Source organism: Patiria miniata, unplaced genomic scaffold (assembly GCF_015706575.1).
Source record: "Patiria miniata isolate m_02_andy unplaced genomic scaffold, ASM1570657v1 HiC_scaffold_13, whole genome shotgun sequence".
Taxonomy (NCBI): Eukaryota; Metazoa; Echinodermata; class Asteroidea; order Valvatida; family Asterinidae; genus Patiria; species Patiria miniata.
Window position 1 is genome coordinate 13,060,281 of NW_024037051.1, and position 142,766 is coordinate 13,203,046.

The following is a 142,766-nucleotide window of genomic DNA, read 5'->3' on the forward strand; positions in this document are numbered from 1 at the left end:
AAAGTACTTCAGTTTCATATTTGATCGTCTGTACAATTGATCGAAATTTACTTGCATTGTGAAATAGTATCTCGTCTTTAGTCTTCAATATTGATCCATAATTTATAATCTTCTTTATGTGGGATTTTTGTGTGTTAACTATAACATCTTGTATTATGTTCAGTAAGTTAAACAATGAATCACGTGGTAAGAATGATAACACGGATGCCTTGGTGAAACTTCTAGCCAGTGAAACCGTGATTTTCTTCCCTAATGGCAGAATAGCATTAAAATATGCCTATAATACAGGAATTTATACTCCAGTGGTGTAGGATAAGAAGCTGTGTGATGGAAATCAAGCAACAGGAATCAAAATAACAACTCTGGCACTACTGAGCAATTGGGCATTTTAGGAATGCAAACCCTCGAGTTGCTTCTATAATTGTTGTCATTAATTTTAATGTAACCCAACAAATGCGTGTCTACTTCAAAAATTAATTCCAACCCAAACTTAATGTACAGTGCATTCCAGTGAAAACGTTTCTTCATTGAAATGTTAGGCCTACATGCAGACAGCAGTTTTGCTGATAATTGGGGCATTATCATTTTGTTTCATTGAACACTTAGAAAGGCTTGTGACTTGTTGGACCACTCGGCGGGAGGTAGCGGGGCGTGTTACGGCAACTACGGTCCCCGTTCTGCAACCGTCGGAGGACGATGTCCGCACTCGGCTCGCGTCGGGAGCGGTAATCCACCCAGAGGTGATACCCGGGGAAGATCGCGGAATGCCGGTCAGCCCATGACTGGCTCCCGGCGGGTGTCCCCAAGTGGATATGTCCATCGCCAGATTGATTCCGCTAAGGATGAGCGGAATCTTAAGCCACCCTTACAAGGCCCTCAAGTCAGGTGAGTCTTATTCAAAACTCTAAACTAAATCTGGAACACCCCCCCCCCCCCAAGGAACAACTCTCACCACCAGAACAAAATTACAGAACAATTTTTAAATCGCAAGATACTTTAAAATAGGATAGGAATCAAGCGAGACCAAAGTTTGGCAGAGAATGGCAACATTACTGTGATTTTTATTTACCCCAAACAGGAGGCTTTTCCCCCTTCGGCGTCAACTTCAACGCAACAAGGTTCGACCTCTCAACACCGACGGTCCCTCGTTGACACCAGAAGCACGCCCGCCCCGCCCTAGTGCCCGAGTCGACTCGGCCCGCTACGCCATGTTTAATGCCTCATCGCAAATCTCAAATACCAACCGGGGATCAGGCAACTTGGTCGTAGTCGGGCAGTCCTGTAAGCTGACAAACATCAACAGCGACAGGACGAGCTCGTGTCCCCCAGTAGACGATGATGACAGGCCGTCATTTGTCGTCTCAGGCCAGGCACGTGTCCCACCAAGATCAAGGCGAGTGCAGTTATTTCTAAAAAAAAAAATGTATAAACAATTGTTTTTATACAACAGAGACGTTCGTATGCCTTGTTATAATTATGTCTGATGTCTTTAGATTTTAATACTTAAGGGGGGGGGGGCATGGCTATTTCGTAAGCTTAACAATTTCTAAGTGTTAGCTGATGCTAATGAAATCTTCCGTTTCTTAAAACAAAAATGAAAAAAAATTCCGAAACCAGTTTCTTTTCCGCTATAGTAGATTTATTCTGAAAGAGCCACTTGACAAATTGGTCTTGGTTGCAAGCAAATGTATTATGGTATCATCATTTGTCACAGTGAGGAAAAATCAAAGACAGTGCCTCCTAGGCCTAAGGAGAACTACCTCAAACCATGTATATACACAAAATTGAGAACCCCGCCATATCACCTTTACTCCCCTTAGGCCCAAGCGACCGTGGACATCGAGACTTCGATCCCTCTTTGCTCCTCGGAATTGCGAGCGCATGACCACCGTTCAGCCCTTCGTTACACCACAAGGGCAATCGGAAGGTCAAGTTAGTCGACCTTGGTCACTGAAAGAAGACCACAGTGACCCAGGTCAAGTCAGCCGACCTAGGTCACTGAAAGAAGACCACGGTGACCCAGGTAAAGTCAGTCGACCTAAGTCACTGAAAGAAGACCACAGTGACCCAGGTCAAGTCAGTCGACCTAGGTCACTGAAAGAAGACCACAGTGACCCAGGTCAAGTCAGTCGACCTAGGTCACTGAAAGAAGACCACAGTGACCCAGGTCACCAGAGCCGGTACACCAGCGCTCTGATGAAGAATCGAGAAGTGAAGGGATTTGGAGGAAATGGTGAGTTTCAAAAATCTACTGGCAGGCCAAATTTGCGATTTGTCCTTTGGAACAATCATTTCGTCTGCATCGCTGTATCCAGGTGATTAATGAAAGTACATTATATTTGCACACTGAAAACAACTTAAGAACGTGGCTACACCCTAAACAGTTCTTTGAAATTGCCACATTTGCCAAATTGAAATCTTTCTTCTCGGACATTTGTTTTGTCCTCATGGTTACGTATTTTTATTATTCTTTCCAGCATCAACTGGAACAATGCATCGTCGGCAAGGCAGTGCTGCCATGGCTTCAAGACCAGCCTCTTGCACCGACCAGCCACTCCCGATCCCAGGAGTACCCCAATTAGACTGGGACCATCTGCAGTCAAGCTCTCTCTCTGCCCTGATGACTGATAATCCCATCTTATCGCAGGAGCAAGAGGAGGTTACGAGCCTCATCGTCAACTACGATGATGGGTCACTCCTTACTTTAACTCCCAGGGATGATTCCTTATGCAATTCGTCTGTCTCCATCTTGCCTTCGTTTCCATCTCAGAGGCAAGAACCAGCGATGGAGGATGGAAAACCAGCACCAGATGAGGAAGTAGAAATCCCTAACCCGGATCCTCTGACGTCGATCTCAAGAGGTGATGACAAGTCTTCTGAAATCAAGTTGACACCGCAACCATCCCCAATGCAAGACAGAGAAGGTGAAGACATGACACCAGATGACAACTCAGTGTCGAAGCCAGTCTTGCAGTCTCTATCTACCGAGGGGGATTGTGGGTCCTCTGATTTCACGCCGTGCTTATGTCTACAGGTTCAGGAACAAGTACAAGAAGATCAAGATGTAGCACACAAGAATGCAGAATCCACCTTGAAGTCTGTAGCACCTTGCTCTATCGCAACAAGTGAGGAATCTCCTACCACCATCCTCATTTGTCACCTGGATAGGCTTCAAGCCGAAGTCGTTGAAGATGGCAACAGAGCATCAGATCTTGAAGGTGCAAATTCAAGACACGAACCTACATCCCCTTCAAGACATGATGCACCATCTTCCCCAACAACATCAACCTCTTCCGAAACGTCATCGGATGAAAACAGAACCCCTGATGACGGGAAACCATGCACTTTTAACGAAGTCCTCATCTCTGCCTTGCCCAGTCTTACATCTGCAATCTATGAGAAGGAGGCTTTGGAGAGGAATGGAGACGAAAGATCTGATGATGAAGAATCACCTAAACAACAACCGTCTGCATCTTCATCGACGAGAAGTGGTCTCTCCAACCCAGTGAAAACTTTTTCAATGTCACCATTATCAGAAAGCACAGAATCAACAATCAAGCAGGATGAAGACATGGTATCTGAGAATGAAGGAATCATCTTGGAGCCTCTTCTTTCTTCAGAAAATGATACCACATCCTCTATCCCAATGGCAACCTCGTCTTTGGCAACATCACAACATCACAACGAGGTGGGAGAAGGTGGAGATGATATTGATGGATTGGAATCGATCTCGAAGCCAATGTCTCCATCTGAGCTCAGTGTATCCACTGCATCTACAAGCTTCTCTTCGTCTCAGAGTCTCGGACCAGGAACGGAGGATGAAGACTTCATCTACGATGATGATAGAGAGGGTTCCTCATTATCATCCATGAGAGCTGCAGGCACTGCTAGTGAGGTAAAATAAGCTTGTTATGAGTTTTTGCAATATCGAATTTATAATACAACTTTAAGGAAATCTGAATAAGAAGTTTAGCCCATTTACTCATTAGCGATGTAAAGGGTTTCGAAACCTTATGATTTCTTCAAATAGTACGGGGCGCCAGGGTCTCAGTCAATTCATTTATGATAAAAATGAACTGAGTCGAAATCATGAGAATTATTCAGTTTTGAATTTTTTTTCAATTTCTGTATGTTTTCATCAACAGGAATTTCAAACCAAAGAAGCCAAAGATATAATTCACGAATTGAACCAAATGACCTCAGCGACGGAGGACGTAAAGTCACGTATTGAGTGTTTGAAATCAGCCTCTCCAGCAAATCCTGCCAAGAAACCCTCAAATACCGAGGAGGCTAGGGGAACATCAAGTACACCATCACAGACCCTGGAGGACGCCTTGAGTCCTAGACAGGTGGCATCTTCAAAAGATTCGGAATCGTCATCATCCATAATTGCAAGGAAGGATTCCAATGAATGTTTGGAGGATCTTGAAGGAAACGCTCAGAAGAGTGACGCAACATTAAGTACAACAGCACAAGCTCGAATGGACATCTTAAGTCGTCAAGAGACTGCATCTGCAAGAGATTCTGAATCTCCTTCATCTGTAATTGCAAGAACAGATTCCACAAACCTTTTGAATGATCTTGAAGGAAAAGCTCAGAGGAGTGACTCAACATCTAGTACAGCAGCACAGGTTCAAACAGATAGCTCAAGTCTTCAAGAGGCTGCATCCGCCAGAGATTCAGTGTCTCCTTCATCCATAGTTGCAAAAGAAGCTTCTAACAAGAATTTGGTGGAAACTGCAGGAAAAGAACAGAAGAGCGACTCAGATCGGCAAGAGTCAACACCAGCTGGAAATCATGCCTCTTCAGTTTCAAAACTCTCTGAGAAGAATTCAACTTCAACTTCAACGAGAACAATTGTGCCTTTGTTAGAAGAAAATCAGCTTTCACAACAACCGAACATCTCGAAGACATCACCTTCGAAGGATGCATCAGCAAATGACAAGAAATCAAGCATAGCCAATACATCTCCTGCTAAGACCTCCCAAGCAACACAAGGTCCTGAAAACGGAATACCAGAACTCACAGCTGTTACTTACCCGTCTATCCATCCTAGCGAGTTAGAGTTCATTCTGTCTGACAGAGGAGGACGGGTGATGCTTGGGTGTGGTAACTATGGTGAAGTCTTACTGATGCGTCGTCAAGGAGACACCACCCTGCTTGCCGTCAAGGTACTGACAAGGAGCTTCTCACTCTTACAGCAAGAGGTGGCAGCCATGCATGCGGTGATGAACTGCCCGTACTTCCCCAAGTTTGTAGGAGTCATTGACTACTGTTCGTACGCCCAGGAGCTAGTGGGTGGAGTCGGGAGGAACACGGCTTACAACTTCAGCAAGGCGCGGTACGATTACAATCTCTTGAACGCGTTAGAGTGGCTACACGTCTGCCGTGATGTCACGGAGGGACTCAAGGCTTTACACGCTGCTGGCTGGCTTCATAACGACCTACACTGCGGTAATGCCATGGTGTGTCCCAATCCACCAGGCTCGGAGGTGGCTTGGTGTGGCAAAATCATCGACCTAGGTAACGCCCAGCGGACTTCGAATCCAGGCCCACTGGTGATCCTGGAATATGAGGAACAGAATATGTTCTACAAAGTTGCCAAGCAGGTACAAAAAAGCAAGAATGTAAATAATATCATATGCCATCATCTTCGTCCTTGGTATATTCGTCATCACATCAAATTCTAATCTTATCTATAATCTTGTACACTTGTGCATCTTTTCTTTTCCCTTCGTTCCATTCCATGCAGCTTTTAAGTTTGATATTTAAATTCAACTTTGCTTTTGTGATAAAAACGTAATCACAGATGTACATTACTTTGGAAAGTCGAGAATCAAGCCCAGAATACCAACCACTTAATTTGAGTGCAGTCAATACGTTACTTATATGCTCTCTACTAAAGTTAAACATGAACCATTGCTGAATGTAAATTGTTCCCACTTCATTTCTCAAGTAAGTTTGTTTGCTCAACCATTCACTTCAAGTGTGCTCCCGAGGTGCTGGAAGGCAGAGGCACGTTCACCGAGAAGTCTGACATCTACAGTCTTGGCAAGCTCTTCGTGGATGTAGCCGGTGATGCAAACATCCTCCACGGTCTTCGTCTGCTGGGCGAGTTCTCCTGCATGAGACGCAGCCCCGGTGCTCGCCCGACACTGGAAGCCATCTCGCTGAAACTTGACCATCTCATTGCGCAGCTGTTGGAGGCTCACCGGCAATCTTCCAGTCCTACTCCTGCTCTTCCTTCCTCATCCTCTCCTTCTTCTAATCATCGTCGCCATCTTTCTTAGTTTATCAAAACCAAAATCGCACAGAAAAAAAAAAACAGGTCGGTCGCGTCCGAATTTGATGTTGTTTGCTGTGGTTACACAATAGCCCATCAGTAGGCCCTATAGCAAGCCTCAGCAAACCGTAGCCAAACAACAGCTGATTCAGACGTGGCCTTGCAAACTATTGACCAATCCGAACACGTTATCACTTCTATCGCCCTTATCTGGCGAAAGTATAGTGCAACTATTCTTCATATAATGTGTCATCGCGGGGCAGTTAATTTAGCGTGCTCAATGGTTTCTAAATTGAAGGGGTCATTGTGAGTGTGCAAGTGATTACGTGCCCGGATTTGGCTATAGAACTCGATCACGGTGCAGCCATTTTGTCTAGTTTCCAGAAGCATGACATTATGAAATCACTGAGTCCAGTCGTATGGGAAATAGTCACCAGACATGGATATTTCTTCTGAAATATCACGTTTCAAGTGTCATTAAGACCTAGTTATACAAAATTAACAAAGAGATAGCTGGCATTTCTTAACGGTCTGGTATACAGTCCTTTGGTAAAATAAACACGTTTTATGATAATAAAATCGGATTATTGAGCCACTGGGAGAAACCTGTTGTTCAACCGAAACGCAAAAATAAATACCAGGCCTTTTTTTCTGTGCGATTTCGGCAACTATATTTATATTTTGTTTACTGATATCTATTAAAGATGGCTTTATTCACAAAAATGGTCTAATAACGTCAATGGTAACTTAAACTAAACGATGAATTCAAATAATTTATTTTGTTAAGTGACTATTGAAAACTGAAGATATAATTCCAGTTACTCTATTTAAGAGAATTTGGCAAACGTTAACAAATTTCTGTTTATAAAATCTGTTGTCACTTCCAGGAAAACAATAAAATGAGAAAAGCATTAATAGCAAACCAAAACGATCCGAATACAGGAACAAACAAACAAACTTGATTCAAGACCAGAACTCTGTATGTTCCATAAGTGTCAGTTTTTGTGGGTGTCCCAACAACCTCGTTAAACTTAGCTTTCTAGCTCAGAAACGAGGTTGACCCATGACATCCCCAATGACGTCACTTCCACCACGTCCGGAGTTCTGGTCTAAATTTCAGTTTGAACATTTGTTGAATTATTGCCCAGTTTTGTTTAACCGTGCAACATGAAAAAAGCAGATCTTTTTTTCAGTAAAAGAGTCTGAAATGTTATTTGATGAACTTGATGATTGTGAAATGTCACTCACGTCATTAAACCTCAGTCATGTTGTAATAGTTAAAATGCAGGTCATGGACAAGTCAAATTTTATTAAGTCTAGCTGACGGGCATTGTAACATTTACAGAAAAGAAAATACTTTGTATTTTTTTCCCGATCATGATGTTGGTCATTATACGTTTGCCTAGATCATGGAGCCATACAAAAATCGTGTAGAGCGAGAGCTATTCTTCTTATTTACGACTTTAAAACAATGTACAACGGTAATAACTGTAGTACTACATAAAACAATACTATTATAACATCAACCTGTTAGATAACACGACAAATAAAGTGACAAATAAAAATTATTTGCGAAAAAGAAAACTTGTGTTTTTTGACCTTTTTTCAGTTGATGCATTTTTCTTCAAATAATACTGTAGGCTGCTATGCCATCCCCACATCCTTCACAAGATTCCGTGAGGCTCATCAGCCCATCACTGCCCAGCGCCCTAGGCCTATTTGCAAGGAGGGAGGGGGGGGGGTTACATGGTACGAACGATGCACTGTACATAAAATAAAGATTGACATCATGAACAGCACCCCCTAGTGTAATGTGGTGTCCTGGTTAATGTTGTTTTCATCTACGTTTTAATGTTTTTTTCCCCTCAACATTAAGGAGGAGAACGTACTGTTCACAATATTTTTCAGGAAAATAATGTCAGTGATTACAGGCTGAGGAAAAACTGTTGGGAACAATTGGGAACAACAAACGCTGGGAACAACAAACGCTGATTGCCGATGGTGGACCGCTGGCGGTTTTGGAGCGGTGGACCGCCGGTGGTATGCCGCTGATTGCCGCTGATGGTCCGCCGGTTTTGGAGCGCCACTGGCGGACCGTTGATGATGGTTTGGGTCGGCGTGCCGATGCCGGCATGCCGCTCCCCAGCCAACGGTGGTCCGACGTTGGCTTGCGGATTGGGGACTACCACGGTTTTCACCCATTCCTGGATTCGCACCCGATTCCTTTAAAAAAAATAGCCTAAGGTGTTTCGATTGTTGCGTAACGATGAGTATGTTTAGCACACGTATACGCCTACGATTAACGAGGTAGCCGTATGTAATTTTACAAACAAATGACAACAGTTTGCTCTTTGTTGCCCAAAACTGTCAACTTATTTTCGTACATAGAGCCAAAACAGATAGATGCACACAGCAATGTTCCACGTTTCTCTGCCTATTAAGATAAATAGTTTTTGACAAGAATTCTAAGGAAGCTTAATGGCATAGTGGTTAGATTCGTCGTCCACGAATCGGGGAGCCCGGGTTCGAATCCCGTGTGTGTCTTTTTGATTTTCAAACCACGCATTCTGTCTTTATAAGATGTTTTAATTCCCGTCGTAAAATACCAACAGTACCTTAGCTTAATCGGTAAGCACTGCTGCTGGTACTGTCCGCGAGTTCCAGGTTGGCGCCTTCGTACAGGTTCAGGGCATGTGGTCCACTCGGAGGATCAGGGCTTAGGGGCCGCCCTGTTCCTCCCTTAGCTCTTTGCTTTTACATGGTGCCTGGCCCTCCGGGGTTATATGGATGGATAGGGAAGGAAGTGTGTATTGGTCGGGGACGCCGAGACCCCGGAAGAGAACTAAGGGATCGGCTGGGGCATTGTTATGGCTCAGACCGATCCCTGAAAGCTTGACTAGCACATAACTTTTTGATTTTTTTGACCCTCTATCTTTTATACTTTGGTTTAGTTTGATATCTAGAGCTGCTTGGCAGGTCTACGGGTATTATCAAAATTGAAACAAAGGTGTATGTCATAAATCAATGAATATTTAATAATTGACTATAATCAAAACGGAGTTTCGTTTGATCAATTTGACTATCATTATATAATGACGCGATTGCCAATTGACGTAAGAAACACCATAAATTATACCAGGAAAGAATAAAGATGTACATTGTAATATAAATATTATTTATACATCTTTCAAATAACGTGTCTTTAATTGTGAGCATTCCAAACAATACAGTAATTCGCAATAGTAATAGAATGGTATATGATAGCACGATCAATGCGTCTCTATTAAATATAATCTAGGCCCCTATGTGTGAAATATTCTTTGATTGACTATGAGCATTCCAAAATATTCTTTGATTGACTATGAGCATTCCAAACGAATGAGTTCATTCGCAAAATATAGCAACAACAAAACAGAAAGGAAAAAGAGAAAATTTCTTTACCCTAAAAACTGGAAAAATAATTTGTTTTAAAAAGTCAAATGAGACACTTCATGTATTGATTTAACAGTTTTCAAGGGGTTTACCTTACATTTGAGCAAAATTGGGAAAAATCAGATGTTTCTGGAAAATTGCAGCATGTAAAGGGTTAACCTTGCATTTTTAGTAAAATTTAGATGTTTATGAAACATTTCAAATTGTTAAGGGGTGAACCCTGCATTTTTTAGCGAAATTGGGCAAAATCAGATCTTTCTGAAAAATTTCAGATTGTAAGGGGTTAACCTTGCTTTTGTAGTAAAATTTGGCAAAAAAAGATGTATATGAAAAATTTCAAATAGTAAGGTGTTAACCTTGCTTTTATGGTAAAATTGGGAAAATTTAGATGTTTATGAAAAATCTCAAATTGTAAGTGGTGAACCTTGCATTTTTTAACAAAATAGGGCAAAATCAGATTTGCATGAAAAATCAAAAATTGTAAGGGGTTAACCTTTGCCAAATTAGGGCAAAATCAGATGTTTCTGGAAAATTGCAGATTGAAAGGGGTTAACCTTGCATTTTAGCAAAATTGGGCAAAATCAGATGTTTCTGGAAAATTTCAGATGTAAGGGATTATCCTTGCTCTTTTAGTGAAATTTGGCAAAGTTAGATGTTTATGAGAAAATTCAAATTGTAAAGGGTTAAGATTGCATTTTTATAAGCAAAATAGGGCAAAATCAGATGTTTATGAAAAATTGCAAATTGTAAGGGGTTAACCTTGCATTTTAGCAAAATTGGGCAAAATCAGATGTTTCTGGAAAATTTCAGATGTAAGGGATTATCCTTGCTTTCTTATTGATATTTGGCAAAGTTAGATGTTAATGAAAAATCTCAAATTGTAAGGGGTGACCCTTGTATTTTTAGCGAAATTGGGCAAAATCAGATCTTTCTGGAAAATTTCAGATAGTAAGGGTTAACCTTGTTTTTTTAGTGATATTTGGCAAAATAAGATGTGAATGAAAATTTTCAAATTGTAAGGGGTTAACCTTGCTTTTTTAGTAAAATTGGGCAAATTTAAATGTTTATGAAAAATCTCAAATTGTAAGGGGTGAAGCTTGTATTTTTAGCGAAATTGGGCAAAATCAAATCTTTCTGGAACATTTCAGATTGTAAGGGGTTAGGCCTAACCTTGCTTTTTTAGTGATATTTGGCAAAATAAGATGTGAATGAAAAATGTCAGATTGTAAGGGGTTCACCTTGCATTTTTAGCAAAATTGGGAAAAATCAGATATTTATGAAAAATCAAAAATTGTAAGAGGTTAACCTTTGCCTAATTAGGGCAAAATCAGATGTTTCAGGAAAATTGCAGATTGAAAGGGGTTAACCTGGCATTTTTAGCAAAACTGGGCAATTTCATATTTTTATGAAAAATCTTAAATTGTAAGGGGTGAACCTTGCATTTTTTAGCAAAATAGGGCAAAATCAGGTGTTTATGAAAAATGTCAGATTGTAAAGCGGTTCACCTTGCATTTTTAGCAAAATTGGGAAAAATCAGATTTGTATGAAAAATCAAAAATTGTAAGAGGTTAACTTTGCCCAATTAGGGCAAAATCAGATGTTTCTGGAAAATTGCACATTGAAAGGGGTTAACCTGGCATTTTTAGCAAAATTAGGCAACATCAGATTTTTATGAAAAATCTCAAATTGTAAGGGGTGAACCTTGCATTTTTAGCAAAATTGGGCAAAATCAGATGTTTCTGAAAATTTTTAGATGTAAGGGGGTTAACCTTGCTTTTTTAAAGTAAAATTTGGCAAATTTTAATGTGCATGAAACATTTCAAATTGTTAGGGGTTAACCTTGCACTTTCTAGCAAAATACGGCAAAACCAGGTGTTCATGAAAAATTTAAGATTGTTAAGGGTTCACTTTGCATTTTTAGCAAAATTGGGATAAATCAGATTTGTATGAAAAATCAAAACATTGTAAGGGGTTAACCTTTGACAAATTAGGGCAAAATCAGCAATTTTCCAGAATCATCTGATTGTGTCCTATTTTGCTTTAACAAAATGCAAGGTTAACCACTTACAGTTTGAATTTTTTTCATGAACATCTAATTTTTCCCAATCTTATTCAAAAAGCAAAGTTCACCCCTACAATCTTCAATTTTCCAGAAACATTTGATTTTTCCCATTTTCGCTTTAAAAAAATTGCGAGGTTAGCCCCTTTCAATTTGAAATATTTAGTAACATCTAACTTAGCAAAAATTTCACTAAAAAAACAAGGTTAATTCCTTATATCTGAAATTTTTGGAAACATCTGATTTTGCCCAATTTCGCTAAAATATGCAATGTTCGCCCCTTACAAATTGAAATGTTTCATAAACATCTAACCCCATACAATCTGCAATTTTCGAGAAACATCTGATTTTTCCCGATTTTGCTAATGAAGCAAGGATAATCCCTTACAATTTGATATTTTTCATAAACATCTAATTTTGCCCAATTTTACATCTGGAATTTTTCAGAAGAATCTGATTTTGCCTAATTTTAGTAAAATATGCACCAAATTTTGCTACAAAAGCAAGGTTAATCCCTTACAATTTTAGATTTTTCATGAACATCTAATTTTTCCCAATCTTATTAAAAAAGAAAATTAACCCCTTACAAATTTTGCAAAATAGAGAAGGTTCACCCTCACAATCTGCAAGGAAAATGCAAGGTTAACCCCTTACAATGTGAATTTTTTCATGAACATCTAATTTTTCCCAATCTTATTAAAAAAGAAAATTAACCCCTTACAGTCTGCAATTTTCCAGAAACATCTGATTTTGCCCAATTTTGCTAAAATGCAAGGTTAACCCCTTACAATTTGAAATTTTCCATAAACATCTGATTTTGCCCTATTTTGCTAAAAAAAATGCAATCTTAACCCCTTACAATTTGAAATTTTTCATAAACATCTAATTATTACCAAATTTCACTAAAAAATTTAATTAAGGTTAATTCCTTACATCGGAATTTTTTTCAGAAACATCTGATTTGGCCCAACTTTGCTAATATATGCAAGGTTTATCCCTTACAATTTGAGATTTTCATAAAAATCTCATTTTGCCCAATTTTGCTTAAAATGCAAGGTTAACCCCTTTCATTCTGCAATTTTCCAGAAACATCTGATTTTGCCCTAATTTGGCAAAGGTTAACCCCTTACAATGTTTGATTTTCATACAAATCTGATTTTTCCCAATTTTGCTAAAAATGCAAGGTGAACCCTTTACAATCTGAAATTTTTCATGAACACCTGGTTTTGCCGTATTTTGCTAAAAAATGCAAGGTTAACCCCTAACAATTTGAAATTTTTCATGCACATTAAAATTTGCCCAATTTTACTTAAAAAGCAAGGTTCACCCCCTTACATGTGCAATTTTTCAGAAACATCTGATTTTGCCCAATTTTGCTAAAAATGCAAGGTTCACCCCTTTCAATCTGCAATTTTCCAGAAACATCTGATTTTGCCCTTGTTGGGCAAAGGTTAACTTCATACAATTTTTGATTTTTCATACAAATCTGATTTTTCCCAATTTTGCTAAAAACCCAAGGTGAACCCCTTACAATCTGACATTTTTCATGAACACCTGATTTTGCCCAATTTTACTAAAAAATGCAAGGTTAACCCCTTACAATTCGAAATTTTTCATAAACATCTAATTATTACCAAATTTCACTAAAAAAATTAATTAAGGTTAATTCCTTACATCGGAATTTTTTTCAGAAACATCTGATTTGGCCCAATTTTGCTAATATATGCAAGGTTTATCCCTTACAATTTGAGATTTTCATAAAAATCTCATTTTGCCCAATTTTGCTTAAAATGCAAGGTTAACCCCTTTCGTTCTGCAATTTTCCAGAAACATCTGATTTTGCCCTAATTTGGCAAAGGTTAACCCCTTACACTGTTTGATTTTCATACAAATCTGATTTTTCCCAATTTTGCTAAAAATGCAAGGTGAACCCTTTACAATCTGAAATTTTTCATGAACACCTGGTTTTGCCGTATTTTGCTAAAAAATGCAAGGTTAACCCCTAACAATTTGAAATTTTTCATGCACATTAAAATTTGCCCAATTTTACTTAAAAAGCAAGGTTCACCCACTTACATGTGAAATTTTTCAGAAACATCTGATTTTGCCCAATTTTGCTAAAAATGCAAGGTTCACCCCTTTCAATCTGCAATTTTCCAGAAACATCTGATTTTGCCCTTGTTGGGCAAAGGTTAACTTCGTACAATTTTTGATTTTTCATACAAATCTGATTTTTCCCAATTTTGCTAAAAACCCAAGGTGAACCCCTGACAATCTGACATTTTTCATGAACACCTGATTTTGCCCAATTTTACTAAAAAATGCAAGGTTAACCCCTTACAATTCGAAATTTTTCATTCACATTTTATTTTGCCAAATTTCACTTAAAAAGCAAGGTTAACCCCTTACAATCTGAAATTTTCCAGAAAGATCTGATTTTGCCCAATTTTGCTAAAAATGCAAGGTTCACCCCTTTCAATCTGCAATTTTCCAGAAACATCTGATTTTGCCCTTGTTGGGCAAAGGTTAACTTCTTACAATTTTTGATTTTTCATACAAATCTGATTTTTCCCAATTTTGCTAAAAACCCAAGGTGAACCCCTGACAATCTGACATTTTTCATGAACACCTGATTTTGCCCAATTTTACTAAAAAATGCAAGGTTAACCCCTTACAATTCGAAATTTTTCATTCACATCTTATTTTGCCAAATTTCACTTAAAAAGCAAGGTTAACCCCTTACAATCTGAAATTTTCCAGAAAGATCTGATTTTGCCTAATTTTGCAAAAAATACAAGGTTCACCCTTTACAATTTGAGATTTTTCATATCAATCTGATATTGCCCAATTTTACTAAAAAAGCAAGGTTAACCCCTTACAATTTGCAATTTTCAAGAAACATCTGATTTTTCCCAATTTCGCTTTAAAAAGCAAGGTTAACACCTTTCAATCTGCAATTTCCCAGAAACATCTGATTTTGCCCTAATTTGGCAAGGTTAACCCCTTACAATTTTTTATTTTCATACAAATCTGATTTTGCCCAATTTTGCTAAAAATGCAAAGTTAACCGCTTACAATCTGAAATTTTCCATAAACACCTGATTTTGCCCTATTTTGCTAAAAAATGCAAGGTTAACCACCGACAATTAAAATTTTAATAAACATTTATTTAAATGTTCCCAATTTTACTAAAAAAGAAAGGTTAACCCCTTACAATTTGAATTTTTTCATACACCTCTTATTTTTGCCAAATTTTACTAAAAAAGCAAGGTTAACCCCTTACAATCTGAAATTTTCCAGAAAGATCTGATTTTGCCCAATTTCGCTAAAAAATGCAAGTTTCACCCCTTACTATTTGAAATGTTTCATGAACATCTAAATTTTACTAAAAATGCAAGGTTAACCCCTTTCAAGCTGAAATTTTCCAGAAACATCTGATTTTTCCCAATTTTGCTAATAATGCAAGGTGAACCCTTTACAATCTGAAATTTTTAATGAACACCTGGTTTTGCCGTATTTTGCTAAAAAATGCAAGGTTAACCCCTAACAATTTGAAATTTTTCATGCACATTAAAATTTGCCCAATTTTACTAAAAAAGCAAGGTTAACCCCTTACAATCTGAAATTTTCCAGAAAGATCTGATTTTGCCCAATTTCGCAAAAAAATGCAAGTTTCACCCTTTACTATTTGAAATGTTTCATGAACATCTAAATTTTACTCAAAATGCAAGGTTAACCCCTTACAAGCTGCAATTTTCCAGAAACATCTGATTTTTCCCAATTTTGCTAAAAATGCAAGGTGAACCCTTTACAATCTGAAATTTTTCATGAACACCTGGTTTTGCCGTATTTTGCTAAAAAATGCAAGGTTAACCCCTAACAATTTGAAATTTTTCATGCACATTAAACCCCCTTACATGTGATATTTTTCAGAAACATCTGATTTTGCCCAATTTTGCTAAAAATGCAAGGTTCACCCCTTTTCAATCTGCAATTTTCCAGAAACATCTGATTTTGCCCTTGTTGGGCAAAGGTTAATATCTTACAATTTTTGATTTTTCATACAAATCTGATTTTTCCCAATTTTGCTAAAAATCCAAGGTGAACCCCTTACAATCTGACATTTTTCTTGAGCACCTGATTTTGCCCTATTTTGCTTAAAAACATGCAAGGTTCACCCCTAACAATTTGAGATTTTTCATAAACATTTAAATTTGCCCAATTTTACTAAAAAAGCAAGGTTAACCCCTTACATTTTGCAATTTTCAAGAAACATCTGATTTTTCCCAATTTCGCTTTAAAAAGCAAGGTTAACCCCTTTCAATCTGCAATTATACTTGGACGCAAAAGAGATAAAGGGGAAACAAATATTCTTGGTTCTTTGCTGCAGCCAAAAGCAGCTATTTATTAGACCAAAACTTCTTGAGATAACCAAACGATGGACCATCACTATGGTCCCTTAAACTTGTTAGTGGGCACACCTGACCCAAACCAATTGGACCTTTACCTTGGTCATCTTTTTGTGGGCACACCTGACCCGAACCAGTTGGACCTTTACCTTGGTCATCTTTTTGTGGGCACACCTGACCCGAACCAGTTGGACCTTTACCTTGGTCATCTTTTAGTGGGCACACCTGACCCAAACCAGTTGGACCTTAACCTTGGTCATCTTTTGCGGGCACACCTGACCCAAACCAATGGACCTTAACCTTGGTCATCTTTTAGCGGGCACACCTGACCCAAATATGGACCTTACTTTTGGTCCTAATTTTATTGTGTTTTTAATTCCATGTGATATTAACACAGATGTGCTGTTCAATCGTCGTACGGCTGGATCGAACAATAATCTCTCGTGGAACAGCAGGAGAGTTTGCAAGTCTGTGTAATTCATAAATCTCTAATTAACATAAAACGTTATTAAACACTACATTCTACAAAAACAGTTTTTCAAAACAAAATACCATGGCTGTCTGACTCCCGCAAATAAGGCCGAATCATTCATTAAGGCGGAAAGAAGGGGAGGAGGCGGGATGACGAAAAATAGAAGTTTTGGTCAAGTTTCTTGCTGAAAAGCTGCAACGCAATGATGGCCGCCAAGCCTCGTGGTCTTGGCTAAATACCTAGGCCATTGGACAGACCTTTCATCTGATTGGTCAGGGTAAGATATCATGAATCTTCATTGGTCAATCTAAACCTCACAATCTGCATATCAGCAAAACAAGACCATATTTGGTAAGGAATTTGTTTCCTTCGGTTTCTTGCGCAATTGGTCAACGGAACATCTTCAGATTTCGCAACCAACTCGAGACAAAGGCTGAACGTTGTTTGTTGCGCAACTCAAAAACGACATAAAAACTTAAAGTGCACCAAGTATAAAGCATTTTATCTTTCAGAGATAAAATCAATTATACTTGGACGCAAAAGAGATAAAGGGGAAACAAATATTCTTGGTTCTTTGCTGCAGCCAAAAGCAGCTATTTATTAGACCAAAACTTCTTGAGATAACCAAACGATGGACCATCACTATGGTCCCTTAAACTTGTTAGTGGGCACACCTGACCCAAACCAATTGGACCTTTACCTTGGTCATCTTTTTGTGGGCACACCTGACCCGAACCAGTTGGACCTTTACCTTGGTCATCTTTTTGTGGGCACACCTGACCCGAACCAGTTGGACCTTTACCTTGGTCATCTTTTAGTGGGCACACCTGACCCAAACCAGTTGGACCTTAACCTTGGTCATCTTTTGCGGGCACACCTGACCCAAACCAATGGACCTTAACCTTGGTCATCTTTTAGCGGGCACACCTGACCCAAATATGGACCTTACTTTTGGTCCTAATTTTATTGTGTTTTTAATTCCATGTGATATTAACACAGATGTGCTGTTCAATCGTCGTACGGCTGGATCGAACAATAATCTCTCGTGGAACAGCAGGAGAGTTTGCAAGTCTGTGTAATTCATAAATCTCTAATTAACATAAAACGTTATTAAACACTACATTCTACAAAAACAGTTTTTCAAAACAAAATACCATGGCTGTCTGACTCCCGCAAATAAGGCCAAACGCACAGCGTCCCAAGGGAAAGACAGACCAACAAGCATGACCAAATTACACTATGAAACAACAGTCATGCGAAAAAAGCTAAACTATAATTACGTAGGCCACATTACAAAAAGGCAGAAATGGCTTGGCACAGATTATCACGAAAAACGCGATTGCCTAGCGGAGACAGATGTACTGCATCAAATGTATAGAGGGCAGACTCAGTCCACTTGAATTGTGGATGATGTAAATTACTAACCCCCATCCAACTACCCTGAGACCGCGCCCAGCGGTTCAAGGTACGCCGTTTTTTTTTCATCCCTTTCTGCGACCGAGCCCCGAAATAGTACAGACGCGGTAATAAATCGGACCAAATCACTGTGGCATGCGGGAATTGCTCGGCACAAGTACGCATTGATAAAACTAATCTTTGTCTGAAGGAAAATTCATCGACCGCCATCAAATCGTTAGTTCCCAGATGAATAAGCAAAATTGACGGGGGAGGGCCAGGTATATCTGTCAACAGCTGATGTACATTACCTAGTTGTGCACCACTCTGTCCTTGCCACATCACTGTGAGTGGAAGACTTAAAGGGGCTTCCGCCCAACGCACTATCGAATCTCCCACTATCCATACCGGACCTAGGAACAATGCAAAGGACATTATGGCCGTGAATAATCACCGATTTGCTTGTCTGAAAGTATACTGGTCTACACCCCTGGCCAGGGAGAACTTGGCACAGGACGTATGTATGTGGCAACCGCGTTTGAGCGCCATCGACCCATGGATTGTATGCTTTCTCGAGGGACCCCCATTTGAAATGCCACAGAGGCTGCTCCTATCCGCAAAGAATGACCTCTAATGCGGTCGGCAGGTATGTTGTTAAATGCGAGTGCTTTCTTAAGTACTGCGTTGAACTGATAACGAGTAAGGGGGCTACAATCAAAATGGCAGAAGTATGGACCTGCGTGGTGTGGACGTACCTGAGCATATGTGCGCAGCGCTGAAACTGGACAAATAGAAACATTATCAGATGGCTGTAAACATACAAGTTGTGGAGGACCACGTTGATTATTTTTACTCTGTTTGAATGATATGTTAACAGAACATCCGGAATTGTTGTGCAAAAATTCAACGTCAGAATCAGTAATCAAAGATGGTTGGGTTTGACTAGACCGTGAGTTAGCCGTGAATTCTCCAATACGCATGAAACCAAAAAACGCACTTAAAATTGCGGCTGAAAACATTTGGGACTCATACAGAGATGAACAAACATGGGGAAGAGACTGCACGATCTGAGTTAGCATGGGTATAGAAATGGGCAGGCGAGAATCTCGTGAGGGGCGTGCGCGGCGGCAACCCTCAAGTAGTTTGGAAACTAAATAATCTTTAGTTGGGTCAGGCCAACCTTGTAACCTGTGTTTGTATCCAACTGCCGATACGTAGGTAGCAATGGTAGATGGGGAAATAGATTGCAATGATAGCCAGGCTATAAACTGCCTGATCTCATATGTATTCGACGGGTTTACCCCTGATAGTCGCTGTTGACGAAACCGACAAAATGAAGCCCAACCCGTTTCATATGTTTTATGAGTACCTGGTGCTAATGAAGCGTCTAACAGCCGGCGCATTTCATTCTCTACCAGACCGCAGGAAGATGAGGTAACGGAGTTGGGATCGGGTCTGCTTGTGGGGCCAGTTCGCGGAAACGGGACATCTGGAAACGGGATAGAGAGTCAGCAATTTCATTGTGTACCCCGGGCACATGCACGGCTTTGAAAACAATATTATACTTCAGGCATTCTAGAACAAGTAGACGCACCAGATGCATAATCCGTGGGCAGGGAGATGATTGCTTGTTAATAATATGGACAACGGCCATATTGTCAGTGTTAAACCGCAGTTTGCGGTTCCGAAAACTAGACGCCCAACCAAGGATAGCGACCACTATGGGAAAGAGTTCGAGGAATGCAATGGATGGCGGGTGGGTTAATATATCAGAGGACCACTGACCTTGCATCCATTTCCCATCAAAATATGCACCAAAACCTATGCTAGCGGCCGCGTCAGTGTACAAAGCAAGTGTTTCGTTATCCTCCCATTGCCGTCCAGAAAATGCTGATACGCCATTAAAACACCCTAAGAATTCTAACCACATGAGTAAATCAAGTCGCGCTCCCTGAGAAATACGAACTTTGTAGTGGGGCCGGTTCAAGCCTTTAGTGAGGTTGGTTAATCGTCGCAAAAAAGCCCGCCCTGGGGCGATCGCCCTGCACAAGAAATTGAGTGAGCCTAATAGCGACTGCAGTGACACAAGCGTGGCCTTTGTCTTACTCAAAAATGCATGAATTTGATTACAAGTTGCACAAACTTTCTCCTGAGGTACTTTAACTAGGGCATGAACAGTATCTATTTCTAAACCCAGATACTTAATAGTTTGTACCGGTCCTTCGGTTTTCTCATGGGCTAAGGGGACATTTAGCTGGGCACACATCGATTGGAAAACATCTAGTAATCGTGAACATGAGGCAGATGAGTTGCCCACAAACAAAAAGTCATCAAGATAGTGCGTGACTAAAGATGTGTGACCCATGTGCTTAACTTGAAATTCCAGAAATGAACTAAACTTCTCAAAAAGCGAGCAGGAAATGGCACATCCCATTGGCATACATTTATCGAAGTAAAATTGACTTTCAAAGGAAAACCCAAGCAATTCATAATCGGTAGGTGAAACTGGCAACAAACGAAATGCAGACTTAATATCGGCTTTAGCTAACCAAGCCGATTCCCCCACGTTCATGATCAAATCAACGGCCTCATCGAATGAGGCATAGTGAACTGCACATCGTTCCCTGTCGATAAACTCATTGATGGAGTCACCGGCGGGGTACGAAAGGTGATGAATTAGTCGAAAAGTGTTAGGCGTACTCTTGGGAACCAATCCTATGGGGGAACACTGTAGATTAGAAAATGGCCGATTGTTATAGGGGCCCGCTATCCTGCCTAAACTGATCTCTTTCTGAAGTTTTTCTTTAACGACCAAGGGGCGTTCCGATGCTGAAGCTAAACATTTGGAATCACGCGGCCTACGTGGACCGTCATACCCTAATGAAAACCCATGTTTAAAGCCATTACTCAAAATATGACCGTCATCTGGGAGCGGGTAATGTGTGAGCCATTGATCTAAAACGGTCTGATTAATTGGCGTTGGGACCACGAAAAGAATTCCCTTTTGAAGGAAGTTGAGTTATGGAAGGGGGTGGTGCAGTATGGCCTGAGGAAGTGGCAGTAGAAAATGGTTTATTGTAATGTCCGCCCTTGATGGAATTGGTGAATGGAGCTCTGGGCTGACGGGGACCGGGTTGTGACTGCGTACGCTGCGTGAACACATTGCGGGGCGAACCCACTGAGCAACGTGATGCTCCGTGGTTAGGGCGCAGGCACTTGCTACAGGTATGAGCATATTTACAACCAGGAAATGCACAACCGTGATAACTATTGAAAGCAAAGCAGTGCCCAGGCCTTATGTTCTTAGAGGTCGTTGGCCCCATTTGGCTGTTAACAGCACGACTGACAGATACGTTAGTCACCGGAACCGCGGCAACCGTCACCCAGAGTTCCATGTCTATTTCTCCCCATGAACGAGACGGTTCAATTTCCATCTTTAAACGAAACTGCTCGTCATATGTACGCCACCCGAACCCTGTGAACTGGGTGGACGCCATGCGAACGATTTCACAGTATTTTAGCAGTTGTGCAAATCTATGGGTGTGTTTCTCTAAATAAATTGTCATAAACGTATGAAAGGCGGATTGCCATACCAGGAAAGACTCGATCCGCTTTCGGGATGGGCCAGGTTTTTTGAGTACCAGGTTGTCTCCTTCCATTGCAAAGGTTAAATTGGAAGGCTCAGATCGTGAAAATACCGCATGTGCGGTATCGTTAAACAGTGGCGCCAAATCTACATATTGCCCGGACCAAATCTTGTCCTTTGTACTCTGGGCCACATGAAAACCCAACGATGCACACTTACTGATTTGAAACAATGGGACAGGGCGGTCATCCTCTACATGAACTCCACTAAATGGAATAGTCTGCTTAGTGTAAGAAGTACATTGAATACCATACTCACCACCCCCAGGACTACTAGAAGTGATCACACTAGGCCTTGGCACAGAGTCATTGTTCATATTGGCATGAGGCAGTTCATCTTGTAGTTGAACTCGGGGAGGATGCACATCCAGGATTGCCGGCTCATCCGCATGAATCTCCTCTGGGGCCGGGTTGGGGTGCGTTCGGGGTCGCCCTCGTCCACGGCCTCGTCCACGGCGAGCTGGTGGCTCCGGTCCACGACGAGCTGGTGGCTCCGATCGGTGTGTAACAGGTTGGCGCGATCTCTTTGGCTGAGGCGCTCCATCAGCATCTTCTCCGGCTGGTCGAACTGCTGTCTTCTTTTTGTAAGGCATGTCTACAGCGTCAACGATGGAATACGTCGGTGTTCTGTCGTCCTTTCGTCCGTCCAACAGGAGCTGACAAGTGAGCGATTTCTCAATATCTTGGAAAATCGAGATGAAACGTGAAGACAAGGAACAGAATGACGAAAAATAGAAGTTTTGGTCAAGTTTCTTGCTGAAAAGCTGCAACGCAATGATGGCCGCCAAGCCTCGTGGTCTTGGCTAAATACCTAGGCCATTGGACAGACCTTTCATCTGATTGGTCAGGGTAAGATATCATGAATCTTCATTGGTCAATCTAAACCTCACAATCTGCATATCAGCAAAACAAGACCATATTTGGTAAGGAATTTGTTTCCTTCGGTTTCTTGCGCAATTGGTCAACGGAACATCTTCAGATTTCGCAACCAACTCGAGACAAAGGCTGAACGTTGTTTGTTGCGCAACTCAAAAACGACATAAAAACTTAAAGTGCACCAAGTATAAAGCATTTTATCTTTCAGAGATAAAATCAATTTTCCAGAAACATCTGATTTTGCCCTAATTTGGCAAGGTTAACCCCTTACAATTTTTTATTTTCATACAAATCTGATTTTGCCCAATTTTGCTTAAAATGCAAAGTTAACCCCTTACAATCTGAAATTTTCCATAAACACCTGATTTTGCCCTATTTTGCTAAAAAATGCAAGGTTAACCACTGACAATTTGAAATTTTCCAGAAAGATCTGATTTTGCCCAATTCCGCTAAAAAATGCAAGTTTCACCCCTTACTATTTGAAATGTTTCATGAACATCTAAATTTTACTAAAAATGCAAGGTTAACCCCTTACAAGCTGCAATTTTCCAGAAACATCTGATTTTTCCCAATTTTGCTAAAAATGCAAGGTGAACCCTTTACAATCTGAAATTTTTCATGAACACCTGGTTTTGCCGTATTTTGCTAAAAAATGCAAGGTTAACCCCTAACAATTTGAAATTTTTCATGCACATTAAAATTTGCCCAATTTTACTTAAAAAGCAAGGTTAACCCCTTACAATCTGAAATTTTCCAGAAAGATCTGATTTTGCCCAATTTCGCTGAAAAATGCAAGTTTCACCCCTTACTATTTGAAATGTTTCATGAACATCTAAATTTTACTAAAAATGCAAGGTTAACCCCTTACAAGCTGCAATTTTCCAGAAATATCTGATTTTTCCCAATGTTGCTAAAATGTAAGGTTAACCCCTTGCAAACTGTTAAATCAATACATGTACATGAAGTGTCTCATTTGAATTTTTTAAAACAAATTATTTTTCCAGTTTGTAGGGTAAAGAAATTTTCTCTTTTTCCTTTCTCTTTTTCTTGTTGCTATATTTTGCGAATGAACTCATTCGTACGGAATGCTCATATTCAATCAAAGAATATTTCACACATAGGGGCCTAGATTATATTTTTTTAAATTTAATAGAGACGCATTGATCGTGCTATCATATACCATTCTATTACTATTGCGAATTACTGTATTGTTTGGAATGCTCACAATTAAAGACACGTTATTTGAAAGATGTATAAATAATATTTATATTACAATGTACATCTTTATTCTTTCCTGGTATAATTTATGGCGTTTCTTACGTCAATTGGCAATCGCGTCATTATATAATGTTAGTCAAATTGATCAAACGAAACTCCGTTTTGATTATAGTCAATTATTAAATATTCATTGATTTATGACATACACCTTTGTTTCAATTTTGATACTACCCGTAGACCTGCCGAGCATCTGTAGATATCAAAAATAAACAAAGTATAAAAGATAGAGGGTCAAAAAAATCAAAAAGTTATGTGCTAGTCAAGCTTTCAGGGATCGGTCTGAGCCATAACAATGCCCCAGCCGATCCCTTAGTTCTCTTCCGGGGTCTCGGCGTCCCCGACCAATACACACTTCCTTCCCTATCCATCCATATAACCCCGGAGGGCCAGGCACCATGTAAAAGCAAAGAGCTAAGGGAGGAACAGGGCGGCCCCTAAGCCCTGATCCTCCGAGTGGACCACATGCCCTGAACCTGTACGAAGGCGCCAACCTGGAACTCGCGGACAGTACCAGCAGCAGTGCTTACCGATTAAGCTAAGGTACTGTTGGTATTTTACGACGGGAAATTAAATCTCTAATAGCAAATGATTGAACTCATACGTTAAAAACCAAAAAGACACCAGCGGGATTCGAACCCGGGACCCCGCTGTCGTGGACGACGAATCGTAACCACTGGGCCATTTCGTTACCTTAGAATTGTCCTTAAACTGAGAAAAGTTGTCTTTATAGGTGAGCAAACGCGCCAGAAAGATTACTGGGTCCATTTGCTTTACCTTAATAGGTAAAAACAAGTCGATATAATGAGCCCAGTGTGTTTGGTTTGTTAGGAAGCTGCATAACACAGCCTAATGTGCAAAACAGTCGTGTGCTAGGCAGATCATTACGCAACAATGAACACCGCAATTGTGTATTTTCAAAAGGCAGACGCGTAGATTTCTACTCTTTGTATCTGGGCACATATAGATTCTCACCTCCCTCTTCAGCTATTTCGACTTTCTTAAAAAGAAAAATAGAGACTGTCAGCGAATCTCCGGGAGTTGAAATAAGGATCGTCCCTTCGATAGACCTCAGACTCAGTAAAGTTCAAGATTGGGCTCTTTTTCAACAGCTGTTTTTGCGGTAACTTTACATCTGGATTTTTAAAAAACATCTGATTTTGCCCAATTTTAGTAAAATATGCTCCAAATTTTGCTAAAAAAGCAAGGTTAACCCCTTACCATTTTAGATTTTTCGTGCGAATCTGATTTTGCCAAATTTTACTAAATATACAAGGTACACCTCTTACAATTTAAATTTTTTTATAAACATTTCTTTTTGCCCAATTTTGATAGAAATACAAGGTTAAGCCCTAACAATCTGCAATTTTCCAGAATGATCTGATTGTGTCCTATTTTGCTAAAAAAATGCAAGGTAAACCCCTTACAATTTGAATTTTTTTCATGAACATCTAATTTTTCCCAATCTTATTCAAAAAGCAAGGTTAACCCCTTACAATCTGCAATTTTCCAGAAACAATTGATTTTTTTCCCCCATTTTCGCTTTAAAAAAATGCGAGGTTAACCCCTTTCAATTTGAAATTTTTCGTAACATCTAACTTTGCAAAATTTTACTAAAAAAGTAAGGTTAATCCCTTACATATGAAATTTTTCGGAAACATCTGATTTTGCCCAACTTCGCTAAAATATGCAATGTTCACCCCTTACAATTTGAAATGTTTCATAAACATCTAACCCCCATACAATCTGCAATTTTCAAGAATCATCTGATTGTGTCCTATTTTGCTAGAAAAATGCAAGGTTAACCCCTTACTATTTGAATTTTTTCCATGAACATCTAATTTTTCCCAATCTTATTCAAAAAACAAGGTTAACCCCTTAATATACAATCTGCAATTTTCCAGAAACATTTGATTTTTTCCCATTTTCGCTCTTAAAAAAATTCGAGGTTAACCCCTTTCGGCCTTGTAGCTCAGACCATGTGTCATGCACTCCTCAATGCATAGATGATGCACATAACACTATGGGTAGTACAGGCACAGATGGGGGTACTGCCCAAACAATGATGAACGCATTGCGTATATGCTTAAAGAATTACCCACAATTCCGGTTTTTACCGTTTAGGTCTGACTCTAATCACTTTACGCGATCCCCTGTCGTCTCATACACTGACTTTAGGCAAAATAGTCAGACTTTCGCGGTCTAGTAACCAGACTTTGACTCTTAACGAAACATCAAATGAAAAGGGAAACATCAAATGCGGATATTGCAAAAGATCGAATGCAAAAAATATACCGATGAAACATCGAATACAAATAGCTCGAAATGTCAAACATATGTGTAAAACATTGCTCACATATTTGAGAATATCGCAAATATATTGTAAAACAACACACACAATTGTATCGAAAAACATCGCACATTTAATGCAAAAAATCGAACATAATATTGAAAACATCGCACATATATATCGTCAAAAACTTCGCACATATAAATTGAAAATCGCATATGAATGTAAAATATCGCACACATATATTGAACATCGCACATATATTGTAAAACATCGCACAAATATATTAAACATCGCGCAAATTATGAAAAACATCACACACTTATATTGAACATCGCACATAAATGTAAAAGATAACAAACACATATTGAACATCCAACATATATATATTGCAAAATATTGAATATTGCAACGTTTGACACGCCATATGCGCATGCTGTACACAATATGTTCATGGGATGCAATGCGGGGCCTGGCGCGGGGCGCGACCGGCTCGGCAAGTGCTCGATCGGCATCGGTTGCGGCTGTCGGCTGTGGCGATGGGCGAGAAAACATTCCAAAAAAAAAAAAAAAGGGTTAGGCGGGCATTAACGGACGAGAAAACATATCGACATTTAAAAAAAAAGAGCGTACAACGGCCATGAACCCCCTCCCCCCAGCGTACGGTTTGTACGCTCGTGAAAATGTTGATAATTGCGAACGGCCCCTAACAAATCACATTTTTCAAATCAAATATAGGTCAACTTTGGCAAAAAAAAAATCCAAATTCAAAAACATTGAAAATTTTGAATGGCCCCTTACAGGATGTTATAGTCCTTATAACCCCCAAGTATTTGGGGGGTTAGTATAATAGATCCAAATATTGTTACACTGACATGTTTGAAGTACGGTGTTCTAAAATGCTGGAAAAACCAAGAAAAACACAAATGTTCAAGTAGTCTGGTTCATTGACTCCACTAACGATGAAATAGATAAAAAAATGCCGGAAAATTGTAAGGTACCCAGTCTAGCTGGCCTGCACCCGTTCATGAACATGGAACCAAAAGCAAACAAAATTTGGACTGAAAAAAAAACCTCAAAAAACAAATGGTAAATTTGAAGCAGTAGTTGAAAAATAGTTTTTGTATACAAAAGTAATTTTTTTTCTTAAAAATGACTTCACACCATCAGGTGCCATAATTTGACAGGATGCTTTAGACTGCCAGTTACCAACATCCTAGTAAGGTATTTCGTAACAACTTGGTTGTTTTATTTTTCGATGTTTGCCAATGTTGTATTTTCCCTTTAAATTTCGTCCGGAAAAGATAATCTCAATTTTTGAAAAAGCATATATAGGCCCTACACACCAACTTGAGTTGAGTTATTGATATGTTTATGTAAGAACAAAGGATCACGAAATTAAATCCTTTCAAGTACAATCAATTATTTTGTTTAAAAAAATGCATCTTTAAACGGTGTGATAAATTTTAGTAAACATTCTATGTACTCATGCAAGTTATTTCTGGCTTGATGACGTCATGATCCAAAACGGGAAGTGGATACTGATTTAGTTCCGACTGGATAAATGCTCGTTGTGAAGTTAAATAACGTATGAAAATATGGAAAATATACCTGTATGTATTCATCACACCTAACTTCCAGTTTGATGACTTTACAATATTTGGAGGCAAAACGTGGTGAACATTGTAAAGGATATCGTTATTTGGGCTACGAAGATATACGACATGAATCAAATGATAGAATTAAATTTAAAATGATATCGTTTTCAAATTCTGATAGAAGTAACTTCCGGTCCGATGACGTCATGAATTTGAAACCTTGCCAAATTATCTGTGGTTAATCAAAGAATATCAAGGGGCGATTTGGTTGAATTGTAACGGATGGTTTTTAAAAACAAAGAAATCAAACACTATTTAATATGCCGCTAGGGGTGCCCTTTCCAAAGATGACGTCATCACACTGTTTTGTGTCTGGGATTCCTTAATAAACCCTTTCATAATTTATATATGTGTAGTAAAATGCTTCCACTTTTGAGTTATACTCGGTTTTTATTACACTTCCGGTAACACCGGAAGTAAAGGTCAAGCGGTTTTGTGTCTGGGAACAAGAAATGTTTCCCACAGCATAGTCTACAACCTCACGGAAAAAACGAACACGATACTATATTTAATTCAAAAGATATAGCGCAAACTATTTCGTCAAAATTTGCCCTTAAATCACTTGTAATTTGATACATGATACGTCATGATGACGTTACAAAATAAATGGTATTTTCGTAACGTGGTACAAATTCACACTAAGTTTTATGATCATACCGTAAACCGTATGGAAGAATTTTGCTTTGTTTTGATTTCAGGCTAAACTCTTCATTTTGAATTCACCTAACTTTGACCTTCCGGTTGACCTGTAATAAAGGGTCAAGCGAGTTCAAGTACACAAAGGAAATGTTTATCGATTCATGGTCTATCCGACTACAGAATATAAACATCACTGATTAATTTGTTCAAGAGTTATGGGTGAATGTATTTGGACCCCTTTTCAGCTAAAATCGCTTGTAATTTGACACCTGATGACGTCATCATGACGTCAGAGTAATATGCACCACTTCGGATGAGCGTTGATATATATTGAAAGTTACAAGTTCATATCGTTAACCGTTTAGGAGAAACCAGCGGAGAAGTATTGTCCGGAAAGAAGAAGAAGAAAGAACCAAACAAAGAAGATTTATGAGAACAATTCTAGACACTGAAACAACGAATCACCAAAAAAAAAAAGAAGAAATTACGACGGCAAAAATGTCACATATTCCAGATGCTTTTGGAGCTGAATTAGATTTAAAAGGAAAAGCATCAAAATGAAACGAAAAGTGAAATGGGAACAAAGGTGCATTCTGAAGGATTGCATTAAAAAGAATTGTATTGCTTGGCCCTTAACTCACATTTTGATTGTAAGTGTTATTTAGTACACGGTCATTATCTGCAATAAATTAATATGATGAACGCATGCAGAGCGGTAACACCATACCTGTTTTAGTAGTGTGGTCTTGAGAAAAACAGTTCGAATATTTCGAACATAATTATCATTCGTCGTCAGCAGACTATCGGACTCTTGCTGGTTAGGAAGAAAGATGCTTAGTTCGGTACGTTGAGGCTGCAGATTCTGGAACAGTTTCACAGTAACCGCCACGAGACACAAATGATAGCTGCCATTTTCCAGAACGCTTTATTAAGTCACGATCACGTCATCGCATGACTGACCAAACCTCAACACAAGCGAGCTCACTTCCAACATTAGTACAGTTATCTGTATACTAAATTCCTCCCCCCCCCCTTAAAAAATATTGTCCCCTGTGAGCAATGATAACAAGCATCCATGTACTCAGAAATGGATTTTTTTCACAGGATCATATCTCCGGTTATCCAACAACAATATCAAACAATCAATGGGATTCTATTTTAACACTGAAATTTTTAAGTATGTTAAATTGTTCCTTTTTTGACTTAACAACAAACTTAAACATTAATACACAATAAGTATAAACCTTTGAACATTGATAAGTTTCTTCAATGCTGACTCTACTTACAAATTTAGTTAATTTTTAGGGAGGTTTCGCAAGCGAACGGATACGCTTACACTTACGTTTAGCTATCCGTATCCGTTTTTTACTTACGTGTAGCGAGCGAGATATGCGTGTCGTCTGCACGTATGACGTCATACGCCACTCACTATCCGCTAAACGTGCAGACGACACGCATATCTCGCTCGCTACACGTAAGTAAAAAACGGATACGGATAGCTAAGTGTAAGTGTAAGCGTATCCGTTCGCTTGCGAAACCTCCCTAGTATCTGGTGCCTTACGCACTCGCACGGGATACGTCTCTCCTAAGAGATTTGTGGACTTGGTACAGATGCACTTTGCTCTAGTTCACCTTTGCACTGTGAATCAGAAGTTGCTTGAATCTGATTTTTTCATGAATTCCTTCCTGGAGTTTCTTTGCTTTTGTTCACCAGTCTCGTTTTGACTATCTTGATCAAAACCAGTTCTCCCCGTATTGTACTTGTCAAGGGTCCATATACATTATGTTTACAAAGCGAGTTTTACCATTATGTACATGTGGACCAAATACTTTCTTGATCCACATACCATAATTTATAGTCACTTTCCCCGGCAACCATTTTACTAGTCCACCCACGTACAATTAATACTTTTTACTCGGACTCTTTGGTCAACTTGCAATTCTCGTTCCTGGACACGAACTTTATCGCGGTACAATTTCTGTTTTTCCTGTTTCCTGTCGACTGTCTGAGCCAAATTCGGCTTCAGTAAATTTAAGATAATCCAGTGCTAGGTTGTCTTTTCAAAAATACCTCAGCAGGTGTTCTACCAGTTGGGATATGCGGGGTATTACGATAATCAAGAAATTGGCCAACCTGTGATTTATTGACAACTCACGCTTTCGTAGATCAGGATCAGCTCCATTCGAAACTTGTGCTACACAATTGTGCTTAATATCGTTTTTGGTCATGAACTCTGCAAACTCACTAGAAGTAAATTGCGGACCATCTTCAGACAACCCATAACAACTTCCTAAAAAATATCAAGGATTTTACTTGTTGTAGTGGTAGCCATGGGATATACCTTTACCATTTAGAATGATCGTCTGTGACAATGAACACATGCTGGCCCTTTAACTTGGCATAGTCAATAATGTAACATCTGCTACACACGACTTGGCCACTCCCATGTTTGGAGGGTGCCAAAGATTGTGTGTTATGAACAGATTGACACGTTTAAACTGACTTACAAGATTTTGCATATCTTGGTCTAATCCAGGCCACCATAGGTAATTTCGAGCCATTGCTTTTATTCTACAAATGCCCAGGTGCTGCTCGTGAAGGTCATTCAACAATGTGGACCTTAACTTAACTGGAATCACTACTCGCAAACCCCACAAATTACATCCCTTGTCCATTGACAATTCATTTTTGCGTGAGAAGTAAATAAGGTGTTACAAAATACATAATTTTCTCCAGTCACTGTCGTCCAAGGAGTGCTAGTTTATCTCCAGACACCACATACAGCAGCAGCTGGTGATCTTGGTCCTGGTATATCACTGGAACCGTTGTCTTGCCTAACACCTTGATGGACTCTGCTACGTACGTACGAAGTTTCACAGGTGAATCCTATAGCTGCAGCCACGCTACAGGAACTTAATTGGATCAAGATGGCAAATTTTGTAGGTTTTATCACTAGTGCAACTTTCATAGGAGTTTTACACATAAAGTATCATTAACATTAATACATTTCCTATTTAATTATAAAACAAAAAAGACACATTTTCCTGTTCGACCCCTAATTTATAGAGTGACCCATATACAATTCAGTGTCGCCTTATTTTGGGGGCCTGTTGTGGGATCAACGAAGTATGCGGATGCATTGCTTCAAATATTGCGATCTTTGAACTATTTTTGGTTGCAATAACGAAGAGAAGTACCGTAGTGGTTAAGTCTGTCACGAGCCAATGTGGCCCATCAGGCCGGCGTTTATCTCCGGTTTTAGTATCATGAAACGACTCAGAATATTTCTATTCCCCCTGGATGGGATGCTAGTCCATCGCAGGTTACTCCCCAGCTAACACCGGTGCCCATTTATACTCCTGGGTAGAAAGAGGCAAGTGGGGGTGAACTTGGCTTGCCCAAGGACACAACATATAGCCAACAGCTGGATTCGAACCCCTGACCCTCTGAAAATGAGTCACGAACCCTAACTAATACTTTCCTATTTTCTATCTTTTCAATTTCTATAACTGCAGTGTCTTCTCAACTAAATCCCTCATACATTACTCCCCAAACTTTTAACCCCAACACAAAATCGCCTTACACGATCTTGATCGGGTAAATCAGCTTGTCTATAAACTATAATTCCAGGAATCTCTGTGTGTCTGTTTATCGGTTTGTCTGTACTTCGATGAGTAGAGTTGTGCGTTGTGCCACGAGGGTTTTTCTCCGGGCCCTTCGGTTTTCCTCCCTCCGGAAAAATCAAACACTTTCGATCTCAGGCTGTGCTCCGTGGTCATCGATGTGGCCGGCAGCCATAGGCGCCTTTACGTGCCAGCGGCCCGACCACGTTGTAGCCGCGTCCTTCGCAATTCAGCATACCAGCTGCGAGTAAGGATGATTAGCCTCCCAAATTATTATTATATTATTATTATTATATCTAGAACAAGGCACTGTATTAAGTTGAAAATCGGCAGGTGTATTGTTCGGGACCCCAGAATAGGCGAATGGGACTGTTTGAACCCTAGCGTGAATGGGAGCACTAATGATGCTTTTTAGTGTACCCTCAGCGTCGACTATTAACTGCGTTTATGATGATCGTGCGTCAGTTTTTAACGCCTATTTTCATTTTCATAAAAAAATACCTTCGCTTCAAATTGTATGTATTGTTCTTGATAATAATTATGAAAATCAATATACATACTTTTATTTAATATAACAATCAATATACAGCGGCGGAGCTGGTTCCCCCATACTAATGTTGCGCTCCTCAGTCCCCCCTTGAACAGCACCCCATCGAGAGATTGTGTACAGCCCCCCCCCCCTTTCAGCACAGATAAATTTTTGGGCGCCCCCAGTAGTAGTATCGGTTGGGCCAAAAAAAAAATATTCGGTCTCTGGTCAGCCCAAAGTTCCGCCACGCGGCTTTTTTTTTTTTTTTTTTTTTTTTCTTCAAGCTTGGATTGTACAGACAAGGTGGGGTACTATTTTGCTTTTTTGGTGTCCTCATGAACATATGTGTCCTCCATAATTTGCCTTGGTGCTTTCGATCATTTGCTTTTGTGCAATTTCCCATTCCTTGGTGCTCTTTGTTAAAATAAAATTGAGGAGGTGCGGAAATAGAGGGCGCTGTTGGAGCTACCGCGGAACATTTTGGAAAAAAAAAACGACGCGCATGATTAAAATCGATGCGCGCGCTGACCAGAGACCGACTTATTTTGTTTTTTGGCCTTACCATAATTTATTACCTCTTTAATTGGTATTTTATTTAGCCATCGAGGTATTGATTCACTTTTAATTAACAATGGGAAAAAAGAAAAGGGTTTGAAACATTACGAATCATGCTTCCATCACAACAACACAATCTCTCATATCCCATGGATTTTCAGGTTCCATGAACGCCATGAAAATAAAAGAAAACAAAGCGATAATTTGAGTACCAAACATTCCAAGCACGATAAGCTAAACTGCATGGTTTTAGTGACAATCATATATTGAGCTATTATCTACGTGATAAAAAGATGCTGCAATTGATTTGTATAACATAACGCATCAGGCAACGATGATAATAGAGCAATGAAGAAGCACGGTAAAGCTTTACACATGCGCATTAAGCTCAACTGAAAATAAACACAAACAGAATTGTTGGGAAAATATCGATTCAATTAACGCAGTTGGTTGGGGTATATTTATTAAAGTGGTAGATTATTGAGCGCCATTGACCCTGGCCATTGTTTCACTTTAGACCTCCAGGTGTGCCCCCCCCCCCGGAGCCGGGCCTTCAATAAAATCGAACAGCACAGGTATCTTTCATTACATGGATAATTACTTTGTGGTAAACACCATGAAAATCCCCCGGACAATGCCTTGTTTAAGTTCACCTACCTGATATCTCAAGTATATATTCAACAGAAACTTTAGTGGAGTGTTCTGCTTGTTTACTTTTCAGTTACGTCGACACAAACGAGGAAGCGGCGATAATGACAAGGTAAGCAAAATTCATTCTGAAGTTCGTATTAGGCCCCCCAAAAAAATCTCCGGTTTCTGGTATGGAACTTGCCCAAAAAGTGGTGCGGCGACGCAGCTTTTTTTTTTTTTACCTGTTTTTTTTTTGCTTCAAATGTCGGCTGATGACTGCAAATGGTGCCCGGCTAAACTTTGTGCAAATATATGGGAGTCCAGAGAGGCCACATAAAGCCTCTCGATCATAACCCCATCTAAAAACACGTTAAAATTGTGCAGCAGCAGGATTCCATTCAAACCAGTGAGTTTGGCGGTTAGACATCATCTTTCATTGAAAAAAAAAACTTTTTCATTTTGCCGACGCGCATGGCTACGGCGACGCGCGCGCATACCAGAAACCGGAGACTTTTTTTTTTGCCTAATCAATTTAACATCCTCTTATTTCCTCACCAAAGTTTCAAGTGCAGTTAGAAACTGATAAACTTGAAGAGCACTGTTAATTCATCATACTGCTTATTTCTTTGTTTTATATTACTGATAATACAATAAACCTGTTATGACATGGTAATTTGTAAAGTCCCAACGACCTAGGTTAAAGGTGTTCGTATCTCTATCGAGTAAGCTTTACAGAGTGGCCGCCCACCTCCAGTCCCTCGCCCCAGGCCAGTCACGAGACTAAATACCAATGCATGGGGATTTCTGTTAAAACGTTTATCCCCCCCCCCTGGTTGTAAGCCGTAGGGGGATATTGCGACAGCGTATTCTTTCTGTTTGTAAGTACACAGTACAGCTGCAGTTTAGCGGGCGACGGTTACCATGCGATCAATTAACGGCTGAAGATGAACGCCTTGACGCCAGACACATTCCCGATGCCACAACACTATTGCTTGATGGGATTTCGAACGACGTTTTTCGCAAAGTACATTTCGTGATAATGTATTTTTAAGTCTGCTTTTGTGGTGTTATTTCATTGTTTATCTTTTATTTTGCTACTTGTTAGCTTGCCAAGAACCCATGTGCTTCCAGCATGTCCAAGCATACATCTTGAAAAGGTAAGTGACAGTAAACTTTAATCCATTTGAAGATAATATTCTAAATGGCTTTCTCAAAACATCAGTTGTTCCATTTATGTAATTGTATTAAGTCTTCTTAGAAATTGTTTTCGAAGTGCATCCGACAACTTCGACAAGACTCACGACAGTCTAAGTTTCCAAACGGAAATAAGAGAAATTTCCAGTTAAACTTTCCCCCCAATTCCCAACGAAAAAAAATTATTGGCTGTCTCACATTATTAGATTTGCTAAATTACAAATGAGCCGGGTCTATATTTAAAAATGTTCTAATTAACAGTTGCCATTTGCAATGTCAAACTGAAATCCCCATTTTTGTTAGAGTCTATGTGAGCTTCTTCATAAAAAATAAGAATGTGTACACGTGCATCGTGTATGTATGTATGTACTAGTAGATGTACATGTACGTGTACCATCCGTGTACCCACAACCACTGAGATCCCTGAAAAAAAATGTGTAAAAAAACGAGCACGCGCCCCTGGAGTCGAGGATGATAAAGACTGGATAGCGGATAAAGAGCCGCACAATGAATGAATTTGACGCCATATTGGTGAGACCGGTGAGACCGCGGCTGGTGATCTACAAAGGACAAGTTGCCGTCTTAATGGGCATCATGATTACTTTTGTAACATGGCGGTTCACTTGATTTTTATTTTGAGCACCACCACTGACCACGGTTTACAACTTTTCTAACGTCGTTGTTTACTTTTTTTAATGCCGCAGTTCACTTTTTCGGCGTTTTGGAAACAATAATCACTGCGGAAATGTGTCCTTTTTTAGAACATCATAATACGTGTACGTGACCAAAATGCGCGTCAACTCTTGATACAGCGCGCGCTGTATACGCGTAGAACGTTCGTAATCATTGATCTCCATCTGTGTATAGACCGCTTGCAGACGCGTTCGATAATTGACGCGCGAAGGTGCGCGACGCCATGTTGTGGGACAAAATGTGCATGGATAGATATGCGCTTGTCCCACAACATGGCGTCGCGCGCCTTCGCGCGTCGATTATGGAACGCATCTGCAAGCGGTCTATATGGAGATCAATGTTCGTAATATACGCGGCCATCTTCGTGAGACCGGGGGCGAATTGGTCAATATGCAAAGTCTACTGTGTGAATGGTGTATGGATATCCGCTATCCAGTCTTTACATAGAGATCAGTGGCCGTGTGCTTTCGAAAGTACTACATGTAGTTTCTAACTTGTGATCAGGTGATTGTACGGAAGCCCGTTCGTGCCAGGTTTAAAAAGGGAAACAATGTTTTTTATTGCGATATCGAATTAGTTTTGCGAACTAACCAAACAATTTATTTTCAGTTTCTCAAACACGCTTTAAAAACCCACTCGTTCCAAGTTATATTAATGTAGGGTTTCAAAGGATGATTCTTATTTATTTATTTGTTACTTTTTGTTACTTTTTTACCCAAGGTATGCCTAAATTGATATGCATAATTATTGTTAAGCAACTATTATTACATTGCGAAACTATTAAATCTACATGTACAGTGTGAAGCAAGACATTAATGTCAAGTCACCAGCATACATAAACAAATTACACTTTTGAGAGATACAAAGTTGTAGTTCAATAAATATAAATATAACAACAGGGGACCTACAATAATTTATCTCGCTGGTACGTCACTGTTTAGTGGTAGAACCTCAGACACATTTTTTATGTTGCCCTCAATATTCACAAACTGACTATGTTCACTTATATAGATATGACTTACAGAGGTTGACATCATAACTCTTTCAAGTTTATCCAGGAGATTTACGTGATTCACAGAGTCAAATGCTTTTCTCAAATTTATAAACACAGTGCCTGTCATTTCCTCACCCTCCATAGCCTGAAAGCATGTGTTCGATAAATCATGTAAGATGTGTCTCCTGAACAAAATGATACCACTCATGGAGGTTTTCGGGGTGACTGAGGTTTTCGGGCTGACCCATGGACTATTTGTGCCAAAAACTTTGATCACTGACAGGTTTTCCCACCGTCACTGAGACAATCGACCCATGGCAAATTAAATTATTCTGAAGCAATCACGTTTGACACTTGACCATGGACATTTACATGAGCACAAAACAGGCCTTGAAATTGGGTTTTAAAGTGGGTCCTTTGGCGGTGGCGACCGATGGTCATTAAACCACGGATCCGTGATTAAACTCAATCCTCCACTGTACATAGGCGTAGCCAGGGAGGGGGGTATTTACCCCCCCCCCCCCCAAATATTTTGTAAAGACTGCCTTTTTCATTCAAATGCTCTTTTCAACGGGCTTAACCCCTCAATAATTTGTAAAGAGTGCCTTTTTTTACGAAGTGCCTCTTTTTCTGAACAAGTGCCCTTTTAAAAAGAAGAAGTGGTGCCCTTTTTTTTTTGTGGCATCTGCCGTTTTGGGTGCCTTTTTCTGAATTTCGCACATGAATCGCCCTGAAAAGCACGATATATTGGCCCTTTATGTGCATAATCGTCGGTTTTGAACAGCGCCCCCATCGACAGATGGTACCCGACCCCCCCCCCCACCCGCTTTTTTATTTTACGGAGGCCAAGTGTCCGGAGAAAAAAAATCCTGTCTACATTTTACCACGGATGTGCAAGTGCCCTTTTCAAAAAAATTTACCCCCCAATAAAAATGACCGTGCTACGCCACTGCTGTAACCGTGAAATCCCGATTTATGTAATGGTCGCAATTATCTGATCTGTGATCGTTATTCCACAATTGGACCACGGGCACGCCGATGATGCCTCAAGATGTAACTCTGCGCAGGCTTGACACATCACCATGTGACGGCACGGAATGAAGACCACGTTGGCAGTGCTGCCTGGAATGTGGCACATCTTGCACGATTTCTCGTAGATCAGTTGATTGAGTTCCAAATATAACCATGGAGGAATAAGAAACTCATCATCTATAAACAAACAAAAGAGAAACAATAGGCCTTTAAAGATGAAAGCTGTTGGGTGAAACTGACCAGAATACAGTGTGTGCTGCACATTTTCTGAGCCGCCGTCCCTTTAATGGCTTCTTTATGCTAGGAAGAATTTTTCCGGTTGTCTTTTTCCTGTTTTTAATACACATAGGCCAAACAAAGGATCAAGTATATACCCTATGTACTATGTAGGGATTGTAATTTTGCGAAAATGTTTTTATGGATGACTTATTGTCAACTAAGGTGCCATGGTTGCAAATGAACGCCAAGACATAATGATACAAAACAAAACGTGTGCGGGGCACGTGTTAACCATTCTACCTCCATGGTTTAAACCATGATTGCTTGACCCTCGCGTGCGTACCGTTCGTCTGAATGTGACTGCGGTTCGTTTCGATGGCGCCCTTTTTCGGCGGGTGATTGCGTATCCAATAAATAAAACAACGACTTGTCCAAGTCTAGCGATTGAGCAGGCGGCATAGCGCTAATGATAGCCAGTAGGATTTGTCTCGAAGGGGGCGCCATATCAAAAAGGTTAACGGGCGTCTCGGTATAAAGGTGAAATTTTGTTGTGAGCTGATGATTGCATCTAATTTTGCTTGATATAAAGGTGTAGGCCGTAATATTTGAGCAAGCATCCAACCATTCTATTTATTGTGGAGCAGTTTGTGAAAATCTTATGCCTGCCTAATCCCAACCCTGTCTAGATCTGACCATTACATCATAATTCCTCTGCGGAATACATTCTGTAAACTGTGGTACAAAATATGCTCGAAATACGCCTAATGGATTAATTTCAACGATACTACAAAGATAATGATTGTAGTTATGGGATTGTTATAATAAAGGATTAATCTTGTAAACCAAATAACAAGTCATGTCACAAGTGCACTATGCATATTTGTTGTATTGTTTATATCATCATCATCATCATCATCATCATCATCAGGCTGTGGTTATCCATTGTTGGATGAAGCCCTCCTCAAGCAGCCTCCACTCTCTTCTGACACTTGTCATTCTACTCCATGATGTGAAGTTGTCGTGTTCATCTCTCCATCTCCTCAAGTTTGTGTTTACCTCTTCGTCTTCTACCTGTCCGTGGTTGCCATTCTGTGAGTTTCTTGGTCCATCTGTTGTCTTGTCTTCTTGCTAAGTGCCCTGCCCATCTCTATTTCATTTCCTTGATCTTCTCTATGATATATTTGACCTTTGTTTTTGTCTTTTGAAGGCATATGTCTGATTTTGTCTGGTAATGATAGGTTGAGAATTCTCCTTTCCATAGGTCTCTGTGTTGTTATCAATTTTTGTTCCATCTCTTTGGTTGTTTCCCATGCCTCTGCCTAATAAGTCGTTGTCGTTTTGACACACTGGTTGTAAATCCTTCTTCAAAATGATATTGGAATTTCCTTGTCAGTTAGTACTTCTGTGCACCTTTCAAAACATCTCCATGCTCCCTTGATCCTAACTTGTACTTCTTCTTTCGAGGTGTCTTCCATTTTCAGTGTTTGGCCATGATAATTATTCCTGTCCACTTTCTCTATCACATGACCCTCTTTTACTATTTCTTCTGTTGTCTCACAGTTTGTCATGAACTTAGTCTTTCCCTGTGCATTTGTAATCCAACCTGTTTGCTTTCGTCATCAGACTGTGTAGTTGATGTTCCATGTGTTTATTCCGATGATGTGACCAGAACTACAGCGTTTTCTACTGGTGTTATATCCTCAATTTCTCTAAGCGCCTTCGTTCTTTTGTCTAGATCCTCTATTTCTTTGTCCTCATCTGAACTGTGGTCTGTTGTCTTCTTTGATGTCGCAAGACTTGATGCTTGTTCCATCAGTGCACTTGGAAGATGGCTACATCTTGTGTCGATATCCATGTCCTGCATCTCCAACGCTGCGAACGTTTTTTTTTTTCAGTTCAAGTTGGAACTGTCTTTTTTCCCTTTCCGATTTCAAGACGCTAATTCTTTTCTTCTTTTTGTTACGGATGAGCTTTATTCCGGCAAACTTTTTGTTGATACATATTGTTGCTCTCGCCATTCGATTATCACTTGCAATATCTACTAATATCGTTTCACAGTTGTTTACAATTCCTTTCTGGCTAGTCAGAATGAAATCTATTTGGTTTTTGGTGATTCCATTTGGACTTTTCAACATCCATTATCTCTTTTTGTCTTTTTTGGAGAAGTTGTTGGCCACTATAGGTTTATGTTCCATCGCAGATTAGTCTCCTACCTCTTTTGTTTCTTTGTCCTATATCAAACTTTTCCAAGATTGATTCTTCACCTGCCTTTTACTTTCCTAGTTTTGCAATAAAATCTCCCATCAGTATTGTATATTTTCCTGTTTTCTTTGATGGCTCTTTCAATGTCTTCATAGAACTCTTCTATAGCTGGGTTCTCGTAGCTAGTCACTTGTAGGTGCATATATTATGCACATCTGTTCTCTGTCTGTAAGTTGGATGTTCAGGGTTACTGCTCTGTTAGAGTAGCTTTTGACTTCTTTAACACACTCTTTGAGTTTTGAGTGTATGAGAAATCCCACTCCTCAAATCTTGATCGTCTTCTCATTTTTTCTCGATTGAAGAGACAAGAGGATCTTTTTAGTTCTAACAATCCTTCACCTTCTCTCTTTGTCTCAGACAATCCAATTATATCCCACTTGAAGCCTTCAAATTCTTCCAGTTAGTGTCAAGTGCATCGTCTGACTTCAATGTCCGTATATTATATGTAAGCATAGGCCTATGTGAATGTTGGTTAGTTGACCAGTTTTCCTACTCTCTTTCTCGATTTTTCTTCTGAGTGGTCACTGGTCCCATTTCAACTAAACATGTACTTGCGCCCATATGGCCATGGGGTCTACGACCTCTCTTTGTAACTTCTTATACATGTATATGTGCTTGAGTGTTTACTGTCATATACTGACGCGCTGTCAAGGCGGGGTGTTAGTTGGTGTTTTCTGTAGGGGTTTCCTCACCCTATAGTCTCTAGTCGAACCTGTCCTGGAGACACATGAGGTTGTTTATGGCGTTGGATATTCCTTGAACAGCTCTTCTTCCTTTATTTGACATTTCATTCATCAGGGGTTTTATACCTCTTATACTATTTTACCGTATAGTTACGGAACTCGTAACCCTGAGTTGGGGTAGTGGAGAGGAAATAGCCAGGTTTGGCGAAGGAAGGATTGAAGTAAAAGTCAGAATCGCCAAGCCAGAACCAAAACCCAGTATGGGGATACACCTTTCCTGTCACCAGGGGATCTGTGTATATGTACCCCTGGTGACATCGATGATGTTTCAGCCCGCTTTCCAGCGGGAAGGCGCCTCTATCCCTAAGCTAATGATAACTTTTAAAACTAATCTGACAAGGTGTAAGGGGGGGGGGGGACGGGAGGAAGGGAGGAGGCGGTGAAGAACAGTTAAGACGAAAGGTGAGATGAAAGAAAGAAAGGCAGCTGAGGAGGTAAATAACGCTTATACTCTCACTCTGTGTAGACCAGCCTCTCAGGCAACATTTATTTATGTTTATATCATGTTACTTCAAACCTTGTGGTATACCTTCCGATTTCATTTGTGATTTGTCTTGTTTTGGTCTGGACTACAGTCCTGAGATGATACCCAGTTTCGACGCAGGACGATTCTCTCTCAACCAAGGCATCCCTTTTGGATGCTGAAAAGTTTTAATACACTAAGTCGATGTCGGAAGTTTTTAGAAACTTTTATAGTGTGGACTCCTTGGAAATTTCTGACGTGCCTACAGTAGCCTAGATAGGATTAGGTCTATGTTTTTTCCCAATCAGTTGTGCATGCAGTGGACACATTTTGTGCCGTGAAAGCGATTCTAATGACTAGAAAAATAGAGGTGATGTTTACTATACATACGTGCATCTTGTGGAACAGGATCCCAGAATGGTATTGCCATTTCGGGTGGAATTTGAATGGTTGGAAGGTTACCTGTAGCATGATGCAAAATACACATCGGCATTAAAAACAATATAATTCTCAAGACTCTCGGACAGTACTAAGTTGACATAAAGGCCTACAGTGCTTAGACAACTATTTCATGTGAAGAGCAAACCTAGTAATTTACATGATTCAACTAACATGAATAACCCACATGCAAATTGTCACTGGTTGCCATTTGTCACATGAAAATGCTTTCGTTTTTGTTACAATTTTGCAATATCCCCGCGCAGGTTAATGTCACTCCGCCACGTAGTATTAATTTTTGTATGGAAGATGACATAACAAAATAATTGAAATGACTTGAAAATGCGCGTTTAGTGTTGACCCAAAATCCCACATTTGCACAAATTAATGGAACAGAAGTGTGGAAATAATCGAAGGTTGAGTGTTCATCATTCGTATACTTACGGTAATTGTTTTGAAATTATTCCTCTAAGGGATGAAATCTGCCTGGGCAACCCGGTAATTTTGCAGAAAAAAAGCACCTCGTCCACAGTTGTCCTTATTCGCTCGCATGCAGCTGGGTGCAGACCAGTAAATCGGTCCGAAATTGCCTGCGCCGGCCAAATCACGATTTGCATCTTCGGTATTTGGGCATGCTGTGGGCCATGAACTTGAGGGTTTGTAAGAAATATGGGTGGAAGCCGTGCACTTGACTGGGAGCTTGCAGTTCTGTGTAATTTTGATGTAATTTGGACACTAAAAGCGCTCTATTTTGCAATGGAGTGTAGGCATCGTTTTTCAAAATGGCGATGGGCTTCAGGACTATTTTCAGGGGTGGTCATCTTCAGATGGAAATTTCTCCTAAAAGTCATCAGTTGACCCCCAAAAAATTGAAAAGAAAATGAAAGATGATGAAATAAGCTTTAATTTGATGTGCGTCTCGAACGCCTTGGAGAGTTGTGAGTATTTTTCCCGAATTTTTGAAGTGGGAGCATTTACCATTGGGGTCTATGGAAGTTTATTTACTGGTCTGTACGAGCGAATTGACCTTGATGCAGTGGCAGCTTAGACTGCACATGACTAGTGTGTATGTGCGGGGGGGGGGGGGAAATAACATGAACATTTGGCATGCTATTTTAGACTCATTTGGGAGAATCTGCAATGTTAGTGTGCAACAGACAATTTTAAATTAAAGTTTGCGGAAAACGTATCTTAAATATGAGCATGTCAGAGCAGGGAATGCCAACCAAAAACATATCGTCACCGACACCACGAAGTAACACCCATCTATATACCAGTAAAAACTAGCAATCGGAGAAAACGGCAACTAAAGTTGAACGCCTTCTAAAACAACACTTTGCGTCAAAACGACAGAGTATGTTCAGTTGGGTTTCTCGTTGTGGACACTTGATGAATTGAATTAATTAAATCTGCTGTTTTTCACTCGTTTGTGTATTAAATAAACAAGAAATAAGAGAAAAAAGATGAGTGTTAGTTCGTGAAACCAAAAAAGCTGCGAAACTGTAAATTTTCGTTTAAAGTTAAAAGTAACACTCTTCAATGTATTTAACACGAGGAAAGTTCAACTTCGGGTCAGCGCGCGCGCGCTCATACAACTTGTTACTAGAAGAGTGTTACTTCGTGAAAACGTTTTTGCTCACTTACGAGCAGAGTGCGCGCCATGCATTGCAATGGAAAATGGAACTTGAGTGTTACTTCGTGAAAACGAAAATTGTCACTTTTGCGCAAAAGTTGCCATGGATACTTAGCGTAATTATTAAAGTAAAGCTCTTGAAGCTTTGAAACTTCGTGCAATGGTAGGCCTTGATGAATAATGTTTAAAAATCAAAAAAACTGAAAATCGAAAAAAATATGCTTTAACACTGTAGAGTGTTACTTCGTGGTATCGGTGACGATATTGTACTAGGTAGGTATTTAGGATAAACATTGGAATCGCTTAGACTAATTGAGTCACTTTTAATTTATGTCAGGATCTGGAGATTGACACTGTAAACTCAATTAAATTTGGTCTTGTATAACCAAAAGTTTTGATTGAATTTAACAGAAATTCTACCCCCCCCCAAAAAAAATGGGTATTGCACAACCCAATTTTGGGTAGGCCTAGTTGCAGTTTTTACCCTTACTTGGGTAAAATTAACCCAGGCACTTTTTTCAGTGCTGTTGTGCACTCTATGTTACTGAATTAAAAAGGCAAACAATACAAAATGACTATCTTTAGAGTGTCTTTTCGTTGACATACTAATTGTACAATTTCAGCCGCGGCTATTTGCTTGTTACAATTCACAGCCTTTTAGTAGTGTTAGTTATATGGCCGTTATTTTAAGCAAAGCAAGCAATGTTACAGCCCCCACATGATTTGGATGGAAAAATATTTGTTAATCAGTTCTAACTTACGCCAGTTCTCATCCACACACCTTGTCTCTGGTGATGAATGTTAAGAAATCTTGTGTTAGGCCAAAAAAAAAAAAAGTCTCCGGTTTCTGGTATGCGCGCGCGTCGCCGTAGCCATGCGCGTCGGCAAAATGAAAAAGTTTTTTTTTTTTCAATGAAAGATGATGTCTCAAAACCGCCAAATTCACTGGTTTGACTGGAATTCTGCTAGTGCACAATTTTAACGTGTTTTTAGGTGGGGTTATGGTCGAGAATAAGCTTTATGTGGCCTCTCTCGACTCCCAATGCCATATCGGCCTATTTGTACTAAGTTTAGTTGGGCACCATTTGCAGTCATCAGCCGACATTTGAAGCAAAAAAAATCAGGTAAAAAAAAAAAAAAGCCGCGTCGCCGCACCACTTTTGGGGCAAGCTCCATACCAGAAACCGGAGACTTTTTTTTGGCCTTAGTGTTAGGCAAACGTGAAAATGATAGCTTTGTCCGCCGGAATTTTTAGACATCAAATTGTACGAAATTATCATCTGCGTTAGCCTTTCTGCTATATAAGCAGCTTGCTCTTCGCAGAATTATGTTTCAGCAAAGTGAGCTCAGTATGTTCGCACCAACGACAAAAATGCAGACTTCCACACGTCAGTGAAGGTTATACCGAACCATGTTTACATGTGTCAATAGAAACAAAAATTTTGAGTCGAAAGTTCCAAACAAATGTCTTTTTTTCGCTCCCAGTTTGTTCGGTATTCACTGAAGCCAAGTTACCACGCACCTTCAAATTCCTGCTGGAACCCTTCAGCATGCCTTTCCGGTTGGACTTCGATGTGAAGATCAAGCAGGGTGCTAGCATAGCCCTGGCTGAGCATAATACTGACGAGTCCGTCTTTGCCGAAATAAGTGAGTATATGCCTGTGTATTATTATTTCCTAAAAAAGCCGTGCTTTAATGACAGTTCTGTAACGACTTGTATAAGGACGCCACAAACAAGTGTCTACAGGGTGTGTAAAAAAAACCCCAAACCCCATGTTGGGACCATTGTTTTAGGGAAGTTCTGCATGTAGCACTTTCAAAATCGAGGATAATATGAAAGTCCGATTCATAAGCTTCATAAGGTTCATGCCCGTAATAAAATCACGGTTTTGCTCATGAATGCAGCAATTCGCATTATAAAAAAAACCAGAAAGGCACCTAATTACCCTTCAAACTGGCACAATAAAAAAAAAACATTTAATATAGGTAAGATTTGAGGCTTTGGTGAAGATACTAAATAATGAAAGGTTTGCGGAAACACCATGTGCGAATAATTTCTCAACTAAGAGAATGGTTCTGAAAAGAACCAGAGGTATAAACTCGACGTTCCGGTCAGTATGCTCTGACCGTCTTCAGGAGAGACTGATGGGTCTCCTGTACCCTAGGTCCTCAGCTACTACATGTACCTTAGACTGATGGGTCTCCTATACCCTAGGTCCTCCCTCTACTGACACTGCAACCCTACTGTTCCACTTCAGTGGGCACCAAGCTTACTCTAGGATCCTGTCTACTTGGCATCCTCACAGGATGCAATTTCACAATTCATTGATTTTGCCTTTTGCTACTTAAGTATTCACTTTCTTAGAGTTTAGGCACTCTCTTGAAGACGGTCAGAGCATACTGACCGGAACGTCGAGTTTATACCTCTGGTTCTTTTCAGAACCATTCTCTTAGTTGAGAAATTATTCGCACATGGTGTTTCCGCAAACCTTTCATTATTTATATAGTATAAGGTTAAATAGGACACAAATGTGCATTTTCAAGGATAGCATTTAAAACAATTACAAGACACGGGCCCTTTCGGCGTTTTGCCGATCGAGTGCTGAAATAACCTAAAATTGAATGGGTCAGGTTTTACTATTTTTCATCTCTAGACATCGGTGGGAGAGTGAATACCTTGGCGAACGTGAGACCATGCTACTGGATCTGTCTGAATATAGTGGCTACACATGAGGAACAAGGGTTGGTCAACGCCAGTGAGTACCGCCCTTTCTGGATCGACTACAAAGGGGGCGTGGTCAGGATCGGTAAAGGAGGACAGGAGGCGGCTTTCGTGGAATGGGACGCCGGAGCATACCACCAGCGAGTACCGACTCTCGTGCACTTTGGTGTCGCTGATAGGTTCTGAACATGTTTTTGGGGGATTTTGTTTGGTGTTATTATTGGAAACGAACAAAATGCATGAAAAGCAAATGATCCTAAAAAATATGCCTTTAAAATAACAAGGTATGTATATATGGTTTCTATAACATAGCAATTTAACTAGTGTTAGAATTTGTGAAAATAATTCTGCATCAACAAAACGATGTGGGTATATAAAGGTTTTTAACATTGTGGAGTATTACATTGTAGGTTGTCCTAGCTATTTTAAAAGATTAAAATTCACCAACTCTATATAACATTCAATTTCGTCCACGAAAAAGGTCACACACTTTTACCAAAACCATTTAGTCATATACCATTCAATTTCAAAGTTTGGTCACCCTCTTTAGTCACCGGGTCGAGAATATTCGTCATGACAGATAAAATATGTCTAAGCTGTTGCCGAATGGCAGCATTCAAAGATCGAATTCGTCTTATTATATCAATCAATTATAGACGAATTTGATTTCTGAATAACAAGGTTTAGCGAAGACGAGCCGAAGTTGAATACACCGGGACGAAAACGTGTGCTCATTGTGTGAATTTACTTGAACTGAATTTGAAATTGCCTAACAAAAGACGAAAAATTTTACATTGGAAGTGCACTAAATCGATGTTAGTGGCCGAATTGGACTATCAGAAACGGTGAATTCGAATGATAAACTTTTGGAAATAGCCGGGGAAACCTATATTAAAATTGCAAGTAACTTTAAATTTAAGCAAATCAAGCAAAGCGAATGCACTTATTTTGTACAGAAAGTGTCAGTGCAGTACTGTAGTTCCACATCTACCATTTAGTGTCAATGTTTCCCTGTCCTGTGAAATTTCCTGTAATATCGCACTTTCCAGTTATTGTAAGGCGAGCTCCTTCATTAAGAAAACAAAAACTATTCGATTTTCAGAACAGCAATCAATGTATATGCGCTTGATTCCCAAGAGCGGATCCAGAACACAAAAAAGTGGGTCCCAAAAATTAGGGCGTGGGGTTCGGGGCCCACTTAAAGGCCCCGGAATTTTTATTAGATTCTAGATGCTCTGTGGTGCCATCTGAGGCTATTTCTGACCACTTGAACCAATATTTCTTTTGGAGGAAAAGATGGTGGTGTACGCAGTGCCTGCCTCTATTATTATTATTGCGACGCCACTTAGAACCAAAAATGACGGTTTGGGGGGGGGGGGGGGGTTTGGAGGGGGCATAGCCCCCAATGCCCCCCCCCCCCATCCGCCCTTGTTGACTCCAATAGAATATATCGCGCTTTCGAGTGCGCCACAAAAGGTGAAATATTAGGCCTATTCAGGTCATAAAATTTTAATTAAAAAGGCATATAACCGCATTTAACTGCTTTTGTTTCATTTTCATGTTAAGAAAGACACGGCAATGAAATTGTGAATAAATATCTGAAAGACGAGTTATTATTTTCTTTGGGTACATTTTTCTCGTCATTATCATGTGAGCACCTATGTGTTTCCGAGGAACATGTCGTACTACTCGGGGAATAATAACCATAATGCGCATGCATCTGTTGATAACGGAAGGGTTCTTGAACCAAGGGCGGATCCAGAACACAATTTTTTTTGGGGGGGGGCCAAAAAAAATTGTGTCTCCCAAAAAGTGGGACAAAAAATTACGGCGTGGGGCTCGGGGCCCGCTTAAGGGCCCCGAAACTTTTTTGGATTCTCGATGCTCTGTGGTGCGATCTGAGGCAATTTCTGACCACTTTAGCCAATGTTTTTTGAGGAAAAGATGGTGGTGTACTCATGCCTGCCTTTATTTCGACGTCACATAAAAAAACAATTGGTTATGTTTTTTTTTTTGGGGGGGGGGCATGGCCCCCTTTGCCCCCCCCCCCCCCCCCCCCTGTATCCGCCCTTGTCTTGGACTGAAGTTCTTTTTTTAAACCTCCAGAACCATGAATGAGAAGAAGAAGGGGCAATATATTTTATTAATCATCGGGACTTGATTAAACCCAATTTAGGGAAGAAAATTATGTTTTGCAGAAAAAATGAAAATGTCAAATTCCTCCACGAATTGAACCCGAACCTACCGCATTCAGGCCGCCGCTTTAGCGCGCAGCGTGCTTATAGGCAACCAACATAAAAAAATAGAATATAAGGCCAAAAAAAAAAATTACGGTCTCTGGTCAGACCTAAGTTCCAAAATTGACGCGGCCACGCGGCTTTTTTTTTTTTTTTTTGCTTTTTTTTACTCTTAAAGCTTGGATTGTACAGACAAGGTGGGGTACTATTTTGCTTTTTTGGTGTCCTCATGTACATTGGTGTCCTCCATAATTTGCCTTGGTGCTTTTGATCATTTGCCTTGGTGCAATTTCCCATGCCTTTGTGCTCTTTGGTAAAAAAAAAAAAAAAATGAGGAAGTGCGGAAATAGAGGGCGCTGTTGGAGCTACCGCGGAACATTTTGAGAAAAAAAAGATCGACGCGCATGCTTAAATTCGACGCGCGCGCTGACCAGAGACCGACTTATTTTTTTTTTGGCCTAATACTAACATGTCTCAATATTCCGAATCAGGTGACATATTCATTAGTTCACGTGATATGTTTCACGCATGCGTATTACGGTCAATGACAGACTGACTTTACCGAGATGCCAACAGGGGCGGATCCAGGAATTTTCGCAGGGGGGGGGGGGGGTTTCATCAGCAAAAAAAATCTGAAAATGCCTCCGTAAAATCAAAAACTTTGGGGGGGGGGGGAGTACCATATTTCAATAGGGGGCGCTGTTCAAATTCGACGATTACTAGATTAGGCCAAACAAAAAAGTCTCCGGTTTCTGGTATGCGCACGTGTCGCTGTCCGTGCGCGTCGGCAAAATGGAAAAGTTTTTTTTTCAATAAAAGATGATGTCTCAAAACCGCCAAACTCACTGGTTTGACTGGAATCCTGCTGCTGCACAATTTAAACGTGTTTTTAGATGGGGTTATGGTCGAGAATAAGCTTTATGTGGCCTCTCCGCACTCCCATATATTTGCACTAAGTTTAGTCAGGCACCATTTGCAGTCATCAGCCGACATTTGAAGCAAAAAAGACAGGTAAAAAAAAAAGCCGCGTCGCCGCACCACTTTTTGGGCAAGCTCCATACCAGAAACCGGAGACTTTTTTTTGGCCTTAGTTGGTTACATGACTAATCGATTCTTGGTTTACCCCAGGCACCACATACAAAAACAAACGCTAATGTATGTAACCCCGACCTCAATTAGGTCTGAGGTTACTAAAGATATATTTGACTATATGTACATTTACTATTTCAGTTTTCATTGTGTTCCATTTAATAGCCTAGTTTAATTTTTCCTGCTCCTTTCTTTTAATTTCCTTTTCTTTTCTTTTATAATTATTCGTGTAAACATTCTCAATTTTTATTGTTAGTATTGTAACGGACAGTCTATGCACACTGTTGTTGTCGTTGCTTTCTAGCACTAGTGCTCCGGCGGAGAGGCTCCGGCGGCGCGCATTTGACCTGGTTTTGGGTCTGGCTGGCAGCGCGCTCCGGAAATAGGCTCTACAAATAGGTTTGCTAAGTGGGGTTCTTTTGTTCACTTTCGCGGGTAGGGCTGGGCTTGATTCCAGGGTTGGGTAAAGTTGCTACAATTGTATACATTTGTTCAGACTGTGTGAATGTCTATGCTGGGAATTGATCAGTTGCAGTTCTGGTAGCGGTGCGGCAAGTTGTCCGCAGACTCCGCTTGGCGAAATAAATGAGATCTTCCTTCAGAGTTAGAAATCCTTTCTGTGTGTCCCCTTTTCTTGCGTTTGGCCGGATTTGGCGGACAAGAGCCCAGTAGGATCCTGCTACAAATGGTGGCAGCGGTGGGCGATATTGACGGGATTTTGGACCGACTGGAAATGACGGAAAGCACAGCCGCAGATGAGATCGTGGACGCCATCAACGATGTCATCATTGACGTTCGGAAGGTGGGAGACTCCTTGGAGCGGCAGATTTGTGGATCAGCCCATTCCTTGGACAGAAGTAATCCACAGGCCACTGGAGCAGCAGTAGGTGTGCTGCAGAGGATCAAAAAAATGATCGCTGAATTGGAAGCGATGTACAGCTCCGATGATTCTACCAGTGCGGATTAGGATGAAGATGAACGACGAGCAAGCCTGTTCAGCGGTCCGGGGGCAGAAGTTGATGTTAGGCCGGGTTGTCGCGTGAATCGGGAGACCACGAGTAGGGAGGCCGCTGCGAGCGATGATAGCCCTGCTGTTGACGTGGAGCCCCGTCCCGTGATACTGGCGAGCATGGCGGCTGTCCATCGGATCGAGGTTCATGGATGCATCGACTTTTCCTGTCCTGATCCAACTGCTGCGGAGGACTTAAGCTGCACATCGATAGCTCCATCGTTGCTGACATCTCCATCGATGCACACTGATCCACCGATGTGGACGGCTCCGCTGGTGCATGCCGATCAGCCGGAGTACGCTGAACTCATCGACCGCCGTACTGCCTGGACAGCAACTCAGACCACGGACAATCGACCACAAGACACTGACCTTCATGTTCAGATGACGGCAACCGAGCCGGAGCGGCACTATCCCCCGGCGAAAGCAGCCCCGCTGGAGCAAGCAACGACATTGACTTTCAGACCGCAGGTGCACGTGACAGGGACAAGAACGGTATAAAGCCAACAGACTGCAGATCCGGCGATGCAGGACGCATCAAAGAAGACGAGGCCAAAGGTACAGGGAGTACCACAGAAGACAGGATACCCGTTGATGCAGGGAGCATCAAAGGCTGGGAATCTGCCGGTGCAGGGTGCACCACAGAAGACGAGGCCGCCGGAGACGACAACAGTGCGTGGACAGACACCACGGAAGACAACGGGGCCAAAGCAAGGTTGGGGAGTCAACGACCAGATGGCAGGAGTACAGCGATGTGACCTGTGTACTCGGCTGAAGACACTGAAGCTTGTGAAGTGCACCAAGGACAGAGACTGGAGAGAAGTTCTCTCTTGGATGGATATTGTTTTGTGAAATAATGAGGACATAAAGGACAGTTTCCAAGTAAAGTGAACAAGAAAAAAACTGTAAAAGCATGTGTTGAAATTGTTGTAAGGTAGGCTAGTCGTCACGGTTTGTTGTATCATTGTTTGATTCTGTGCACCAGTCTGGGGACTATCATCAACGCTGATCAACTTCCATTGAGGACACCCATTGATAAACAAAGTAAAGTGTTTGATTTTTCATGTTGTTTCTAAAATGTTCCCATGTTGAAGAGGTTGTCATCATGGATTGCTAGATTAATGTTTGATCTGAGTAACCATTTTGTGGACCAGATCAACGTTGCTCCACATCCTTTGAGGACACCCAATGTTGGGTTAAAGAAAAAAAGTTCATGTAAAATGTGTTGTTTATGTGCCCCTATTCAGGAGAATAGACCCAATTTAAGGAGGGGGTAGTGTAACGGACAGTCTATGCACACTGTTGTTGTCGTTGCTTTCTAGCACTAGTGCTCCGGCGGAGGGGCTCCGGCGGCGCGCACCTGACCTGGTTTTGGGTCTGGCTGGCAGCACGCTCTGGAAATAGGCTCTACAAATAGGTTTGCTAAGTGGGGTTCTTTTGTTCACTTTCGCGGGTAGGGCTTGGCTTGATTTCAGGGTTGGGTAAAGTTGCTACAATTGTATACATTTGTTCAGACTGTGTGAATGTCTATGCTGGGAATTGATCAGTTGCAGTTCTGGTAGCGGTGCGGCAAGTTGTCCGCAGACTCCGCTTGGCGAAATAAATGAGATCTTCCTTCAAGAATAGAAATCCCGTCTGTGTGTCCCCTTTTCTTGCGTTTGGCCGGATTTGGCGGACAAGAGCCCAGTAGGATCCCGCTACAGTATATACTCAATTTATATCGATAGTTTATTTTCCTGTTGTTGGATGTGTTCTGAGGGGCAATTGACTGCCTCAGCAGAAAATCCCCTCGAACACCATTTGTGACCTTGCCATGAGCTTGCTGGCCTGGTTTTCTCTTGGTAGTGCCACGCTGGACCAAACAAAACTTGGATGGTCAGAGTGACTGCATGTACATGCATATTGGCCATTTCTCTCCTTGCCACATCACCATTTTAACAAGCCAGTGCCGAGCAGGCGAGACTGTGCCTCTCCATCTCCTCCCATGATCTTGTTGGAAGCCGAGATATAATTTTGACATCTCGTTGAAAGCCGAGATATATATTTAACATCCCGCAATTGGAGAATTTTGCTTTGTTTCATCGATCGATACGAATGTTGGCTCTCTGTTATAGGTGAGTTCACATTTTGTTTCCTTTTAATTTTTCTGAGTGCTGTGAAGTTTTATTGATTTGTCTCATTAATTTGAAAGTTCGGTATAATTTGGATTGATCAGAAATAAGCAGATTTTCATGAAACCAATGATCCAATGAATCAATATTTTATGATTTTCTGAGAATTTCTGAATGGGACAATACACGAGGGGAGACAAACAGTACACGATAATTATATTTTGAGTTTTCTTTTAAGTCTAAAATTGTTTTATTAAGATGAACTCCCAAAGATTGATTGAGGTCATACATGATTTAATGATATCTTCCAGGACTTTGAGGAAGACATGATAACTTTAAGTTAGTTGTTCCGATATTTACGACTGCTTTACTTTTTCAGCCATGATATAAAACATTGGATATGTTTCGCTTCGAATTTTGGTGTGTATGATAATTGACGATTGATTAGTTCTTTATAATTATATTATTGTAGAAGTAGGGTGCATTTTTTTTCTTGTTGATTATTCTGTTTGCATCAGTATAATATGCCCAAGAATAAGAAAATTACCGTCCTTGGGTAATAAGTGAGAATCTTGAAAATTCTTCATAAGAATTAATTTCTTTACTGAAAAGTTTATGATCAACTTTGATGCTTCAGTTAATTACATGTATGTCCATTGTTTGGATATGATCAACACTTGCAAGTATAAGCTTTGGGTTGCGATAAAGATTGAGAGTACATTTACTGTAATTTTATTAAAGATTTTGTTCCATGCTTTATCGGAGAAACAAAAACAATTTTCCTCCACCTGTAAAGTTGTGGGCAGCTTGTACGTCTCAAGACCAAATCAATTGAAAATGGCCTTGTGCAGTGGGACAGTGGCTGAGCCTGGTTTATTAGTCTGCAAGGGCAGATTGTTTCTGCTTATTGACAACTGATTTATTGTAAGAAAGGAGTTTTCCTGTCACCCTAGTTTATGGTAGTACTGAGGATGTTAAAACTCCATAATTTGATTATAAGGTCCGCCAGCATGTTGGTGAATATCAATTTTGATTATGGCGTGGACCTATGGAACGCCAAAGAGGCATTTAATGTGATCATCGAATCGGTGATGGACTTTTGCAATCGGTGATGGATATTCACGATCGGTGATGGACTTTCGCGATCGGTGATGGACTTTTACTGGTGATGCATATATTCACGATCGGTGATGGACTTTCGCAATCGGTGATGGACTTTTACTGGTGATGCATATATTCACGATCGGTGATGAACTTTCGCGATCGGTGATGGACTTTTACTGGTGATGCATATATTCACGATCGGTGATGGACTTTCGCGATCGGTGATGGACTTTTACTGGTGATGCATATTCACGATCGGTGATGGACTTTCGCGATCGGTGATGGACTTTTACTGGTGATGCATATTCACGATCGGTGATGGACTTTCCCAATCGGTGATGGACTTTTACTGGTGATGCTTATTCACGATCGGTGATGGACTTTCGCAATCGGTGATGGACTTTTACTGGTGATGCATATTCACGATCGGTGATGGACTTTCCCAATCGGTGATGGACTTTTACTGGTGATGCTTATTCACGATCGGTGATGGACTTTCGCAATCGGTGATGGACTTTTACTGGTGATGCATATTCACGATCGGTGATGGACTTTCGCAATCGGTGATGGACTTTTACTGGTGATGCTTATTCACGATCGGTGATGGACTTTCGCAATCGGTGATGGACTTTTACTCAACGACTGGTCATCGCAGCTTTGATCACCGATCGCGAAAGATCATTACCGATCGCGAAAGTCCATCACCGATTAAATGCCGCTTTTGGCGAAACAGGAACGCCAAAGAGGCATTTAATGTGATCACCGAAACGGCGATGGACTTTCGCGACCGTCGCATCTGTGTGTTGCGTCGTAATCATTTGCATGTATTATACTTATCTATGTTCCTTGCTCTTGAGCAAGTTAAATTTAATTGCAAATGCGCAGAGCCTTTATTTTGCTCTTCTGTTTTTTTAATACCTGTCGCGAAAATCTGATAAATTTTACTTCCACGTAACCGATGTAATTTTCGAACCATGGTGTGTGTGTTTGATAAGAGTTAAATTTAGATTAATCATTTTTAAGATTAGAAAATATTATCATTGTTTTTCCAAAGAGCAAGAAATGATTCGATGTGTACATTTTTGTAATGCAGCATGGTACTCAATCTGCTAAGACCACTGTGGGAAATAGAGCTAGCTCTATGGTTTGTGCCAGCCATGTCTTCTTTGGCAATCAATCACCTTGTCCCTTTAGCCCACGCAACAACACGTGCTTCAGGTCTCCACTTACCAGCTACCATTTTTTTTTTTACAGTCGTGGAATTGGGGCACGATCGAGGTCAATCATTTTTACATGGGGGCTCACAAATTGGGTGTTCCACATGCAAACGCGTTCCATGCACCAACTGACGTTCAGCAAAATAATGGAATCCTTTTCAATTTTAAGAACATACCTTTACATCATGTACATGATGTATAGGCTACAACGGTCTACAATCGAGCCGCAACTTCCGAGATCTTTTCGAGCTTGTCTTAAGCGGCCTTGTCAATTGTATAGTGTACAAACAGAACAGACATTCGCTATTTAACCCAATTGGTTACATTATTCTTTAACTAATGAATAATAAATTATTCACCGGTGTGCACAGTCTTTTTAAACATCGGAGTTATCAAAGGAAAATATTGAATAATGTATAAATAAAAACACACTAAAATTTTCCAATAGGAGTAAAACCGCAACAGTTACCTATGTACCGACAACCTAAACAAAGCTTAGTCTGCCCATGACGCCGGCAGCCTCCGTCGCCCAGAAATCACAGCATATTTAAGTTGAAGAAAGTGTTTTTTTTTGGGGGGGGGGGGGGGGTTTGGCTGGGATATTTTCACCCACTTACTTTGATAATATAAAAAAAAACCTCTGCACCGATAGCAAAAGTCCATGCAAGGTTGGTCACCGATCGTGAAAGATGATCACCCATGGGCGTCACAAGGGGGGGGGGAGCACGGAGGCGCTCCCCCCCCCCGGAAAAGCCCCCCCCCCCCAAAAAAAAAAAAAAAGATGGGGGAAGAAGACAGAAAAAGGGGCGCGAAGTAATATTGTTTGAAAAATGCCCACCCTCGAAAAATGATAATCGTGAATATGCTGGAAAAATCCAGGTATTTCGGGGAGAAAAATGTTTTGCCCCTCTGCAAAAAATTTCGGCACAAATCACGGTGTTTTATAGCCACATTACCAATGATAGGGAAAACCGGTCGACTTATCAATTGTTATGGTTATATTAATAACGGCAACACCAAACCGTAGTGGGCAACAGCGGAGACTCAAAGCCACGACATACACAATATGCTTGACAATAAATGAAATATATGAACATGAGATATGTGGCAATAATAACAACAAATGAAAATCATACTTGAATTACAAAAAAATAACTTCCCACATCATATAGCCTCGTGACACTTGAGAGCGCTACGGCAAGTATCAAATTAGCCTAACAAAATAGAAAAACAAGGATTGAATGGTTTCATTTGCCCCATAAATATGAGGAGCAGGCTGTCTGTATCCTAAAAATTGCGAACATTTTAATCCTTGTAATTGATATAGTCTCTTGAAACCTTGGAGCACTATAACTGGCGGATGTAAGGGGTGGTGGTGGAAAAACATTTGCAAGAAAAGTTCCTCTGTGTACTGTCCATCATGTGCTCGCTTAAGTGTGCTTAAGTGACCAGAGGGCCCCACATATCTAAACCAACATTGGCTATTAGATGAATTTATGATGATGATGATGATGATGATGTGATTGCATTCCTGTGCCCCCTGGATGCCTGCTCAGACCCCTCAATAACCCCGCCATATATGCTGTCTCCAATGACCCACACATCAATCATCATATTATGCAAAAACCTTTTATCACGTATTGGTAAAAAAATACTCGGACTCAAATTTAAGGACATGAGAAACACATTGCTGAGATGATTTTTTAAAGCTAATAGAAAATTATTCATGTTCAGGAAACTGAAAGAAACAGGTTTTACTCAAAGAACTTGTTACCCTATGTTAGACCAGTCCTAGCAAACGCATCGCCGGTTTGGCACTCAAGCATTACACTCAAACAGACCAATCTAATTTAGTCGATCCAAAAGAGTTTGCCGTATTACTCTATCTCTGGATCACCTTTATGATAGAGAACCACTATGTGTACAAACTTTGCTCTAGGTGCTTTTAAATCAGGCAAATTTAATGAGTGGTTTCCTCAATCAAAAGGTTGGCACACTATGAATCTTAGATCGAGTAGAACACTCAAGGAGTATCCCAGTTCATCCAAGAGATTTCGAAATAGCCCAGACTCATCAATAGTTCAACATAGGATTTTCAAATGTATACAATTTTAATTGCTATTATCCGAGTGTATATGTTTTTGAGAATAATGGATTGTTGTGCATTTTGTATGTGTTTCGATTTCTCGTGAAATGTGTTTATTTTTAATTCATTTTAATTTTTACTGTAAATCACTGTGCAATTTAGCTTCTGAGCTGCTTGATGGTGATAATCAACCCAAATAATAATAATGTTAATAATAATGATAAAAAATAATAACTTATAATAACCCATAATTGGCTATTTGGGGAACATTCCCATAAACTAGTGCACACATTTTTCCCCCAACTTTAATGACCCGTAACTCCAATTTTACCTTAATTCGCCGGGTAATTTTTACTAATTCGACCACGAGCAATCGAGTCTATTTGCGACGATAATATTTGGACGCTAAAGTGTCTCTCGAAGGGTATAGGCCTATTATAAAACAAATCATTCTGTTCATGCCACATTCACAGAGGAGTGTTTTATTCCGGATACCTGTGATATGACATATACCGTTTGAATTGTTAATTGTTATGGTTATGTTAATATGGGCAACACCAAAGGCCCAAATCCACAGCGGCATACACTAACTGCAAACATTTCACGGACATTACAAAAAATGGAGTTCGCAAGTGAGAACGGACATATTATAAAACATATAACCGTATTAACACAATTTAGGGGCAACACCAGGCCCGACCAGTAGTGGGCAACACAAGAAACTCGAAGCCACGGCATACACAATATGCTTGACAATAAATGAAATACATGTAGGCCTATATGAAAATGAGATATATGTGGCAATAAATCATAACAAATGCAAATTTAACTTGAATAACAAAAAAATAGCTTCCCACAGATGTACATTCAATCAGGAAAACATCGTAGCCTCGTGACACAGTGAGATCGCTACGTTTGCCCCATCAATATGAGGAGCAGGCTGTCTGTATCCTAAAAATTGCGAACATTTTAATCCTTGTAATTTGTATAGTCTCTTGAAACCTTGGAGCCTATAACTGGCGGATGTAAGGGGTGGTGGTGGAAACACATTTGCAAGGAAAGTTCCTCTGTGTACTGTCCATCATGTGCTCGCTTAAGTGTGCTTAAGTGACCAGAGGGCCCCACATATCTATACCAAGATTGGCTATTAGATGGATTTATGATGATGATGATGATGATGTGATTGCATGCCTGTGCCCCCTGGATGCCTGGTCAGGCCCCCAATAACCCCACCATATGCTGTCTCCGATGGCCCACCCATCAATCATCAGGTGCAAAAAACTTTTTACCATTTATTGGATAAAAACAAATCATTGTGTTTATGCCACATCCACAGAGGAGTGTTTTTGTATTCCGGATACCATCGATTGGGCATTTACCGGTTGCAATATGGGCAGCACCAAAGCCCAAAGCCACAGCGGCATACACCAACAACAAACATTTTACGCACATTAATTTAAAAAAAATGCAGTTCACATATGAGAAAGACACTTTCAAACACAAAAACACCGTAAACAAATATCACCGTCAGGGGCAACACGAGAAACCCTAAGCCACAGCGGCATGCACGTTCAATAACTGATGCACTTTGGCGATCGATGATGGATTTTGCAATCGGTGATGGGACGTTGATCATTGGTCGCAAAAGTCCATCACCGATTGCAAAAGTCCATCACCGATTGCAAAGTTGATCACCGGTCGCGAAAGTCCATCACCGATCGTTTATATGCATCACCAGTAAAAGTCCATCACCGATTGCAAAAGTCCATCACCGATTGCAAAGTCCATCACCGATCGCGAAAGTCCATCACCGATCGAGAATATGCATCACCAGTAAAAGTCCATCACCGATTGCGAAAGTCCATCACCGATTGCAAAAGTCCATCACCGATTGCAAAGTCCATCACCGATCGCGAAAGTCCATCACCGATCGAGAATATGCATCACCAGTAAAAGTCCATCACCGATTGCGAAAGTCCATCACCGATCGTGAATATGCATCACCAGTAAAAGTCCATCACCGATCGCGAAAGTCAATCACCGATCGTGAATATGCATCACCGATTGCAAAAGTGTATCACCGATTCGATGATCACATTAAATGCCTCTTTGGCGTTCCATATGGACCACTCTCTGTTATAGAATTTGGCAAAGTGCTAGACCGTCCTTCATCAGCCGTCTGCTAGACTGGCCTAGTCCACTAAGTGCTGCAGGAACACCGCTGTGTCCCATGGTCCTACTGTGCTACCAGTAAACAAGAGGAGTACAGCCTGGATGATCAGCCAATGGAGCTGAGGACCGTGAGGGTTTTCTACCATCATCATCGTCTTCCCGAGCCTTGGAGCTTCTGTGAAGAACTTTGATATTAGATTTGGCGCCTTTTCATTTTTTTTCTGAGCTTAGTTTGTTTTAATCTTTTACTCACATTACTTAATTTTGCCTTTGATTCTTGCTTGTGTTTATCTTATTGTTTCGTGTGCATATTTGAAGTTTTACCATTTATAATCTTGTGATATTTTCTTTGCCTACTATTAATTAATAAACTAAGTTCTGTGCATGCAAAATCTTTAAATGTAAATCAGTGTATTCTTTCAGAGGGGGTCGATACTCGAAATTGGTTCCTGCTTGATGAAGGTGAACCACGGGTTACATGTAGAACACAGGACGGCACCAGACTATTCCTCATTTACAAGTAACCCTAAAGGGGTCCCTCAACTTTTTCCGCAGTTTCTTGGGTATGTTCATGATAACTTGTTCTATATGCATGTACCGAGTTTCAAAATGTTTCGTCACTCGATGACCAGGATCTTGGGGGACCCTCCCCGGCTGAGAGATGGTCAAAATAGCCCGGCCCTTTTAAGGTTAAAGGGCTCATGAAGTGAATATTTCTTAGGAAAATATTTTATGTTACTTTCTAATCATCTTAAAGTGTATGAAAATTAATTGACATTCGTTTTGGTTAATTTTGTTGAAAAGTGCACTCCTTTCAACATTTTAAATTGTCCATGCTTTTTCGAACAACTGAGGGCGCTGTTGTCGTGATGTCATTTCAGGGAGACACTGTTCATTGTCAGAACCAGTTAACCTTCCTCTTAAAATGTTCAAAGACATTAAAACAATGTCTACAAATTCTTCTGTTCTCTGAATTAATTTATTAATTCAAAAATCACTTCTACCTACAAAGATACCTCAAGCTTGAGTTAATTATTCTCAAATGCACCACTAAAATGTAATCAAATATTTGCTTATTGGCTTACTGCCATGAACTGACACAACAACGAATCACTAATGAAAAGAAAGTTAACGACAGCGAAATATCAACATTTTGGCAACTTTTTGTAAATCAACTAATTGCAACATTGAGGTTTCTGACTGATATGACATCACACCTATTGGGCTCATCGGTGATTTCCCAATTTTGAATTTGGCATTAGGCGAAGTAAAAAACAAACATGTTTCTCGTCCCCACCCGCTTCCTTTTTGGAGGCCGCCTGAATTTTGTTATTATATATTTTTTATTTTTGAAAAATGCAGTACAAATACACCAATAAAGTCCAGAAATTCATCGGAAGATAAATACGTGAAATATGTGACCAATACAACTCTAAATGACACTGTAGATGTTCAGTTTTCTTGTCCAACTTTTCTTTCATTTTAAAAGTGTCTTTGAACAGTGGAAACACCAACGGCTGCAGGAAATTTTAAAATGGCGGCCATCTTGAAAAAAATTAAAACATAAAAAACAAAAAGCCCCGCTTCCTCCTTTTTTCAAAAACCCGGACGAGAAACATGTGTTTTTTTTATTCGGCCTTATGAATTATTTATAAATAATGAGATGTAAATTTTTACATATGAATTTGTTATAGACCGTAATGTCACATAAATAGCGGTTTCAATATTCCATGCATAAAGTGCAGTCTCCGGTTCTATCATTAGGGCACATTTGGGGAAATGGGGGTGTTGCAAGTGCGAGTGCAGTACGCACCTTGTGTTTGAATACGAATTTCACCTGAATATCCTGTTGTTAATTTTATTTTCTTCATTGTCCAGAGGCCCATTGTTCCCATTGTGTTGATAGCAAGAGGCCTATTCTGAACATTGTGCTGGCAGTGTTTTCGGATAGTCACAAAGAAAGGCATGCACCTTAATTATGCATGGCTGAATATCAGTGAAAATTTCACTGAACGTGGTCAATACCCTGACCAATTTACCCTGGTAACTTTCCCCGTTTTTTTTTTGGGAGACAAGAACTAATCCAAAGGGACATTTTTTTTCTCACCCTGTATAGATAAACTAACAACTTTTACATGTATGTTCATTTATACTGGCAATTGGCAAAGTTGCGAATGTGACCGACGATATAAACCAAAGCCTATAAAGGCGTCGTATTCTAGATTTAAGGGAATTTACAAAGACAGCCGATGAAATAGACACTGTACATTTGAAGAGGCTGTTCTCAAACCCATCCATCTCATGGGTCGGAAGTAATATTTTTGGGGTATTATCTAGTGGGTTTACATGAACATGTTACGACTACTTCAATTAAACTGTTTACTTTATGCAAAGTCATTTTTACAATTAACGGTTTCACTCACTTGAGACATTTTCTTTTTGTAGTTCTCTCAATCAAACACAGGCAATACATCTTTAATGTGAGGGCTACTTTTTTCTTATTCTCTAATAAAGCACATTAACATATACTGTACGCAAGCCAACTAAACATAAATTTAAGTTAGGTTTTTCTCATTTGCACACAATTACTACGAAGGACATGTGCGCTTGTTATGTTCTTTTTGTTCACACTGACTACAGGTTACCCTGAACATTTTGTCTCTTTTGCAAAGTTGGATGCGAGTATTCCACTCGATTAGATTGTTGCATTATTTGTAAAGCCTGCAAGCTTTTGTGGCATGGAGCCATAAAATCCATTTTTTCAGGATCGAGATAATTTTTTTTTCTCAAATGTTTGCATAAGTGAGGTTTGAAAGAGCCATGAAAAGTCACGGCTTCTTCCACATGCTTTGCCAAGATATACGTAACTTCACGAGCCAAAGTACGTTTCTTTGTACAAAGTAATCCGAGATTTTGCAGTGTTTTTGAAATATTGCAGTTGCATTTCATCCATGCTAGTCTTCATCATAGCCATGAGCTGTGGTAATTCATCCCACAAACGGTGAAACTGTGAAGTTTATTATGCTAGAGGACAAGGCCTTTATGTTGATAAAGATTTAATGTTGATATTCTGCTTGTTTGTTTTAGGTGTTCCTATTTTTAAATTGAAAACAGCTTTTGTTTAAACTTCTTTCCCTTTTTCCTATAGGTTTTGTACACGTTTTTATTCTACAAGCGACTTTGGGAATTATTTTAAATCCCATCAACTTTAAACTTTTCATATTCTTTAATCATCAACTGAAGATGTATGCCGAAACTTTTCGTGGTCGTGACGTCATCAGGGGTCACGTGGCCTCTAATTTAAATTTAAATTTTTACAGTCTTATAACTATTAAACTATTGGACGGATTGGTCTCAAACTTGGTATGTCTATAGTCAGGGAAGTGTTATAGATAAGAATTGATATGTCGAGATCATGTGACCCCCTACTTCCGGTTTTACCGGAAGTGTTAACGTTAGACCCTGATTATCATATCTAATGAATTATACATTTTATGGGGTTGATACCTTATATTAGCATTAAGCAACATTAAAGGATACATATGTTGCATTATAATTAATGGGCAGTTTATTGTTTTCATGTTATGACGTCATAAATATTTAATGAGGCAATGTTTACAGTCTTATAACTAATGAACTATTTGACCGTTTGACTCAAACTTGGTAAATATATAGACAGGGAAGTGTTATACTCCAACAAAATTGTATGCAAAGGTCATGTGACCCTTACTTCCGGTTTTACCGGAAGTGCAATAATGTAAGAATACAATTTCAATTAAAAAGGTCAGAGATTTTGAGAAAAAAAATCATGAATTTTTTTTACTGTCCAATAGTCAATCAAAAACATTATGTTTGGAACAGAACTGTGGTTGTTCAGTTACAACCATATATCTAGTTTTTTCCCCTTATTTTTCACGTTTTCATGGGTTTTGTACACGTTTTCATTCTACAAGCCACCTTGGGAATTATTTTAAATCCTATCAACTTTAAACCGTGCATAGTCATTAACTATCATCTAAAGATGTATGCAGAACAATTCGTCATCGTGACGTTATCAGAGGTCACGTGATATCAATTTAAGCATTTAGTTTTTACAGTCTTATAACGATAGAACTACTGGACCGATTGATCATAAGTTCAGTAGGTATATAGACAGGGAACTGTTATAGACGAAAATTGGTTGTCAAGGTCATGTTACTTCCACTGTTACCGGAAGTGGTAAATTTAGACCACATTATCATATCTCATGATTTATATAACTGTTGGGGTTGATACTTTAAAATATGAAACCATATTGACAGATTATTATAATGCATTATTATTACTGTGCAGTTTATTATTGTTCTTAAGTTATGGCATATTTTTGATGAGGCAATGTTGTGGACACCATATCTCAACAATACGATAAGGTATGATTTCAATTCAATGTATATTTCATTATATTGGACTGAAAATGCACCTCCTGATATCACTTCCGTGCAATTATTAAAGATTATAATTTTAATTGTAATGCAATTTTGGAAAAATCATTAAATAATTTTGGACTGTCCAAAAGACAATTAAAACATTTTTAGAACAGCTATGTGGTTGTTCAGTCTAGTTACAACTACAATCTCTAGTTTTTAAATGTTGGTTCCACAACAATAACGATAAGTCAGTTACATTGCCACTACTTTTATCTGTGGTAAATGTCCACTGAATACCTAGATTGGAAATGAACTGTTTAAAATTTGTTATGTTCTTCCACTTGGTTTTCATTACGGACACACTCTCGCAAAATGTGGTCCAGCAGCTTTCTATACAAAAACCTCGTTGTCTTGGGGTTTTGTACGTAAACCTTATCAGTCAGCCGATCACGCTCAATTGACTTCGGCCAAACCGCAGTCCCATCATAAGAAATAAGTTAACAATGTTATCCGAACCATTTTTTCCGAGAGTGTGTCTGTAATGGTTGATGGGCTTTTAAAAAGAACTTTTGCAAATGGGAAAGACACTTTGGAAACATCCAATCAGTTTGAATATGCTTCATGAATTTCTGAATAAACGAGCACATTTTTAACAGTATTTAATTACCATTATTTTTCGGTGTGGTGGTGGTGAGGGGGGGGGGGTGGCTGTGGGGGGGGTGGACTAAACAGAAGATATATTAGAATGGCGCAATAAGACCAACAGCGGGCGAAATAAATTTGATTAGGTTTTCAAAATTTCTACGCGTCCGCGTCGTTAATTTGCATAAAAAGTGCCCCCACAATTTTTTGCAAAAAACGAGACCGTCTAGTTTAAAAATCGGTGGAATCGTGCGAATATAGCCGAGGATCATCTCCCTAGCTTTTGGGCTATTATCTAAGAGCAGATTTGATAAAATTAGGGTCCAAAATGGGTCCTATTTGCACATGGTCAAAACAATTTTGAAAAAAAAATCCACATTTAAAAACATTGAGAATTTTGAATGGCCCCTTACAGGATGTTATAGTCCTTTAAAGGGAATGTACATGTACACCATTGGCTTTTGCTGTAATTTTCAAAAATGAAGTATTTGGGGGGTTAGTCTAATAGATCCAAATTTTGTTACACTGACATGTTTGAAGTACGGTGTTCTAAAATGCTGGAAAAACCAAGAAAAACACAAATGTTCAAGTAGTCTGGTTCCTTGACTCCACTAAAGATGAAATAGATCAAAAATGCCGGAAAATTGTAAGGTACCCAGTCTAGCTGGCCTGCGCCCGTTCATTAACATGGAACCAAAAGCAAACAAAATTTGGACTGAAAAAAAAAACCCAAAAACCAAATGGTAAATTTGGAGCAGTAGTTGAAAAATAGTTCGGTTTTTCCAACGGTGGTCGGCCGACCACCGTTGGAAATGTATACCGTAGGCAAAAGTACCATTTTTTCTTCAAGTTTAAAATGACTTCACACCAGGCGCCATAATTTTACAGGATGCTTTAGACTGCCAGTTACCAACATCCTAGTATAAGGTATTTCGTAACAACTTGGTAGTTTTATTTTTCGATGTGTGCCAATGTTGTATTTTCCCTTTAAATATCGACCGGAAAAGATAATCTCAATTTTTGAAAAAGCAGGTATAAGGCCCTACACACCAACTTTAAAAAATGTCATACTTTATGAAATGTGTGCGTGACGATGCAGTATTTCGATTATCGCTCAAAAATAGTTGCTGGGGGAGGCCGCTCAAAAATAGTTGCTGGGGAGGGGGCGGGTGTTGGGTGTGTTGCAGAGTGGCAAATTGCAACCGGCTAGAGATATTAAGAGCGAGCCAGGCGGGGACGCGTGACTGAGCAAAATCGGCCCGGCGACATCGGCCTGTCGCCGGGAAAAAGCGTGTCACGTCAGTCGGGAGGGATGAAGAGCGCCACCTACTGTCCGAGAGTGTCCATGAGTGTCCGCTTTTAAAAGTGAACTCACCCATGATGAGTGCCCCAACTTCAGAAAGTCAGGAAAAACATTCACAAGTTGCTCTTCAAGGTGTTCGAGACACCATCAAAATTAAAGCTCATTTGATCATCTTTCCTTTTCTTTTCAGTTTTTGGGGGTAAGTAGATGATTTGGGGAGAAATTTCCATCCGAATTATGATCACCCCTTAAAAATAGTCCTGAAGCCTATCGCCATTTTTGAAAAACGGTGCCTACACTCCATTAAAAAATAGAGCGCTTCGGGGTCCCAATTTCATCCAAATTGCACAGAAATACAAGCTCACGTTCCTGTGCACGGCTTCCACCCTTATCGTTTACGAACCCTCAAGTGCATGGCCCTCAATATGCTCAAGTACTAAGGAGTTTGAGGGCATCACGGCTGTTCCAGCGCAAAATAATGGCGCCCTCTGTCGTTCTAATCGCGCCAATCGAAAATCTCCGTAAAATGACGTCACCGACACTCTTCGTGGGTCGGGCCAAGCGAGTTTCGTTTCATGAATATTTATATCTGGGAATATTTGGAATGTCATTGGTAGATTAATCGGTCAAAGTTCAAAATGTTTCTTATTCAAAAGATTGTTATTTTCCCCTTATTTCCATATATGAATATCAGCTCATGAATATTAAATTACTGAAAACGGCGTCCGTCAAAACTGGTGTTCGACCGAACTGATTATCGCGGTGTGTGGTCATGTGACAAATTTGTCACATTAAAAGGTGTTTTTCTCCAAACAAGAGGTTTTCCCCGATGTAAGGCCCACATCAACTTTGTTTTGGAGATACGTGCTGCATATGTGTCCGGTTTGAAGGTAAGGCCAGCGGTAGATTTGTTGAAATTTAGGTGCAAAAAGTGACATATTTTCGTGTGTGCGCGGAATGCCAACCGGTCGAGTTGGTTGTAAAGCGTACATGGTACGCGCGTGTGTATCACGCATAGCCCTAGACCCGTGAAGCGTGGCTATGTATATAGCCACGTTCACGGGTCTAGCATAGCCCAAGCGCTTGATGGTTTAGAGACAACTCGACCGTTTGCGTGTTCATGTATTTGTACGGGCACGCGTGCGGATCTAACCCGTACCTAGGTTTGTGCATGTGTGGACGAAGTTCCTCCATTGGCGTGATGCATATGTACATGACATGACATGTCGTGTATTGTGCTACAACTTTGTTATACATGGGAAAGATTTCCATACATAAATTACATCAACATGATCAACTAGGCCTTAATTGGAAGGTAAAAAAAATGCTATTTGCACGATTCAGTATAAAATCAATAAAAACAATACGAACAGGTCATGACAACAGAGAGAGAAAAATGCCCCCCCCCCCCAAAAAATGAACATTTCATAACAATTTGATTCTGACATTAGGCCTACTGACATGAACAGGATGAAAGTAGTTAACATGTCGGACTAAATCTTTTTTAATTGTACATGCCACCTTTCGTGTTCGCAGAACGTATTCTGGCATGTCTGACGTTGAATTTATTTCAGGCTTTGCATATTTATTCAGTAATGCTTAGCCAAATGCCAAATCCATTTTCATGTAAACACATTAGTGCCTCAGCTTCATGGGGACATGAAAAAAATTGGCAATTCTAAATTGAGGTGTTTTGTTTCTGTGTGATCATGTACCCTACAAATGGATCTTTTTTTTTCTAGATCACCAACCTTCCCAAATTTTCAAGCCACTTGAGACTTTGCACAGGCCTTATTGTGCAGTGTGCACCCCCCCTGATAAAGTAATGGTGTCATGATACATCATGTACATGTGACATGCACCACTGTTTTAGTGTTGGCGGTACATGTAGAACTTTGAATGTATGGCTACATTTCTCCCATGCCCCACCCCCACCCCACCCCCTAATAAAAGCAATTGTACATGTGATCCTGTTTTCTGAAAAAAACATTTTGTTATGATTTTTCAGGAAGTTTGCAGTATCATTCACCTGACAAGAGGGTTTCTCGTATCTTCTGGAGCTCTGGTGAGATGGTGGTGTGATGAGCCGTTGACTCCTAGTAATGAGCCGTAGCGTACAGTGGAAGTGAATCTTTCATCCCACGTTTGTGCATGGAGGATCAGGATTTCACAGACATGAGCATGTGTTGGGTGTATTTTTGGTAACTGAATGTGTGCAAAACTGTGTGATGCCATGTGCACTGCTAGATTTGAACAAACCCTGCACCGCCTTGATCCGACACATTAAGAACTTCTATTGTCTACTTGCCAAGGAATCACTCTGGAATTTAAGCTCAGGATTCACACGTCACACATGATCACTCGCGATGGATTGGTTCTCGCTCCCATAATATCGGACATGTTTACATTTTAATGCCCATTTATGGCCATTGACTGGATCACCTCTGCACATGTGCAGTACAATTTTGTTTTTTGGAAAATGATATTTACATTCTGATTTCTCGTGCATGGCCATCGCAAAACTGACTCGTACATGAACCATAAACAGTAGGCAAAATGGTCATGTCTCTACTGAAACTGCATTAATGACAACATTGTTGCCACTTTGAATGGGCTGGATCCATGCTTACATTATCATTGTGATTTTGTACATAAGGGCAGAATTGTGACCTAGGCTAATTTGTATACATTGGTAGGAATTCCTCCAGGACTACTGCGAACGACACTCCCAAGTGCCAAAATTATGAATTGAAATACAACTGGATATTAACTTTCATTGAAAATCAACTAATTGTTGACACTACTAAAATGCTATTATTACATTACATATTTTTATCAGCGCTTTTTTTAAAGTAAGTCAATAGGCTACTAATAACAAGTTTTAAGTTGGCCTTCTTTTCCATACTTTAAAACAGATGAGACTTTTACGTGTACATTGTATGTGGATTGCTTTTTTAGGTGTACTGTGACCAATGGGAGACCAAAGGATTTCACTAAATTGGCCGCCAACTTAAATAATGAAATAAAGTAAAAAATAAATATTACCCTGCCAGTTTTTAAATCTAATATTCAATTGGAGTCTGCCTTTGCTTGTGCCACATGCAATGATTGGCTGCAGCCTCTACTATCTCTGGGGGAATGCGGCAATCTCTATATATGCTGTGTGATGTCATGTGGCCATAGATTTCAGCAACCTTGCTGGTTACTTTTGCTTCTTGGAAGGGTTCTGGACAGAACTGTTGTGCTGACCTGACTCGAAACTGTAACCGACCCAACCAAAAACCAACTTTGTGTTTGGTCGGGTCGGTTTGTCCGTCATTTCAATTGGGTTGGTCAGTTTTGTGTTTGAAAATTTGCGGATCAGGTCGGATTGGGTCAATTCAAAACCCGAAATAAACGGGGAAAAAAGATGGAAACAGTTTGGAAATTAACACAGCGCAGGATTTGGATTATATCTATAATGTTTCGCATCGGTTTGGCCTGTAGTGGACCCGACCCGAAGCAAAACACTACTGGACAGGGAGGTTTACGAAGTTTTCGAGGTTTGGATGAAGCTAATCTGGGGCACTTGTGGACATATGCAGGACTGCATTTGCTCGAGTTTTCCTAATAGCCCGAACAGTCCTGAATCCTGGAATTTTAATACGATCCCCCCCCCCCCCCCCCCCCACCCAGGGAGTTAGGGTTAATGAAAAATGTTTGAAGTGATAAGTGTTGCACCCGTAGTGGTTTTACTTCATGAATATTGCTGTGCAAATAGGGGCAGGATATTGTTTCTTTTATGAAATTTTTAAACAATTTCAAGCAAACTTGGAGCATTACATTTGTTCATATAATCATAAGGCCGTCTGACCTACAGGAGTCTGATGTAGAAAGCTAATCCTGCCTAATATTATTGGTGTTCGTACAAAATTATTTGTATTCTTAACATGCATGATCTGGCCGGAGTTCTGCTCTCAGCGCACGGTTTCGCTGTGCTGCAGTTCAGCGGGTAGGGCAGTGCGACAACGCCGTGTTAACGCCGCGCGTGCCCCGGTGGTGTGTGCATGCGTTCACGCCCTACAGCTATTGTGCCGTGTGATGTGCGTGTATACCGCACAGTGTTCGTGAAAAGTGGCTGTATTTTAACGGTTCTAAAAAAAAATCTACCAATTTCCAAAATTGCATGACGTCATCACTTTGATACACTGGAGTAAACAAACGCTGTGCGGACAAAATTGCTCAAGTTAATTACGTTATGTCTATGGGATTGAAACGGCCGTGGCATGCAAATCGTGATTTGGCCGGCGTATGCAATTTCGGACCGCTGTACTGGTCTGCACCCTTTAAACATTTGCGTCATGAATAACAATAGAACCTTGGGTGTCAAGTAAGCCTGTTACAACTGTTAATGTAGTTACCAACGGATAAGGTATCACCAACCGATAATGTAACAACAATTGACCGATACTGCAAATGATCACTAACCGATAATGTAACAAAAGTTGAATGATGCATGTACCAAATATTACTACACTATCGGTCAATTTTTTTTACATTATCGGTTATAACCCATTCACCTTAACATTCTAAAGGTCTAACCTTAAAAGCTTACATCTTGTAGAGTTAACAGCGGTTGGGACTTATTTGGGCATGACGTCTCTGACAAGTCCGGTTAGGCACTTGCGATCTAGTGGGTGTGTACTCGGGGGGGGGGTGTTACTGCTGGCTGATATTAAGATGGGATGACAATGAAGACTGAGACACCAGATGGTATTCACTGAACAGTACACCTTCTGAATTTATTATAAACTCTTCCAGATGCACACAAGAGAATAGCTGATAACAACAGACAGTTGTTGATGGTGGTGCCTACAGTTCACCGTATCACTTACTTGCTTGCTTATGCTGTTGATGAAGTAAACAATAAACAACAGTTATAATTCAAACCTGTAACTTCTTATGATTAAAATGGAGACATGTGACCCAGTTAAGTTATAAAATGCCCTCTTGACTGTAATATTAGGAACCCCTATTAAACTGAGGAATATAACCCAGATCGATGGTTCTCTGATTGAATTATCATTTAACCCCTTATAATCCCCCTGATACTTTAACATGATTAAACACGTGACAAATCCACCATATCGCCCCCAATACCTGAACCATATAGTGAAGAGTAAAGTAGCCCATCGGTAAAATAAACATGCAATTAAAGTCCCTAAAATACGAGTTTCATGGATCTGTTCTGTTCCCCAAAGTGACTATGATTTGCTATAACTATTACAATAAGTATCTTACCCAGTCAGGCAACGATGGCCCCGTTTAGGACATACAAATATTGGATGATTTTGAGGACGAATTGGGAATTCCTCAACATGGCAGCGGGGAAAGCTGGCGCGAAAGCAGCTGCATGCTGAACAGCGCCCTCTCGCTGGCGGCACGAGCGCCCTCTCGCATTGCTGAGCGTAAGTTCCAACACATCTTTTACTTGATCCAGAGTTAGATTGTTTCTTTCTTCTCCGCAACCGCGAGGCACGTGGTTTCCCCACTAAAAATAGTCCGGCGGAGGTACAACAGAGCAGTTGCGAACAGCTAACTGATCCCCAGCTGTATCCAAAATTAACCAACATAATTATCAAAAGTGAATTTTTTTTTTTAATCTAATAAAAAGGGAACATCCTATTACACTTTAACCTTCAAATTCTAGAAGAGTAAATTAAACCAATTCTGTTTAAATATAGATTTTCTCCTTCACAATGACAGTTTACTTGGAAACGTTATGCTCACCTGCTTCTGCTGCAAGTATTCGCCTCCAAACTATTATATTATTATTATTAGCTTCACAATTAATTGTTATGCTCACCTTTTGATGTCATGAGCGGGCATCTCTCGAACGATTCTGCTGTTGTGCCTCTTCTTGTTGCAAGCCATATCAACCGGCCATGAAGATCATCATTCGTGGTGCTGGCTGGACAAAAACCTTAAGAGACAAAAACACCAACTTGAAATATGCATGTAATATTTCTATCAAAGCAAATGACATACTGAACAAAGCAACAAAAGATCACTGAGCCTATATCTCTTTCTACTCCTAAAAGGCAAAAATGCACTAAAAGACAGCAAATTATACAAACTTGAAATATTCATTTAGTATTGTAAAATAATATTTATATTACATACGGAACAAAGCAACTAAAGATCGTTTTTTAATTGTGTCTTTCGAGTCTTTTTCTATTTCCTTTCTGTGGACTCATCTGGCAACCGCAAGAATATAGGTCATTATTGAGGTCACACGCAAATTGCAAATAGTGTGACTTGTGCGTGGTATTTTTTAGTCATATATAAGTCCTTCATTTTCAACTTACATATGGGTAAAAAAACAAACAAACAAAACTAAACGAACAAATCTCACTCACCGATAACCTGAACCGAAAACGAGCAGTCGGGAATCAGGCCGAACTCAAACCACTGCCGGTAGCTCACACCATTGCTACCTATCTGGAGTTCAACGCCGGGACTGAAGCTTGAGGTGAAGTTGGTTGGTCCGTCCCATCCAGTTACAACCGGTTCCATCCAGTCAACACTGGTACTCGTGAAACCTGGCTGCGCATCGACTGTGAGATTTGCTGGGCACGTTAAATCCACCACTAAATATTCAAAATATGAAGGGACATTTGTTACCATACTAATGTCTTACATATATACAGAGCTGTATAGATTAAAATGGTGCCCATGAATTGGTCGTGGACCCCCTTCCAAAGAACGAAGAAGAAAAACACAAACTAATGATGTCTTTAAAGATAAGTGGAAAAGTGAACAAGCTAACTGTGGACAAACCTGTGACGTTGACTTTGAAAAGACACGTGGCATGGTTGCCAAATGTATCCGTAGCGTTGTAGATCACTGTAGTAACACCAACTGTGAAGACCCCACTGCCGGTTCGGTTACATTTCAAAACTGTGGTTGCTTGGTAACTGAACGTGACATTCACAGGACCAGCATTGTCCGAGATGACAGGTGGAGGCCAGCTGTAAACCACCTGATTGGACGATGGCTTGGCAGGGATGATGACGTCACCAGGGTAACCACTGAACATCGGAGGTTCATTATCTAAAACTGTCATTCAATAATTTCAGGGGGAAAAGAGTTGACTTGTTCCTCATAACACAAAATCTGACACTAAAAATAATGGTTCAGTCCGATTTCAATTATTTAAATCTCATTTGTATTTGAATGCTTGTTGTGTAATCTGTAATTGTCAATACTCAATAGCTTCAAATGGCATTCAATAGACAGCAATAAAACTGGGCTCTTTTAGTAAAACATGGATGGCAAAGATCAATTTTAGTAATTATTTGTTTCAGATGAGTGGAAGAACACGCTTTTTAAAGACATACGTCATTGGCGTATCAAATTTGATTGCTTTTTAATCCTGGTCACTTTCTTTTGACTCACCCTGTACAAGGGAAGGCAATTTATAGGCATAAGTTTACGACAAAAGTGCTAATGAATTAATTACATTTAGATATGTGAATTCCATAAGGACTACCAAAACCATCCGAGCCGTGATGCCCCACAAGCCTTCCCGAAGCTTCAACACGCTGAATGCTGCGTGATGTCGAGTCAGCCCAGTAGATGAAGTCATAGTAGACAAAGATATCATACGGATTAATGCTGGTAGCTGAGTTGACAAGAACAGTTCGATTCTGACCCAAAAGATCCGAGGATTCGATGCGGTCGAAAAAAGCCTCACACCAGTACAGCCTTCCCCCTGAAGAACAAGGAGTCATTTCAAAGTAATATCACTAATCTTTATTTTGTATTATTATTATTATTTAAAAAATGGGGGTTTGGGTTGGGAAAGAGGGGAAACGCCGTTGCTTCTACATGTATGCAACTCACACAGAACCGTTTAATAATTTTTGCTATAGTACTTTCCTTCGATAATCATCCTATAAAATCAACCACTCTGCAGGAAACCATGCACTGTCACATTCGTTCAACTTTAAGTGACTATGGGTAGTCACAATGACTGTTTGTATAATTGGGGAAATTGTTATGCACAGAGTCTATTAAGTCCAACAAGGGATTTGTTTCTGATATGGCATTTAAAAAAACCACACAAATGAAGGAAAACGCAGGCAAAGTGTACCTTCCAGGTCAAGGGCTATACCATTCGGCCACTGTAGCGAAGTATCGATGAGTACGTGACGACCTGAGCCGTCTGTGCCAGATCGTTCAATCTTTGGTGCGGTACCAGTGGCGTCACCAGACTTTTCAGTCTGGGGGGCACAGGGGGGCACCAGTATTTGATGGGGGGGGGGGGGGGGCACTTAGGTGGATACGGATCGCCGTCCTGGGGGAAGGGTCTAAGGGGAGGGGGTGCCCCCCCCTTTGGAAAATTTTCGCATACGGAGGATGGGCTAGATGCAAAATGGTGCCACATTTGATGCTAAATTCGATCTGAAAAACCAACTCAGATGATGGGAGTTGAATATAACAAAATATATATATATTTTTTTACCAACCCAAATCTCAGATGGGGGGGGGGGGGGCACTTGGGGGGCACTAGGTTTTCCAGGGGGGGGGGGGGGCACGTGCCCCCCCTGCCCCCCCCCCCCCCCCCCCCCCTTGGCGACGCCACTGTGCGGTACCCGAGTACCCGGTACCCAATACATCACACGGTTCTCAACGTCAAGAGTCAAACCTTCTGGAACTAAAAATAAGTGGCAAGAAAACTCTCTAATTTGCTGGTAACAAAAATAAGATTTGGTTGATCTTCACAATTGGCAGGACAGGGTTAATCCTAAACGATAGCACTGCCCAGGTCACAAGTTATAGTCAGTCGGGGAGTCAGCCAGCCAGCCACTCAGTCAGATAGGCACAACGAGGGCCAGCACAAACACACAAAATGCCAAATCGGCTTACCCTGCAGATCCATAAAGAGAACTTCCACTCCACTCCCGTCCAAAAAGGCCCGATTTAAAGTCGAGAAGGTGCCATCATAATCAGTCCAAACCATGCGCTCTAATGGGTCGTAGTCAATGGCGCGTGGTTGACGTATGCTGACATGGCTACCGTCTAAACCCGGGATGAGAGTGAAGTTGAAGGTGTCTGTGGGTGCGACATAAATCCCTGGAGGAATCAGATCCGTCACAAAGACCAAGTCATGAGGATCTAAAGGAAATCAAGGAAAAACAAAAAAAAATGTTATTATTATCCCTGATCGTATTAAGGCCAATTAAAAATGTTCCAAGGACCATCTAAGCTCGATGCTGCAATATATAACACCACTGACTAAATCAAACACACAAACTCTGCCCACTTACTCCTGGACGGACAAAGCAATGAGCTGCAACGTGTCTTGCCCTAATTATCATGAAGTCCATATTAAACGTCGTGCAACTCATCACATTTACAGAGCAGAGGGGGGGGGGGGGAGGGGTAATTCGAAACACCGCTCTGAACCCCCACCCCATCCCAAACTTAAAGTCCTGTACTTACGGCTCTGCGATTCACAGAATAATCCGATGAATCCAGGGGCACAAATACAACTAAAATCGGTTGAAGAATTAACACAACTTCCTCCATGCCAGCAGGGGTTACTTTCGCAGGAATCATCTGAGGCAAAAAGTATATAATTATTCATAAATCTTCATGAATATTAAGTCAAAAACGAGAATTACATCAAAACCGCACCCAAAATGGAAGCAAGGGAATTAATGTGTTTGACCTACAACCCATTCACTGGTTCGGCTCTTATTGGGGAAATGATGTACGCTTGAGAGGTTGAAAGGAGATTAACGCCATGAGGGCGCACTATAACCGGCGTACAAGCTGCCCATGTTCAGGCCGAGTTGTTTTTTATTTGCAGCACACATCGTCAATGATCACAATTATTCAGCTAGTCGATGTTTATTCATAAGAAAATAACAATGTCGTCACACCATTATATCACTCAGTCATGCATGTACATTTTAGCATTTCAAAGAACGGCTTTCGTCGAGCTGCCACAGTGGCCAAGTGGATAGTGGAACGACCCATGGATCGCAAGATCTGTGGTTCGAAGCCGTGTCCATTTTCATCATAAGCTTTTTTTTTTGGCGGGGGGTGGGGGTGGGGGAAGTTTAACTGAAGAGAAAGCACCATGAGTAGGGTTATTACGGTGCCTGGAAGCAGTGGAGTGTGAGAGGGTGCAAACCGAGGGTACCCGAGGCCGTGGGATGCAAGCGGTGAAGCGTGAGGATGTTCAGGCAATAAAAGGATGTTCAGGCAATATTTAAGACCAACCAAATTGAAAACAAAAACCCAAAAATCTTTGCCCAACCTAGAAACGGATTGAAATTTTTATCAAAAAGAACTGAGTTATGATTAATCAACATTTGGTTGTTTTTCATTCTTCTGTTCTAGTTTTCTTCCCTGCTATGTTTTCTCTGGTTTTCCTTTTTTTCGATACAAAGTAACTGTGGGCAGTATTCTGAACAAGTTCCACTAATGAATGTAGTTAACTTAATGTTTTAATTACCTTGAATTAAAGAAAATAATGCTAGAGCATTAACTTATCTCTTTTCCTTATAATGCACAAATAGGTACAAAGTGCACGGGTACGGTGCGATACTTTTTTTATGCGGAAACATATTAATTATTTTCCATGAAATCAATGAAATGAATGCTTCAAACAATACTTCAAACAATGATATGTTCATACTTCAAACGATGAAATGTTTCTGGAAGCCGACAGTTAAAATAATGTACAAATACCGGTACTTTGGTTATCAATTGGGAAATTCCCCCGTATGTAGCGATTAGAAATGAAATATCAAGCCCAGACCCCACCTGCTAAAGCTTGTTGGGCTCAAGTTCCTCGCATATACTCACCCTTTTCCTGCACGTCTATAGGCCTAATAAATTCATCCCTTCTAAAAAAAAAGTCGCCTTTGTTCTCTTGTGTTATTGAACAAAATCCCTTAACACTCCCGGTTAACACGTCCGGACAGACGGTTACTCGAAGAGAAAACGTCTGGACAGACTTCGACCCGAACAGGAAATAGAACAGTCTGCACCCTGGCTGTTTGTACTTGTACAAACTTACCAGTTGAAAATACATGGCCTGTCACATGAAATTGAAGTGTGCGGGTCCTTTCATCAAGTGAAAAAAAGCCACCGTGGGACTGGTTTTGCCAACATTCAAACGGGTCCCGGAAATTCACGCTTCAATTACCGATAAAAATGACGTATTTTTACAGCTCCTTATTTAAACACGTCTCATCGCCCCGACGGAAACAAAAATGTTTTTTTATGCTCCAGCAAAAATTGAGCGCCAAAGATGTGGCAGTGAACTTTGTCAACTCTAAAGATTTTCTTTGTTGTATTTCCAAACCAGTTCAAGCTGATAACGTGATATTGGACTTGCTTTCAGGGCCAGCCCTGACAGGGTTGTAAATGGTTACTACACAGACTTTAGTGGCTAATAGTCACATTTAACTGGAGTGCTTTCATAGTGTATATCGCGCTAGTTCCTGGTGCAAGACTTAACAACTATTCTGTGTGTCTCTGACTCACTGTCGATTGTAAGCCGGGCAGTGCTATTGTGTAGGATTACCCGTTCACAGCGCCATTGAATGGGCCACATCCGGCCATGGCATACACCACATGCATGACAATATTATAGGAAAACTGGGGAGACGATTGGGAATGCGGAAATCAAAGGACATTTTGTAGAAGTTTCATACTTTGTCAAACAGTATGAAGCGAGGCACGTACGGGCCCCTGGACTTTCTTTATTGACATTGCGCCATAATGCAAATATAAGCCCTTTTGTACTGAGCAAACCAACATGTTTCCTTTTTGACTCTTTTTCGTTTATTATGTCTCGCAGTTTGTGGTTGACGGTTGAGCGGTATGCGGAAGGAACTCGCAATCAAGGACTTTTAGGGGAAAAAAATGAATAGTCGCGGAGGCTTGAGGTGAAAAAAACCCAACATCAACAACATACACACACACGCAGGCTGTTGACTGAGAGTTATTTCAATAACATCGAGTACAAGGGAATTCCCCTTTGTATGCCCAAACTAGTTGCCTTGAACCTACTATGTTTTATCCATGGAAACCTTTGGTCAAAATTCATGAACTGTAATGATGTTTCACGCAGTATTTAAGGAACGACAACAAAAAATGAGATGCATCGAAAGATGCAGCTGGTCGTTGCACACATTTGAACACTATGAAATGGACTCCCAGGTAGCACACCGACGTTGGCCCGACGTCGGTTTTGGTCGACGATCAGTCGGCAAAGTCGGTAAATGGTCGGGTCGGTCCAAGTTAGTCTCACGTCGGAAATGGACTAGTCATAGTGTTCAAAATGACTATTGACTATTCATCCCCCCCCCCCCCCTTAAAGTTCTTGATCGAGTTCCTTCCGCATACTGCTCATCCGTCAACCACAAACTGCGAGACATAATAAACGAAAAAGAGTCAAAAAGGAAACATGTTGGTTTGCTCAGTACAAAAGGGCTTATATTTGCATTATGGCGCAATGTCAATAAAGAAAGTCCAGGGGCCCGTTCGTGCCTCGCTTCATACTGTTTGACAAAGTATGAAACTTCTACAAAATGTCCTTTGATTTCCGCATTCCCAATCGTCTCCCCAGTTTTCCTATAATATTGTCATGCATGTGGTGTATGCCATGGCCGGATGTGGCCCATTCAATGGCGCTGTGAACGGGTAATCCTACACAATAGCACTGCCCGGCTTACAATCGACAGTGAGTCAGAGACACACAGAATAGTTGTTAAGTCTTGCACCAGGAACTAGCGCGATGTACACTATGAAAGCACTCCAGTTATATTTGACTAAACCACTAAAGTCTATGTAGTAACCATTTACAACTCTGTCAGGACTGGCCCTGGAAAGCAAGTCCAATATCACGTTATCAGATTGAACTGGTTTAGCCTTTAGTCAAGTCCCACGCACTTACCGGGCGCGATATTTTTTTTTACACAACTATCTGGGGTACTTTGTGCGCTTTCCTATGGGGCTTGGTTTAAATAACCAGGCTTGAGTGGAGGCTACTATTTTTCAACTTGGTACGGATTTCGGACTTTATTTCCCTTTTAAAAAAAATCCTCCAGAGCCTCAGATCAGGAAAAGAAAAAGGAAATTGCTGCTATACAAGTAGTATCCAACTGAAAAATAACGTTTTTAAGATTCAACTTAAAATTGTTGAAAAAAAGAGCAGAATCTTCGTAGGCAGAGCGAGGAATCGAACTCGAGACCTCCGATCATTAGCCAGCATGCCTAACCACTAGGCCACGGCGGTGCTCAAAATATCCGTGCAATTCATAAATTATATACTTTCACACATGTGGAGAGAGTATACGCGCGCGCGCGTAGGTTACAGGATTGTAGAGCGCCGCTACGCGGCGCTCTACAATCCTATAACCGTGATTCAAGTCGCCTGAAAAATGGATACCCCCAGATAGTTGTGTAAATAAAATAATCGCTACCCGGACACGTGACGCACAACGGATGCTGGCACGTAAAAAGACTAGCACGAGCGGCAAAGCCGTGAGGGCCTTTACCATCTCGTGGAGAACGCTTATGTTTTTCTTTACATTTGTCTACCGATTTGGTAGACATGCATAATGCATTACCCGTTGTGAATTGACCAATGAAAATGCAGAATTACTAACGTAAATCAGCCGTCGTCTGGCGCCAGACAGCACGCGCCATGGCGCGCTTGCTGTTGCTGGTAACCGCAAACCACCGTTAGATGATTGGCTTATATTGCTTGATGTATATTATGTGAATAAATGAATAAGTGATTAGTTCCACGAGATAGTAAAGGCCCTCGCGGCTCCGCCGCTCGTGCTAGTCTTTTTACGTGCCAGCATCCGGGATGCGTAATTACGTGTCCGGATGATCCGGGTATAGGCGCGTGGGACTTGACTAAAGGCTAGAACTGGTTTGGAAATACATCAAAGAAAATCGTTAGAGTTGACAAAGTTCGCTGCCACATCTTCGGCGCTCACTTGGTTGCTGGAGCATAAAAAATGTAATGATGGGATGAATTTTCTTTCCATCGAGGTATTGACGTGTCCAATGATGGAGCTGTAAAACAAATTGTCATTTTTATTGGTATTGAAGCGTGAAATTCCAGGACCCGTTTGAATGTTGGCAAAACCAGTCCCATGGTGGCTTTTGTTCACTTGATGAAAGGACCCACACACTTATTATTGTTTCGATTTGACGTGACAGGCCATTTATCTTATCTTATTATTGTTTCGATTTGACGTATCTTTAACTGCCAAGTACATACAAACAGCCAGGGCGCAAGCTGTTCTATTTCCTGTTCGCGACGAAGACTGTCCAGACGTTTTCTTGTCGAGTATATAGCCGTCTGTCCGAACTGCGCACGAACCATATCGTAGATTGGGAGTGAGAAAGTAACATTCTGATAAACGTGACTGAAGAAAGGTCCGTTAGATTGTTCGACGTCAGGTTTAGCTTGTTCGACATCTAGAATGGATACCGGAAAAGGAGTGAACACATACCTGTTGATGGTGTTCGCTTTTCTGTTGGTTTTGATCGCCAAGTTTCCAGTCAAAGCTCAAACTGAAGGTAAGCCTCTTTTCGTAAAATAGGGTAAAACACACAGCATTATTATCGTCGAACACGATGAATTGGCCAGCGCCAGCCTCTTTAATGGGGATCTCAGTATGGATAACTGTTGCCGTGCCACATTTTGAGACTGTAGCTTTATCGACAGTTGGGATTTTCGACTGAAATATTTTGGCGGGAACTGTATTGAAGAGTTGTGTGGTTCTGAGAAGAACCAGTTGATTGTTTAACTCGACTTTTCGAACAGTATGCTCTGTTCACCATCAGCAGGCTGCCGGACTCTTGCTGGTGGAGTAAGTGGACGCTACGTTTAGTAGTCCGTTGAGGCGGGAGGTTCTGAAACACGATGCTAAGTTCGGTGGACCGTTAATTAAGGGACTTAAGGCGGGAGAACATATTGAATAGGAGATAACATAACTAAGAAGTTTTGGAGCATTTTAATCGATAAGAAAGTTTTATGGGATTTTGATAACTTTGATAACACAAGAGAACAGATGCGACTTGTTTTGAGAAGGGATGGATTTATTAGGCCTATAGACGTGCAGAAAAAGGGGCGAAAATTGGCGTGGAACTTGAGCACTGCACATATAAGAGGGAATTTCCCAATTGATAACCAAAGGTACCGGTATTTGTACATTATTGTAACTGTCGGCTTCCATTGAAGGATTGTTTGAAGTGTTCAATTCATTGGTTTCATTGAAAAAATTTAATATGTTTCCGCATAAAAAGTATCGCACCGTACCGGTGCACTTTGTACCTATTTGTGCATTATAAGGAAAAGAGATAAGTTAATGGTCTAGCATTAGTTTCTTTAATTCAAGGTAATTAAAACATTAAATTAACTACATTCATCAGTGAAACTTGTTAAGAATACTGCCCACAGTTACTTTGTATCGACAAAAAAAGAAGGAAAACCAGAGAAAGCATCGCAGGGAAGAAACCTAGAACAGAATGAAAACCAACCAAATGTTCCTTCATCATAATAATAACTCAGCTCTTTTTAATAAAAATTTCAATCTTTTTCAAGGTTGGCCAAAGATTTTTTTGACTTTGTTCAATTTGGTTGGTTTGAAATATTGCCTTATCGTCCTTTTAGCCTTTTCAGATCTTAAAGTTCTTTTTTTTTAAAAATCAATACACCCTAGTAAACAGGAAAAAAAGACTGCAACTTTTTTTTTTCTAAGTAGAGCACTAATGCCGCAAAAAGTAAGTCTTTTTTGCTCAGTAGTCTTGCTCTCGGGGTGCAGCTCAGTTAAAAACAACAAATTCCTTTAGACACCAATGATCCATCCCCCCTACTTCAAAAATCTTTGAAAAATACTCGGAACTTCCACAGGTGTTCAGGCTGCACAGAAAAATGATGATCAACATGTCATCTTTCATTTTCAAATTCCTATACCGGTACCCAAAGAAGACCACCCCTAAAACGAATGATATTTCCCAAACTGGAAAAGTACACTCGAAAAAAAAAACCAGTTTGACTAGAAACCAGTTAAATTTGTCTAGCCATTCAGGGTCAGCTGGGTGCAACTGAAAATCAGTCAATCAGACTAGATTGTTCCAGTCAGTATTATTGATTATAAGAAAAATAGTTAAGCAAATACCTGAAATTGGAGTCAAATCAATCAACTTTTTCCAGTCATAGTATGAAACTCTGCATGTTTAACTATATTCCTATTCAATTTTCAGTAACTAACCAGTCAATGCTTTGACCAAGTTGTTTTTAGAGTGTATGGCCACTTTGAAAAAGTATCCCTCCAGAACATGGCTAAAACAGTAGCGCTAATTTCGGACCCAATTGCACCCAAAATGCTTAGAATTGGTAGCTCCAAGTGTAGGCCAGAGGTGCAGTGCCATAGGTCCTCAATTCCCCAATTTAATGGCGCTCAGAACTCTCTAATAATTATAGAATAATTTGAACGTATAACTTTCATTCATTAGCTCAGCGGACGGATTTTTTGGCTTGTTTACTGTGTTGCATCCTTTAATATACCCGAAATTTCGATATTTTCCATTAACCACTTTTACGGCAAGATAAAGAGCGATAACTCATATATTTAATTGATAAACATGGGGATAACATTCTCTGAGGTCGATATCAGGCCTGAACATGGGCAGCTTGTATGCCCATTCCCCAGTTATAGAGCTCCTCTCAGCCCCCAAGTGGACTTTTTCGAAAACACCATAATTTTTCGAAGATACATGTACATCATTTCTCCAACAAGAGCCGAACCACCGAAGGGTGATTGGTCAAACACATTTATTCCCTTGTTCACATTTAATTGGAAGGGTGTGGTTATGATGTGGTACATGTTTCTGATTTTAAATATTCATGAAGATATATAAATATTGATCAACTCTTTGCCACAGATGATCCCTGCACAAGTAACCCGTGCTGGAATGGAGGAAGTTGTTTGAATTCTTCAGCCGATTTTACTTGTATGTGTGCCCCTGAATTCATTGGATCATTCTGTGAATCGAAGAGCCGTAAGTGCATAGGACGTATGTGTGGGGGTGGGAGGTGTTTCAGAGCGGTTTTTCGAATGACGCCCCCCCCCCTCCGGTCTGTAAATGTGATGAGTTAATTCAGCTCGGTGCATTCTTTTAAGATAATAATGCACAAAACCGTGTCGGCGGTGTTGAATTAAGGGCAAGAATACCGCATTTTCACTCACTGCATCGTTTACAAAACAGCCAGGGCGATGTACGTCTTTTATATATATTTGCATTCCTGCTTTGTATTCCATTGCCGTCAGCTTTCGTCGTGTCACTTTTGTCTTGTCTGTCTCGTCTGTGTTTCGTTATAGTGTCGTTTTTCTGTGGTTATTGTTGTCTGTAAGGGCTGTTTCTTACAAACCTCGGCTTACTTTAACAACTCCATACTTCTTATTTTTATTCTCTTATAAACCAAACATATTTATCGAAGTTATCTTGCTATGTACCAGATTTCTTTTATTGATGTATTTCTCTAAAGGAGTATGAAATAAATGTCTTCTTGAATTGAATTGAATACATCGTATGCAAACCACAGATCCTTCAGTAACGATAATTAGCATGCAACGTACGTATTGCAGGACGCTGTTAAATGCACTTCATGATCGGGTACTGTGTGTTCACAATGTTGCGTACGTGTACCTACAATGTATACGCAAGTTCTGTAGTGAGCCTTGGCCTAATGCGCGTGCTAATGGCTTGCCCTTGGGCAAGCCATTTTCTGAGCTGTGGGCAGAGGTTGTGTGTTTGATTCAGCCAGTGGTGTATATATGATAGCATCGAGCTTAGATGGTCTGTGGATCATTTTTATTGGCCGTACGAGTTGGGATAATAATAAATATGTTCTTTGTTTTCCTTGATTTCCTTTAGACCCTCGTGACTTGGTGTTTGTGACCAATAGGTCTCCTCCCGGCATTTATGTCGCACCCACAGACACCTTTAACTTCACTCTCATCCCGGGTTTAGACGGTAGCCATGTCAACATAAGTCGACCCTACGCCATTGACTACGACCCAGTAGAGCGCATGGTGTATTGGACTGATGTCACCTTGTTGACTTTAAATCGTGCCTTTTTGGACGGGAGTGGAGTGGAAGTTCTCTTTAGGGATCTACAGCGTAAGCCAGTTTTGCGTCATTGTGTGTTTGTGCTGGTCCCAGTGGGCCAAACTATTGCTCTCTTTTGTGCCTAGTGGCTGGCTGGCTGGCTGGCTGGTTGGCTCGCGGCCTTTAACTTTTGACCTGGGCAGTGCTATCGTATAGGATTAACCCTGTCCTGCCAATTGTGTAGATCAATTAAATATAATTGTGTGTACTCTGGAACCAGCTTTAATGTGCTTGCCTAGTCTTGTTTCCTATGGATTTAGAGGGTTTCCTATCGAGTTGAGAGAACTCTTGATGGCCGGCCGCCTGGCCGGCCAGCCAGCTGTACGTTGTGACCTGGGCAGTGCTATCGTATAGGGTTAACCCTGCCCGGCATATTGTGTAGATTAATTAAATTTAATTTTGTGTACTCTGGAACCATACAGCTTTAATGTACTTTCCTGGTCTTGTTTCCTCTCGATTTAGAAGGTTTTCTTGCCATTTCTTTTTAGATCCTCCTGGTTTGACTCTTGACGTTGAGAATCGTGTGATGTATTGGACGGATTCTGGCAGTGATCTGATCGAGAGAGCTACTTTGGACGGTCGAGAACGATCAGTGGTTCTCAACTTGACAAATGCTTCCCTCGCATATGTAAATCCAATGGGGATCGTAGTCGACCCTGCTAACAGGTACATTCACGAGGTTCACCATACCATTGGAGCATTTCAGATTTTGCTCTGGCCGCCATATAACCTTTGTGATAAGGGGCGACAGATTCCCTAACTACTGCTTCATTCTACTGTGTTTGTCTTGCAGTCATTTATACTGGACAGACTGGGGTACCGTACCAAAGATTGAACGATCTGGCACAGACGGATCTGGTCGTCGCGTACTTATCGATACTTCGCTACAGAACGCATATGGTGTAGCCCTTGATCTGGAGGGTAAACTTTGCCTGCGTTTTCCTTCATTTGTGTTTTTGTTAATTGCCATATCAGAAACAAATCCCTTGTTGGACTTGATAGACTATGTGCATAACGATTTCCAAAGTTATAAAAAAGGCATAACGATTTCTCCAGTTATAAAAAAGTTGAACGAATGTGACATTGCATGGTTTCCTGGTTGAGTTTATAGGATGATTATTGAAGGAAGGCACTAGCAAAAGTGCAAACAGTTTGGATCTGTGTGAATTGCATATATACATGTACATGTAGAAGCAACCTCGTCCCCAGTGCTTACTTTATTTCCAACCTCGTTTCCAATAGTAAGCCCTGGATAAGAAACTTTCTTTCTGTATCCTGATTCGATACCACAATACGGGCGATTCCCAATAGTGCGCCTCCAAGAGTTTGCAACGCGTTGGCCAATCACAATGCACGAAATCAGTCGACCTTTTCCAAACGCGCATTGGGTCGACAGATTTTGCGCATTGTGATTGGCCAACGCGTTGCAAACTCTTGGAGGCGCACTATTGGGAATCGCCCGTATTGGTTAGTAATGGATTTATATCGTGTACTTAATGTTGGTATTTCCAACGTGCATTACGTGTTTTCACAATATTATTGTTATTATAACGTCCCCGCCTTCTCAAAAATAATCTTTTCCTTTCCAATTTGCTCATATTAATATGAAATGTGATAAAATATGAAATGTTGCATATTGGCGGGATAAGATTGTAACATTTTAACTTCGAAAACAATCGTGTTTTCGTAACTCATGGCGCGACGAATTTTTGTTTTAACCTAGACACCGCATACAAAAACAAACGCTATTGTAACGTACAGACAGGCACCAGACTATTCCTCATTTGCATACGTGTGCACAAATTTAGCACATGCAAATGATCCAGTACCAGGGTAAGAGAGCAGGTAGTGGTGGGTGCGTACTGCTCGACACACTGGGGACGAGGTTGATATAGAAGCAATGCCCCTCTTCCCCTCCTCCCCCCCCCCCAAAAAAATAATAATAATAATAAATGATAATAATAATTACGGGAAATGGTTCATTATTTTGGGAGACGTTCCCATAGACTTGTGAAAAAAAATTGTCAAACTTTAATGTGCCCTAACCTAATATTGCCTTGTCCTTTTCCACGAATTTCGGTATGTTTACTAATTAGACCACGAGCAACAAATATAACCTAATTGCGACGGTAAAATTGTGACATTAGGGAGACATGTCTCCCTAATGACCGATGTCTCCCATCGTGCGAAGAAATTACGATAATGGTGTCTCCTTAATGTTACCATTACACTAATAATAATAATAATAAAAATAGTAGATGAAGATTAATGATATTACTTTGATACGACTCCTTGTTCTTCAGGGGGAAGGCTGTACTGGTGTGATTGTTGGACCGACCGCATTGAATACTCGGATCTTTTAGGCCAGGGTCGGACTGTTCTTGTCAACGGCACAAGTTCCTACCTTCCTTTATTTGATCTCTTCGTCTACTATAACTTTATCTACTGGACCGAAGGGTCATCATCCACCATTATGCGTGTTGAGGCTTCGGGAAGGCTTTTGGGGAATCATGGCTCAGAAAGTTTTACCTATTCTCATGGAATTCACATATTTAAATGTAATTAATCCATTAGCACTCGTATTACATTGTCGTAAACTGTATGCTTATATAGCTCTTTCTATTGTGCAGGGTGAGTCGAAAAGAAAGTTGATCCAGATTAAATATTTTGTTTCCTAAAAAGCAATCAAATTTGATACACCAACGAAGTATGTCTTAAAAAAGCATGTTCTTCCACTCATTTAAAAAAAAAACTACTAAAATTGATCATTGCCATTTGAAGGTATACATGTTTTACTGAAAGAACCAATTTATAGCTGTCCATGGAATGCCATAGGAAGCTATTGAGCTGAGTAACGATTATAAAAACACACACACACAAACATTCAAGTACAAATGAGATTTTAATGATTGAAATCGGACTGAACCATTATTTTTACTGTCAGATTTTGTGTTATGAGGAACAATTCCACTCTTTTTTCCCCTGAACTTATTGAATGACAGTCTTAGATAACGAACCTCCGATGTTCAGTGGTTGCCCTGGTGACGTCATCATCCCTGCCAAGCCATCGTCCAATGAAGTGGCTTACAGCTGGCCTCCACCTCTCATCTCGGACAATGCTGGTCCTGTGGATGTCACGTTCAGTTGCCAAGCAACCAAAGTTTTGAAATGTAACCGAACCGGCAGTGGGGTCTTCACAGTTGGTGTTACTTCAGTGATCTACAACGCTACTGATACATCTGGCAACCATGCCACGTGTCTTTTTAAAGTCACCGTCACAGGTTTGTACACAATTAGCTTGTTCGCTTTTCCACGTATCTTTGAAGGCATCATTAGTTTGTGTTTTCTTCTTCTTCTTCTTCTTTTGGAAGGGGGGGGGGGTCCATGAGCAATGGGCACCATTTTAAACCCAGTTGCTCTGTATATGCAAGAAATTATTATGGTATATAACAATATCTCTTCATATATTTTTTTATTGAATATTTAGTGGTGGATCTAGTATGCCCAGCAAATTTCACAGTCGATGCGGAGCCAGGTTTCACCTGCATATTTCGAGTTGGTGTTTTTGTCTCTTAAGGTTTTTGTCCAGCCGGCACCACGAATGATGATCTTCATGGCCGGTTGATGTGGCTTGCAACAAGAAGAGGCACAACAGCAGAATCGTTCGAGAGATGCTCGCTTATGACATCAAAAGGTGAGATGATAATTAATGGACCGATCCAGTAAGCACCACCCCATGGTGTTCTGACCAATCAGACGTGCGTGTACTAACATGCGTGCATGCGCGTATGATGCGCGCGGCAGGAAAATGCAGCGTGGCATTGGAGAGAAGCACGTGTTAATTTGCCCACGTGCGCACTGGGCGGAGCTTGCTGGATCGGCCCACTGTGAAGCTAATAATAAAAATATAATAGTTTGGAGGCTAATACATGTACTTGCAGCAGAAGCTGAATTGCGAAGGACGCGGCTACACGTGGCCGAACCAAAGGCATGTGAAATTAATGTGCCTTTGGCTGCCGCCATAATTATGACCCGTGTCTGACCACGGAGCACAGCCAGAGATCGAAAGTGTTGATATTTTTGGAGGGAGGAAAAGCGGAGAGCTCGGAGAAAAACCCTGGCACAGAGAGAATCAACCAACTCTACTCACACAATGGTCTAAGCTGGGAACCAAACCGGGCCAAATTGGTGAGAGGCGAGCGTTTTATGGCACTGGCTACCCATGCCACCCTAGTGCCAACTGCCAAGCTAGTATGATTGAGATGACACGACCTTACTAAGGCATCATATGTGAAGGGTTCTCTTAGAACCAGATATACTTTTGGGCCGATCTTGAAATTAAATACATAACAACTGGAAAGCACTCAAAGAGCGCAAACCTCCGCCAAGGCTCAACAATTCCCCGCCATATTGTCAGTATACCTAAAAGAAATACTCGCATCAATGGTGAAGAATCCTTAAAAACAAATCCTGGATCCAGACCCAGATCCGGATTACTTCCAAAATCTACTCGATTTGTACTTTGGACCAACAACTCAAAAGCAAATCCGTCCATAACTTTTGGAGTTATTTGTAAACAGGCAAACCAACCAACAAACCAACGCCGCTGAAAATTTAAACTCCTTGGCGGCAGTAATAAATGAGATTTGATGAACGGTTGCTCAGTACAAAGTATGCCGTTTTCATTGCCTCATGATGAATGATGAATGCTTGTTGCCCAGAAAAACAAATGTACCTTCTTCCTTTGGTACACTTAGATAATGACTTTACCCATAACTTTCACATGATTCTCTGTTTTCGTTTGTGATATCACTAACCTCAGGTCAGCATATCGTTTCCAAGTAATCTGTCATTGTGAAGGAGACAAATCTATATTTAAACAGAATTGGTTTAATTTACTCTTCTAGAATTTGAAGGTTAAAGTCTAATAGATAGGATGTTCCTTTTTCATTAGATTAAAAAATACCACACTTTTGATAATATGTTGGTTAATTTTGCATACAGCTGGGGACCCGTTAGCTGTTCGCAACTGCTCCATTGTAGCTCCGCCGTTATATTTCCAGTGGGGAAACCACGTACCTCGCAGTTGTGGGGAAGAAAGAAACAATCTAACTCTGGATCAAGTCAAAGATGTAAGCTTTGAAGTTCAGACCTTTAGAATAGTTATAAAGTTGAATCGGTTATAACCGATAATGTAACAAAAGTTGACTGATAGTGAAGTAATATTTGCTACATGCATCATTCAACTTTTACATCATCGGTGATACAGTATCGGTCAATTGTGACATTATCGGTTGGTGATACCTTATCCGTTGGTTACTACATTATCAGTTTAACAGGCTTCCTTCAAGAGTTCTAAAGTTATATCGTTATTCATGACGCAATGTTTGAGATTCATTGTGTATTGTTGTTCAATTTATATGTCGTAATTCTATTTAATGTTTAATTCTTTTTATTGACTGGAAGGCTTCATTAAGAAACTGAATCAGTGTATCCATATTGCATTTGGCAGGTTAACGTCAGTAAAGGGAACGTGAATGAAGTGGCTGAGTTTTTGGCCAATCAGACCTCAGAGTCAAGTGAAAGTGCAGAAAATGTGCAAGCGGTCTCCACCATTTTGATGAACATTGTCGGGGCAGGATCAGGAGATCGTGAGGTAGCTTAATTATAAAAAGCAAATGTGTTAAACTAAAAAGTTGCAATTTGTGGAAACCGAGGAGCGAATAGATCTTCACAATAGTGACATTTCACCGATTTCAAGGTTGTGGCTTTATAGTAGATGGCAAACTTCTCAATACTCCAATTGATTTTGTCCCAGCTTTTTAGGGTTTCTAGTTGGGACATAACACAGGCAACTGTGTAAGATTGACTTGCAAAGGACACTCATGCACATCTGATTGAAATGCATTTTCACAACAGGCATGGGGGTCAAGGAAAGTAGAGTATTCGTAGCATTACTCCAAAGTTCCATAGATGCTTTAGATAATAAGCGACTGTCTGACTGATGTAGCCGGACACTGGTGTGGAAATGTTGAGTTTGTGCTATATGCAAATTTCACGTACCATCTTGTGTTATTGATGAGCACCATGTGATCATGGTTTAGCCAATCAGAATAAAGAATCAGCAAAGAGTCTGTTATAAGGAAATTATTGACAAAGCATTTACAATTTCCAAAGATACTTACCTGTTACCTCACTGATGGCACACACTGCCTGCACATACTTGAACAAACATCCAAAGTAAACTGTGTACACTAGAAAATGCACAAAATGTTGCACTGAACCTAATCCTGACGTCATCATGATAGGAATTAAGTTCAAATAGTAACCTAACTGTTAAGCTGTTTGAAATGAGATGGTTGCCAGTGAACATGGTGAACAGCGCCTTCTAAGGCCAACTAAAATGTCTTATTGTGGAATTCGAGTTTTTATCAATTTTCTTGAAGGTAACTGAGTTGGTGATACAGACGGTAAGCAATGTCATCATGAGTACCAGCCAGACTCCTGACTCCCAGACTCCTGAGGTCTATGCTGGCAGCTCCTCAGCCATCGTTCAGTCTGTTGAGGCTCAGGTTTCCTTGACTCTGAGACAAGAGGGTCCGGTCAGTATACAGCAGGACACCATCCACGTTGAGGCGGTCAGTCTGGACCCAATGCTGGTTAGCAACGGACTCACTTTCGTGTCTGCTCCGGAGCAGGAGTCCGGACAGTCTTCACCACAAGAGGGCAGCCTTGTCGGAACTAAGGTCACGACCTTGCTGAATGCCAGTGATGACGTGCCTCAAGATGTGATAGCTTCAATCCGGTTACCGGCTAACATTTTCAGCAGTGGTAAGACTGATTTTCAGTAGAGGCGTTGTAATAACCTTGAAGAAAAATTGTAAATAAGAAGGGCTGTAAAAAGTTTTGCTTATTAAAAAATATTGGGTTTACTTTGTTTTCTACTTGATACCTTTTTGTGTCATCTGCATCCCCTGCTAGGCTTGACTTGTGAATTTCTCCAATATAAGTTTGCTAGCTGATGCCTTTAAGACAAGGTGGGCATGTCTTTAGTCTTTTTCTGACATCACTGATACCTTTTAGAAAACAGTTCCCAGCCGCTGCGGGCGAGTTTCATTGTCTACGCTGATGACACCTTGTTCAAGTCAGCGCTTATCAATGGCTCCCAAGGAAAGAACGGTTCGAGCCTCCGGGTTGCGGGGACTGTCGTCTCACTGACTGTGGAAGACATTGAGTTGGTAAACCTCACCGAACCAGTGGTCATCCAATTCAAGGTATACTTGTCTTCATAAAGCAATTGTGGAGTTCCCTATCTGGGAATCCAGTCCATCATAGACCTAAGCGTTCTAGATAATAACATTCTAATTTCGTAGTTGTGTAGGTTGCAGTATATAATGCTGAGTACTCACAGTTATAGTACAGGCTTATTTTCTTTTTTATTGTTGTTGAGTTTACAGTCCAACGTTGTATCTTATGGTCAAACAGGCACCATCCATTGAAACGGAGCGAAATAGAACCATCCAGTGTGTCTTCTGGGATTTCGATCTGAACGACAAAGTCGGCGATTGGTCGATGGCTGGTTGCTTGCTGGCAACAGAGACCAATTATACAGTGTCCTGTAACTGCTGTCATGCGACCAACTTTGCCATTCTTGTGGTATGCCATTACTTGCCATTCTTTGCCATTACTTGCCATTCTCGTGGTATGCCATTACTTGCCATTCTTTGCCATTCTTGTTGTGTGGCAACTGAAATGCTGTATTTTCCTATGCTTGTCTTAGAGGTCCTTTGAGGTTCACTACATAAAGTAAGTTGGAGAAAATAAAAATTGCATGTATTTGAGCCAAACCCCATATCCTCACAGAGAACTGAAAGTTCCCATATGTTTAAAATCTTTGGAAAAAAACACAATGTGCAGTTTCCTGCAGAGTAGAGTACTTTCAGAATTCAGTTTGGTTCTTCCAAAATAAATTTGGAGAGTTAGGGTTAAAGTGACAAATCATGGGATAAATGTTTTCAGAAGAAAATGAAAGAGATTCAACTTTGTTTACTTCAGATAATACGTTTACTCTTTCAACTTTCAAGCGCTGAGGGAAACGCTAAATGGTATGTTGATTCAAGATTTCTCTTCATTTACTGTTCTTCCTTTATCAAGGATGTCCAAGGACAGAAGGACGAACCAGATGATCCATTCCAGAAGGCGCTGGAAATCATTAGCCAAGTTGGTTGTGTCCTCTCCATCATTGCTCTGGGTATCACCTTGACTGTGTATCTTGCTATCAAGTAAGATCCTCTGTCAATCTATCTTAGAGCTGAAGGATAAGACAGCCGAGTTGTTAGAGCACCAGGTTCTTTTCATGATTGCATGTTCAAATCCCACCTTCGTCTATTTCGTAGTTAAACTGTGTATTAATTGATTAATGTTCTTACAATCAGGTCAGACTATTGTCCATGTGTACGTAGCATGGGTGGCTAGAGCTTAAAGCGCTTGCCTCTCACCACTAAGGCCTGGGTTTGATTCCCGGCCCTGATCATACGTAAATAGAGTTGTTCGTTGATTCTCTCTTGTGCCACGAGTTTTTCTCCGGATTCTCCAGTTTTCTTGCCTCTCACAGAGAAAAACAACATTTTCGATCTCTGGTTGTGCTCCGTGGTCAGACATGGGTTGTAAGGTGGCTGCCTTAGGCACCTTTTATGCATGCTGTCGGTTCGACCAACACGTTGAAGCCGCGTCCTTTGCAATTCAGCTTCTTATCGTCTTAAATCCGTTCATCCTTGCACCTTAATTCGGGCATAACATTTTGTAGTTCGTAGCAAAAATGCCACATGTGCACAGAGCCTTTTACATGATTTCCATGCCTAGATTTTGTTCCACACTAGTTATCCAACAATGTAAGCGTTTTCTGTAACCATAGGAAACTGCGAAATGGCAAATCTCGTCAGATCTTCATCCATTTCTGCTTCTCCTTGCTGATGTTGTACATCGTGTTCCTTGCCGGCGTCGACAACGCAAGGGTAAGTGTGAATTTGGCACTAGAGGCATGGTCATTCAATCAGTTTGCTGATTGTTATATTTGTATTCACCTGCTGTACACTTTTGAAAGATTAAATAGTTAACTGATAACTGAAATGCAAAAGGAATGGGTTTACAATATACTTGGGGGGGGGGGGGGGTAAAGTGATGTTCCATATTTGTTATGGTGTATAATTGTAAAGTAATTTTCTGGTTGCTGAGAAAACAAAATCACTTATTGAAGGTTTTAATTACAGGGTACTGGAGATGGCTGTGTGTTTGTGGCTGCTTTACTCCACTACTTGACTCTAGCCTCTATGATGTGGATGGCCGTTGAAGCCAGGAACATGTACGTCAGTACGGTGAAGGTGTTCCCAGAAGACGCGCCTCGATACATGCTCAAGGCTTGCCTCATCGCTTGGGGTGAGTTTATTACAATTTCTTCGGCATAATTTAATACTAGCCTATTTGAAAAGGCTAATACATGACTCACCACGAATGACGTACCTTGGCAGATGTTAACATTATCTCAATATACTGTTTTCCAGGATCTCCACTGATTGTTCTAACGATCACCTTGGCTGCAGCAACTGATCACTACAGAAACGAGCATTAGTAAGTAAAACAAATCACCAAAATAGACATCTTCTCTCCATTCTTAAAGAAGATGTTTTATCTCTAACTGTTTTCCATATATCTCCTTTCAGCTGCTTCCTCGAGCCTGATCTTGTGCTGTACCTCGGCCTCCTTGCTCCCATTGGTCTCATCGTTCTCCACAACATCATCACCTTCATCCTGGTCATGCGGAGTCTCCTGAAGGTCAAGGAGGAATCTCGCTCCCAGCAGATCTCCAAACGCCTCCAGAATGCCGTGGCAATCTCCGCCCTCATGGGCGTGACCTGGAGTTTTGGTTTCCTGGCCATCGAGGGAGCAACTTTTACCTTCCAGCTCCTCTTCTGTCTGGCCAACTCCTTGCAGGTAAATCAGGGGGAGGAAGGCAAGCCTATAATAAATCTAGTCCCAGACTCTAGTAAATCTAGTCCCAGACTTGATTTAACTGATTCAGAATGGTTATTACTACAATACCCAATGGGTCGGAGTTGGCCCATTTATGAGCCTAAAGGGATAGTCCTATACGACAGCACTGCCCAGTACACAAGCTACAGTCAGTCAATGAGTTAGTCAGTGAGTCAGTTAGTGATTGAGAATACTTGTTGTACATATATGACACTATGATAGTCTAGTCATCTCGATCTTGCAAAAATTGCCTGATTGTGAAGTCTACGGTTAAGCTTGTTGAGTTTTACAGAGCACAAACTGGAGAATCCTATCTCAGGCATTGTTAAATCTCTGCTTGTTTTCTTTGCAGGGTGTGCTTGTGTTCCTCATGTTCTGCGCTCGACGTGAGGAGGTCCGCGACGCCCTTGCACCGTTCACGAAGCGCATCTGCTGCGGCAGGGAGTTGCACATGCCAAAGCGGTCATACGACGTGGCCTTGGTTTCAAGCACTGCATCTCCATCCATCACTTCCCCTTCTAGCAGTGTCGTTACCAAATTTGACGTGTCTGCTTCTGACTTCCAGGAGGGCGTGGTAGTCCTCAAGTATAAGACATATGACCAAGACAATTGAATGTTTTCCTTGGGAAAGTGAGGGGACTAAATACACTTACATTAAATTTCATTGTTGACAAAATGCAGGATTGAAGAACGCCATATCAACTATCCGGTTCGTTAGTAAAAACGTCACGCACGCGCGTGCGCCATTACTAGCGCCCATTGGATAAACACTCAAGTTGCGTTAGCTTCCGGTTCCAATGGTTCCAATGCTACTTAATGGCAAGTGGGCGTGGTTTAAACTGAACTGACGAACGAATCGGATACATTTGACAATGGCATACAGTTGGTAAAGAATGACAAACCTTCGGATAAATAAAGAACGACCAAGTAGAAATTCAATTTAAGTTGTAACTTCGAGTCTCGACTGACTGATGAGCAAGGCATTTATCAGAGATATGAATGCGGCACACAATAATAGTTTCGCTTGATGAAATTTAATCAAGATCAGAACTGAAGGGAGTTTATCCTCTATGCAAGAATTTCTTTGAGTGAAAATGAAAAAGGTTACAAAACGCACCAGTTCTTAGAAAGGGATGGCAGGGAAAGTTACAACAAATTTTGGTATAATAACAATGTGCATGCTTCGATACAGTTCAACAAAAACATATATCTTATTCAATTACATGTATATATATGTATACTTTTAACGTTGCTGAGTGTACCTGTTAAAGACTACCTGCTAACATGAAATGCTAACATGGAATGCTTGTACATAAACTGTGAACAGTTGGGCATGCTTGCTCTGTCAGGAATGTTGTCACTCCGAGGCCTCCTTGCAAATTCGCAAGTAACCGCAATCGAATACTACGTATAAGTTAAAAAGCACGTACAAAATTCGCTGAATTAATCTTTCATTATCATGTGATTACGACTTCTCTTGGGAGCCGGGGGATGCATGATCAAAACTCCTCCGATGAAATTTTTTTCTGCGGTACAATTGGGGAACCCATATGCTTTTGTGCGGGTCGCTAATTATATACTGACTTAAATAAGGATATATGTATGTTTAGGGCTAATTGCTATGCACACGCAGATTATTGTTGATTTTAGCATATACATGTATATATTATATATATATTAGGCATACCCAAACTTCTTGTTTAACCATGCGAACAAAATAAAGATAAAATAGAATGAAATACATAGTAAAAACGTAAAACATATGTTTCCGTAAATATACATGTACTCTAAATGATATGCAGAAAATACTTAACTGTATTAAAGATTTGATATACGTAGCCTATTTGCATTGAAATTTTAAATCCGATGTACTCAGAATGATCGAATGACATCTTAATACGTGAGGTTTTAATCCACTGTACGCAGATGATTTCATCAATTTCATTGTTCATTTAATGATTATGCAGATAATTATTAATTGTAAAGATTTGTTATACGAAGCCTGTTTTTGTTAAAATTTTTAAAAGGACCCATGTAATGTGATTTGTTAATGCAGTCCTTGTAAATGCAACTTCGTGACCCATTTAACCTTATTCTCAATTTTCATTTTGCCATGTATAAGTGCATTTTGGTGTCTTTTTGGTTTTTATGCTAATCCGAATTTGCAGAAATTCAGCTGGATCAGTGTGCAAATTTATAACACTGAATGTTCAATTCGCCATGAAAAATAAAACAATGACGCAATTCAAGCATATTAAAACAAGTTCACTCTTCATTATGTATCATTTCTTCAAAGCCTACGATGGGCTATATTGAAACTAAAATGAGAAATTTCAGAAGACAAACGTAACGTGCTGTATTGCTGAAGTTCATACACAATTCTTGATTTCGTTACAAACACAGAAAAGTGTACGCACAAAAAAGCTCATGCTTGCGATATCCACAGGCCAAGGTCACGAGTTGACCATGACATTTTTGGATATAAAACACAATCTTAAATGCAGTGGTCTGCCACAAACATGTGTCAAAAACAGTTGCTAAGAATCACAGCCTTATGTAATGCTGTCGAAGAATTTCATAACATGGCAACTGTATGCATGAACTAGCAGGAGGAATTTTAAGAGAACTCCTGGGCTATATTCTGATGACAATGACTTTGATATATCCACAGCATACAAGTGTTCAATGTAAATGTCAAATATGGCCAATGACCAAAGCAAAAATGCACACTGAAAGCTCATTATATGAGCAAAATGCTCATAAAGAGCACAATACAAATGTTCATAAGAGCAAGATACAAAAAGCTCATAAGAGCACAATATAAAAGGGACGCAACATAAGTACCGACAAATGCAGTACTGTAATATGGCAAGATGTTACAAACCATGCAAGCCACCAGGATACCTGATGGGAAAAACGCCCAAAAAGCTCACCATGGAGCAAAAGACTGACCAAAATCAGTCAAGAGTGTGCGTAAAAGCTCCACCGGAGCACAAAGCCACAACGGGCTGTAATGGCAAGGAGTTTCGCATATCAACCTGGAACCAGTTTATAAAAAACTGTAAGGGCTCCCCGGGCTCCGCAGTATGTTTTGTTTTTGTTTGAGAAACCAACGCACAACATTATGATTTAGCTGGTGAATATATTGCGGAGTGACCAGAAAAGGTTTATTGCTTTACTCCTACAAATGAAAGAACTGAAAAGGGCTCACTGTAGGCCTCAAATGAATAAACATAAAAGAACGCTGAACAAGTTGCTGTGAAAAACATGACCACAGAAATGTGGAACCGCACCTCTCGCCATTATATTTACAGTCGAACAAAGCGACACGCCCAGGAGTCTCATTTGTGAAATATTTGTGAATGCAGTGCAAAAACGTAGGCCTTCAGTTGTCGCCCTTCATGTACAAAACCATGCATGTCAAGTATGATTCGGAGTAGGCTGCTGCGCTACTCAGTCGGCATATTCGATTGTAATTTTGCTTGCGGTTTCGTACAGGCTAGGCCTACATGCCTATCGCCTTTGAATGAATGATAAATAAAACACTGAACATAGACCAATAATGATATTAGGCCTATAACTGTATAAGAGCAATGTTTAAAAGGCCTACAGCCATGGGCAGAGTTTCATGTCAGCACGTACATGTAGTTCAAAACGAGTCTTGTGCCGTGCCGTGTTTCAACTGGCAAGCCGGTCGGCGGCGCGGCCCGGCCGAAGCAAAACGTAAATTCAATACGAAAACAGCACGTTGGCACTGAACAAAAAATTGCCCCAAAATACGGGCTGTTATTGGAAATTCCTCACCTCGAATTCCACCAATCTTGGTGCTATCCAAGCCACGATGAACCACAGGGGAGAAAAACATCACAGAATACAGCAAGACGGTTGTAGATTTGTGTAAAAACACCTTAAGTTTCATGGGCAAAACATTCGCCTTTTCTCCGGTCAGAGGTGGAATCGAGAATGACGCGACGCCAAACTATTGCGTGCTATTTACATGTACACGAAAGAACTTTACACCAATTACCGCCAGTTATTCACGCATTCAGCAACTTTTAAAACTGTGTAAAGGCCTGTAAAAGCAAACCAGCAAATTTATTTGTTAGGGACCATTCAAAAGACTGTCAATGTTTTTGAATTTGAATTTCTTTTCCAAATTGTGGGTGGGTGGGTCAAGGTTAATAATTGAAAATCCAAATTCACTTTTCATTAAAAAAGCAAGAAAAAAACAAAAAAATCTAGATATTTTGACTTGCCCATGCACCGGCGTTCCTTGCGTGCATTTGTTTTCCAACTTTGTCCCCAATACAAACCGACAGTACAGACGGGCCTGTTGTACATGTACTGTGTGTACATGAGTATTTACACACCGGAAATCGTGGATCAAGGACAAAAAGGTAAGGACACAAACAATACGTCCACAATATTGACCGATAGTCCTCGATTGAAATGTGTGTACAAAACCAAGGGAGTCCACGACTGCCGGTGTTTACAAATGTGTGCGCTTGCAAGCGCATGTATTTGGATTTTCGATACTGCATGACAAATCACATTTTTCAAATCGAACATAGGGATGGGTAGGTGGGTCAAAACAATTTGGAAAAGAAAAATCCAAATTTAAAAAAAAATTGAGAATTTTGAATGGCCCCTTACAGGATGTTATAGTCCTTTAAAGGGAATGTACATGTACACCATTGGCTTTTGCTGTAATTTTCAGAAATGAAGTATTTGGGGGGTTAGTCTAATAGATCCAAATTTTGTTACACTGACATGTTTGAAGTACGGTGTTCTAAAATGCTGGAAAAACCAAGAAAAACACAAATGTTCAAGTAGTCTGGTTCCTTGACTCAACTAAAGATGAAATAGATCAAAAATGCCGGAAAATTGTAAGGTACCCAGTCTAGCTGGCGTGCACCCGTTCATGAACATGGAACCAAAAGCAAACAAAATTTGGACTGAAAAAACCCACAAAACCAAAGGTAAATTAGGAGCAGTAGTTGAAGAATAGTTCGGTTTTTCCAACGGTGGTCGGCCGAACACCGTTGGAAATGTATACAAAAGTACCATTTCTTTCTTGAAAATGACTTCACACCAGGAGCCATAATTTTACAGGATGCTTTGGACTGCCAGTTACCAACATCCTAGTACGGTATTTCGTAACAACTTAATAGTTTTATTTTTCGATGTGAGCCAATGTTGTATTTTCCCTTTAAATTTCGTTCGGAAAAGATAATCTCAATTTTTGAAAAAGCAGGTATAGGCCGTCTACACACCAACTTTAAAAAATGTCATACTTTATGAAATGTGTGCGTGACGATGCAGTATTTCGATTATCGCTCAAAAATAGTTGCTGGGGGAGGGGGCGGGTGTTGGGTGTGTTGCAGAGTGGCAAATTGCAACCGGCTAGAGATTTTAAGAGCGAGCCAGGCGGGGACGCGTGACTGAGCAAAATCGGCCCGGCGACATCGGCTGTCGGAAAAAGCGTGTCACGTCAGTCGGCAGGGATGAAGAGCGCCACCTACTGTCCGAGTGTCCATGAGTGTCCGCTTTTAAAAGTGACCAAATTGGTGCAGTAAACTTACCCATGATGAGTGCCCCAACTCCAGAAAGTCAGGAAAAACAATCACAAGTTGCTCTCCAAGGTGTTCGAGACACCATCAAAATTAAAGCTCATTTGATCATCTTTCCTTTTCTTTTCAGTTTTTGGGGGTAAGTAGATGATTTGGGGAGAAATTTCCATCTGAATTATGATCACCCCTTAAAAAATAGTCCTGAAGCCCATCGCCATTTTGAAAAACGGTGCCTACACTCCATTAAAAAATAGAGCGCTTCGGGGTCCCAATTTCATCCGAATTGCACAGAAATACAAGCTCACGTTCCAGTGCACGGCTTCCAACCTTATCGTTTACGAACCCTCAAGTGCATGGCCCACAATATGCTCAAGTACTGAAGAATTTGAGGGCATGCAAATCGTGATTTGGCCGGCTTATGCAATTTCGGACCTCTGTACTGGTCTGCATCCTTTAAACAGCTGCAGCCTTATAACAAGGTCATCATAAGTTACCCACTATACCATCCCCACTTCCTTCACAAGATTCCGTGAAGCTCATCAGCCCATCCCTGCCCAGCGCCCTTGGGCCTGCTTGCATGGAAGGGTAGGGGGGGGGGGGGGGGAGGGGGTACCGGGTACGAGCGAAGCGCTATACATAATTAAAGATGGGCATGTATCATAAACAACGCCCCTAGTGTATTGGGCTGATGTGCTGGTTAATTTTGGTTTCGTCTACGTTTTTATGTTTTTTGTTTAATTAAGGATGAGAACGTACTGTTGACATTAATTTCTCATAAAAATACAGGTAGAAGATGGATCGACTGTTGGGGACAGCGACGAACGTTGATTGCCGCTGGTAGTCGGCTGGCGGTTTTGGAGCGGCAGACCGCCGGTGGTATACCGCTGACTGCCGCTGACCGTCCGCAGGCGATTTTGGAGCGGTGGACCGCCGGTGGTATGCTGCTGATTGCCGCTGATGGTCCGCCGGCGGTTTTGGTGCGCCGCTGGCGGACGCTGATGATGGTTTGGGTCGGCGTGCCGATGCCGGCATGCCGCTCCCCAGCCACCGGTGGTCCGACGTTGGCTTGCGGATTGGGGACTTCCACGGTTTTCACCCATAATATATTTATAATTATTATAAAAATAACACGGTCCTCCTGTCTGCATCGATCAGATACAGACATCTGATCTGACGGGCCTGGTCCCCCCCCCCCCGCAGAAATTCCTGGATCCTCCCCTGAACGCGCCCGATTCCTTTAAAAAAAAAAAGCCTAATGGTGTTTCGATTGTTGCGTAACGATGAGTATGTTTAGCACACGTATACTCCTACGAATAACGATGTATCCGTGTGTAATTTTCCAAACAAATGACAACAGTTTGCTCTTTGTTGCCCGAAACTGTCAACTTATTTTCGTACATAGAGCCAAAACAGATAGATGCACACAGCAATGTTCCACGTTTCTCTGCCTATTAAGACAAATAGTTTTTGACAAGAATTCTAAGGAAGCCTAATGGCCTAGTGGTTAGATTCGTCGTCCACGAATCGCGGAGCCCGGGTTCGAATCCCGTGTGTGTCTTTTTGATTTTCAAACCACGCATTCTGTCTTATAAGATGTTTTATTTCCCGTCGTAAAATACCAACAGTATACCTTAGCTTAATCGGTAAGCACTGCTGCTGGTACTGTCCGCGAGTTCCAGGTTGGCGCCTTCGTACAGGTTCAGGGCATGTGGTCCACTCGGAGGATCAGGGCTTAGGGGCCGCCCTGTTCCTCCCTTAGCTCTTTGCTTTTACATGGTGCCTGGCCCTCCGGGGTTATATGGATGGATAGGGAAGGAAGTGTGTATTTGTCGGGGACGCCGAGACCCCGGAAGAGAACTAAGGGATCGGCTGGGGCATTGTTATGGCTCAGACCGATCCCTGAAAGCTTGACTAGCACATAACTTTTTGATTTTTTTGACCCTCTATCTTTTATACTTTGGTTTAGTTTGATATCTAGAGCTGCTCGGCAGGTCTACGGGTAGTATCAAAATTGAAACAAAGGTGTATGTCATAAATCAATGAATATTTCATAATTGACTATGATCAAAACGGAGTTTCGTTTGATCAATTTGACTATCATTATATAATGACGCGATTGCCAATTGACGTAAGAAACGCCATAAATTATACCAGGAAAGAATAAAGATGTACATTGTAATATAAATATTATTTATACATCTTTCAAATAATGTGTCTTTAATTGTGAGCATTCCAAACAATACAGTAATTCGGAACAGTAATAGAATGGTATATGATAGCACGATCAATGCGTCTCTATTAAATTTAAAAAAATATAATATAGGCCCCTATGTGTGAAATATTCTTTGATTGACTATGAGCATTCCAAACGAATGAGTTCATTCGCAAAATATAGCAACAACAAAAGAGAAAGGAAAAAGAGAAAATTCCTTTACCCTTAAAACTGGAAAAATAATTTGTTTTAAAAATAGTCAAATGGGACACTTCATGTATTGATTTAACAGTTTGCAAGGGGTTAACCTTACATTTTAGCAAAATTGGGAAAAATCAGATGTTTCTGGAAAATTGCAGCATGTAAGGGGTTAACCTTGCATTTTTAGTAAAATTTAGATGTTTATGAAACATTTCAAATTGTAAGGGGTGAACCCGGCATTTTTTTGCGAAGTTGGGCAAAATCAGATCTTTCTGGAAAATTTCAGATTGTAAGGGGTTAACATTGCTTTTGTAGTAAAATTTGGCAAAAAAAGATGTCTATGAAAAATTTCAAATTGTAAGGTGTTAACCTTGCTTTTATAGTAAAATTGGGAAAATTTAGATGTTTATGAAAAATCTCAAATTGTAAGGGGTGAACCTTGCATTTTTTAACAGAATAGGGCAAAATCAGATTTGTATGAAAAATCAAAAATTGTAAGAGGTTAACCTTTGCCAAATTAGGGCAAAATCAGATGTTTCTGGAAAATTGCAGATTGAAAGGGGTTAACCTTGCATTTTAGCAAAATTGGGCAAAATCAGATTTTTCTGGAAAATTTCAGATTGTAAGGGGTTAGGCCTAACCTTGCTTTTTTAGTGATATTTGGCAAAATAAGATGTGAATGAAAAATGTCAGATTGTAAGGGGTGCACCTTGCATTTTTAGCAAAATTGGGAAAAATCAGATTTTTATGAAACATCAGATTTTTATGAAAAATCTCAAATTGTAAGGGGTGAACCTTGCAGTTTTAGTAAAATTTAGATGTTTATGAAACATTTCAAATTGTAAGGGGTGAACCCGGCATTTTTTAGCGAAATTGGGCAAAATCAGATCCTTCTGGAAAATTTCAGATTGTAAGGGGTTAACCTTGCTTTTGTAGTAAAATTTGGCAAAAAAAGATGTGTATGAAAAATTTCAAATTGTAAGGTGTTAACCTTGCTTTTATAGTAAAATTGGGAAAATTTAGATGTTTATGAAAAATCTCAAATTGTAAGGGGTTAACCTTTGCCAAATTAGGGCAAAACCAGATGTTTCTGGAAAATTGCAGATTGAAAGGGGTTAACCTTGCATTTTAGCAAAATTGGGCAAAATCAGATTTTTCTGGAAAATTTCAGATGTAAGGGATTATCCTTGCTTTTTTAGTGAAATTTGGCAAAGTTAGATGTTAATGAAAAATCTCAAATTGTAAGGGGTGAACCTTGTATTTTTAGCGAAATTGGGCAAAATCAGATCTTTCTGGAAAATTTCAGATTGTAAGGGTTAACCTTGCTTTTTTAGTGATATTTGGCAAAATAAGATGTGAATGAAAAATTTCAAATTGTAAGGGGTTAACCTTGCGTTTTTAGTAAAATTGGGCAAATTGAAATGTTTATGAAAAATCTCCAATTGTAAGGGGTGAACCTTGTATTTTTAGCGAAATTGGGCAAAATCAGATGTTTCTGGAAAATTTCAGATTGTAAGGGGTTAGGCCTAACCTTGCTTTTTTAGTGATATTTGGCAAAATAAGATGTGAATGAAAAATGTCAGATTGTAAGGGGTTCACCTTGCATTTTTAGCAAAATTGGGAAAAATCAGATTTTTATGAAAAATCATATATTGTAAGAGGTTAACCTTTGCCCAATTAGGGCAAAATCAGATGTTTCAGGAAAATTGCAGATTGAAAGGGGTTAACCTGGCATTTTTAGCAAAACTGGGCAATATCATATTTTTATGAAAAATCTCAAATTGTAAGGGGTGAACCTTGCATTTTTTAGCAAAATAGGGCAAAATCAGGTGTTTATGAAAAATGTCAGATTGAAAGGGGTTCACCTTGCATTTTTAGCAAAATTGGGAAAAATCCGATTTGTATGAAAAATCAAAAATTGTAAGAGGTTAACTTTGCCCAATTAGGGCAAAATCAGATGTTTCTGGAAAATTGCAGATTGAAAGGGGTTAACCTGGCATTTTTAGCCAAATTGGGCAACATCAGATTTTTATGAAAAATCTCAAATTTTAAGGGGTGAACCTTGCAGTTTTAGCAAAATTGGGCAAAATCAGATGTTTCTGAAAAATTTTAGATGTAAGGGGGTAAACCTTGCTTTTTTAGTAAAATTTGGCAAATTTTAATGTGCATGAAAAATTTCAAATTGTTAGGGGTTAACCTTGCACTTTTTAGCAAAATACGGCAAAACCAGGTGTTCATGAAACATTTAAGATTGTAAAGGGTTCACTTTGCATTTTTAGCAAAATTAGGATAAATCAGATTTGTATGAAAAATCAAAACATTGTAAGGGGTTAACCTTTGCCAAATTAGGGCAAAATCAGCAATTTTCCAGAATCATCTGATCGTGTCCTATTTTGCTTTAACAAAATGCAAGGTTAACCACTTACAGTTTGAATTTTTTTCATGAACATCTAATTTTTCCCAATCTTATTCAAAAAGCAAAGTTAACCCCTACAATCTGCAATTTCCCAGAAACATTTGATTTTTTCCCATTTTCGCTTTAAAAAAATTGCGAGGTTAGCCCCTTTCAATTTGAAATTTTTCGTAACATCTAACTTTGCAAAATTTCACTAAAAAAGCAAGGTTAATTCCTTACATCTGAAATTTTTCGGAAACATCTGATTTTGCCCTAATTTGGCAAAGGTTAACCCCTTACAATGTTTGATTTTCATAGTACAAATTTGATTTTTCCCAATTTTGCTAAAAATGCAAGGTGAACCCTTTACAATCTGAAATTTTTCATGAACACCTGGTTTTGCCGTATTTTGCTAAAAAATGCAAGGTTAACCCCTAACAATTTGAAATTGTTCATGCACATTAAAATGTGCCCAATTTTACTTAAAAAGCAAGGTTCACCCCCTTACATGTGAAATTTTTCAGAAACATCTGATTTTGCCCAATTTTGCTAAAAATGCAAGGTGCACCCCTTTCAATCTGCAATTTTCCAGAAACATTTGATTTTGCCCTTATTGGGCAAAGGTTAACATCTTACATTTTTTGATTTTTCATACAAATCTGATTTTTCCCAATTTTGCTAAAAACCCAAGGTGAACCCCTTACAATCTGACATTTTTCATGAACACCTGATTTTGCCCAATTTTACTAAAAAAGCAAGGTTAACCCCTTACAATCTGAAATTTTCCAGAAAGATCTGATTTTGCCTAATTTTGCTAAAAATACAAGGTTCACCCTTTACAATTTGAGATTTTTCATATCAATCTGATATTGCCCAGTTATGCTAAAAATGCCAAGTTAACCCCTTACAATCTGCAATTTTCAAGAAACATCTGATTTTTCCCAATTTCGCTTTGAAAAGCAAGGTTAACTCCTTTCAATCTGAAATTTTCCATAAACACCTGATTTTGCCCTATTTTGCTAAAAAATGCAAGGTTAACCACTGACAATTTGAAATTTTTCCCAATTTTACTAAAAAAGAAAGGTTAACCCCTTACAATCTGCAATTTTCAAGAAACATCTGATTTTTCCCAATTTCGCTTTGAAAAGCAAGGTTAACTCCTTTCAATCTGAAATTTTCCATAAACACCTGATTTTGCCCAATTTCGCTAAAAAGTGCAAGTTTCACCCCTTACTATTTGAAATGTTTCATGAACATCTAAATTTTACTAAAAATGCAAGGTTAACCCCTTACAAGCTGCAATTTTCCAGAAACATCTGATTTTTCCCAATGTTGCTAAAATGTAAGGTTAACCCCTTGCAAACTGTTAAATCAATACATGAAGTGTCTCATTTGAATTTTTTAAAACAAATTATTTTTCCAGTTTTTAGGGTAAAGAAATTTTCTCTTTTTCCTTTCTCTTGTGTTGTTGCTATATTTTGCGAATGAACTCATTCGTACGGAATGCTCATAGTCAATCAAAGAATATTTCACACATAGGGGCCTAGATTTTTTTTTTTTTTTAATTTAATAGAGACGCATTGATCGTGCTATCATATACCATTCTATTACTGTTGCGAATTACTGTATTGTTTGGAATGCTCACAATTAAAGACACGTTATTTGAAAGATGTATAAATAATATTTATATTACAATGTACATCTTTATTCTTTCCTGGTATAATTTATGGCGTTTCTTACGTCAATTGGCAATCGCGTCATTATATAATGTTAGTCAAATTGATCAAACGAAACTCCGTTTTGATTATAGTCAATTATGAAATATTCATTGATTTATGACATACACCTTTGTTTCAATTTCGATACTACCCGTAGACCTGCCGAGCATCTGTAGATATCAAAAATAATCAAAGTATAAAAGATAGAGGGTCAAAAAAATCAAAAAGTTATGTGCTAGTCAAGCTTTCAGGGATCGGTCTGAGCCATAACAATGCCCCAGCCGATCCCTTAGTTCTCTTCCGGGGTCTCGGCGTCCCCGACCAATACACACTTCCTTCCCTATCCATCCATATAACCCCGGAGGGCCAGGCACCATGTAAAAGCAAAGAGCTAAGGGAGGAACAGGGCGGCCCCTAAGCCCTGATCCTCCGAGTGGACCACATGCCCTGAACCTGTACGAAGGCGCCAACCTGGAACTCGCGGACAGTACCAGCAGCAGTGCTTACCGATTAAGCTAAGGTACTGTTGGTATTTTACGACGGGAAATTAAATCTCTTATAGTAAATGATTGAACTCATACGTAAAAACCAAAAAGACACAAGCGGGATTCGAACCCGGGACCCCGCTAACCGTGGACGACGAATCGTAACCACTGGGCCATTTCGTTACCTTAGAATTGTCCTTAAACTGAGAAAAGTTGTCTTTATAGGTGAGCAAACGCGCCAGGAAGATTACTGGGTCCATTTGCTTTACCTTAATGGGTAAAAACAAGTCGATATAATGAGCCCGGTGTGTTTGGTTTGTTAGGAAGCTGCATAACACAGCCTAATGTGCAAAACAGTCGTGTGCTAGGCGGATCATTACGCAACAATGAACACCGCAATTGTGTATTTTCAAAAGGCAGACGCGTAGATTTCTACTCTTTGTATCTGGGCAAATATAGATTCTCACCTCCCTCTTCAGCTATTTCGACTTTCTTAAAAAGAAAAATAGAGACTGTCAGCGAATCTCCGGGAGTTGAAATAAGGATCGTCCCTTCGATAGACCTCAGACTCAGTAAAGTTCAAGATTGGGCTCTTTTTCAACAGCTGTTTTTGCGGAAACTTTACATCTGGATTTTTTAGAAGCATCTGATTTTGCCCAATTTTAATAAAATATGCTCCAAATTTTGCTAAAAAAGCAAGGTAAACCCCTTTACCATTTTAGATTTTTCGTATAAATCTGATTTTGCCAAATTTTACTAAATATACAAGGTACACCTCTTACAATTTTAATTTTTTTTATAAACATTTCTTTTTGCCCAATTTTGATAGAAATACAAGGTTAAGCCCTAACAATCTGCAATTTTCCAGAATCATATGATTGTGTCCTATTTTGCTAAAAAAAATGCAAGGTTAACCCCTTACAATTTGAATTTTTTTCATGAACATCTAATTTTTCCCAATCTTATTCAAAAAGCAAGGTTAACCCCTTACAATCTGCAATTTTCCAGAAACATTTGATTTTTTTCCCATTTTTTTCCCAAATGCGAGGTTAATTCCTTTCAATTTGAAATTTTTCGTAACATCTGATTTTGCCCAACTTCGCTAAAATATGCAATGTTCACCCCTTACAATTTGAAATGTTTCATAAACATCTATCCCCATACAATCTGCAATTTTCAAGAATCATCTGATTGTGTCCTATTTTGCTAGAAAAATGCAAGGTTAACCCCTTACTATTTGTAATACGGTTTGTACGCTCGTGAAAATGTTGATAATTGCGAACGGCCCCTAACAAATCACATTTTTCAAATCAAATATAGGTCAACTTTGGCAAAAAAAATCCAAATTTAAAAACATTGAAAATTTTGAATGGCCCCTTACAGGATGTTATAGTCTTTTAAAGGGAATGTACATGTACACCATTGGCTTTTGCTGTAATTTTCAGGAATGAAGTATTTGGGGGGGTTAGTCTAATAGATCCAAATATTGTTACACTGACATGTTTGAAGTACGGTGTTCTAAAATGCTGGAAAAACCAAGAAAAACACAAATGTTCAAGTAGTCTGGTTCCTTGACTCCACTAAAGATGAAATAGATAAAAAATGCCGGAAAATTGTAAGGTACCCAGTCTAGCTGGCGTGCACCCGTTCATGAACATGGAACCAAAAGCAAACCAAATTTGGACTGAAAAAAAAAACCCCAAAAAACCAAATGGTAAATTTGGAGCAGTAGTTGAAAAATAGTTCGGTTATTGTATACAAAAGTACAATTTTTTCTTGAAAATGACTTCACACCATCAGGTGCCATAATTTGACAGGATGCTTTAGACTGCCAGTTACCAACATCCTAGTGAGGTATTTCGTAACAACTTGGTAGTTTTATTTTTCGATGTGTGCCAATGTTGTATTTTCCCTTTAAATTTCGTCCGGAAAAGACAATCTCAATTTTTGAAAAAGCAGGTATAGGCCCTACACACCAACTTTAAAAAATGTCATACTTTATGAAATGTGTGCGTGACGATGCAGTATTTCGATTATCGCTCAAAAATAGTTGCTGGGGGAGGGGGCGGGTGTTGGGTGTGTTGCAGAGTGGCAAATTGCAACCGGCTAGAGATTTTACGAGCCAGCCAGGCGGCCGGGACGCGTGACTGAGCAAAATCGGCCCGGCGACATCGGCGGTTTTGGAGCGCCACCGGCGGACCGCTGATGATGGTTTGGGTCGGCGTGCCGATGCCGGCATGCCGCTCCCCAGCCACCGGTGGGACGACGTTGGCTTGCTTGCGGACTGGGACTCCCCACGTGCACGGTTCACCACCGTGACAGTGGCCGTGGGTTGAGGTTTCTTTTAAAAAGTACAGATGTCGAAGAAATCAAAAGAAAATTCCTTTCAGAAATCGATCCTCATTTATTAAAAACAGGGTGTGCAGATAGCAGTTGTTTTCTGAATAGCTAATAAAACTCCAGATCCCAGTTTTCATCCATGTCTTCTAACATACTGCCGTCCCGCACAGCTAGCTAGGCGAGGCATGCTGCGCCTCACTCGCCGGCCGGTGTGGACGGTAATTCTGTCCCCCGGTAAAAGTGTCCGGGGGGACAGAATTACCTAGGTAAAAGTGTCCCCCCTGTCCCGTTAATTCTGTCCCCCTCCAGGTAATTCTGTCCCCTCCAGTTAATTCTGTCCCCCCTGGTTTTGCACGAATAAGTTGTTATATTGATGTTATTATAATGAATTCAGCGCACAGGGTATACATTTTTAGATTTTTCCACCCTTCATCAATGATTATCAAAATGAAATTAACGTTTAGATGTTAATCAACCGATCTATGTTTCTGCAAGAAAGCAGAAAAGGCACGCGTAGTAATACTCAACCTATACGGCTAGCGCGCACGCCCTCCGTAAGATTCGGCGGACAGTTGAGCACGTTACAGTGCACGTTACATGAGCACGATACATGGAGCTTACTTTTCCTCGGGCTGTATTACCAAGCCTATTAATAACGCAGTGAGGGACATCCAAGAATGTGTTATATTTAACACTATTCTGATTTGTGTTCCCAGCGTCATGCATGTGTGTGTGTGTGTTCATGGAGGAATAATAAAGAACGAACTCCTTGGTCCGTGCATGGAGGAATTGCTCGTTCGAGTTCCATTTTGTCTTTATTTTTGCAACCATGCGGCTTAAAATAAATGTGCATTTCAAGTCTTTTTTGCCCACCATGCAAATCGCTCGCTCCCGAAGTCGTCATCAAAACGGGAGTTGTGCTTTGACGTAAGCACCATTCCCGAATTTAGCAAGGCGCCGCGCAAAAACAGTTAATAACTTTACTAATATACAGTCTGGGTGCTAGACTTGTGACGTTGCACGGGGACACATTTACCAGGGGGGACACATTTAACGTCGTGCAGGGGGACATATTTACCTAGAGGGGGACAGGTTTACCTAGGTAAAAGTGTCCCCCCGGACAGATTTACCGGGTCACGACCCGGTAAATCTGTCCGGGGGGACACATTTACCAGGGGGGACAGAATTACCTGCCACACCGGCCCTATTATGATATGACGAACAGCTCAGGCAAGATAGAGGGCGGTACACAAAACGAGCAACGAATAGTCTGGTTTCGCTGTTAACCAGAATAGGAACAGCGCGCCAATTTCGGGGCGGGAACAAGGTCATATAATTTCTGCACATGGCTGTGTAAAGGTTTTCGAGCAGCTGTGACAACATTTTGCGAAAGAATTCGCCCCAAAATGTCGGCACATTTCGTCGCTCCTGTCATCCAGGAGAATCCTACTGGTTGGGGGCCGTGTGCGGTACCGGAGAAGTTCAAAGATATTCCGTATCAGCCGTTTTCAAAAGGAGATCGACTTGGCAAGGTACGATAGGCGTCCGGCTTTGGTCGCCGCGTCTTTGCCTTTGTCACTTCGCCCCATTACCATTTTGCCCCATCATGCCCATGCTGAATTACATGTAGGATGGAACGCCGTATTATCGCGGTACTTATCACGTTTCTCGTTCGGAATAGAGATTGCCCACTAACCTTCCAGAATTGTCCTGTCTTATGTATGGTGGCCCTGAAGGGACATCGCATATCGCAAACGTGTGCGCATACGTATGCGATGTCGCGAAATTTATCGCGAATGTGTGCGCACACGTATGCAATATCGTGAAACAATTCGCGAATATGTGCGCACACGTATGCGATGTCGCGAAATTTATCGCGAATATGTGCGCACACGTATGCAATGTCGTAAAACAATTCGCTAATATGTGCGCACACGTATGCGATGTTGCAAAATTTATCGCGAATATGTGCGCACACGTATGCGATGTCGCGAAATTTATCGCGAATATGTGCGCAAACGTATGCGATGTCGCGAAATTTATCGCGAATATATGCGCACACGTATGCGATGTCGTGAAATTTATCGCGAATATGTGCGCACACGTATGCGAATTTGTTTGCAATGTCGTGAATTTTATTGCATACCTTGTCGCATACCTTTCAGTAAAATTCCTAATGAACTGGGGAGTTGTAGCAGCTAGTCTGGAATCTAGACGTACTGTTAGATATAAATAGGGTCTGACTAATAAACCTGTCGAGCGCAAACTTGCTACTTGCGCAACTTTGAAATTTGCGCGCGCAAGTTTGAAACTCACGTGGTGTCATATTTCAGCCAATAAATATGCGCACGCAAATTTAAATTGCCGTGATTTGCAGGTGTTGCGATCAATTTGTACATGAACTGCACGTTCTATTAATGATAAATGAACTGCTGCGAACTGCTAATAATACCACCTAGATAAAATTACTTGATCTTCCCAGTAGATGGATGAAATGGATTATGCAATAAAAATTCAAATTTATAAAACTATGTTGGGTACATTTTGTTTTAAAGGGGTGTTATAGGTCAGCAGCACTCCCTTTTGTGCACTTGAGTGGAAAATGGAGACTCCTGATTAGGGCCTTAATTAACAGCTAATTAGTGGACCGAATTGGCCCCCTCCAAAATTTGATCTTCCCAGTAGATGGATGAAATGGATTATGCAATAAAAATTCAAATTTATAAAACTATGTGGGGTACATTTTGTTTTAAAGGGGTGTTATAGGTCATCAGCATTCAATTTTGTGCACTTTTAGAGTGGAAAATGGAGACTCCTCGATAGGGCCTTAAATAACAGCTAATTAGTGGACCGAATTGGCCCCCTCCAAAATTTGATCTTCCCAGTAGATGGATGAAATGGATTATGCTATAAAAATTCAAATTTATAAAACTATGTGGGGTACATTTTGTTTTAAAGGGGTGTTATAGGTCAGCAGCATTCCCTTTTGTGCACTTTTAGAGTGGAAAATGGAGACTCCTCGATAGGGCCTTAATTAACAGCTAATTAGTGGACCAAATTGGCCCCCTCCAAAATATGATGTGCCCAATAGAAGGTTCGGTTAGATGAAAGCATAAAAAATAGTACATTTATTGTATAACTTTAACATTTCGTTGGGAAAGTCCAAGAAATCCTTTCACTACAAACAGAGAGGCAACCACCTTTTACTCTATGTGTTTGAGATTTTGATACCGCGGTTGAGAACGCGGCTAAGAACGCGGCTAAGAACGCGGCTAGGTTTTGGGCCCATAACGCGGCTAAGTTTAGTTTGGTATGACCTTGGCCACGCTGAAATGTAACTGCCTGGTACCCAAGCTCCTGCCTTGAAGTATCTTGGGTATACAAAATGGGACCAGGGCCACTTGCGTACTCCCTAGGTCACTAACAAATTGCCCGCAAAAATGACATCACCCCAAAGGTATGCGACAAAGGTATGCAATAAAATTCACGACATTGCAAACAAAATCGCATACGTGAGCGCACATATTCGCGAATTGTTTCACGACATCGCATACGTGTGCGCATATATTCACGATAAATTTCACGACATCGCATACGTGTGCGCACATATTCGCGATAAATTTCGCGACATCGCATACGTGTGCGCACATATTCGCGAATTGTTTCACGACATTGCAAACGTGTGCGCACATATTCGCGATAAATTTCACGACATCGCATACGTATGCGCACATATTTGCGATAAATTTCACGACATCGCATACGTGTGCGCACATATTCGCGATAAATTTCACGACATCGCATACGTGTGCGCACATATTCGCAATAAATTTCACGACATTGCATACGTGTGCGCACATATTCGCGATAAATTTCGCGACATCGCATACGTGTGCGCACATATTCGCGAATTGTTTCACGACATTGCATACGTGTGCGCACACATTCGCGATAAATTTTGCGACATCGCACACGTGTGCGCACACGTTTGCGATATGCGATGTCCCTTCAGGGCCACCATACTTATGTGTAGTTAGCCCCATAAATGTGGCCTATTTACTGGACTGCCTCCGTAAACATAGGCCACACATCCACATGTACAAAAATCGTGTCGACTTTGCCAAATTTTGATTTTCACATTTAGGCTTAGTTTGTAGGGTTTTTTTTGCTTTAGAAGCATACTCACCCTCTTTATAGGCTAATCAGAAAGTGCTGCCTTTTTCAGATGTATATTTTTCAAGAAATTTCCAGATTAATTTTTACACGTTTGCGTATCAAAATTTCAACATGAAATTTCACAAAAATTAGACATCTGAAAAAGGCAGCACTTTCTGACCAGCCTATAAAGAGGGTGAGTATGCTTCTAAAGCAAAAAATCCTACAAACTAAGCCTAAATGTGAAAATCAAAATTTGGCAAAGTCGGAAAGTGCTGCCTTTTTCAGATGTATATTTTCACGATTTATTTCACGATTTTTGTACATGTGGATGTGTGGCCTATGTTTACGGAGGCAGTCCAGTAAATAGGCCACATTTATGGGGCTAATGTGTAGTATAACTCTTCCTTTTTAAATTAATATAAAAAAATCTGACGGGTGGTGTGGTTTATTCCGTGTACGATGCCTGTGAAAATAGACATGCGCGGCGTGTGCGAACGGAGGTGGACTCCCTATTATCGCGGTATGCGGGAAGTGGTTTTTATAATGATCCCAACTTTTTTGTTCATAGTTTATGTTTGACCAAAACACCCCCTGAATAAAGTCTGATATTTTCCCTGTAACGTTCAAGTTGATTAAAGAAAAAATGTCTGCAGGATGATTTCTTAAGACCCTGCCCTTCCCCCGAAAGGAGAATACAAATCCCTGAGGCAAGTCTACTGATCGGCGATTGAGGGCGCCATTCACTTTACACGGTGTGCCGTTTTATTTTCGCTAATGCGCGGTGCTTATTTTGATCCCGTAAAAGTTGTTACGATTTCGCGCTGCAAATATCGTCGTTCGACTTCATTTTACATTTGCAGCTGAAGAATGGGAAGCAGACAATGGAAGTTTCATGGACAGAGCGCAATTAAAGATTTATGTTAAAATATAAACGGTACCTTTTAGCAGACACGGTGAGGGAAAATTTTGCAAGTTTTGGAAAACGTTAATATTTATTAAAATCGTTAAAAGTCCCGAAAGACACAACATTTTTTAATCGTCCTTTTTATACAACTCGGTAGAAAATCCTTGATGACTGGTGAACTGGATAAAAATCGCCACTTGAAGGAGTTTTGACACTGTAAAAAGAGAAATTTCCCATGCCGCGATAATAGGGATGCCGCGATAATAGGGAGTCCGACTATACACGTAATACCAATGTGCTCTGTCATTGAAAAAACTAAATATACTTTTCTTTAAAGGTGTCTGACTGGACTGGTGCGACATACCAAGACAAGAGATACTTAGGTAAGATGAGTTCAGATATGATTATGAATGAAATAATTAAATAAGGTGTTTCAGTTTCACAGCGTCGGTATGTGCCATCATGGTCGTCTTTCCCATGGCCCTGTATGGTGATTTTTTACACCCTTTGCTTTGTAGGCATGCATCGTTGTCAATGGAAAACTTTGACGCTTCCAAAAGTCATTATGCGGTTTTTCCAAAATGCGCCCGCGTCTTGCAACGCGTGTTTTTTGTGCCCCGTCATGCCCGTGAGCAAGATGGTGCATATTAGTACCGTGAAACACCTTATTGATTATTTTTGGTCCTGTTGAAGCCACAATCTTCTAAAACACCAGCAGGGCCCATTTCATCTTCATGAAACTTTAAGCTATTGCGTTGGACTTGCGCCACAATTTATTGCCCAACATTTAACGCTGCACAACATTTCAGTTAGGCCTTCTAGAAAAGCCCCATAGAAAAGCGCACACGTAAGCAATGTGTGACGTCTTCAGTACAGAGGCTTATTGAGAAGCATCTGAGAGGGTTTCAAATTGGCTTTCATACCAGATGTCCATCGTCGATGACTACAGCATGGCTTGTATTATTTCAATCCCATATCACAGGGAAGTACTCATCTCAGTTTGGGTCTGGTAACCAGTACACCTACTACCATGAGCAGGATGAATCCTCATTCCAGCTGGTAGATACGGCGCGGACCCAGAAACCCATCTACTTGCGCAACCGGATGCGCTTTACTCAGGTAAAACAGAATATGTGTCTGTGTGAATTATGGTATGGATTCCATGTATTCCAGTGGAAAAGGTAACTCCCTCCTCCTTCCCCCCCCCCCCCAAAAAAAAATACGGACACTTCTATGAATACATAAGGTTACCTTGGCTTTGCATCAGGTAGCCTTTAACCAAAATTTCATTTGGAATTTTGATTTTGCTGTTAGGCCCAAAAAAAGCAAACAATAAAAGTCAGTCTCTGGTCAGACCAAAGTTCCGGAATTCATGCAGCGATGTATTTTTCTTTTTCAAGCTTGGATTGTACAAACAAGATGGGTACCATTTTGCTTGTTGGTGTCCTCATATGCCTTGGTGCCCTCCATCATTTGCCTTGGTGCCCTCCATCATTTGCCTTGGTGCCCTTCCCCATTCCTTGGTGCTCCTTGGGTACGAAAATTTGAGGCAGTGTGACAGTGGAGGGGGCTGTTGAAGCTACCGCTAAAAAATTGAAAACAAAAGAAAAAAAGATTGAGGCTCATGATCAAAATCGACGCACGCACTGACCAGAGACTATTGTTTTTTTGCCTTATAGGTAAAACTATGCGAATTTAATTTCCATGGCCCAAGGTGTCACTACATTGGGATACAGTTCTGCGCAAATTTGTGTCAAAAAAAAATGGTATTCGATGGCCTGTTGTTGAGTATCCTATATTTTCTGTGATTATTGAACCTGTAGATTTAGATGAAAGGAAACTAACCTTTACCATTCTCGAGACCAGATGAAAAAGCCTGGTTGTTTACATTGGGAGCAGCGGACATTTTGTGGCATACTCATTCGTATTTTCGTTGCGTGTGACACAATATTCACAGCACCAAATGTTGTTTCTTGCACGGCCGCAAAATACAACTCACTCGGGTGGAACATGTGCAGCTTGATTTTTGAGAGTGAAAAGTTGTTCTCGCTAGAACAACACAAAAATTTCCAGGTCTTTAAAGGATGGTTGTATGGATGTTTATATCCTTCTTTAAAATTCACGTCATTTGGCTTAAAATGCGTTTTGCAGCCCAATCAGACACATTCCAGGATGAAATGTCCGTTTAATTCAACAGTAAAGCTTTCTCTTTACTGTTGCACTCACTAAGTGACATCCTTTGTTTTGTGCATCCTTGCAGCAACGCACGATGCGACGCGATCGTGATCGGCGGGAGCAGCGTCAGCAGCAGGTCAACATGCAGACGCTGACCAAGGCCCAGAAGGAGAGACAACGACAAGTGCGCCGGCTGCAGAAGCAGTACGGCAAAGGACGCCAGAAGTGGTCGGACAAGGGCAACAACCGATTCTGGAAGGCTTCGGTGAGTGCAGACTCAGGACACTCTTTGTATGCATTTCAGTGATTTGGCTTTTTAGAAAAGGGCAACTTGTCTTTTCTGTAACTGGTAGGGTTTGACACACATGCAGATTAACCCTAACCCTCCAGGGTATTTTGGCTAGAAACCCTGCCAAACGCAGCAACATGCAACACTTGTCTAAGTGACAAGCCTGCCCAGTGTAGCAAGATCCATCAGGTCAAAAGTCTCAAGGCCAAACTGCCTCAGAGTCTGTGGTCCCCCAACGCAGCAGGATACAACTCTGGCATTGTTCTATGGGACTAGCCCTCAGTGTCTCAGAAGTGGCCGGTTTCTGCACTGGTGTTGGTAGCATTTTCCATCAAAGTGCACCAGACTTTTCCACCTGATGCACTGCGCTGCGTCTGGCAGGGTTAGGGTTAAAGGGAAAATACAACATTTGCAAACATCAAAAAATAAAACCACCAAATCATTTTGAAATACCTTGCTGGACTGTTAGTGAATGACAGTGTAAAGCATCCTGTAAAATCATGGCACCTGGTATACTGTCATTTTCAAGAAAAGTAGTATTTTTGTATCAATTTCCAATGCTGGTCGGCTGATCAGCATTGGAAAAAACTGGCTTTTTTTTCAAATACTGGCCCCAATTGACCATCGCACTTGTTTGCAATCGATTACACACCTATGAACGGATAAGCCAGCTAGACTGGTTCCCTGACCTTACAATTCCCCAATGTATGTAAACTGCTTTGTTTCTTCTTATATGGAGTCAGGGAACCAGACTACAGGAAAATGATTGTTTTTCTTGGTTTTTATAGCATTTTCAAACCCAAAACCTCAAAAAAGTCAGTGTAACTATATTTGCTATATATTTCCAACCTCCCAATTCCATCCATTTCTGAAAATTACAGCAAAAGCAAATGATGTATATTCCCTTTAATCCTAATCCCCATCAGGTATTCTTTAAGTACCCTGCTGAATGCAACAATATCCAACACAACTGAAATGAGACCCCTGCTAAATGCAACAAACTGCAACAGTGGATTATGTTGCATTGTGCATTGAAGCCAGGATGCACCAGCTTTGGCACCAAGCACTTACCCTGCTTAAATGCAACCAAATGCAACAGTAGATTCTGTTGTATTTCCTCGGACCTATGAGCAGTTACCCTGCTAAATGCAACAAGATGCAACAGAGCACCGTGACTTGAGTTGGCTGCTCAATACAATATTATGCAACAACTTTTTACCTTTGTTGCTTTCTGTTGCATTTAGCATGGTTAGTGAACCCATTGCATACCAGCCTTGGTACCAAGCAGTGGCCCTGCTAAGTGCAACAGTAGATTTTGTTGTATTGCCTTGGACCTATGAGCAGTTACCCTGCTAAATGCAACAAGATGCAACAGAGCACCTTGACTTGAGTTGGCTGCTCAATGCTACAGTATGCAACAACTTTTTACCTTTGTTGCTTTCTGTTGCATTTAGCATGGTTAGTGAACCCATTGCATACCAGCCTTGGTACCAAGCAGTGACCCTGCTAAATGCAACAGTGGATTTTGTTGTATTGCCTCGGACCTATGAACAGTTACCCTGCTAAATGCAACAAGATGCAACAGAGCACGGTGACTTGAGTTGGCTGCTCAATGCAACATTATGCAACAACTTTTTACCTTTGTCGCTTTCTGTTGCATTTAGCAGGGTTAGGGTTAACAAGACAAGGCTTGCCCAGTCGAGCTTGGCCCTGAAGTCTTAGTTAAGGCAAACTCCAAGAAAAATTTGTTCCTTTTATTTTTTGGTCACTAAAATTCCGGAAACTGTACTACATATGTTCATACAAATGCTTTAGGTAACCATTTAAAAAATAATTAGTCCATTTTCTTCAGTGCCCTCCAATGATGAACTATAGTTATCCCTGTCTGATGTGATCATGAGGATATACACTGTACTGAGATGGGCACTGTTTACTGTTGCATTGACTTTTGGTACATAAATTGTAGGGAACTATGTGTGTATTAAGATTGTTTGAAGGAAGATATGATATTATTTTCCTCAAGTCAGTCAGTCAATCAATGGAAAGTACAATGTAGGCTGTTCCTTTGGCCCTTTCGGAGTAGCAAAAATTAGAAAATAGGGCATCCAAGTTGCTAAGTGGAGTCAGATTGGCACAGTGCTTGCTGTCCTCGCGTTCCTTGATTTATATAGTCACCGTGACATCGAGTTGCGAAGTAGTCATGTCGCGAAGCGAATATGTAAAAATAACGAAGGCTTCTTTTGAAAAAAATGGCGAATGTAGGTAAGAAACCAAATAAATACAACAAGCATTTTTTTGACGCAGATTTTTTCGGCTGGCCAGCCGGACCACTTGGCAAGGTGTTTCAGGTGGTCCGCCGGCAATTCAACTGGCATTTGGCCAGCGGACCACCGCTAAGGTCGAACCCTGTAGTAAACCACTTACGGGGTTGGGGTTAAGACAGTGTAGACGAGTCCATTACAGGGCCATCACAAGTCCGGACATAGGTACATCACAAGTCCCTGCGCAAGTCAGGGGACGAACAATAAAAAAGGAACGCTTTAATTCACAGTTCATCTGAATGCAGGGTGAGTCAAAAAAAGCGAAACCCGAATGTCGGGACTATTGTTTTAGTGAAGTTCTGCATGTCGCATATTCAAAACTTAGGATATGAAAGACCAATTCATAAGCTTTCTTTTAGTATACGAATCATTCAAATCACTTGTGTACTAAGTTTTAAAAAAACACAACCACCGTTTTAAAGTTCTGTCCACGGATCACAAGAAGGCAAGTGTTCTTTCAGCAAAACAAAAACAAATCACATAGGGATTAGGGATGTGTTTGAATTGTTTTCGTTTTGCTGAAAGAGCGCATACCTGTTTTGTGATCCGTGGACAGAACTTTAAAACGGTGGTTATGTTGAAAATTCCGTCACTTGAAAAGTACACGAGTGATTTGAATGATTCTTGTACTAAAAGAAAGCTTCCGAATCTGGCTTTCATATCCTACATTTTGAAAGTGCTACATGCAGAACTTCACTAAAACAATGGGCCCGACATTTGTTTTTTTTTTTTTTTACTCACCCTGTACATATAGGTTGTGACTTGATTTGAAACTTGAGGACCTGTGACAAATGAGTGAGAACTTGTGAGGACTTTCGAGGACTTGTGATAGACTTGAGAGGACTTGTGAGGTCCTCAACCGCAACACTGCTTTGAGAGAAAGGGTGAACTTTTTCCCCCTCTTTTGTTCATGACCCAGGGCCCAGTGAAGACCAGGAGTGCCTCGGTGCAGGTCCGCAGCGAGTGGGAGGTCATAGAAGAGCTGGACTTCCCTCGGCTCAACAAGCTCCGCTACCCGGACGTCTCTGAGTCGGAAGACCTGTGAGTTTAGTGTATGGCTTCTGATTGGATCCACCACTGCTTTCCTTTCTATTATTTGTTTATCAAGGAAAACTGTAAACCAGTACATGTTCTTCGTCCTCGTCATATTGTAGTAATAGATAAGTTAATCTGGTTGTACCTACCAATGATGAATGAAGTTATCCCTGGCTGAGACATTCATAAAACCTGCGGATAATTAAGACGTTCTGATGATGGTACCTTCAGCCCTTAGTTAATTTTTTTTTGACATTTGTTTTGTGTGTGTGTGAGTATGTAAACACCGGCAATCGTGGACATAGGACAAAAGAATTGGGGTGCAAACAATACGTTTACGATTGACCGAACGTCCACGATCTCAAATCGTGTACAAAACCAATGAGAGCTGTCGCTAAAAAGAGTACAAACAAAGGAAAGAGGATTAGGGACAATGGGGCGTCCACGATTGCCGGCATTTACACACGTGGGTGTGTGTGTGTGATGATGATCAGAGACTGCAGGTTTGAAAAGTATTCACATCTATATTATGAAATGAAATAGTAGTTTAAAAATCATATTGAGGTTAACTCTAACCCCCTTCAGATTATGGAGGATTGAGGAGGGTTTGGATAAATAACTGAGGAACTTGTAGGCTGTGATCAGACTTACATGGGACTGGATATCTTGGTTGATGTAGCAGTTACATATATTGATAATCCGGGAATTGTAGGTTGCAGTCCTGACTTCAGTTTCAGGCCAAGTCCAAAATTACTTGGCTATATTAGTTACCCCGTGAGTGCAAGTGGAACACGGAATAATGTAGTGCGTCTGTGTCCCACATACCACGAGGCCGAATGTGGGACTCAGACGCACTACATTTTCCGTGTTCCACAAGCGCGAGCGTGCTAACGAATTTATCTTCAAGCAAACTTGATGCACAATAAAGATGAAACGCACGCTGTACACAAAGTGCTTATCCTATTACGCGTGCGTGGTTTGTACGGAATGGCGCGCGCATCTTGGAATATCACAAAACGCAGAGTGCGGTATGGACCGTGGCTGTGCTACATGGTTATATGTAGCATGGCTTGTTGCCATAGATCGACCAATCAGGATCGAGGATTCAAGTTTACTTGAAGATAATGACCATTAGTAAACACACATGTACACAAGTGCGTAAACACCTTCAATCATGAACTCTCTATTGTTTCTCTTTTGTTGTACTCTAACTTTTTAGGAAGACTTCCTATATGTTTGTACACGATCGTCAATTGTGGACCTTAAGAATTCTGGGCCCTATTGTCCTCTATTGTTCAACGTCCTCTATTGAATGCAAAAACAAACCTGAGTCTATGAGAAGTGGATTAACCCTAACCCACCTCACTCCTCCAAAATCCTCCTGGCAGTTTTGGAGGATTCTAGAGGATTGGGGATGAATGGTGATTGAATCAAATGAGGATTCTGGAGGATTGAGAATGAATGGTGATTGAAGCACATGAGGATTTTGGAGGATTGAGGATGAATGGTGATTGAAGCACAAGAGGATTTTGGAGGATTGAGGATGAATGCATTTTGAGGCAGGACTGTCTGATGATTTTGAAGGATGTGGCGTTGGTTATCCTTCATTTAAACACGAGTGCAAAATTTTGGGATGAGGATTTTGGAGGATTGACGATGAATGCATTTTGAGGCAGGACTGTCTGACAATTTTGAAAAATTTAGGCGGAGTTGCAAATTTTTGGAGGATTTTGGAGGATTGAGGATGATCCTTAGCAAAAAGGGCCTAGGGGGTTAGGGTTAAGCCTACTTCCACACACAAACATGCTTCTAATAGATAAATGCCAGCCACAACCAGTAATTGGGACACAGCCTTGCTTACTTCATCAGAACATTTTTTTTATTAGTCTCTTTTCAAGCACCCTGATCGTGGTTATGTTTTTACTCTTCTCAGGGTAACCTGTGGAGAGATGGAGTACTATGACAAGACCTTTGACCGGATCACCACCAAGTCTCAGCGGAGACTAGCCAGGGTCAATCGCATCTTCCACAAGGTCACCACCACGGACGACCCCATCATCAGAAAGGTAGGCACTATAAGTACAAGTCACTCAAGTTCATGATGTAGTTTTTTTTGTGACATCATTTATTTGTCGTAATGAAACTGCACATGAATATCAACTGGAGCTGTTTCTGAATAGATTTTCTAGTGTTTTGATGAAAGGAAACTCCAAGAAAACATGGTTTCTTTTAAATTTTGGTCACTAATATTCATCGAAACTGTACTACATATGTTCATACAAATGCTTACATAGGTAACCATAAAAAACCCCGACCTATCAATGAACCCTCCCCCCTCAAACCCAAAAAGGCTGGGTTATGGGTAACCCACCTGACTGAACATATTTTGGGTATACTTTGGAAAATGTGGATTAAAATAGAAGTGTTTCTTCAGTGCCCTCCAATGATGAACTAAAGTTATCCCTGTCTGATGTGATCATGAGGATATAGACTGTACTGAGATGGGCACTGTTGCATTGATTTACGGTTCATAAATTGTCGGGAACCATGTGTGAAGCAAGATTGTTTGAAGGAAGATACGATATTTATTAAATTACACACATACCTGTTAATAAATTACGTACACATTTTTACATAAATTTTTAAGAAATGAAATCATCAAGTGTTGTTATTGAAACTTGACATTATTCGGAATTGGGCTATTCATTAATTGGTCACAGTGTAATTTTCCTCTGTTGTTTCCAATCCAATGAAACAGTTGGCAGGAAAAGGCAAGGTATTCGCCACCGACATCATTTTGGCCACTCTGATGTGCTGCACGCGCTCAGTCTACTCTTGGGATATTGTCGTGCAGGTAAGAAAATGGAGGAGCTAAATTTTAGTGACCCACATTAGCTGAAGAAATTCTAACTGAGTTACTGATTTAGTTACCTTTGTTAAATGAAAGTTATCTGGTTTTACTTGAATTTCTACCTTAAGTGAAGTCATTGCATTTCTAGAATATGCACCCCATGGCAAACGTTTACGAAGACTCACAAAATACAGTGAATCAGTTTATGCCATCTTTCAGCTTTGCCTATAAAGACTCCTTGGGGCAACATAAAGTTACAAACCTTGTCTGTTAAATCTTTATGGGAACAAATGTTGCACGCTGACGCCACTTTTGTTCATCATATATTACCTCAATGAAGGTCGGTCATTGCGAAAATGTTAAAAAGACATGAATGTCGGACTGAGAGACATTTCCAACTTTGTTAGAAAATACTTTGAAAATGCACTCAACTCTCTATAGACTTTGTACACAGCCAAAGCGTCTGGCTCTCGATCTCTACATTCTTTCCTCTTTTTGAAACATACCTTCCGATGATGAGCAAAGTTATCCCTGTCCTATTGTGAGCATGAGGACAGCAACTGGCTGAGAAAGGTGTCTTCAAAATTAAACAATCCATCAGTTGCAAAATTCACCATACCAAAGTATTAAGTAAAAGGCATTGCAGGCGAACAATTGAGGCCTACTCTATCTAGTGTAAAACTTCAGTAGGGGTGTGCGTTTAGGGGCAGTACAGGAATCGGGTACCCGTTAAAGAAACCCAACCCCAAAATTTAAATCTCGGAAGTTGCTGTACAGATTATTCAGAAAAGTGTGCATGATAATACAACCACGTTGGTGTGTCAGTACAGCAAGATACAAGTGTGTACAGAGAGCGCAATAGATGTAATTAAGGTGTAAATTGTATTTTGGGCTTTGGCAGGTATCATAAACATGAATCTGTTTTTATTTTCCATGTAGCCTGGTTTTCATTTTTAAAATTCTCCACAAATGACATTCAAACGCTTTCTTTTTCATTGTCTGAGAAGTTACTCAGTAATATGTAAAGTTGGTTACGGGTACCCGATCCGATGATCTGCAGCCGGTTCCTGACATCAGTGGTCGGGTACACGGGTACCTGGCTCCGATGCGTAGCCCTTAACTTCAGTAAGTCAAGTGATGATTTACACTCTGTTAGTAATGGACAATTAAGAGTCGGTTAGATACCATAATGATACCTCGATGAAAATAACATGCTGAGGTTTTGTTTTCTCTGCATTTTTTTCAGCATGTTGGTGGCAAGCTCTTCTTTGACAAGAGAGATGACCCAGAGTTTGGTAAGTTTGATGAATCCTATAGAAGTCTTCCTTAAACCCTAACAGGACTCAACCCATCAAACCCCAACGGCATGTTTTGTTGGAATCTGTCAGGATGGGTACAGTACCCCTAAACTGACAGTCTTTTACATTAGGTTGGCACACCTACAGAATCAAAGTCAGAAATACGTGTGTGAAGTTTCCCATTTGGTGTTAGAACTTGCCAGGATGGGTATGGTTCCTAGTAGATCATGCTAGGGGGCTAAGGTTGAACTTTAAACAACGTTTTACCTTTTGAAGTTGGATTTACTGCTGTTATCCAAGGATTAACTTCTGTTTTTTTTTTAAGCAAAGCCAGTTCTCTATGGTACATTTACATGAATAAACCTTGAAATCCAATAATGTAAACCGATTTTACCGCATTGTTTATTTCCAGATTTGCTAACGGTGAATGAGACAGCCATTGAGACCCCACAGGACGAGGGTAACCACATGAACTCCCCCCGTAACCTGGCCCTAGAAGCCACCTTCATCAACCACAACTTCTCCCAGCAGTGTCTCAAAAAGGTTGGTATAGACTTATTCTGAGTTGCCCAACCGTCTTATGATTACCAGAGTGGTATTTTGCACAATGCACTCACCTACAGTGACATGTTTAGAGCTATGCAGAACGGAATGCGCATGTGATGGGTGCTCAGGCATGTAGGATTCCAGAATTGCAGTGTTGTAGTCGAGTACTTTTTGCCGAGTACCGAGTACTGCCAAGTACCTAGGTTGCCGAGTACGAGTACGAGTACTTGTGCTTCCGAGTGCAAGAACAGGTCTCCGAGTACGAGTACTTGAACGTCCGAGTGCGAGTACGAGTACTTGTACTAACGAGTACGAGTGCTTGTATTACCGAGAAAATCTTCGCAATCGACCATTTCAAACTGAAAGTATTGATAAAATAAGGCCGTGGTAACGTAAGTGATATACCATTTTTTTTTTTGAGTACCGCTATTCGAGTACAAGTACATTGTTTTATCGAGTACTGTTATTCGAGTACGCGTACTTTGATGATTGAGTACAATTTCGTCATGTGCGAGTACGAGTACTTTGCTGCTCGAGTACGAGTACCGTCATATTGAGTACGAGTACTTTGACATACGAGTACGAGTACGAGTACTCCAAAAAAAGTACTCGAGTAGTACTTGAGTACGAGTACCGAGTACAAGTACTACAACACTGCAGAATTGGTGAACAAAACTCAAGCTTTAACTTAAAAATCGGATAAGCGTATGCACAATTGTCTGTAACTGCAGCGGGTGCCTTCTTTTCACTTGGGGATGGGGGAGGGGTGTAACCACCTAGACTGGCAAACGCTGGTCTGTTGTGGAGATGGATGTGTGCTAAAAGTATGCAGGGTCTAGATGTCAAATTGGTACAAAGGATGTGCTACTGAACTTGTTGGTACTCTGAAGTTGAATATATCTTTTATAATGCAAATGAGTGGTTTTTTTTTTTTGAATCTTGTTAAATGCAAATGAACATTTCTTCAAACAGAATGGTGAAAGGTACAAATTTGACAAGTCCAATCCGTTCCAAGAAGATGACGACTCGGAAGTGGCCTCGGTTGGATACAGGTTAGGACGATTGCTGTCTTTTATTGTCCGAATACCGACTGTTTGGGATCAGTAGTCTTGTGTTTTGCATTGTAAATGAAAATCAACTCACGATGCATCGCAGCACTGTGACGCTTCGTATCCCTACGATACGTCATGCACGTGCACAGAAATTGATTAACCATAACTGCCCTGGATCTTTCAAAATCCTCTTTGCCAAAGTGGAGGAATTGGGAGGATTGAGGTTACATGGCAAAAGTGTGTTACTGATGTCGTAGAATGCACTTTGTCAAGGTCTTGGGCCGGACCTTGTGTTTTTTTTTCTCAGCCGTGCATAACTATATATGCCAGGATTATGCTTGAAATCTTCCGCACTGCTCCAAGATGTCACTGGCCAAGCCTGAACACATTGACAGTCACTGCCGCAGGATTTTGCAGGATTCAGGCAGTGGTCACCCCTCCACGGACCACATTCAAGAAATGATGGAGGAAATGGCACGACTGATGCTATTTATATGTTATTTTTCCATGAGGGCAATTGGAGGATTTTGCATGATTGAGGCTGCATCCTAGTAGAAAAGCCTAGGGAGTTAGGGTTAAGGCAAGGAACTTGGTCACAAAAAGTTGCTGTGATCAATTGACAATTGTGTAGTGAGGCGTGATAGAAAACAAATGAAACTCGTAGGAGTTAAGGCCAGGAATAAGGAGTATCTGCAAAATAAAAAAAAATCAAAATTGACGTCATGGGTTTGTAGCTATTTCAAAAATAGTCCAACAGACACTTTTGGGGGACATACTGTATAGAGGATTCCTTGTCCAGTTGAAGATTTTTTGAGTTTTTCTCATTCCTTGACTGACATTGGCACTCCCTGTTTGACGTCCAGGTATCGTAAGTACAACGTGGGCGATGACCTGGATATTATTGTACGGTGTGAGCATGACAGTGTCATGATGGGCTCTAACGGGGAGACGCAGTTTGTCAGCATCAAGACGCTCAACGAGTTTGACTCTAAGGTACAGAATAAACAATTCTTGCTTTGCCATATAAATAGATTTGTCATGAAGGAGATAGACGTCTTGGAAATCTAGAAAAAAAGTTTAGAAATGTTGTTGAAATCTAAAAAGTAGTTTTGTACACAAACCATAAATTGGGCAATTCCGTTCTTGCAGGGACACGACCCCAAAAATTTGTACATTTTCGAAAATGCCCAAAGCACACTTATGTTCTGTTCATATAATTGTTTTTCCCACAATTGTTAGGGAAGAGCAAATGCGTTTTTTGCTCAGAATTGTAGTTTACATCTGTTCACAGTTGATGTAGGCAATTGGTGAGCACCAGTTTCTCTTATAACACCTCACCCACAGATTCTGTGTCTTGATTGGCCGAGAGCAAGTCACATGATACTTTCTATTTTTGCTATCTTTCAGTGAACGGCCAAAAGTACTATACCCATAGCAACTAAAGTACTATACCTGTAGCAACCAAAGTACTATACGCACTGTGTGCAGAATGCATAGGGTACGTTGCGCGTATTGTTTCCAAGCGCGAGCGCTACAGAGCTGGGTTCAAACATTTCGTGAAGGGGTAGTTAGAAAAAGTGCAAGTTAATTTTCAACTAATTTTGTATTCAAATAGAAGTATATTTTTATTGTATTCAAATCAGTTATCGCTTAAAATCAAGCAGAATCTGTAGGAGAGGTGTTATAAAACAAATATTGACCACTTATCTCATGGTGTAGTAAAACTATCCTCCCTCGGTGATCCATGGAGCATTCTATTTTCCCTTGGCTTCGGCTTGGGAAAAATAGAATGCTTCATGGGTCACCTCTGAAGACTAGTTTTATTACACCACGAGATAAGCAGTCAATATTTGTATAATATGCAACCCCCGTCCAGTCACATTTGGCAAAAATTATCACATATTCCACACACTTCTCCTGACTTGTCTTTATGTAACACCATTCTATATCATTTCATACAGTTCTTGAGGCAACATTATGTTACAAACCTTGTCTTTTAAATCTTTTTGAAACATACCTTCCAATGATGAGCAAAGTTATCCCTGTCCTATTGTGAGCATGAGGATAGCAACTAGCTGAGAAAGGTGTCTTCAAAATTAAACAATTCATGGCAGATTTCAGTTGCAAATTACACCATGCGAAAACAAAGTATCAAGTGAAAGGCATTGCAGGAGAAACGATTGAGGCCTACTCTATCTAGTATAAAACTTCAGTAAGTCAATTGATGCTTTATACTCTGTTAGTAATGAATAATTGTGATGCGATCAAGCTAAATGAGTCATTTGTCAGCCCATATCAAATTTTCTTGTTTTTCATTTTTGAATACTAGTAGATCTATCTTTTAGTTTATATTTGGTGAAAACTCCATGTGAATGCGACCTAAGTTATGGGACTTAGAACACAGGCAGATCAGAAAGAAGAAAACAGAGAAATTAAACAGAGAAATCAACGATTTAAAATTGAAGTGTTTATGAAGTAACAATAAACATGCTTTATTTCAGGTTATTGACTATTAACTCCTCAGCAAAAATGTCACATTTTAACTACTTTATTGTGAGTTTTTCTTGGAAAAAAAATTGTTGACATGAAAGAGGAGATATGTAGCCTTTCGATTTAAAAAAAGAGAGTTAATTTGGACATTTCCACTCCTGACCTATTTTGGGTTGTATCTTAAAATCATAATTGTCAACAAATGACTCATTTAGCTTGATCGCATCACAATTATGAATCGGTTAGATACCCATACCCTAGTAAACATAGCGACCGTAGTTTTTTCTCTGCATTCAGTCCAGTCAAATTTGGCAAAAACTATCACATATTCCACACACTTCTCCAGACTTGTCGTTATGTAACACCATTCGTGATCATTTCAAACAGGTCTAACAATTCCACAGTCTAGAAAGTTGTTAACCAAGTGTGACTTTTTTTCCAGTCGCTTGGCATAGCCGAGTGGCGTCAGAAGCTGGACTCTCAGCGCGGTGCCGTGCTGGCCACCGAGCTCAAGAACAACAGCTTCAAGCTGTCCAAGTGGACGGTGTGTGCACTCCTCAGTGGATCGGATCAGATCAAATTTGGGTAAGGTCTACTAAACAATTATCTTGCTCTGCAGGGTTGCACAATGTACCTCAGTGTGGCTGAAATTCATGGGACAGAAGCTTCAGCATGATTCATGGCCATGTAATGTATTCGTGAATCCCCCCCCCCTCCACACACACTCAATCCTTCAAAATCAATCTTAATTAACCCTAACTCCCCAGCCTAATTTACTAGGAACCATACCCATTCAGGCAAATTCCAACACCCACATGGGAAATTGTACACACACACTGTTGGACTTAGTTTCTGGAGGTATGCCAACCCCAGTGTAAAAGACCATCTGTTTAGGGGAACTGTACCTATCCCAACAGATTTAAACACAAACCTGCTGTTGAACTTTGATGGGTTGTGTTCGGTTAGGGTTAATTATACTGTTGAGTTCTGCACAATGGTTCAGTGATTCATAAAGGTTCTTGTCAAAATGCTTTAAGGGTTATAGCATATACACCAAACATTTGACAGATAGTACACATTTACAAATTCGGATTTAGAAAAGAGCAATATGAAAGCAGTGGCCTTTGACATGATATGATATTTACAAACATTGTACAGTGGAACATCGCTATAACGAACATCGTGGGATCCACAGAAATTGTTCTTAATAGCGATTGTTCGTTCGGTATAGCGTTTTCCACACATTAGTGGCGCCCTCTTTTGGCCATTGTTATAATGTAGAACTTTGTATTTACAATGGAGTTGCCAAACGTGTCCATTTATCTTTTCAATTTCTTGAGCAGAACTTCACCGTGTATGCCCTGGAAGATTCTGATGGACAATTTTGAACATGTGCCACTGTTGAATCAAATCATAACAGTATTGAGCTAATACACGGGTGGCTTTTTCCTTCTATTCCTTGGGGAAATGGTTACCATTTGTCTTTCATTTTCCAACAATATTCGGTACGTTTTGTACACAAAAGTTACTAGCCAAGGCTGATGTTCGGTGTAGCCCAATGTTCGGTATAGCAGTGTTCGGTATAGCGACGGTCCACTGTATAAGAAAAAGCAGAAATGCAGTATCGATTTTTAGAATGTAGTTTCATCGGGATGAATTTTTTGTAAATGAACCTTTGCATTTCATAAAAGGCATGAATATCCAGAGAATGGCACTTTATACTAACTGTATTCTGTTTCCCATTTCACAGCTATGTTTCTCGACTGAACCCGCGAGACTCCTCCAAGCACGTCATCCTGGGCTCGCAGCAGTTCAAGCCCGTGGAGTTGGCCTCCCAGATCACACTGAACATGGAGAACTGCTGGGGTATCCTGCGCTGCATCATCGACAAGTGCTTCAAGCTCAAGGAGGGCAAGTACCTCATCCTCAAGGACCCCATGAAGGTAGATGAACATCTCATCCTCTTTGTGGACTTGTTCCCGTTAGATTTTGCATCCCCCTGGCTTGCCATACATGGGGATATTGTGATCGCGTATTTCTTCTGTGTGTCCGTGTGCGTTTGTTAATGGTGTAAATGGAGGACGCACATATGCAACATCATCGGTGAACAGGAACCAAATCGAGGATGACCAGAAAGTATTCACGACTAAGAAAGTATTCACTTTCTTAGAGTTTAGGCACTCTCCTGAAGACGGTCAGAGCATACTGACCGGAACGTCGAGTTTATACCTCTGGTTCTTTTCAGAACCATTCTCTTAGTTGAGAAATTATTCGCACATGGTGTTTCCGCAAACCTTTCTTTATTTAGTATCTCCACCAAAGCCTCAAATCTTACTTAGAAAACGTGTACAAAACCAATGAGAGCTGTTGCGAAAAGTTTGAATACAAAGGAAAAAGGAAGAGGAACAAAAGTGCGTGTGTGTGTGTGTGTGTGTGGGTGTTCCAGTTCACTGTAAGTTCAGTCATCAATCTCACCCAAACTTAAAAGGTGGTCTGTAGAGATAATGCCGATGTCAAAAAAAATCCTTTCCAATATGGATATTTACGAGGTCTCTGGAGAGATACTAATGACTCTAACACCCGAACTCTCCATTCAACCCAAACTCCCCATTCAACTGAGAACTTTCAACCCAACCTCCCCATTCAACTAAGAACTGGTACCTGCCGGTTGGACAATCAAGGCCGTCACTGAAAATTGTCCTTAATAACTGCCTATACATGTACATACACTGCCAGGATGCCAGGGGGATTGCGGAAGATTTTGTTGTTTTCTTTTTTTCTGCAGAATTGCAATTTCAGTTTTGTTTATTAGGGATTAATTCCATTGTGCAACCACAAGATTTCAGGCTTGTTTAAAATTTGGGATAATAAATTGTTAATGTACCCTAATGTGGTGCGGCCCCTAATGTGGTGCACTTTGATTTTTCACCATTAGTGCCTTGCTAGAGCAAAACAATATACCCCAAATTTCACAGTTAGTGAAATTTCATCAAGCTCTAAACGTGCCTGGTTATAAATCTTGAGTTTACGTACCCACTACAAAGTTTCAGAGAAATTTCATTTTGGCCTGTTTTTCAGATTTTTTTTGAAGTGCAGCATGAACCCAATTAAAATGCGCCCAGAAAATAAGAAAACAATATTCTGACAAACTTGTAGTTGGGTATGCATGTAGATAAATTAATGGTTTATCAGAATTTTCAACTTTAAAGAAATTCTTAAATGTTAATGTGGGATTTTCCGAGATCAATCCATATAGGTGTGTGAAGAAAAGAGCTGGTTCATGCACAATGCTAATAACAACCAAACATTCTATTTCTCCAGAAAACTTAATTTCAAATTCAACTTCACTTTTGTTTTTTGTTTGGTTTCTACCCAGCCTGTGATTCGCATCTACGACATCCCCGATAACACCTTCAGCTCCGACGACGAAGCGGAAGAGACGTCCTCATCATCAGATGAAGATGATGACAATGGTAAGCACCAGAGGCCATTTGACAAAACGTGGCTCCGTCTCTCCACAAAGCTTGAGTGCCTTTCAGTGATGAGCAAAAGTTATCCCTGTCCTATGTGATCCTGAGGATATTAAACTCCTGAGATTGGCACTGATGCAAGCTTTGCGATGTTATCATTACAAGATGGGCCTGTAGCATTTTGTTGTGATTAGATAATCGTCATAAGATCAAATGAATGTAAAAGCAAATGCATGAGAAGTATCCCTAAAACGTGCCACTGCAACATTTAGTTGCAACTGAAAAGTGTTTCAATTTCTCTTTTTGTCTGCCTGCTGTTTTTAATCACCTGAGGCCGTGATAACACGCACTGGCTGTTTTTGTGCACAGGCACGGTTGACGGGTTAAGACGTCAAGTTTGCCTTCACTCGCCTCCGGGTTACGTCTAAACACGCTAATCCCTCGTGCCCTTAATATACACACACACAAAGACCGTGAAGTCTGTGGAGGCGGACCATGTGCTGACTGTTGTGTGGGCCATGTGCACGGCCTATTGTTGTACAGTTTATGATACAGTGCACATCCCGGATTATTGAAACATATGAGGTTTTGCCACAAATGAATATCGTACAAATAGTGTTGAAATCTCTCTTGCAAATCAGTGTTTGTGGCGTTTGGCCGTACATAACTTTCCCAAGTTGGATGGGAAATTTTGCGTTTGAAAATTTCGAAATTTTTCGGCAAAAATAAACCTTGCGCGAAATGGTTATAATGTATGTTCCTGACCATTATGCTGTGGTCATTTAAAAAAAATTGTTGCATGAATTATCACTTCTAATGCCATTTTGTTGTTTCTTTTAAACTTAGATGAAGATGCATAAACCCTCAAGAAACTCCAAGGATTTATCAAGGATCTGCAAGTCATCACCGATCATCACAAAAAGGAGCTCGGCACTCACTGCCCGTATTTTCGTTATTCCACTCTCACCGAAGGCTCAGAACATATTTTTCTCTACACAAGTGACATCATTGCTGCTCTACGCCAGCGTCAAATGAAATTCCAAAATTCCAAATAATTATGTGATGGGACACTTTAATTGTAATCAAGTGAAAAACAAAAATTGTATTTGTGTAGTGCAGTTACCTTTGTGCAAATCTTTTCAGAAATCACACAATGTTGTGTCAATGCCAAGTTCAGTTTGAGAGACTCGGTCACTAGTGGATAGCATTCTGATTATATGTATTTAAGTATTAGTTCTAATTTTCCCTTACCTCACCTTACCAAGCACACATTAGAACTCTATTTAAGTCACCATTCAAGACGTAAAGGGCTTGCCATAGTTCCTCAACCTACTCCAATAAATCTGTATTTCATTTTTCGTGGTGGGAAATAGCCCAAACTAAAGGTTAATGATTTAATGCAATTGACCTATTGCCGTTTGCGAGTTAGCCACGCCCCTTAGACAACAATATGGAATTTTTGTACACTAAGACTGCATCCGAATCAGCTGTCTAGAGCTAGGTCTAGGTCTGCGCCCATTGAAAATACGCAGGGACGTGCTGACAATTGACGTGGCTGTAGCTCTGGCTTGAAGCCCGTTTTGGACACGGCCTTAGTTTTGTAGTCTTGGATGTTACGCGTTCCGCGTCCATTTGTATATCATGTAATTGGACAACGTTTCACGAGCTGCGTTGACGCAATTCTAACGCGATTCCACCACGATAGGTCAATTTTAGGCCTGGTTTATGACATCAATAAACACGTATATGACTGGTCAATCGAATGCCAATGTCTTGGTTTTATTTCTCTTTTTTGAATTTAAAAAAAAATGACTTTTCAACAACTTAAATATCTGAATACAACATTTTTAACAGCATACATGTACTTTACATAAATACAGTTGCGTTCAGCTGTCATCAACTTTAAAAACAAAACTTGTGCAAAACTTAACTTTTCAACATGATCTGCCATCTTGTACAAATTGGTACTTTTCATAAAAAAAGGTCGTTTTTCTCATCAAAACATGTTTTGGAACATTAATTCTGCGTTAGTCACAAAGATGAATATAAATTTACTGATAAACTGTTAAAAAGGCAACTATGAAAACGCATTGATCCAGTCTTATCAACCGTCACTAAAACAAATACGAATGCAAGGAACAAAATTTGCATAGCTTTACTTTAACAGATTTTCCAGTGAAAGAAAAAAAACCTTTTCACTCGCATTATTTCAGGAGGGTCTTCTCGGCCTAGAAATTTGTTTCTGAATTTTTGCCTAACCAACTATTGAGAATGGCAAAATGTGCAACAGTTTTTGCTAACAAATGTAAAAAAAAACTTGTACTGTAATTCACATGCCCTTATAATTACAAAAATATAACTCTTCATGATCTAGGTAGTTTACAAAAGTACAGAGAGATTAACGAAATTATAAATTACGTATACAATGTATATAAATCTCGAAGAGGTAGCAACTTTCAAAAGCTAGCCAATCACATGACATGTTCCAAACGAGCCAACGATAACACGGCTTTTGTTAAAGAAAAAGCAAAAGTTGGAGATGTGTTGAAGCTATAGTCCATCATTTGTAATTAGTGCATTTTGTTCGTTTGCAGCAACATAAGTGTTCAAAATCTGATGAAGGATACTGAGCAACTAAACTGATCAAGTTTCAGCTAAGCTTCAGCTGTACATTCCGAGAAAAGCAGCATTCTAAGATCTCAATTTCAAATCAAAAGTTACTGAATCATGTTTTGAATTGTTTTGAATTGCAGCTATACGCGGTGTCGCGCACTGATCCGACGAATTATAACAACCGCGCGCGCGTGTGCGTCGTTCCAATACTTGTGCGCGCTGCGCTGAATAACAAAACGAACTACTAATTTAAATTTTCCTAAGGTGCTTCTTAAGAATCACCGTTGGAAATGCCTTCTTTCGTTAATTACTTCAAAATGACAGCTTCCCAGAAAGAATAATTTCACAGGGAGTTTAGTTCCCTTACTATCTTTCAACCAAGTTTGTTTTTCAACAGTAATTACGCCAGTTACTTTTCGGATGGCTGCAAATGATGGACTATAGCTTTAAACTGATAAGATGTCACTTGGCATCGCCTTTCCTGGCCCGCTTTGTGTCATCTTTGCCGCCATTTTCAGAAGACTTTCTTTTCTCGCCAGCTTCTAGCTGCTCTAGGAGACTAGGCTGGAGTTTGTTGGCCATGTAGTGGGTCCATAGAGCCAGCTCCACTTTGTGCGGTGTCCACTGCTTGGTTGCATCTGGCAACGGAAAAGGAAGACGGGAAAGTAATTGATGTAGGCAGTTACAGTTTATTAACCAATTAATGTAGGATCTTTGTCCAACGTACGGAGGCAAAACAGTTGATGCTGTGATCCAAAACCAAAGTTTACATTCTGTGTTTGAAGAATTGAAAACAATTTAACAGTACAGATCACCTTATCATGCAGTATTGGTTTAATCCTAAACCCCACAAATTCCAACACCGTATGGTAAACTGTACACAAAAACTATTGGACTCTTATTGATGGTATGCATAACTCCAAAAGCGTAATCAGTTTACTAGTGCAGTACTCAACAGATTCCAACAAACCCTGGTGTTGGAGTTCGACTCAATGGGGATTGTTAGGGTTAAAGCAGGATTGGTGACTACACAAACTATTTGTATTTACACAGCTGACTGGAAATAGCACATTAGTCCGAAATGATCTATGATCCATTATGCCCTATATACCCCCATGGGCAAAAGTACTTGTGCCTCGATCTCCAGTGCCACATCCCATGTTCCAGCCACGCATGTCATATGCAACAGCAAGTGCCTGCGCGTTGGGACCATCATCAGACTTTTGGTTGTGCTATCATTGCTGTGATAGGTCAAAGCATAACGTGGCGTGGCTAAACGGATTGATCCATTACCAACCTTTTGATGAGTTAAGTTGTAGGCTAATTTTATAAACAAACTAACATTCTCAAAATTGTTTTCTGTGGTCCCATGATGTTGACTTTCACACCTCCCTACCAAACAAAATTGAATGGCTATGAATTATAACTTTGGTATATTCAACACTGATGAATAAATGCTGCACAGTTCACAGAAAATTACCTGCGGGCGCAACACGAATACTCACAAAATCCTTCACAATGGCTGTTGAGTGAACCCTAGTACATGTATTTTTTATTTGTCACTCACCCTCCTTGTTGAGCCTCTTGACGCATGCGCTGACCTCGGCCGAGTATTGAGAATACTGCTGGGGTGTGTACTTGAGTGGAGCCAGGCCTGGTATGGGCAGCATGCTCTCATCGGCCATGAAGGGTGCATGCTGGGGAGCTCCTGCTGCCAAGACAGCTACAAAGAAGTCGGAGTAGTAGTCAAAGTCGATAAATATTTCTAATTTAAAAAAAAAACTGTTCTTATTATCACATGAAGCCCTTATTATTTTTGATTCAGGGGAGAGGCTGATTTGATGAGAGGATGCTTTAAGGGGACTCAAAATTGTTAAGGGGGGGGGGGGGAAGACGGCCTCAGCACCATCTTGGCGAATTGCACTGACGTAGAATGGAAGTCGGAGTAGAAGGCAGAAGAAGACTTTGATGAAACTTTAAAGTGGAGGGATATAATATTGTAATGATGGGCTTTTTCCGTTACTGATGCAATTTTTCCGTTACTGATGCAATGCTGTCCAAGAGCTTGTGAGAAAAAAATTGATAAGCTTGCTCAGCTGGGACTCGAACCCAGGACATCTTTTTCATTAGCGTAAAAGTCTTGTGAAAGAGAAAGACAGAATCCTAGGAAGACACAAATATGTCTACCAGAGTTGTAGTCGAGGGACTTTTGCGGATCATTAAAGTACTTTACATGACCGGTGACAAGTAAATTTAAAAGTCGATTCACAAGTCAATTTACAAGTAGCTGCACATCATCATCATCATCTGTCGTCAGAATGGCAGAAGCAGCATTGACAAAGATGTGCCAGGTCGCCTTATCCTTCATGAGCTGCTGGATCTCAGTCATATCCAGACCAATGTCATTGGAGATGGTGTCAGGGTAGCAAACTTTGCTCCTACCACGATCTGGGTGCCCTCCAGGCGGTGACCAGAAACTCCGAGGACAGCAGGGACTGGACGACAAAGGATTGCCCTAGTTTGTCACAGTTAATTTGAATAGCTGGTGAGTTGCATGACTTGGGACTGGATGACTTGTGATTGACTTGTGATCAAACTGTGGCCAAGTTCGGGCAAGGACCATTAGTCGACTAGTGGTTGATTTGTGACGTACCTTACGCCTGCGCACTGATAGCAACGTGCGAACGTCTCTAGTCAAAGGCTGGTCAAAATGTCATCGCAAAACTTCTGGATCCTGGCTCTCTGCTAGCGTTATGGATGCGCGCAGCTATTGGTTACCAGCGAAGCAACCAACCCCAGTAGGTTGGTTCCAAATAGTCGACTAGCGTAGTCAACCACCGTTGACTAGAAAGAGTTCGGGCAAACGTTAGTTAACCATTAGTCAACTATAGTCCTTGCACGAACTTGGCCTGAGATGACTGAAGACACTTATGTCGTAACTTTTTCAGGACAAGTTGCGCATTTCCCTCGCAAGCCATCAGCTACACATATCTTTTACTTTTAATATTACAATGTGGAAATAGCACTCGATAATTTATACTTAATCACCTTCCTTTAAAAAAAAAGCCCTCTTGCCCCCCCCCCCCCCCCGAAAAGTTTGGTTCTGTATCCGCCCTTGCAAGTACAACTACAAGAGTAATTTTCACCCACCAGAAGCAGTGGCTGGCCCCACAGCGCTCAGGACTGTCAATTCCTTGATGGCCTTAGCCAGGTTTGGCAGGCTCTTGAAGGCCTTCTTACTCGCTGACTCAACCAGCTCAGGCTTGTTGCCTTGCACCATGTCATAGAGTCTGGGCCGGAATTTGCCTCTCTGAAATTCAATGACAGATTATAGACCATTCACTCACTTGAGACTTAAAATACTAAATAACACTTCAGATGTATTTGTGGGAGATTTGCTGAAAATCACATTATAGAAAACCTCATACATACATTCAGGATTAAAACTGTGTTTTCATTAGGTTTCAAAAATAAATGTTTTTTTCCACTCTCAAGTTTGTGAAAAACAATAAGTGGGATCCTGGATGGGATGTGTGGTGTGTTGGCTCATATCGAGTAATAATAATAATAATAACAGGTTCTTATATAGCGCTTTTAAATAAGATCATGCTATTTAAAGGGAAAATACAACATTTGCAAACATCAAAAAATAAAACTACCAAATCATCTTGAAATACCTTGCTGGACTGTTAGTGAATAACAGTGTAAAGCATCCTGTAAAATCATGGCACCTGGTATACTGTCATTTTCAAGAAAAGTGGTATTTTTGTATCAATTTCCAACGCTGGTCAGCCGACCAGCGTTGGAAAAAACTGGCTTTTTTTCAAATACTGGCCCCAATTGACCATCGCACTTGTTTGCAATCGATTACACACCTATGAACGGGTACAAGCCAGCTAGACTGGTTCCCTGACCTTACAATTCCCCAATGTATGTAAACTGCTCTGTTTCTTCTTATATGGAGTCAGGGAACCAGACTACAGAAAAAATGATTGTTTTTCTTGGTTTTTATAGCATTTTCGAACCCAAAACCTCAAAAAAGTCAGTGTAACTATATTTGCTATATATTTCCAACCCCCCAATTCCATCCATTTCTGAAAATTACAGCAAAAGCAAATGATGTATATTCCCTTAAAAATATTATTACCCCTGATCATTGGCCAATGAAACATTCCAAATACAATCTGAGCTCCCTGGGTAGTATACAGCTCAATGCTGCCATTTTGGCACACAGCTCAAATGAATCACAATAACTATCTCTGCCCTCACAGGTACCCATTTACTCCTGGGTGGGGATAAGCAATGGGTGACAAAGTGCCTTGCCCAAGGGCACGCGTACCATAACCCCAGGCTGGACTGGAACCCACAACCTGCAGAATTACCCGCAGACCACAAATTCAATGCCCCAGACCACAAGGCCACGGCACTCCACTATAAAAGTCACCTTGATACCTAACTAGCTAATATTGAAACCATTAAAGTCATCTAATAGTAAGTATTACAGTGAGTTTCCATTTCATGAGTTTGGTGATCTCTTCATGAGTGATGTACTTGGAATCTCGCTCCTGAATGAGCTTGGGCAGGTCCTCCTGGTACCTAGCAGGTCAAAAAAGGAGACATAAAAGAAATTTGACTTTCTTCAAAAACAGCACAAAAGATTACAGAATTTTAATCCTAATAGTACACAAATCAATCATATTTATAACACTTTCCAATTCAAACTTAATTGTTGCCGAACGTCAGTTGCAACTGTCAGGGGTGGATCAAGGAATTTTTGCATGAGGGAGAGTGTGATGAGGCCTGTCAGATTTTTGTTATAATTATTTTTTATATCAGTGCGTGGGGGGGGGGGGGGGGGGGTGTTTCGACCCCCTCCCCCCGCCCCATCAAAGCCCCTCTGGATCCGCGCCCGACTATACAATCCAGCTCTCAGTGTAGTATTTGCTAGTCCTCACTAGCCCATCACAAGTCACTCAGTCTTAAGTCAAGTAAACAAGAATATGTAACAAGATATTCATCAGAACTTTGACTAGGCATTCCTCCATTTATCCTGACTCATTTTTTGGCCAGACTTGTGATTAACTCGATGATACCTCTGCATTAATTAATTTGTTTTATTTTTTGGGGGGGGGGTTGAAGAGGACTGTTTGAGCCTTGCATGCTCACCATTTATCCAGATCCAGAAGTTCTTTCTTTCCTCCCGGCTTCTTGATGGCAGCACCTTTGAGCTCCATCACGTTGCCATAGAGACTGAGCGTCTTCTCCCAGGCAGTGGGACTGCCAGATGTGAAGAACTTTGTTGTGCTCATGATGATGTTTAGGCCTACTGCTGTTTTAGAAGGATCATAAATGTCAATAAGCAATCATGCCAAGTAAATATTGTCTCTTTCCACAGTCTTAAACCGAGTACATATTCATTCAAACACTTCTCAAAATTCCCAAAGAAACAACACATGAAATGCCCGACTTAAATGTATATGTACTTCTTAAAATTACCAAAGAAATTACACAGATATTATTAACATTATACATTTAAAAATGCCCAACTTGATTTGATGAGTACTGAGTAGCCTGCAGGCGTGCAGCTGTGTGCTTCCATTTTTCCAATGCATGTCCAATTCAAGTCACTGTTTGTAATACAGTCTACATGTCAATTAATCCAAAACAAGTAAATGTTCTACATGCTTTAATTACCATAGTAATTATTGGCAGTGCAATTGTAGTCCGATTAAGTATAAATCTTCAAATCACCTTTTTTTTAAACATAGTTTTGACATCCTCTGGGGACCATAATATGGCATGACCATGACCAAATGTTAAAAAATGCGATTTGTACTTTACTAAGACAAGATAAGTTTGCGGTAGCACCATGTGACAAAAAATCTCTTTTCTGAGTATGTGTGGTTCTGAAAAGAGCCGGAGGGACTCAACGTTTCGAACAGTATGCTCTGCCCGTCGTCAGGAGAATGAGGGATTCCAACGATGATGCGATGTTATAAGGATGGGTGCGGTGAGGCGTGAGAAGGATGCAAACTGGTGAAGCTCGAAACCGGTGAAGCTGAGACAGGATGTAATTTCACTGAAGGACTGTAGAGTCCTATAATAATACTCGAACTAAGTTGGCCAGCAAGTGTGCCGGCTGGGTGTTAGTAATTACCTACTATAATTATGCCATCTAAAATAATGGTAATGGTCGCAATAAGTTCGGACAGTCCCAACAATATATTTGGGGAAATTTCTCACTTTAGTTGGGACTATCATGACTATACCTGTATACTATACAGAGAGGCAGTCCACTAGTATTCATTTATCATCGCATGATGATCTGGGCCTATACTATAGCCCCGGCAACCAGGGCTGTGTAATTGGCTCTCTTTTGTCTTTGTGATTATTCTGTCGCCATAGACCAAAGACAAAAGAGAGCCACTTCAAGTTACAGTTACACTATAGTTACACTGATGCACTGACTGAGTACACACGGCAGTTTTTTCGCCCTTAAATCACAGGTTTTTTTTAGCTGCCCCATGCATCCATATATCTGTAAGACATTCCCAAAATCAGAAACTCAAACAAGTAAAGAAATGGCGATTTCATAATTCGCGACGTTAATTTTTACCTAAATTTTACAGTTTAGAAATTTGTCTACGGGCACAACATCAACAAACAACACGTGCGCATTTCCCGCGAGTCCCGCAAAATCAACTTCCGCTCCAGTGATCTACTGTATTTTCCAATGAGAAATTGCGTACCATGATCAATATCACGTGGTCAAATAAACACTAATCAAAAACGTTGTATCATCTGAGCCACCAGTACCGGCTTAATCAAGATGGCCGCGGTTTGTTTGAAAGTTGACAGCGACTAGCAGTAGCAATCGGTTTGTATTCATTTTGAGAGTTCCATTTCGTGAATTTCGGAGTAATTGCAGAATACCCCGCCACGCGAAACTTACCCCCTAAAAATAAATGGCTACACAGTCGGAAAATGTTGCAGAAATGTCCAAAGTACATGTAGTTATTGTAGATGTCGGGAAGTGGATACGCGGATACGCCGTACGGGGTGGATTTGAGCGCTGGAGGGTCTAAAGAGGGCGCTATTTCCCTGTATTATTTTTGAGAACGAAGCATCCATCTACGGAAGCTTGAATTGCCTTCCGAGATACCGCGTTACCGCGATAATTTATCGCAGAAATCCGGAAATCAAAGATAATTCCTTCCGCGATACCGCATTACCGCGATAATTTATCACAGAAATCCAGAAATCAAAGATAAATCATTCAACGATACCGCGTTACTGCGATAATTTATCACAGAAATCCAGAAATCAGAGATAATTCCTTCCGCGATACCGCGTTACTTAGCCCGACTGCGTCTGGCCGTACAGTACTATCGCAAGCTCTGTAGTACGGCCAGACGCCCGATGCTTCCACAGAGACTGAATTTTGTTGGCCGCCGATGTAGCGATTTTGCTACATCTTTCGATCGCGATTATCTTTTCATCCAGGACACAAATTTCCAAAGTTAAGGTTCGTAGTCGTAGAGCAACTCATACCTTTTTCGAAAAAACGTTGTTTGGTCTCAATATTTTCATCCATCTGGCCACAAGACGAATTTCAGTCATCAGATTCCACAAATATCGTCCCCCATGCGATCCCCCATGCGATTTCAAAATGGCGGCCGCGCTGTAATGTATGCAATATGCAGGCGCGCCCATCGCAAAATCGCTACATCGGCGGCCAACAAAATTCAGTCTCTGTGGAAGCATCGGGCGTCTGGCCGTACTACAGAGCTTGCGATAGTACTGTACGGCCAGACGCAGTCGGGCTACGCGTTACTGTGATAATTTATCACAGAAATCCAGAATTCAAAGATACGTATTCCTCGATACCGCGTTACCGTGATAAATTATCACAGAAATCCTGAATTCAGAGATAATTCATTCCGCGATACCGCGTTACTGTGATAATTTATCACAGAAATCCTGAATTCAGAGATAATTTCTTCCGCGATACCACATTACTGTGATAATTTATCACAGAAATCCGCAATTTAAAGATAATTCCTTCCTTGATACCGCGTTACCGCGATAATCATCACAGAAATCCAGAATTCAAAGACAAATCGGTAACGAGGAAGGAATTATCTTTGAATTCCGGATTTCTGTGATAAGCTATCGCGGTAACGCGGTATCGCTGAAGGAATTATCTCTGAATTCAGGATTTCTGTGATGAATTATCACAGTAACGCGGTATCGAGGAATACGTATCTTTGAATTCTGGATTTCTGTGATAAATTATCACAGTAACGCGGTATCGCGGAAGGAATTATCTCTGATTTCTGGATTTCTGTGATAAATTATCGCAGTAACGCGGTATCGTTGAATGATTTATCTTTGATTTCTGGATTTCTGTGATAAATTATCGCAGTAACGCGGTATCGGGGAAGGAATTATCTTTGATTTCCGGATTTCTGCGATAAATTATCGCGGTAACGCGGTATCGCGGAAGGCAATTCAAGCTTCCGTATCCATCCATGTTGGAAAATAACGAAGGCAGAGACAACGTGATTTGAATGGGGAGCAGGGGAAAACGTCAAAGTCCAAAGTAGGTGCTGGGAAGTGGATACGCGGATACGGGGATACGGGGTGGCGTATGCGTGTGGTTTTGGGGAAAAACGTCTTAAGTCCAAAGTAGGTGAGTAGGTGCCGGGAAGTGGATACGCGGATACGGGGATACGGGGTGGCACACGCGTGTCGTTTTGGTTGAGCATCCAAGCATGACTCCGTATCCGCGTATCCGGATACGAGGTGGGATAGGTGAGTGGCGGGTACTCCTAGAACTATGAACCCCGCAAAATTGTTGTCAGCACAAAACACTA

General features: G+C 40.5%; 6 protein-coding genes, 1 long non-coding RNA gene and 1 pseudogene across 7 annotated transcripts in view; 5 read left to right on the forward strand and 3 right to left on the reverse strand.

The window, feature by feature from the left end:
- Window positions 1–6,290, forward strand: part of LOC119721591 — a 6,555-nt gene extending 265 nt beyond the window's left edge. Inside the window, exons 2-7 of the mRNA XM_038191670.1 lie at window positions 607–885; window positions 1,079–1,393; window positions 1,821–2,233; window positions 2,478–3,895; window positions 4,146–5,609; window positions 5,988–6,290. Of these exons, the coding sequence (XP_038047598.1) occupies window positions 607–885; window positions 1,079–1,393; window positions 1,821–2,233; window positions 2,478–3,895; window positions 4,146–5,609; window positions 5,988–6,290 (4,192 nt within the window). The remainder of the gene's footprint in view (window positions 1–606; window positions 886–1,078; window positions 1,394–1,820; window positions 2,234–2,477; window positions 3,896–4,145; window positions 5,610–5,987) is intronic.
- Window positions 6,291–8,208: 1,918 nt separating this feature from the next.
- Window positions 8,209–22,787, reverse strand: LOC119721592. Its single transcript, XM_038191671.1, has 4 exons — window positions 21,955–22,787; window positions 19,420–19,539; window positions 18,362–18,463; window positions 8,209–8,450 (listed from the first exon to the last, which is right to left on the reverse strand). The coding sequence occupies exons 1-4, from the start codon at window positions 22,286–22,288 to the stop codon at window positions 8,209–8,211; spliced, it is 798 nt and encodes a 265-aa protein (XP_038047599.1). The 5' UTR covers window positions 22,289–22,787.
- Window positions 22,788–44,930: 22,143 nt separating this feature from the next.
- LOC119719316 (C3 and PZP-like alpha-2-macroglobulin domain-containing protein 8) lies at window positions 44,931–46,684 on the forward strand. The gene is made up of 2 exons (XM_038188730.1): window positions 44,931–45,089; window positions 46,097–46,684. The coding sequence occupies exons 1-2, from the start codon at window positions 44,993–44,995 to the stop codon at window positions 46,348–46,350; spliced, it is 351 nt and encodes a 116-aa protein (XP_038044658.1). The 5' UTR covers window positions 44,931–44,992; the 3' UTR covers window positions 46,351–46,684.
- A 19,416-nt stretch (window positions 46,685–66,100) lies between these two features.
- On the forward strand, window positions 66,101–68,606 carry LOC119721340. Its single transcript, XR_005270173.1, has 2 exons — window positions 66,101–66,430; window positions 67,549–68,606. It is a non-coding gene; the product is annotated as an uncharacterized LOC119721340 (long non-coding RNA).
- Window positions 68,607–70,824: 2,218 nt separating this feature from the next.
- On the reverse strand, window positions 70,825–75,332 carry LOC119721593 (annotated as a pseudogene).
- A 4,582-nt stretch (window positions 75,333–79,914) lies between these two features.
- LOC119721594 (adhesion G-protein coupled receptor G6-like) lies at window positions 79,915–94,380 on the forward strand. Its single transcript, XM_038191673.1, has 19 exons — window positions 79,915–80,141; window positions 82,512–82,628; window positions 83,505–83,750; window positions 84,227–84,404; window positions 84,532–84,659; window positions 86,042–86,215; window positions 86,741–87,019; window positions 87,316–87,432; window positions 88,743–88,870; window positions 89,251–89,394; window positions 90,185–90,569; window positions 90,822–91,012; window positions 91,224–91,394; window positions 91,893–92,020; window positions 92,653–92,752; window positions 93,008–93,173; window positions 93,299–93,365; window positions 93,458–93,728; window positions 94,120–94,380. Exons 1-19 carry the CDS (start codon window positions 80,045–80,047, stop codon window positions 94,378–94,380), a joined length of 3,348 nt encoding a protein of 1,115 aa, XP_038047601.1. The 5' UTR covers window positions 79,915–80,044.
- Window positions 94,381–109,988: 15,608 nt separating this feature from the next.
- LOC119721341 (eukaryotic translation initiation factor 3 subunit D-like) lies at window positions 109,989–132,371 on the forward strand. The gene is made up of 15 exons (XM_038191375.1): window positions 109,989–110,220; window positions 114,088–114,133; window positions 114,733–114,869; window positions 116,011–116,190; window positions 119,455–119,576; window positions 121,504–121,636; window positions 122,329–122,424; window positions 123,668–123,716; window positions 124,132–124,262; window positions 125,238–125,317; window positions 126,181–126,310; window positions 128,250–128,392; window positions 129,558–129,750; window positions 131,184–131,280; window positions 132,124–132,371. Exons 1-15 carry the CDS (start codon window positions 110,095–110,097, stop codon window positions 132,135–132,137), a joined length of 1,677 nt encoding a protein of 558 aa, XP_038047303.1. The 5' UTR covers window positions 109,989–110,094; the 3' UTR covers window positions 132,138–132,371.
- Window positions 132,372–133,033: 662 nt separating this feature from the next.
- LOC119721342 lies at window positions 133,034–139,221 on the reverse strand. Its single transcript, XM_038191376.1, has 6 exons — window positions 139,057–139,221; window positions 138,393–138,486; window positions 137,041–137,200; window positions 135,458–135,613; window positions 134,339–134,528; window positions 133,034–133,823 (listed from the first exon to the last, which is right to left on the reverse strand). The coding sequence occupies exons 1-5, from the start codon at window positions 139,197–139,199 to the stop codon at window positions 134,353–134,355; spliced, it is 729 nt and encodes a 242-aa protein (XP_038047304.1). The 5' UTR covers window positions 139,200–139,221; the 3' UTR covers window positions 133,034–133,823; window positions 134,339–134,352.
- Window positions 139,222–142,766: the final 3,545 nt, after the last annotated feature.

What these genes read in the sequence shown, in the direction of transcription:
- LOC119721342 (XM_038191376.1), bottom strand. Translation starts at nt 139,199, where the DNA reads ATGAGCACAACAAAGTTCTTCACATCTGGCAGTCCCACTGCCTGGGAG. An exon ending in CTTCTGGATCTGGATAAATG is followed by an intron (nt 138,487 to 139,056) that starts GTGAGCATGCAA and finishes TTGACCTGCTAG; the next exon opens with GTACCAGGAGGACCTGCCCA. An exon ending in TCATGAAATGGAAACTCACT is followed by an intron (nt 137,201 to 138,392) that starts GTAATACTTACT and finishes ATTGAATTTCAG; the next exon opens with AGAGGCAAATTCCGGCCCAG.
- LOC119719316 (XM_038188730.1), top strand. Translation starts at nt 44,993, where the DNA reads ATGCCTTTCCGGTTGGACTTCGATGTGAAGATCAAGCAGGGTGCTAGC. An exon ending in GTCCGTCTTTGCCGAAATAA is followed by an intron (nt 45,090 to 46,096) that starts GTGAGTATATGC and finishes TTTCATCTCTAG; the next exon opens with ACATCGGTGGGAGAGTGAAT.
- LOC119721341 (XM_038191375.1), top strand. Translation starts at nt 110,095, where the DNA reads ATGTCGGCACATTTCGTCGCTCCTGTCATCCAGGAGAATCCTACTGGT. An exon ending in TCAACGAGTTTGACTCTAAG is followed by an intron (nt 126,311 to 128,249) that starts GTACAGAATAAA and finishes CTTTTTTTCCAG; the next exon opens with TCGCTTGGCATAGCCGAGTG. An exon ending in TCGGATCAGATCAAATTTGG is followed by an intron (nt 128,393 to 129,557) that starts GTAAGGTCTACT and finishes CCCATTTCACAG; the next exon opens with CTATGTTTCTCGACTGAACC.
- LOC119721592 (XM_038191671.1), bottom strand. Translation starts at nt 22,288, where the DNA reads ATGCCTTACAAAAAGAAGACAGCAGTTCGACCAGCCGGAGAAGATGCT. An exon ending in TTCTAGTAGTCCTGGGGGTG is followed by an intron (nt 19,540 to 21,954) that starts GTGAGTATGGTA and finishes TCCCGTTTCCAG; the next exon opens with ATGTCCCGTTTCCGCGAACT. An exon ending in ACAGAGTGGTGCACAACTAG is followed by an intron (nt 8,451 to 18,361) that starts GTAATGTACATC and finishes CCAATCCGCAAG; the next exon opens with CCAACGTCGGACCACCGTTG.
- LOC119721594 (XM_038191673.1), top strand. Translation starts at nt 80,045, where the DNA reads ATGGATACCGGAAAAGGAGTGAACACATACCTGTTGATGGTGTTCGCT. An exon ending in ATTCTGTGAATCGAAGAGCC is followed by an intron (nt 82,629 to 83,504) that starts GTAAGTGCATAG and finishes GATTTCCTTTAG; the next exon opens with ACCCTCGTGACTTGGTGTTT. An exon ending in GGCTTGCCTCATCGCTTGGG is followed by an intron (nt 93,174 to 93,298) that starts GTGAGTTTATTA and finishes ACTGTTTTCCAG; the next exon opens with GATCTCCACTGATTGTTCTA.